General features: G+C 41.2%; 7 protein-coding genes and 1 long non-coding RNA gene across 9 annotated transcripts; 4 read left to right on the top strand and 4 right to left on the bottom strand.

The window, feature by feature from the left end:
• Positions 1-4,467: 4,467 nt before the first annotated feature.
• LOC310938831 (chaperone Ric-8A) lies at positions 4,468-16,329 on the top strand (the record flags this gene model as incomplete). Its single annotated transcript, XM_083903456.1, has 13 exons — positions 4,468-4,557; positions 4,658-4,705; positions 6,303-6,320; positions 6,514-6,603; positions 8,171-8,790; positions 10,156-10,291; positions 10,406-10,594; positions 11,394-11,488; positions 12,480-12,630; positions 12,708-12,803; positions 13,809-13,953; positions 14,709-14,988; positions 16,188-16,329. The coding sequence occupies 13 exons, from the start codon at positions 4,468-4,470 to the stop codon at positions 16,327-16,329; spliced, it is 2,100 nt and encodes a 699-aa protein (XP_083759582.1).
• Positions 16,330-20,118: 3,789 nt separating this feature from the next.
• On the bottom strand, positions 20,119-29,340 carry irf3 (interferon regulatory factor 3; the record flags this gene model as incomplete). Its single annotated transcript, XM_083904043.1, has 11 exons — positions 29,293-29,340; positions 27,230-27,397; positions 26,283-26,454; positions 24,094-24,167; positions 23,952-24,012; positions 23,792-23,848; positions 23,429-23,674; positions 22,634-22,724; positions 21,456-21,745; positions 20,570-20,688; positions 20,119-20,232 (listed from the first exon to the last, which is right to left on the bottom strand). Exons 2-11 carry the CDS (start codon positions 27,392-27,394, stop codon positions 20,119-20,121), a joined length of 1,389 nt encoding a protein of 462 aa, XP_083760169.1. The 5' UTR covers positions 27,395-27,397; positions 29,293-29,340.
• Positions 29,341-31,826: 2,486 nt separating this feature from the next.
• On the bottom strand, positions 31,827-52,832 carry prr12a (proline rich 12a; the record flags this gene model as incomplete). The annotated part of the gene is made up of 15 exons (XM_083904230.1): positions 31,827-33,156; positions 35,637-35,732; positions 36,531-36,662; positions 37,205-37,302; positions 38,057-38,176; positions 38,327-38,781; positions 41,196-41,329; positions 41,537-41,653; positions 41,917-42,413; positions 42,566-43,256; positions 43,389-43,616; positions 44,921-49,581; positions 49,813-49,974; positions 50,622-50,779; positions 52,750-52,832. 15 exons carry the CDS (start codon positions 52,830-52,832, stop codon positions 33,022-33,024), a joined length of 7,767 nt encoding a protein of 2,588 aa, XP_083760356.1. The 3' UTR covers positions 31,827-33,021.
• A 4,726-nt stretch (positions 52,833-57,558) lies between these two features.
• ppp1r3b (protein phosphatase 1, regulatory subunit 3B) lies at positions 57,559-58,386 on the bottom strand (the record flags this gene model as incomplete). The annotated part of the gene is made up of 1 exon (XM_083903435.1): positions 57,559-58,386. The coding sequence occupies one exon, from the start codon at positions 58,384-58,386 to the stop codon at positions 57,559-57,561; it is 828 nt and encodes a 275-aa protein (XP_083759561.1).
• An 11,164-nt stretch (positions 58,387-69,550) lies between these two features.
• On the top strand, positions 69,551-75,048 carry LOC310939269. The gene is made up of 3 exons (XR_014593045.1): positions 69,551-69,690; positions 72,131-72,243; positions 73,428-75,048. It is a non-coding gene; the product is annotated as an uncharacterized lncRNA (long non-coding RNA).
• Positions 75,049-76,694: 1,646 nt separating this feature from the next.
• brsk1a (BR serine/threonine kinase 1a) lies at positions 76,695-103,335 on the top strand (the record flags this gene model as incomplete). 2 transcript variants are annotated; one of them, XM_083904379.1, is made up of 19 exons in its annotated part: positions 76,695-76,779; positions 80,490-80,584; positions 85,758-85,843; positions 86,655-86,795; positions 89,022-89,138; positions 89,786-89,819; positions 90,108-90,176; positions 90,311-90,457; positions 91,074-91,105; positions 91,228-91,392; positions 92,951-93,048; positions 95,763-95,913; positions 96,013-96,073; positions 99,540-99,816; positions 100,351-100,399; positions 101,706-101,829; positions 102,154-102,364; positions 102,589-102,662; positions 103,078-103,335. In XM_083904379.1, the coding sequence occupies 19 exons, from the start codon at positions 76,695-76,697 to the stop codon at positions 103,333-103,335; spliced, it is 2,274 nt and encodes a 757-aa protein (XP_083760505.1). The 2 variants fall into 2 exon arrangements, with proteins under 2 accessions (XP_083760505.1, XP_083760506.1); XM_083904380.1 differs by having other exon boundaries at positions 102,589-102,678; positions 103,136-103,335.
• On the top strand, positions 84,137-85,051 carry LOC310939223 (junctional adhesion molecule 3B-like; the record flags this gene model as incomplete). Its single annotated transcript, XM_083903912.1, has 1 exon — positions 84,137-85,051. Exon 1 carries the CDS (start codon positions 84,155-84,157, stop codon positions 85,049-85,051), a length of 897 nt encoding a protein of 298 aa, XP_083760038.1. The 5' UTR covers positions 84,137-84,154.
• Positions 103,336-110,892: 7,557 nt separating the features above from the next.
• Positions 110,893-114,769, bottom strand: LOC310938808 (junctional adhesion molecule 3B-like; the record flags this gene model as incomplete). Its single annotated transcript, XM_083903429.1, has 2 exons — positions 110,893-111,131; positions 114,112-114,769. The coding sequence occupies 2 exons, from the start codon at positions 114,767-114,769 to the stop codon at positions 110,893-110,895; spliced, it is 897 nt and encodes a 298-aa protein (XP_083759555.1).
• Positions 114,770-138,106: the final 23,337 nt, after the last annotated feature.

Raw genomic sequence — 138,106 nt, 5'->3', positions numbered from 1 at the left:
TTCATTATTAATACATTCATTGGTACTGTATTAGCCTAAAAAGAAAGAAACCAGAACATAACTTTTGCAATTTTACAGACTCCATTCCTTTGTGATAAGTTACCACATAAATTGACTGTATATAAAGGAGTCATGACATCATGACATTAGAGTGAATTGACCCTGAGAACTTAGCGGAGGTCAACGCTGCGTTTCGTGTCAAGTGTTGTGATTCAGTCATGATGTGGGTGATTAAAGTGTGTCGTCCTGGATTGCCGACATCAGGAACAATGGTTGTTTTTGAAAGCTGCTGAGGGTCATCAGCTTCTTGAAACTCTGGCGGATTGATGTGCGATATCTCAAGTGTCCTAAAGGAATATGCGTTTGCTTCCAGGATAGAACTTTGTCAGGGCTCCTCTGACTTTTCTCCCGCTGTCGCTGACGTAATGTGTACATCCTGTTGTTGTAAGTCTGCAGCTACCAGCCGGGCCACTTCAGCCTCTCTACGCTGTTTCCTCTACCCACTGGGCACAAGAGTGAGCATCCTGTCAGGAAGGCCTGTCTTCATTCGCACATCATCTTCTCACAGTTTTCACATGTTTCAGTCACCCAACATCTGTCACTACATGTACTAATAAGTGTGTGAACAAATTGTTGTTGACAAGTGTGTGAGTATGGTTGGCAGGAGGTTAGCAAAGCTGAAAACAACTTATTTGCAGTTGTTAGAATTCCATGTCACACTTGACACACTGTAATGTGCAAGTGATAAATAACTAGGAGGCAATGGCACAATTATCCTCACCAACATAACTTTGAATTAGAAATGAAACCTCATTTTAGCTGGAGTTGGGATTCAAAGATGTCTGCCCCTCATAAATCCACCAGTGACTTAAGAACTATGGTGTCGTATATTTACTGGAGGCAGTGATATGGACTGTGGCATAATTGTAAAAATCATCTTTAACACAAACTTATAGTTTTGTTGCATTGCAGATACGATACATATTTTAAAAAAATACTGTGTAAATGTGTACATTTATTAATGTAGCGACATTCATGCTGAATATCTCTCACCTCAGCTTTTAAAGTGTGTTGCAGAACCTATGTAGATTTCAGTCAGCATCAAATCTCAAAACATATTTAGTTTGTCTGTTGCGAGCTATTTTTGATCCAAAATGGCAGCCTCCTTATCAACACTCGATACAAACAAAAATATAACTTACCTTAAAGGTGCCATATGTAAGAATGTGGCCAAAATAGGTTACTACATTCAAATTCAAAATACCTTTTAGGTTCCTTTTTCTGTTGTAACTGGCAACCCGTGGTTGCTCGGCAGCTGAGACTATACTGACTGCAATGATTGGTAGACGTACTCTACTGTTGTTGATGAGTTCAGTTTGTTATATGAACATTATTCCTGAGTCTGTGTGACATATTAGGAGGATTTGATGGCCAGTTGCTTTAGATTTATTACATAATGCACCTTTAAAATAGCCCTTTATGTCAAACAGGAGGTTCCACTCTTTACAGCAGGGGTCACCAACGTGGTGCCCGCGGGCACCTGGTAGCCCGCAGGCAGCCAATACGGTGCCCGCGGGCTCACTTCACTTCACCTCACTTGCATGTATCCGTATGATCGCTCAGTAAAATATCTTTAATATTGTTTATAAAAACTGGTAATCGTTAGGAGTAAGCACTGGAATGAATGTGTATGCAGTTGAATGCATAATATTAATCATTTAAAGGTGAAGTAAGTAGTTTATAGTGCCATCTAGAGGAGAGGCTGAAATTTACAACAAAGAACTGCTCCTCTGCTCACCCCCTCCCTTCCCTGAGTGCTATGGTATCCTCAGCCGGTCAAATGTCGTCCTCGTCGTCTTTCTCTGTGTCAGCTGATGAGGTTTCGTGAGGCGAGGGAGCGGGCGATAAATATAAACCCATAAATACTACACAGTGTCCCTTTAAATGGTAAACAAAAAAAAATGGTGCATAAAATGTTAACGTGGTAGCCCTCCATATTATTTTTTACCCTTAAGGTGGCTCTCTGTCTCAAAAAGGTTGGTGACCCCTGCTTTACAGTGTTGTACCGTTATGTCCAATCAAGTGAGCATCTAGTCTGGTCAAGTAGAAAAAAATCGCAATTTTGAGGTGGGGATAAAACAACAGTTCAGTAGGGGTGGGTATATGGTATGGTCTTAAAATGATATCACGATATTGCAACAAATTTCAAAATAAAAGTTTGTTTTGTTATGGAACTATATGTAGGTCATAGGTCATAATTAAAAAAAACATATTTGTGATTACCAGTGGCAGCTGAGAGACAAGACATGATGGACTCAGTCATCACGTGTCTCACCTGCTGTGGAGACAGATGTGTGTCCACAGTGATGCTGCCGACAGATCTACAGTTACATGTTTATATCAGATTATCTGGGCCAGTCTGCTGCTTGGGCTCCTTTTTTATGCATCCCAGAATGTTCCTCTCTTTTGTATTAGAGGGGATCTACTGCACACGCACCACGTATAATTACGTATGGTAATTAAACTACATTTAAATGCAAATTACACATGACACTCATCGACATGACACTCTGTAATAATGTATAGCTGATTTATTTAAATGTTCATGTTTTTGTAAAATGATTTTATGTAATTCCTATCTTCTTCTTCTTCATGTGAGACAGGTGGCAGCTGGGATTATTCTAGAAAAAGCAGAATCCAGGTGGTGAGACCCTTTAAAAAGATCATGATGAATCATGTGGGTGTATGACTGGAAAGATGCAGGCTCCCCCTTGTGGCGAGCTGGGCAGCATTCACAAGTCGCTCCCTTCAAAAATCCACTTATTGTGAGTGGTTTTTAAAAATGACTTGTGATGAAATTGTCCCAAATTAATCCATTTTGTTGTGTCAAAAAATGGAGCTTAATAAACCTTAGTTAAATAAACACTGATGTTATCTTAGGTGAATAAACAAACCCAGTTTAACCACTGGTCGCTTCAGTGTGTTTATGTAACATAAGAACAAAATCTGTGTGTGTTTTCTCAGCTTTTAGCAGATTTGAGTGAAAGGAGTAGAGAGAGAGAGAGAGAGAGAGAGAGTCTGGAAAACCTGTAAAAGGTTTGGGGGTCAACACTGACTAATATAAGCTTAGAGTCCATTAGTGGATTATAACCATAAACTCTCCATGGCTACTGCATCTCTCTTGGATTAAAGTGTGTGTGAGAGTGAGAGAGAAAGAGAGAGAGAGAGTTAAGCTGAGTACATGAGGGTGAACAGAGAAAATTCAAAGGTAGAAGACAACACACTGCACATACTGACTGCACTGATAAACAGTCAGGTGGGAACAGTGGCAGCACTCTGGGTTGGCAGCTGGTTAAGGTGGTTTTGGTACAACTAAGCTCCGTCATCCAGCTGATAAAGTCTCTCACCAAAGGTAAGTGTGGACTTGCATATGACATGAAAAATAACTGTGTCTTCATCTGTGTATGTCATCCATACAGGACGCATTCCTTTATGAACAATGAAATATGTAAATCAAGATTTTAAATGAAAAAAAAATGAGCAGGAAACCTTTAGCTGTAATTAAACTGTGTGGGGTGTTGTGATGAAGTATTTTCATGCATATTCTATAAGTGTGTAACCACCATCTTCATTACTGTCAACCGTTAAAAGGGCTTAATTTGAGGCCTTTAGTTGTATTGGAAGTGCATTGTGTCTATGAGTGTCCTCACTAATGCTGGTTTTAGGTTTAGGTTAAGGATTAGGGTTAGGCCTTTAGTTGTGATGGTTAATGTTAGGGTAAGGGGCAATAGGAAGTGCATTATGTCAGTGAGTACTAAGTTGTTTAAACTTGTTAACAAAGGTAAAGGAAAACTTACTACACTCTTAGAAATAAAAGTGCTAAGTAGAGCCATATAAGGTTCTTCGGCTAGTCCTCATAGGAGAACCCTTTTTGGCTCAAGGTAGAACCTTTTTATAAAGGTTCCACCTGGAACCCTTTTGGAGGGTTCCACCAAGAACCCTTTTAAAACCATTATATTCAGGAAAGGGGTTTTAAAAGGTTCTCTGGATCAAAATGGTTCTTACTGGAACCATTAGTGTTACCAAGAATGGTTCCAGGTAGAACCTCAGCCCTTGTAGAAGTACCCTTATTTCTAAGAGTATATTGTATAAAAGACAAAGCAAAAAAACCTAAGTTTAATCAGAAGACCTAATGAACTTTCACAATATAAGGTGAATACTAATGTTGTTTTGACATTTTGGTTGATTTTCCTAGGTATTTAAGATTATTCAGATAACGTGTTTCATATGTGGATACCTTTGATAGGTTGTGGTTAAGGTTAGAGCAAGTCGCTTGGAAATTAATGTAAGTCAACGCAATTATAATAAGTGATTTTTGCGCACACACAACAATTAGTGATATAGTCAGAGCCTTATCTACCACCCTCCAGTTACATATCAATTTTCTTATGTGTGCGCACAGGAATCATGGATGTAGATGTGGAGGGGATTATCCAGTGCATCAAGCAGGGAGATGAGAGTGGTGTTCAGGCTCAGTTGCAGGAATTCAACAAAGAGGTAAGACCACACACACACACACACACACTCATATGTTGACCATTGATGATGCACTGCTGTGTGTTCCAAACCATGTTTGTCATCCATTCTCTCGCCACAGTTTGCCCAGTGCTTCTTCTTCGATGCGGAGGAAAGGGACAGACGGAAAGTAAGTTGGTTCACATAACTACAGCCAGCCAGTGTTCACCTTCTCTTCCACCCTCACCTCTATCCACCGTGTCACCCACCCCACCCACACTCCACCATCTGTCTGTGATTAGTAATAGTGCTGCATCAGGCCAATCCCTGATCCTCTCCTCTTGTATGATCGGGGCAGATTGAGCACAGGCGGCGCACAGTGATTAAATGACCAGCACGCCTGCATGTTCATCTGTTCAACACCTTCAGCAGACGTGGGGCCATATTCACAAAGCTTCTGCTTCTTCTGAAAATATGGGACTCCCTACTGTCTGAAAGTCATTCAGAAATCATTGGACGAGCAAAAATACGGTCACATTTCTGTGAAATGAAAGAAATCGAATAAATATAACCTGATGACAGTCAGCGACTGTGTTCTGGCATCTGGTTTTCATTTAGTTTCCAAACATGAATCGAATCAGTGTTAATAATAATTCTGTATTTGAACACACGTCTCTGCTGAAGGACACAGCATATTACGACAAATAATAATGTCTCTGTTCACTGAGTCCAAACAGAGGCAATAACATCAACAACCACTGCAGCTTTAACGTGTGATCTATGTTTAATTTAAGTTTTGAATTATTTATTTGTGTCAAACGTATACATTTTTATCAATTTAAGATCAACCTGTGAAGTTTATTTATTTGTTTTCATTTATAGTTGCATTTAAAATCTTTTCATGAAGTTAAATTAATTTAATGCATGATTTAATCCATCCTTCCATTATCTGTGGGTCTTTTATATTGCAGACAGTTTGGTCAGGTCATAGTGGGAAAAGCACAGGTTTATATCATCAAATGAATGATGGCTGAGTTCAGGGCTGAAACGATTACTAAATTAAGCGTCAACTATTTTGATAATCGATTATTGGATTTGAGTGTTTTCTAAAGAATTAAATGTAAATATGTTCTGGTTTCTTTACTCCACATAACAAAGAAATCTGAATCGTTTTGGTTTGTGAACAAAACAAGACATTTGAGAACATCGTCATTTCCAGGTTTGACAAACACTGATCAATGCTTTTCAGCATTTTCCGACATTTTCTGGAACAAACGATTACTCGATTAATCGAGAAAGATAATCGACAGATTACTCGATGATGAGAATAACACACGATCCTGACGTGAACATTTGTGATGTAAAGAATGACACCTGTGTTTTCCTTGCTGAAAAGGTGAGATAAGATAGTCTTTTACTATCATGTTTTAACATGATAGTAATGTTTTACTACATGTTAAAACATGTGGAAATGGCTGCTGTGGAAAAAAAGCTCTGTACCATGTTTGTTCTGAGGGTCACGAGGGAGCTGGGACCTGTCCCATCTCCAAGTGAGAGACAGTTATAGGTTTAGTCGATCACTTATTTCTAGTCTAATTTCAGCAGTTTTATACACATTCAATCTGATAAATAAGCTGCTGTTCTTTCTGTCCTCGTTCTTTCTGAATATTGGCCCCTGATTCAGATGTTGTTTTATCATCAAATATGTCATATTAATATCTCTATGTATGTTTTCTTTGTCTTGTGCTGCACTGCTCATTACATCGGATTCATCCGCCTCCTAAAAGAAAAAGAAACTTGAAGAGGTAAAAAAAAAAGAGAGATGACACATACACATACAGTAAGAACAGTGTAAAAAGAAAATGGTTGACACATTAAAAAATATATATATATGACCCCACCTGGTAACACCTGAACTGTATTAATTTATGTGTTACCAGTAATCTATGACCTGAAATGTTTGTGACAAAATGATGATGTCATTGATTCTATCATCAGTTCAGGAAGAATAAAGTGAAGGAGTGTGCTGATTCTGACTCTGAGTGTGATGAGTATGACCAGGAGAATCGAGGCCTCATCCTCAGACAAGTGAGTGGCACCGTTATACACTTTGTGTGTGTATACAGTATGTATGCTCTTTTTAAGTTAAGGTTCTCGTCCACTGGTAGTTGAAAATATAAAATAATCTGTGAAGAGACATGTTTATTTGTATTTATGTGCTGTTGAGGATGAATTTTCTGATTGTGGTCTGTTACATTGGCCCTTTAAGAATGACATCTATGCCTTAGTCAAGTCGTTTATTTATAAAGCACAAAAACAACCTCAGTTGAACCAAAGTGCTGCACAGTTATTTTAATACAATATAATCACACACAATATAATAATAAATAAAAACAATAAAGGAATAGTGAGAGCTCAGTTTAAAACAAAAACAAAAATAAGAATAAAAAACAAATAAAAAGTAAAAAATAAAATAAATAAAGTAGTAAAGCCAAGGATTATCGCCTAGCTGGGACTGAACGCCAGGGAAAAAAGATAGGTTTTTAGTAGTGTTTTGAAAGTGCTCAACAGACTGTGCAGCTCTAACTTGGAAAGGTAGGCTGTTTGGGGGCCACCACTGAGAAGGCTCTGTCCCCACGGGTAGAGGGTCTGGACCGTGGTACTGCCAGAAGCAGCTGGTTTGTTGACCAAAGTGCTCTGGAGGTACTGTGAGGCTGTACGAGCTCTGATAGGTAAGATGGTGCCAGACCATTTAAACACTTAAAAAACTATTAATAAAACCTTGAACTGGATCCTAAAATGAACAGGCAGCCAGTGCAAAGATGCAAGGACAGGACTGATATGATCACGCCGTTTCTTTCCAGTCAGCAGGCGGGCGGCTGCGTTTTGAACCACCTGTAAACGGTGCAGTGCTGACTGGTCGAGACCAACAAACAAAGAGTTGCAGTAGTCTAACCGTGAAGTAATAAACGTGTGAATGACTTTCTCGAGATCATTCCTGGGGAGATAAGCCTTTACTTTTGCTAATAATCTTAGCTGGAAGAAGCTTACTTTCACAATGGAGCTGATCTGCTTCTCGAACCTAAAGTCACTGTCCAAAATAACACCAAGGTTCCTTGCAGATGGGTGACAGTAAGGCTTCAGGATGCCTATGGCACTGTCATAGCCATCTAAGAAGTTTTGTCGCCCAAATAAAATAATCTCAGTTTTATCATTGTTCATGGAGAGAAAGTTCACCTCCAGATTTACTGTATAGAAAATAAAGAAGAGACTATTTTATCCAATGTAATGATTCACTTGTGCTCACATGGCACAGATCTGTGCCTCAGGTGCAGCCATGGTAAATTGGAATAATACACAACCTCCTTATATGGACATCCTTGGGTTAATAATTGTGCAAAAGTCACTAAATAGACATACAAACGAGCCAAGTGAACTTTGATGTATTTCCGAATTGGATTTTAAACATTTTGAGTACTTTTTGCTCAGGTGTGTTTATATAGTTGGTGAAAATATATATTTTTCTTCAGATGATCTACGTTGGCCTCTGTATGTATGTTTATATCATAGTAAAGCAGCCTAAATGCTCTGTGTTCTAATGGTTGATAAACAAATCAACCTTTAAAGAATGAACTGTCTGCATCTCTTTCCTCAGAACTTAGCCGTTGTCCTTGTGAGATTCATCAGATCAGAGATGAGATGTAGTCTCTTGAGAGTCTCTGTTCACACCCTGAGGATCCTGTCCAGAGACAAAAAGGTCCTGGCTCCCCTGGTGACAGACGGCGCCCTGCTGACTCTGGCCAAGCTCGCTGGTCTGACCACAAGTGATGCCAGTGAGGAAGCCAGTGAAGAAGCCAGTGACCCTGACTCAACTTTCTACGACAGCATCATTGCGTCCCTTGCCGAGGCCAAGGTCTTGCAGAGTCGCACCAATGAGGACGAAGGTGAAGGCGCCGAAGCCGCTGACCAAAACGTCTTCGATGAGGAGGACACCAAGAGCGACGTCAGCAGAGCCAACAGTGGAGACGTGGACAGCATCAGCTGGTCAGGGAGCCACAGGACCAGCATCAACGACATGCACCGCGGGAGCATCCATTACAGGGTCCTGGAGCCAGGAAGGAGGGACCGCAGAGAGAGCAAGATGGAGGGGGGAGAGGAAGGGGAGGAGGTGGAAGGAGAGTCAGGAGAGGAGGCTGCGAGAAAAGAGGCCATGAAGGTGTTGTGTAATGTGGTGTACAACAGCGCCTGGGCTCAGGAGAGGTTCAGTGCTCTCAGGTGTGCTCACCAAACACACACACACACACACATGGAGACACTTTTCTTTTCATAGAGATGTAAACTGCAACACAAAGTGTGTTACACAATAACCTAAAAAACTATTATTATTATTATTATTATTATTATTATTGTTGTTATAAATGGCTTAAAATAGTCAAATAGATGAATACAATAGATACTACTTAGAGAGAAGAAATAATCTATTAAAGGAAAATAAGAATGAATGAAATCAGCATAAACAGACTAAAAATAATAAATAATACGATATAATATAATATAATATGAATAAATAAAGCTGGGATTTGAGTGTACTTTCGGAAATAAGAACATTCTGTGCCACCCTGGGTTCTGTAGGAATCTGTTCCACAAACACGATCAGGAGTAACTCAAAGCTGCCTTTCTGTTAGTTTTAGTTTTTACTCTGGATGACGATGAAAAGGCCAGAACCAGACGATCTGAGGGTTCTAGAATGGCTCGTATAAGGTCAAAGCAAGTGAATAAAAATGAAGGCCAAAGACCATTAAGAGGTTTAAAAACCAATCACAAAAATGGATGCTGAAATCTCTCAGGTAGTCAGAGCAGATGTGACCTGTGCTCGCTGTCTGGTGGTGAAAACACAGCTGCCATCAGGAAAATCAGATTTTAAGGTGTCTGCTTAAGTCTAATATGTTTTAAGAATAAGTTCATCTGTTTTCTGCAGTTACACAGCACTCAGTGACTGACAGTGGTGAATTGCTTCCTCTCACCAAAGTTCATGAAGAAAATCAGTGTTTTTAGCTTGAGCTGACACAGGAGCTGCTGGTCTACTGCTGATCTTGTTTGGTCAGTCTGTGTCACTGAGGTAAATCCAATCAAAGGGGTTTAAACACCGACATCACAAAATAACACATTTGGATGGAGGCAACGATGGATTCAAAATGACTTGGTGGTGTTGAATGATTGATGATTTTCTCTATGGGCTTTGGTTGTGGGGGAGGGAGTGATTTACCTAGTATTAGAATTGGAATGAGTTATTTTTGCACATATGAGCGATAATGAATTTAACCCATTTTTATAGTGAACACACACAAAGTGGGCACAGGAGCAGTGGGCAACAATGGGGGACATGGTCCAGGATTTTAAATTTAAGCCCGATTCCTTTCCTCTCTACCTTTTTGTAGACTCTGTTTTCTGCAGAGAAAGCAGTGGCTTGGCCTCTGCTGATCTGTTTACTCATGTTGTCACAAGCTCATGCTCGTTCTCTGACAGACTCCTTGTTAAATAAAAAAAAAACTCAGATGGAAAGTTTCTTTGTTACTCAGAGTCTGAGCCTTCATCTGATCTGTGGTTAAATCAATATAAATGGACCTCTTCTCTCATCAGGCTTATCAGTGGCCTCCTCCAGTGTCTGTCCTCCAGCATCAGCTGCTCGTCTCCCTCCAGTGTTCAGTTCTATGAACTGCGCCTCATGTTCCTCACCACTGCTTTAAGGCCGGAGCTCAGCACTCAGCTGCAGCAGGTAAGTTCATTCTACTCCAGAAATCCCTGATTCTGTTCATATAAGCAAGTCTCTAACAGTGCCTCTAGCGCTGGCATTGTTCTCATTCTCACACTCATTATTTGACTCTCTCAGGAGGGAGGGTTGTCCATCCTCACAGCCGCCTTGGAGAGGTGCCTGGAGGTTCAATGGAAGGACCAGTATGTGTGTGAGCTGGACCACACAGCAAACCCCATCTCTCTGGACGCTTCTCAGCAAATCACAGAGATACTGAAAATCCTCTTTAACATCACCTACAGCAGCCACAGACAAGAGCCCAGTGAGGTCAGTTTCAGTGTCAGTGTTCTGGCTCTAAAATCACTGACCTTCTACACTTGTTTGAAGTCAGGAAGAGTGGAGTCATCTCAAGAGCCCACTCTGTTTCTGACCTTTAGCTCCTTTAGATTGTCTTGTATTTGTGTATTTCGCCTCCTGCTACTGAGACGACGGTGGAGGGTTTCAGCTGGAGGGTTGTGGGGTTTTGATTCTCGGCTCTGCTGGTCTACATGTCAATGTGTCCTTGGGCAAGACACTTCATGGCTGTGTGAGCAGGGTGTGAGAATAGGTATAACAAAGATGTGTGATAGAAAATGTGCTCTATGAATGTGTGAGTGAATGTCAAAAACTATAGTTTAAAGCAGCTTTAAGTGACTAGAAAAGCACTAAATAAATGCAGATCATTCACCATGTAAAGAGGTTATGTACACACCAATGACAGTTTCAGCTATAAACTAAAATATAGTCGTCAGATTTGGATTGTTTGTCATTGACTAATTATTTGAGCATTTTCATTATACTGAAAATAAAAATACAGTAGTTTATTTTCATACATTTGTTGGTTGGGTATTTTATTTTAAAACACATTTAGATGGTAGATTGGTAACTTTACATTGACCACAGGTGTGAGTGTGAATGTGTGAATGTGAGAGCGAATGGTTATTGTCTCTTTGTATTTGCCTTGTGATGGACCATTGACAGGTCCAGGGTGTGACCAAATAAATGAATAAATGAATGATTGAATTAATTAATTAATTCAATCATTCACTGAGAACTGACCTGTTTGTTATGATTTCTCCTCTGTCAGGATGACGCAGCTCTTTACCGACACCTAGTGGCAATCCTACGTCTCTGCCTGATGAGGAAGTGCATGCTGTCAGATGACACTGATGAACTGCAGGGGTGAGACATTGATATGACATCATTACCAGAAATGAAGATGGACAGGAAAAACTGTATTGTTAATAACATCAATCATTTATTTTTATTTTCTATATGTTTGTAGTATTTTCAGTGCTTTTCTTTGATTTGATTCCTCAAACAAAGCAAACACTAACAAACACAAATGTCTCTCAACATGTTGCCTTTCATTATCCTTTTGAATGTAATATTAGATTTAGTTTCTTTGGCTTTTATTCCATAAACTGATTCCTTTTCCATCATTTTAGTTTTGAATGTGGGGTTTTCTTTCATGTTCTCTCTTCCTTTTGAATCATAATGACCATGGCCGGCCCAAGCCTTGATGGGGCCCTAAGCTGAATTTTATTTTGGGGTCCCCTCTCCCACCACCTCAGAGTAGCCCATTTCTGACTCTTTAACATGCAACATTAATCACATTAATTATAGTTTTATAGTAGTGTTATTTACACCAGACCAGTGTTTGTTTACCCTTAGAGGTTGGTCAAATCACAAATCTCAAGTGTGGTGATACTAAACGTGAATTAAACAAGTTTAATGGCGTAGATTTTTTACATTTAAAACAGATGTGCAAATGTATACATTTATCTAAAGATATGTTTAATATTTAATATGTTTCTTCTCACACACCCTTAGTGCTTAGTTGCCTTCTGACTTGGCTCATATAAGGACTTATTTCAAATATTTTCTAAATATTGGAGAGAAAAAAATTTATTATGAGCTTTATACAAAATAAAACTGACTGAACTTTAACTGACTGAATGAATAATGGGTTGGATGAATCTCTGTATCTGATTCTTATGGCTTGTTTCCGCAAAATAAATATAAAATGAGTACGTGTTCAGTACAGTAGGCCATATATATAGCACAATCATTATAATGTTTTTAATGTTTCAGTATCTAATGGATCCTTTACTTTTGTTTCCAAACGTGAGCCCACAGTGTCAGTAAAAACGTTGTGCTCTGAATGCCACAGTCACACGGTGAACCTGCTCTCAGCGCTGCCTCTGCAGTGCCTGGATGCGCTGCTGCTGGCGGCTCCAGAGCCGGGCTCAGAGCAGTGTCAGGGGGTCAACATGGACTGTGTGCACACGCTGCTAATGTTCATGGAGAGACGGCTCGAGTCGGTGAGTGAAGGGCCCGCGTGTTTGGAGCCAATCCATGTGTGCTTTACGAGGAGTATGTGACTGACTTTGATTTTCAGGGCGATAAGATGAAAGAGAAGCTGACACCAGTCCTCAACCTGCTGACAGAGAGCTGCAGGTCCCACAGAGAAACACGACACTTCATCAGGCAACACGTAATTAACTCCTTCAAGACCTTCTGGAAAATTGGTTCTCAAAGTGCGGCCCGGGGGCCAATGGCGGCCCGCAGAAACATTTCTAGCGGCCCTGCAATGAATTACAGTTGATAGATTTAATCCAGGAGCTACTAAGCTTGTTAAATGTTTATTAGACATTACTGGATACAGACCAATAAGTGTAAACAAAAATACTGGGTATTTACCTGGTTTTCTTTTAGTGGATTTTAGTGTATTATTGGGTTATAAGCTGGTAATAAGCAGGTAGCTACAGCCCCCAATTACTAGCTATTTACTCAGTAAATATATGGTAACAGAAATGTGTTACTTGGTATTAACCTGTAATTAGAAGCTAAGAACAATGGCCAAAATACTGGGTAATTACCCAGTAAATTATAAAGTGTTATTATATTAATGCTTAAAGGTGCATTATATAATAAATTTAAAGCAACTGGCCATAAAATCCTCCTAATATGTCACAGAGACTCAGGAATAATGTTCATATAACAAACTGAACTCACCAACAACAACAGTACAGACAAAATATTTGCATTAAAAACAATATTTTGCAGACTGAAAATCATGTTTATGTTTTGAAATCATGTTTTGGCATGTGGCGCCACCTACCGCCGTCTACCAATCATTGCAGTCAGTAGAGTCTCAGCTGCCGAGCAACCACGGGTTGTCAGTTACGTCAGAAAACGAAACCTAAAAGACCTCGGTATTTTGAATTTGAATGTAGTAACCATTTTTGGCCACATTCTTACATATGGCACCTTTGAAGTACATTATAGTAACGCTTATATTACTTAACGCTAAACTGTAGAACTGCAATCTGGTCATTAGAATGATTACAAATGGGATTTCTTTCTGGGGTTTTTTTCCTTTGGCGTCCCTCAGTCCAACGGTGGGTTCCTAAATTGGCCCTCAGGTATCAAAACTTTGAGAACCCCTGTTCTAGAAAATTGCAAACAATATAATTTGTCACTTCATCTCCACGGTTAGATCCTGCCTCCTCTGACCGATGTGTCACACAGACCAGAGGAAGGTTCCACAGTGAAGAGTCGTCTGATCCGCCTCATGACTCACCTGGACACTGACCTCAAACACTGTGCTGCTGACCTCATCTTTGTGCTCTGCAAGGAAAACGGTGAGAGGAGATACTTTCACATATTTAGCAGGAAAAGCTCTTGCATGGAGTTTCATGCTGCTTTCCATTTACATCCGAACTGCACAAAAGACCATGGACGCGTACTTATTCCAGGCTAGCCAATTTTTTAGCAACACCGTTTGATAACCTCTACACAGTATTTGGCACACACCAACAGTGTAACCATGTGTACAACTGATTTACTTTGACTCAAATACATACAATAAATATAACAGTTTTCTTGGGGCAGCCATAATTGGAATCCTAACTCAGGTGATGTGAGGTCACTCCAACTTCCAATGTAAATGGAATGTAACCCCGTTCTCGTCACGTCACATAAATGTTACACACAAAATACTCACTTAATAACCTTACCTTTGTATTTGATTGTTCAGATTGACCTCAGTGACACAAACTCACAAGGCAGCAGTAGATCAGCAGCTGATCTTGAGCTAAAAATATTGATTTCTCGGTTAACTTTTGTGAGAAAAATGCCACATACTCCAGTTTCAAGTCAGTAAAAGTGTTTTAACCACAAGATAGAGCAGTGGAAATATTATAGAGGTATTGAGGAAGTAGATTTTATTAGGTGAGTCAGTGACTAAAATCAGTTTTTCTAAGAAGGCCATGTTTTCAGTCAGCACTGCCTGTCTGTACAACAAAGCACTTTAACAAAACATTAACTATCCCTTTAATTTCTCTGGATATGATCCTAAACTAGAACATCCTTTGTTCTTTATTCCATCTTCTTCCAGTGAGGCGTTATGTGAAGTACACGGGTTATGGTAACGCAGCAGGCCTGCTGGCCACCAGGGGTTTGCTGAGCGGTCAAAGGCCCAGGATCTTCAACTCAGACACTCGCTACTCAAGCGACTCAGACTCCGACACTGAGGAGTACCGGAAAGTCAAAGATCGGGTCAATCCTGTGACCGGGCGGCTGGAGGCAGAGCAGTCTGACCCGATGGAGGGAATGACGGAGGAGGAGAAGGAAGAGGAGGCCAAGAAGCTGATCACACTCTTCAGCAAACTGTCCAGGTCAGTCAAACACTTCATATGGAGTGGCACTCAGAGGCGATTCTAGAGTCTGTAGAGGCCCTAAACAAAAATTCCCAGGGGGCCCTTCCAACCAGTGTTCATCACCACTATGTTACAAATAATCTGACACCAACAAAAAATGTATGACATCAAAATATTTTAATTTTTTTTCAAACTGAATGAAATAACATGGAAAAACCTTGTAATTAAAAAGTATGTGAAAATATAAATGTAAAGAACAATAAAATACTGTAAATAGCTTTTAAAAAACTAAGTAAAAAAATACATTACACTGTAAAGAACCCACATTATAAAACAATATAAATATATAGAACAATAAAATACTGTAAATAACTGAAAAAACATATATAAACTGAGTAAAAAAGATATGCATTACACTGTAAATAATCCTCCTGGCTGGTCAATGCACATCCCTCAGGCTCCGGGTGTCGGGGCCCCCTATCAGCTTGGGGCCCCAAGCAGTTGTTTGCCTTGCCTGTTCACAAGCTGCACCTCTGGTGGCATGATATAGCAACACATTTACAGCCCTATCTATCTACCCTATAACACCTGCCATCATTTGGAATTGGCAAACTAATTATTTCCTGTAATTGTATGCATGTTTTTAACACACATACACATACATTAACTACAAGGTTGGGAAAAGTCTGCAAATGTGTTTGGGGGACCCAAAAAAAATCTCCAGTGACACATCTGTGGGTCCCGACCAAGTGTTTTGAACCTTTAATTTTACCCAAAACATTTTACTTAATCAAAAGTAGAAAAGGTAAGATATTTAGTGGAATAGTTCAGTGTTGCTGTATGAGGTACTTATTTTAGCAGCTTAACTGTACACTATTTTAACAATAGATTCACTCCTTTATCTGAATATGATCATGTTATTATCTTCCACTAAATGCTGGACTTTGTGCCACTTTGTAATCCGTTTAATCTCCACAAAATTCCATGGAGAATTCCATAGAGAAAATCAATGATTTTTACATCACTGTTGATCCATTGCTGCCTTCTTTACTAAGTTCATCAGTGTCATTTTGTGACGTCAGTGTTTGAAATGCTCCGTTCAGGTTTACAGAAGTGAGTCTGTTTTTCCTGTTTTAAGTATGAGTAAAAAGAGAAACAAACCAAGTGCCTCAAGTTGCTGAAATGTCAAGTTGTCTTTTTGCACCCTGTGTTTCCAGGAGCAACATCATCCAGCCGATGCAGGTGAATTCAGAGGGGAAGCTGGTGCCACTGTCAGGACTCAGAGACCATTCCTTCTCAGAGGAGGAGAGGTCTGAGTCAGAGAACGATGGAGAGGCAGAGAAGGGAGACGAGAACTGAAACTACTACTATTTATGTATTTATTTATGTAAATAATCCAGTTTGAAATTGCATATCTGACATATTTGAACATGCGATTTGACATCTACCAAAACAGGTGCAGAGACATTATTTATAGAACAGAATCAATTGAAGAAAGGATGTTAAATGTGTTTTTCAAAATAATATTGATAATAATATGGAGTTGTAACACTGGCTTGACTGTCAGCAGCTCATCAGCTGGAACTGTTGTCTTAGCAACAAGTTAAAGTCCTAAAGTTCAGTTTAATTAACTCATGAAATCTTCACTCTTTGTTGTGCTGATGTATTTTAGTGTTTTTAAGATATCATTTTTTAGTCCCACTTCACAGACATTTACATAACTTCAAATTTATACCACACATGGGCTGTGACGCGTTGCCTCTATAGCGCCTCCTAATACGTTTTCATGGTTACAACCAAAGGATACTCCAGCCTCCTGGAACTTGGCATCCATAGCTGGTGGGATCGATTCTTATTTTTTATTGTTTGGCGCAGAAATTGGATTTTATGTGTGCAAGCTTGTGTCAGCGCCCCCTAGAGGGCAGCTTTAGCAGCTGTTGTGCCACTGGGCAGTGGCATACTATAATATAAATTCCACAATAGCTTGAAATTAAACGACCTTAGAGCCATTGTAGATCATTCATTTTTGTATTTGTATTCATGTACAGCTTTGGACATTTCCTTGTACAAGTTTATACAGGTGCATTTCAATAAACGTGCATTTATTTCAGTAATTCAACTCAAATAGTGAAACCCTGTATTATATAAACAGACTATTACTATTACACACAGACTGAAGTTGTTTAAGTCTTTGGTTGTTTTAATTTTTTGATTTTGGCTCACATTTAACAAGAATCCCAAATTCAGTATCTCAAAAAATTAGAATATGGTGAAAAAGTTCACTATTGACACTTTATGGTGTCTATGCCAATCAACTCAAAACACCTGCAAATATGTCCTGTGCCTTCAAAATGGTCTCAGTTTGATTCACAAGGCTACACAATCATGGAGAAGACTGCTGATATGACAGTTGTCATATCCAGAAGACAATCATTGACACCCTTCATAAGGAGGGTAAGCCACAAAAAATGATCGCCACAGAAGCTGGCTGTTCACACAGTGCTGTATCCATCCATGTTAACAGTTGAGTGGAAGGAAAAAGTGTTGAAGAAAAAGATGCAAAACCAACCGCGAAAACTGTAATCTGTGATGGTTTGGGGTGCAATGTCATCTGCTGGTGTCGGTCCACTGTGTTTTTTGAAAACCGATGTCGCTGCACTTGTTGACCAAGACATTTTAGAGCACTTTCCTTCCTCCTGCTGATGAGCTTTTTGAAGATGCTGATTTCATTTTCCAGCAGGATTTGGCTCCTGCTCACACTGCAAGAAGCACCAAATGTTGGTTAAATGACTATGGTGTTGGTGTGCTGGACAGTCCAGCAAACTCACCAGACCTTCTCTATGGGGTATTGTCAAGAGGAAAATGAAAAACACGAGACCAAAAAATGCAGATGAGCTGAAGGCCACTGTCTTCCATACCACCTCAGCAGTGCCACAGACTGATCGCCTCCATGCCACGCCGAAATGAGGCAGTAATTCAAGCAAAAGGAGCCCCAAACAAGTATACCAAGTACAACTAGATAAATAAACTTACTTTCCAGAAGGCCAACGGTTGTGTACTGAATTTTGGGTTCTTGTTAAATGTGAGCCAAAATCAGGACAACTAAAAGAGTGAAAGACTTAAACTACTTCAGTCTGTGTGTATTGAATTTATATAATATAGGGTTTCACTATTTGAAATTACTGAAATAAATGAAATTTTCCACGATATTCTAATTTAATGAGATGCACCTTTATTAGACAATGAAAAGTCACAATTCTGCGGAAGAGTATTAGGGCCACCTGTAAAAATTAAAAATTTAAATAAATGAAAGAAAGAAATTCTCAGAATTCTGATTATTTTTCTCAAAATTATGACTTTAATCTCAGAATTTATGCTATTTTCTGGTTGATACTTTTTTCTTCACGTGGCCCTAAAACACTTCTGTACAATGCAGACTCTTACACACACCACGAAAATGAAAATACAGCAGGCTTAACTGAATGTTCTGGGTGTTATTTTTCATTGAGGGAAATTCAACTGGAGTCAATGGTCCTGATTCCTAACAAATCATCCATATGTGCTACATCTTTGAAAAGTTGACCAAAATATAGCTCTAGCTGTAGAAGAGACTCAGAGATGATAGAATCAATGCCTCTGTTTCACTCTGTTAACACAATAAAAGCAAGTAAACCAGACTCATCCTGTATTTGCTCGTTGATATTCACAAAAGTCCTACACACATTTAGACTATTACTAAAGTCCATGAAAACAATTGCATCCTTAAATACATATAGTTTTCCTCTTGTAAAGAAACATCAACAACATTTGCAAATTCCCTTATTTCTTTATTTATTGTCGTATACAGTATTGACAGTCACAGTGTACTGGCTGAACTCCCCACAGGCTCACTGTCAGTGAAACACTGCCGCATGAACAAAACGATGTTGATCTTTTACAGTTTATTTCACCATTAGCCAACTTTTTCTGACTAGAAGATGACGCTTGTGTCCTTTTGTAAATCACTCACTCTCCCTGCACCAAGGTCCATAGAGCTTTAACATCACAGCACACAGTGGGTTGTTGATCCACTGCTGCCTCCATCACCGAGTTGAAGTGTTATTCTGCAGTCCTTTGGCAGCCATGTTTAGTGCGTCTAGTGTTTTTGGAACAGGAAGGACACACAGTGCAGTGAGTACTGACTTACTTTGGTACAGACTAGACTTATGTTCAGGTTGCTATGATTATCAGGCGACACTAAATCAAAAACATGCCTGTTACGACCGGATCAAGGTCTTGGACTCAAATACACGAGACTTGGAGCATGTTTCAAAAAGTTTATTTGCTTCAGTAAGCGATACGAAAATGGCAACCAAAGGTACAAACAAAATCTCAGGGAGGGAGCGAAACATGCTCAAAAAACTCCACCAAAGGACAGGAAATGAAAACTACAGCCTTGCTGCAAGAAACCCATAAACAAAGGTATGACAAGATACAGGCACATGGCTCAAGGAGCCGCGCTTCTCTGAACAAACATGAGTTACACTGACAGCTAACAGCAGAAGAAGGGACCTTTTAAATGGGCAGTGGTAATGAACACCAGGTGCAAGTGATTACTAATCAATGGGGACACAGTGAAGACAGAGACAGTGAGCACAAACAGTGGAAACCCATCACCAAAATAAAACAGGAAGTGATGTAACAAAAACCGAAAACCCTAACTACAAACACCAACTTCACTAACATAAATGCTGCTTCGTGAGAATGCCATTGTCATTCCTGTACTTCAAAACCACATTTGTTGGTTTAGCAAGGTTTGTTGATTTGAAAGTCGGGGGTTTTATGTGTCACAGACATGGCTCTCTTTCAACCTGGACATATCACCATGGCAACTGAAACTACAGACGTACAGTAGGTGCTCAAAGCAACCAGTCCTGGACGTCGACCACACAAGAAGCCATGGCCCATCTGAAGTCTGGCACATGAAATGCATCATAAATCTAATGAGTTCATTCACTTATTTCTTCTTATGTTTTTTTTTAGATATGGTCATGATAAAGTAACTGTTCCTGGTTTTATTGCATTGATAATCATATTTATTATCATGAAAGAAATTTGTGATACACACAAAAGATAAACAATGACTTTCTTCAGGAGACACTGAGTATGTCAACATGTCTCCATCATCTCCTCCAGTGAAATCTGCAGCTCCACAGACTGCAGGGAGGAGGCGCCGTTTCCCACAGCAATAGTCTTCAGCAACTCCATCGACGTCAACACCACCTGAGTTGTAGATGAAATGAAATGAAATGTTGAAGAAGTTGTGGCATTTAAGCCTGACACAAACCATAAAATCAAAGAAGTGAGAGAGAAGTTTCTTCTCAGGTGAGGTTTTCATGTTTCAGCAGGTGTTCTGCTCTGGAGAAAACACTACACACTACAGCTGTTCAGCCCTTTGTTCCATCACAGCTATTAATCAATACTGAGACAAAAGTGCAGCTGACTTCAGAGGGTTTGATCGCTCATAGCATTTAACAGAGGTATTTGTAAGGAAAACGGAGTTCTGAGTACTGAGATCACACAGTGTCTGAGTGGTCTCATAATTTACAGGTTCTCTCACCTCCACTGTGATGAGTTTCTTCCCCCAAGGCCTGCTGTCTGGATCAGGCCACTTCTCCCCAAGGCAGAGGAACAGGGAGCAGGGAGGGCACTTGCCCCCATTAATGAAAGCCAGTATTCCTGCAGGGATCAGATAAAACACTCACTGTATAACTTACATACATATACATTTATGCTGTGTGGAGGTCAGGGCTGGGAGCGATGTCAGCTCACAGTTCCAGAGAGAAACTGGGGGGAAAAAAGACGAACGCCAGGATAGCCATTGTTAGCCATTGTTAGACATACCAGTCAATAACTGTCATTACCTGATTTGTCCTGCACATGTATGTATGTATGACTAAATCATGTTATTGCTAATAACAGTGGAATGACTACTAACAATAAATATAACATTAAAAAATGATCAGAATAATACAAAGTTGGCATAAACGTGAACTAAATTGAAAGATATTAGAAATAATGCCTATTTTATAAGAATAACTACTCATACAACATGTCAAAATATGAATTCATTTTATAAAATGAACTACTATGAACGTAAACATTATTTTAATCTAAATCCCTGAACCTGCCTTAAATTGTTTCGACAGGAAGTAGTCATACTTAAGTGTTCAGTGTAGTAACATGTCTACGGACAGACTGATTTACTAATTTGCTAATACGACAGAAGTGATATGAATGGTAAAAGTATCCGTGTTTGTGTGGGGACAGCCATCTTGGAAGCGTAACTCAGGGTATGTGAGGTTGAAGATAAGTTGGAAATGGAGTTGGAAATGTCTGTGTATGGAGCGCCTCATGGACGTGGAGTTTCAAAGCTCCTACTTCAAATGGAACGCAGCATTATTCACAGCCGCATTAACAGAAGACAAACATTTGCTGTAACCCACCTCCTATAAAGTTCTTGAACATGTAAAGAGGCTGCGGCTGCAGTTTGGGAATCTCTTGAGGTTGTTTGCTTTGGTCAAACTTGGAGAAGCTCCAGAAGGCTTTGACTTCACCTCTTCGCTGGCCGTAGACCAAGTGCCCCGACACGCCGACGTCCAACCCATCGCCCAAGTTGTCCAGGATGCGTTGGGTCAGTTTAGTTTGAGTCTGGTCCAACATGGTTCCAGTACTTGGCAGAAAGACCAAGGTCAGGCCAGATTCGCGGTCCAGAGCCGTCCCCTTGACATCAGGGCTAATGTGAAAAACATATAATGATTGTTTAATTAATTGAAGAGCAGATCATCCCATCCAGTGTGTCCATGTGGCCCCGTAAGAGTTATATCTGGGCTGACGATACGCAGGTTTGTATGTGGTTAACCGTGGTGCCCAAATTACTAAAACCATATGGGACCTGCATAATTTGTCCACTTCACTTAGTACTCAGGTAGCCCAGAAAGGGTGCTAAGAGGACATGGGCTTATAGGGAGCAAACACTGATGGGGCCACCATGGAAACCACAGACAAACTAAAATGTCTGAATGTGTGAGACTTGAGAGCTCTTTCCTCAAGAATTATGCCGGAATTAACGTCTATGGAATAAAAATTAGGGGTGGGGGAAAAAATCGATTCACATAGGAATGGCGATTCTAATCATCCACGATTCTGAATCGATTCATAAACTTAAAAAATAGATTTTTGAAAAATATATATATATATTATTTCTATTTTGAAAAACCACACAATACACCAGTTTGTGTTATTTGTGTACAGTTTATATTTGTAACTTCTGGGAGAAAAAGGCAGCTAGTCTAAGCTTTTATTTACGCAAGTTATTTTTTTGTAAGTACGTTTTTATTTGTTTTGAATTAATAAATGTTAACTTGTGTCTTAAGTTTGCCTTTATGTGATCACATTATCACATTATCTTATATGAACTGTATTGTTTTGATGCCATAACTTGCCTTAACACACTATGCATTGTATCAATTTTTGAATCGAGAATAGTATGAATTGAATCGGTTGAATCGATGAAGAATCGGAACCGAATCGAATCGTGACCCACCCAAAGATTCACATCCCTAATAAATAATCATATATGGTCCCATACAGCATATAAAGAGTTGTTTTATTTTGATGTTACCTGTAGACCAGTCGGAAACCAGCTTCATTCTCAACCACCTGCTCCATCACCTTCTGTCCTCTGTAGTAAACTGTGATCCTGAACTGAGTCTCTATGAAATCAGACAGAAGAGACGTGTGCGAGATCATAATGTGTCCATTGATTTTACTGTATATTAAAATGGAGGTAGTCTTTGAGTTTTCAAAGTGAAGCCTAAGAAATGGGCACTTCGCCAGCAGGGGGCAACTCGATACTGTAAATCATTACATCATCATGTCATAAAATGTAAACGACCTGTACTGATATAGTATTTTTTGCTCAAAGCTTCTTCACACTACAGTTTTCACCCATTCACACTCATTCACACAGTGCAGCACAGCCATCAGGAGCAACATGGGGTTAAGTGTCTTTCCCAGAGGACACATCGGCATGTAGACTAGAGGAGCTGGGAATCAAACCCACAACCGTCCATATGAAGGACGCGAGCTCTACCACTGTGACACCGTCAACTCAAAAATTAAATGAGATCAGACTCCTCCTGAGGCCAACCAGGAAATAAGAATATGATTGGACACCAGTGTGATTGACAGCTTATATTGTCCAGTGAGAGCCTGGCTGCAGGTGACGTATGTCGACCTCTATTCTTTCAAAGACTGTCTTGTTAAAATGACAAATCTCAAGGATTTGCAACAGGAATACATTTTCTGACTGAGGACCACATGCTTTTTTTATATGGACATTCTAAGTGAATGTCATTTTACATGTCTTTCTGAAACATTCATTTTCTATTTGTTGAATCTTCCTCTGTCAACTCACTGAAATGATCTCCATCCTTGGTCTTGCTCATGGTATGTAGGAACTGCTCCGCCAGCTGCCCGCCACAGGCCCCTCCCACAGCTCCTTCCACTGGACAAGCTGGTTGCTCAGGCAACCCACTTCCACTGACTGCACCCTCCAATGTGACTGGATACTGCTGTTGCCCCAGCAACGTGTGTCCACCAATCACAGTGTGACTCTGCAGCTGCTGTTGCTCAGGAACAGGCTCAAAGCCTGTGGTGTCTTCTGTAGAAAAGTTGGGAATGAAAAACAGTTTGGAGGAAAGTACCTGGGTTTCTTTTTTGCTTTCTGCAAACACTGCAGCAGTGAGTAGGAAATGATGAGCACAGCTGATGAATCTACCTGTTTCATGGCCAATGTTCAGTCCCTTCAGGCACTGCTGGAGAATATCACTGGATTCTGATGGAAAATGTTTTATTCAGAGACACCGTTACTAACAAATCATTTTCCTTTGAAATACATACAGATCATGCACAGAGAAAGGAAAGCTGAAATGACTTACCTACAAATAAAGGAACGTCAGGGTTGAAGAGATCTTCATCAAAGCATGAGAGAAGCTGGCTCTAAAACACACAGACACACGTGTGAATGAGTTCATCATATATGTAGCATGTGCATGTTCCTACAGAGTCACAGTCACTTACTTCTTGTATAGGAAAACCACAATCCTCAGACTGGGCGGGTTCCTCTTTCTCCTGAGATCCTGCTGCAGAGTTAGCTGTGCAAACAATTGGAAAAAAACGATTTAAATTGAGGTGTAAAGACATGATTTTCACACAGTACATAGAAGAAGACATTTGATTATACTATACTGTGATGGGTGGTCAGCCTGCTTCAGTGCATGAACTGGACGTGGATCTTTTTCACCTTTGTTTCCTTCTATGTCATAATTATATTTTCTAATGTATTATGTACAGTTTGTTGGATAGGTTTGTATATGTGTGTGTATGTAAATAAATAAATATATATATATATGTTTATATAAGTACAAATTATGTGATGAAATGTTGATTTTTTTACTTTGTTGATTCACATTTCAAAAAATGTGAGATGAAATAAGTTTATTGTCACTCATGAATGTGAATGATTTGTACATCTGCTTGTGAATGATGAGTAATAATAATCATATAACAATCACTTTATAAAAGTTTCTAGTTCTTTTAGTTTCCGATTCAAGGGAATTTGAGTGTCAGTGCCGGCCCAAGCATTTATGGGGCCCTAACCTGTGTTTTGAGTTGGGCCCCCCCCTCCCATCACCTAGGAGTCGCCTGTACTTGACTATTATTGATCGAACTGTAACACTATCAATTGCATTAATTATATTATAATAATATTTTAATATGTTAAAATGTTTTCGTGATTGGGGCCCCTCTGATTTTCAGAGGACGCAGTGCACACAGTGCACATAAACAAACACTAATAATAACGGCCAGGATGACTTCATTCATTCATTCATAGAAAACACCCTTTGAATAAATAACGTTGTGAATTGTCCCATAACAAATGAACAATGTTGATTTTACTTTTGTTGAAATTCAAAGATTTATGATGTATGGTTTTGCATGCTGTTCTTATTTTCACACGTCCACGCTTCATATTTTTTCTTATTTCAAAGCTTCAAACTAACTTCTCTTCTTCTGCCTTTTTCTGACTTTAAATCCAGGAGATTTAGAATTGCCGGAGTCATGTTTTTCTTTCCACACTGTCTATGCAGGTGTCAGTCAGAACACACTCATCAAAACGCACAAATGCATCTGAAAGTGCTGCAGCCACAGTGTGAGGCACTTCACTGTAGTATGATTGGGACCAAAATGAATATGTTTAGCCTTTGGAAGGCTGTAGCATACATGCTGCACACGAAAACACAGTTTCTCTTCACTCTGCAGTTTTCCATGAAAATGGGGTGAAATAAAAGAAAATAATATTCATGAAGTATTTACACAAATGTGTTAATAACAGGGCAGAGTGTTAAAATATCTCCAGTTATTCAGAGTTCATTTGAAAGTAGCTCTCTAAGATTCAGTGTTTTTGAAAACAATTCCAAGCAGATGGAGCAGTAAAGTGGAATGCCTTTTTTCCCCCTCTTAAGTACAGACTTTTGGCACATTTAAGAAAAATAAAACCTGGATGTGAAGACCACAATTTCTAACATTTTTTAAGAAGAATGTAGGAACCTAGATAGATAGGGAGGTAATAAACCTAAAACCCTGATAGTGTATATGTATAAATCCAATTTGATCTCCAGAGAAAATAATCATAGATAGATTTGTATCATATAAACAGACATATAAACAGTTTCTTTTTGTGTGTGTGTATGATGTATATGTTTTATTCAGATTCTTTAAAAAACAGAATTAAGAAAATCATTATTTTTTTGTTGTTGCTGTTGTGTTGCTTTAAGACACCCATCTGTTGTTTTACCATCACATACAGACCACTAAGCCACTGTGGTGTGCTCATTAGTTGGTCATCGTAATAATAATCATAATAATAATAATAATAACCTTTAAAACTCAAATTTTTACTCAGGCTTTCAAGACAGTTTGAGACTTCTGCTGTAGAATGATGGCAGCTCTGTAAAGTAACGCCTGTCACTACCTGATTTTGTGCCGCACGTGTGCAAAGTGTGACGACTTTGTGTCAAAACGATGTTGGGCAGGTAAAGGGATTTCAAATTAAAAAATAATGTTATATTACATTTTTAATAGTAATTCTCTAACACACGACACAGTGGATGTGTAATGCTGTGTGCCATGCAGTGATCATGTTCTTTTGTTAGCAGCTTGTCTTTAGTACAGTGCGACAGGGGAAAAAAAAGAACAAAAATCCTCACCTCCTGACGCTGACTTTTCCGGCCACCGAAACACCTTATGTGGGTGTGCAGTTTCGTTCTTGTTGTCCTCCAACATTTTAAAGCCTTTGGCTCGGAGGGCGCTGCGGAAGTTCCTCTTCCAGACAGAGGGTTCTCCCTGAGCACGGCCGTTACCGCTCACCTCGGCCCAGGCCTTCAGAAAGGACGACAGGAGGTGAGAGGAACACACAGAGGTTGAATATATGATGAACCTCACTGGGTTCTGTTACCATGAAGCAGCCTGGAAGCCTCACTGAAAACATGGCTGCCACTGGAGACAACATCTCCTGATGACATGGTCTACTGCTTCCTTTTTTTAGTTCGTTTTTTATGGAATGAGATTGTGTCAATATAAATCAACACTTTTTAAGAAGCAAATAAATATCGATTTAATCAATCAAAAATATTGTATTTTATTCTTTGAAAAGTTATTTGCACTCCCTCACTTGTTCTATGTGCTCCCTGATTTGTTCTTTGCATCATGGTTTTTTGTTTGTGGGCGGGCCTTAGGAAGCCGCCTGCTGATTGGTTCCTGATTTTTGGAGCAACAGCTCAAATGAACCAGAAGTCGTCACCGGCTTGGAGTCACTGTCCGTCTGTTCCCCAAGTATTCCCCGTCTACATCCGACAAAATAATTGTAAATAATCCAACGTTTATAATCTGACAAACGTTAGATTATTTACAATTATAAATTCCAGACAGACAGTGACTCCAAGCCCATTGAGCTGTCGCTCCAAAAGCCAATCAGCAGGCAGCTTCCCAAGGCCCGCCCATGGTCAGAATCGCAATAAAATTAGAAAGAGAGAGAGAAAACTAACAGCTTACATATTCTTAAGAATGTTTATATCTAAAGCTGTTATCGCGAGCCTTTTGTTAAATACTTAAATCGTTTTTTTTTTTCTTTGGTTGATATGCTCAGGAGCATTACCTTAAAGATGAGAATGTCCGTGCTGGACGAGTCCTGTCGTAACGCATGCTTCCATGGGACGGAGAACTCGCTGTGCTCCAGGTTGGTCCACTGGACGCCAGGATACTCACTGCTGTCGATCTGCGCTCGCAGCCACGGGATGAGCAGAGGTTTAGAATGAGCCATTTCCTGCAGGACCAAGCACAACTGTCACTGAGGCTCACTTCATCTACTTCACACATTATAATATAATGTGATTTACTAGTAGGGCTGAACGAGTTATATTTCCCACTTGTTAACAGCCTTGTATATTTCCTTTGAAATTGCATATTTAAGGCAGTAGGTTTTGTTTACACCTTGAGTACAGGATCGTTGTTGCCTTGCCTATCTACCTATCTACTTTATTTTTGTCTTGATGCGTCTGTCAGGACAATATTTCATCTCAAGCCAATTTTAATACATTTCGATTCATTGTTCAGGCTCATTTAATACATATAACATAATATGTTTCATAACTTGAAAAACAGAATCGAAACAGGCACAAAAAATAATGAAATAAAGATCTTCATTCTTTTCATTCCACTCCTACTGAATTATTGCACACAAAAAGTAGCCCCTGTATATCATGAAATCTGCAGAGTACAGGCTTCTCTGGTGCAGCTGAGAAAATCTAATAATTCACCATTTTTGGAGTGAAGCGAGAAAGAGGAACCGGGTGAATCCACATGTTTGACGCTCAAAAACATGTGCGTGTGAGGAAAATAATTATTGCTACTTTATATCACTACTAAAACTGTGATATAAAATGAACCATAACTTTGAAATCATTTTTTAAAGCCTGAATATGTGACCTATAAACACACACCCACAGGATGTCCATATAAGGAGTTGTGTAACATTCCCACAAAAATTTACCATGGGTGCACCTGCGGCACAGCTCCGTGCCATGTGAGCACTAAGAGTTAAAAGAGACGGACGGATGGATATGAGCATATTTTACTTTTTTGATGTAAGTACAAAAAAATGGATATATTTTCAGAGAATATTCTACAATGGTGGAAAAAAGCTTGTTATAGATCACAAGATCCTGAAATGAATGGAAAAAAGATGGAGACGCCCCCTTTTGTGCTCAGAGGCACAGTTTGTGAACAGGCAGGTCAGGCAACTGCTTGGGGCCCTGAGCTGATATGGGGCCCCCGACACTCGGAGCCTGTGGGCTGTTTTTACTGAAATGTGCAGTGACCAGCCGCATCCCCGTCCTCCTTAAACAAAAATAGGCGATTTGCAATGACATCTCGGTAGGAAACCTCCCTAAAGGGGCCCCACCTCACTTTAATCTCTGTGAAGTTATCGTTCTGCAAGTAGGAAAATGAAGAGGATTATTTACAGTGTAATGCATATCGTTTTTACTCAGTTTGTATATGTTTTTTTCAGTTATTTACAGTATTTTATTGTTCTTTATATTTATATTGTTTTATAATGTGGGTTCTTTACAGTGTAATGTTTTTTTTCTTTTTTTGACTAAGCTATTTACAGTATTTTATTGTTCTCTACATTTTTAGTTTCACATACTTTTTAATTACAAGGTTTTTCCATGTTATTTCATTCGTTTTGAAAAAAAAACAATTATTTTGAGGTCATACATTTTTCGTTGGTGTCAGATTATTTATAACATAATAGTGATGAACACTGGTTGGAAGGAAGGGCCCCCTGGGAATTTAGTAGGTGAGCTGGACACAAGAGTTGTCACACTTATATAACAGCGATGTTCCCATATCATTTTTGTGTGTCCAATACTGATACCAATATCACAAACTCGAGTATCTACTGATAACGATATCGTTCTGATTTATGTCTCTTTACATTTCTACAGTCTGTGCATAGTCAAGTATGCGATATAAAGGACTTTTATCTGTCAAATTTACGATTCAGTGATTTTGACCAGCATCGATACAGATTCCCCTCTCTAGGTTATAATGTGAAATAAGTGTGCTATAGACACAGAGAAGAGAGAGATGCGACTTTCTCTCCAGTGAGATTTAACACTTAAACACTAACGACAGCAACAAGAGTGACATGCTCACCTGTGATGATGATGATGAAGATGGTGATGAAGATGATGATGAAGACGTTCGCACAGATGACGGCCGCCGCGAGACTAAAGTGTGAATAACAACTGGAGCTTCACTGGACTCTCTTCATCTGTTCTCGGGAAACTCCGATTCATCAGTTTCGTTTTCTCTGTGTGACATCACACAAACACACACCCACACACACACGGTTTTAGTCCCCATGAGGACTACTGGTCCTGACAAGGTCAATGTTTTAGACAGAAGACACACTCACAGGACAGTGTAATCAGAACCTGACCCATAACCTGAATCAAAACCAGTTCAATACCGAATTTATGCACCAGCGATCCACAGCGTGTGGCCGCTGATGGTACTGCAGCTCTGTGTATAATGTGTTAATTCTTAAGTTTTGTAAGTTTAAATTGCCGTCACATGCGTATGATACATTTAAAGAAAAACTTATAAGGAATAAAACAAAGCCATTGAGCTTAATTAATTTAATTTATTTTAAACTAAATTAAATTAAATTAAATAATAAAGGCCTTAAACATATTATATTGTATTCAGTGTTAAGCAGTCAGCATACAGGCCTAACATTTCAGTATTTGTGCTCAATGTTAGTTTGTTCATTTACATTTGTAAATTGAAGGACGTGGGAATTATTGATCCTTTTCTGGGTTGCTGAGCTGTAAGCAACCAAATGTGTGTTCTGTCACAGCAGAAGGATGAGAAGATATACAGTGCTCAGCGTAAATGGGTACACCTCCTTTGAAAAGTACAATTTTAAACAATATATCCAATAAAACAATTTCCAAAATGTTGACAAGACTAAGATTTCTATAATATCTGTTTCACTTATACCATGAAAGGTCAATAATGTAACTGAGAGAACACAATGTGCAGTTTTACTCAAATTAGGGTGATGCAAAAATGAGTACACCCCACTGAAAGTCTCTGGAGCAAGGCTAAATGTTGGACTACAAATGTCTAACTTAACAATAATCAACCACAGGTAAGTCTAATTATTCATTACACATGTGTGCAGCAGACAGTTGACTATAAAAGGGTGTAGATAAAAAGCCCTTCCCATTTCATGTTGTTAGCAATGGCTCTACATGGAAGAGAAATGTCTCAAGACCTGAGGAAAGGTGAAGGATACAAGAAGATAAGCAAAGTCAGAATACTGTAGCAAAAGTGGTACAAAAACTTTAAAACGATGGAACTGCAACCATCTCACAGAGACGCCCAGGTCGCCCACGGAAGTTAAGACCTCAACAGGAGCGTCTTCTTATGAGAAGGGTCGAAGAAAATCGGCATGCAGGTTCACTGCCGTTACCCGAGGAAGTAGAAAGCCAAACTGGGGTGACTATTTCCCGTGACACAATACGGTGTACACGGCTGAGGAATGGCATGCATGTGTGCCGTCCCAGACAGAAGCCTCTCCTAAAGCCCAGGCACAAAAAAAGCCCCTCTAGAGTTTGCCAGGTCCCATGCTGACAAAGATGAAGACTACTGGGACTCTATACTTTGGAGGGATGAGACCAAGATAAATGTTTTTGGAACTGACGCCTTCAAAAACTGTATGGCGTCTCAACGGTGAGGAATACAAAGTAAAATGCATGGTGCCTACAGTGATGGCAGTGTCCTTAAGTGGGGTTGCATGAGTGCTGCCGGTGTCAGGAGCTGCGTTTCATTGATGGCATCATGAATTCACAGATGTATTGCTCTATACTGAAAGAAAAGATGCTCCCATCACTCCGTGCCCTTGGTCGCCGTGCACTTTTCCAACATGACAATGATCCTAAACACACATCTAAGGCCACTGTTGGATTTCTAAAGAAGAACGGGGTGATTCAGTGGCCAAGTATGTCTCCTGATCTGAACCCAATTGAACACCTATGGGGAATTCTGACGAGACAAGTTGAGGATCACTCTCCATCCAGCATCCATTCTCTAAAAGAGATCATTCTTGAAGAATGGAAAAAGATTGATGTAGAAATTTTTATATATATATATAAACTTGTATATATTAAACATTTTGAAAATTGTTGGTTTTCATTGATATTGTTTAAAATGGTACTTTTCAAAGGGGGTGTACTCATTTACACTGAGCATTGTAACTGTTTTTAGATATCACAGAGCAAGTGAGTTTGTTGTCAAATAAATATAAATGTGATTTTTAAGAATTTCCACGGTGTTTATCCATTATTCAAGCACATCTCAAAACCTTGAAAACACAGTTTCTCCCTATTCAGATGATCCACATATTTGATTTGGCAGAATGTTTACACCGGACACTCGAGGGTTAGGGTTGCTCAGGGGTACCCAAGTCATTGACTGTTTGGGGATTCGAACCTGCAACTCTCCAGCTACAAGCCCAATTCCATTCAACTCGGGGCGGCCTGCTCTACAGAACGATACATTCTCTGACAGATCAGTTAATCAATGAAAATCATTTGAAAGCATTAACCAGACCTGGTCCTCACAAGGACACACAGTTGTGTTCTTTGCAGATTTTATTTGTTTCTCAAATACAGGAGAGTTAATGTACAGAAGGACAAAGAATTTCATCAAGAACTGTACAATATTTACACGCCTTTTTTTCCTTTTTTTCAATGGAAAATTAGATTGTTTTCAAAATAAGTCATAGTATGCACAAACATCAAAATGATAAAAATGAAATGACTATTTCCTCTTTAAATATTACTTATTTATACTCCTTCTTCCCACATGGGAAATGGATAGTTTACTTCTTTTTCTTTGCACCTGCATGACATGATGATTGAACAGAAAAAACAATGACAGTTTCAAATGGATTTTTTTTTTTTTACCATTCTCTCGTTTTCTTTTCTCTCCATATTTTTCTTCTCGCTCTTTTTTTGTGTGTTATTTTACACCCACTGTATTAGATACAATGGTCCTGTGTCAGCATCTGTTCTTTTGTATAGAGGGGAAGACGATTTGGATATGTGGGTTACTGATTGTACACTGAACCGGTGGAAAATAAAAAGGGGTTTTAAAATGTTAGGGCAGTAACCCGGCGCTTGTGAGCGTTTTTAAGTTAAAAACCTCCTCATATAAATAATAAAAATGTGTTTATATATTATCACACAGCTAACTGGTGCTGCCCTTCGCGTAGCACACAGAGAGCGAGAGAGAGCGTTCATCTCCACATTTCATGTTTCCATCCGCAGACAGGTCCGTGTTTGCTTATGGCTGCGCTCGACGTGCTGCTTAAAAACAGCATTCTCGCCTTCTTCCGTTCTCTTCAAAAGCCAACAGCTGATGTTAGTCTTTTCAAAAAAATAATTTATGTAAAAACTAAGCAGTAGTAGTTTCTCTGTTGAAACTATTGTCTTTATGACACACGGTTAACATGTTGAACTTGGCATTACGGCTCCTCCTCCCCCACGCTGTGTTACACCATCAGTGTCAGTTTCCTCTTGAGCCACATGTGACCCCTGACCCTGTGGGGGTCCCCCCTCCTTTTAAAGTAAGACATTTGTCAAGTCATTGATCAACAATAAGAAAAAGAACAGAGGCAAGTGACTGAGGTCACATGAACAGAGCCACTCATGTTCATAAAGGGCCTTGAAAATTCATCCTCAGATATTAGAGACTTGAAGAGGGTTGGGGGCTGTACAGTGGATCCATCTCTTTCTATTTTTGTAATTCTTTTTTTTCCCTCCTCATCCTCTTGCGTCCCTGGAGTCTCTCTGTGTCTCTGTATGTGCAGTTGGCTCAGGCTTTGGTGCCGAGCGTGAGCAGCTCGATGAAGGAGCTGAAGAGTGTGTCCAGCCAGCTCTGGTTGGCCATGCACTGCTGAACGACTTCCTCTTGGCCTGGGTCCTCAGCTGCCTGCTCAATGGTGTTGGTCTGAAAGAGCGACACACAGACAGACACATTGTGATGATCGCTGAGACTCAAACTAAGGTCTGAAGAACAAGAAAAGCAGCAAATATGAGCTGAATGTGGTTCTGCTTTCTAAATGATGGTTGCTCAATGTTTCTGATATTAATATTTTTTAAATATGTGCATTTGTATTTCAAATGAGATTATTCAGATCTACCTCAAAGTTTTTGACATGATTTAAAATGAATGGTCCAGTGAGTTAATGAGGATTTATTGGCAGGAAATGAATATACAACCCATAAGTAGATTTATAGTAGAAGTGTATTTATACATTTGCTTTTGGTAGCTTTAGAATAATGGTGTGTTCCTTTTGCGAACAGAATTTCTGAGGTCACGACCTTGGATTTCCAACTCGGAGCAACCTCACCAACCCCGACATGGGATTCCAAGATGACTGCCACCATACAAACTAGGGATGCAATGGTACAGTTTCTCCACGGTTCGGTATGCATCACGGTTTTGGGGCCACGGTAATGCTACGGTTTCCATATCTTAATATGAAACTGCTCAGACTAGTAAAGGAAATATTACATTGTAAAAAATAATTAAAAGCACAGCTATAATCACACCACAAACTTTATTTTTATAGTGCACTATCTGATCAAATGCAACAGCAAACATAAAACCACACAAATTAAAAATAAATTAAATTTAGTGCTATCCAACAAAAATACATTTTAACCCACTCACAGAAACTACAAATACACCGTGCTGCTCCAAGTGAAAGACGGGCGATGGCGCTTGCTCTGGGTGGCGCTTTAGAGCGAGTGTCTGACGAATATCCAACTTCAAACCAACTTCACTGCGCTGCATAACAGATGCTTGCACACTGTGGTTTGTTTGTTGACATTCATTTCATCACACTCATCGTATTCTACGCTGAATTCAAATGATCTCATACAGCGGACTTAAACGAAGACAGTGCCGCTTCAAACTTCCTTTTTTCCAGTTCAACATTTGCATGCATGTCGCTGATTAGCTCTGAATGTGGCATGAGCAGCGCTGCGCTCATGTCTCTGCTCCTGAGGATCTAATCACACAGCGGTGTGTATTTTAATAAATTTTTACGGGCTGAAACGTACCAAAATACCGCTGTTTGCCGTTGAGTATTGAACCAAACAGGGTGTACCGAACGGTTCAGTAAAATTAAAAAGTACCTGATTCTTACCAATTCTTACACACTGGACCTGCAATTCACAAATAAAATCCAACTAGATGGGCAAGGAATCTATATTCTCTTTATGTTTTGCAAAGACAACTTTAATTTTAATATTCTGGCATCAAGATATGTATTTAATAGATTGTTCCAAGTCTGTGTAATCTGTTTATTGGGCTACAGCAATTAGTCAATTCATGAATTATTATTAGATAACTTAATTGTTGACAAATTTGATAGAAGATTATTCGGTTTCAATTAAAAACAAAACAAAAAAAAGATTTAAACAAATTCTTTGAGTTTTAGGCTTCTTGAATTTGAATATTCTCTGATTTCTTTGCTCCATAAAGCAAAGAAATCATTCAAATATATAACTTTGGTTTGTGAACAAAATAATGAACATTTGAGAAAATTATCATAAATTGACAGATGAATCGGTTATGAAAATAGTTAGTTGCAGTCCTACTATGTAAGGAAGAGTCAATCAAAAACAATATTGCTCACTACCATAGGAAACTGGTTTAGATTAGTGCTGTCAAACGATTAAAATATTTAATCTCGATTAATCGCACATTTTTATCTATTCTAAATGTCCCTTGATTTCTTTTTGTACAATTATTTTTCCTCATTTTAATACTCTTATCAACATGGAAAAGTTGATCAGCTTGCTTTGTGTAAATGTAATTTGCATATTTTTGCATATACTGCAGTGTAGGGCTGAACAATTAATCGAAATTTATCGAAATTGAAATACAGCAATTTCAAGACACAATATTTATAAAATATTTGTTCAAGCCAAAATATAGTTATAGATGAATTATTATTAGACATCTTATTCTACAGACTGAACCACGCTGTCAGGCTAAACCTGGTGTGTGTAACTTGTGTGTGTGAGGAGCTGTGTATATGTGTGTGTGCTGTTCGAGTCATGTGATGACAGTGAAGCAGGAAGTAATGTGTTCCATGTGTTTACATGAGCCAAAAAGAGCGTTTAAATGGGTTCGCGTTAACACGTTAATTAACGCGTTTAACTGACAGCACTAGTTTAGATTTAAAAAAAAATAAAGAAAAATTTTACCTACTTGTTTTCAATTTTTTTCACCTCTTATATCACTATCATGTGCTTTTTTTCAATATTTTAAAATGTATTGATGAATTTTGAGTGTCAGCCGTCCTATATCATATAGTGTATATTCTTTTAGGTGTGTATTTTATTAAAGTTTTAACAGACACAATAAAAAACCTAAAAGCTAAACTTAATAGTGACAGGGCACACGTGGTTGCTTACCTCTTTCTTGCACTGTAAGAAGGTGTGGTATTTATAGTGATGGAGGGAGTGGTAGAGACTGTAGATCCGATATGACTCAGCCGACAACTTTAGGTCCTGAAAGAAAGCAGTCGGTTTAATTTCAGTTTGATTCTTCAAGCATCAGTAAATAAAACAGTCTAAAACTGAAGTCAAGTTTAACTCTACAGTTCTATGGAAAAAAACTCAAGTGTATAAATGTGTATCACATGATCTACACACTCTGCTCTCTCATGTGAGGGAGTGGCAGTGCAGTATGTAGTGTTTGCCATGTGCGTTTCCATTTGCATGATGTTATGCAAACAGATTCTTGTGGTAACTAACTTTATAACTCGAGACAAACACACAGTGTCTTTTCTTTGCCATGAACCTAACTTTACCTGTAAAAACTACATGTGTTGTTGCATTCAGAGACATGTTCCACTCAATCTTAATAATGATTTGAACAAATAAAATCAGCTGTGGCCTGGTCTTGGTCTCAATGTCACTTTTTCAAGGCCTCTGTCCTTTAAAAACGGTCTCTGTCATGAGCACCAAAAAAGTTGTCCAAACATGAATTTCCCTTTTAAAAATGGAGCAGAAATAGAAACTTGCAGCAGGGGTGAGGAGAGAAGCTGAAAACGTTTTCTTCTCATCACACATGAGATTCAGTGCGTATTTACAGTGTAGAGGAGTGGAACAACTGGAATGGAAGGTTAGGGTTCACTCTCCAAGACACTTGAGCCCACACTGCTACTGGTGGCTGTGCTGTGAAAGTATATGGGTGCGCCAGATGTGTGATAGAAAATGATATTTATACAGCAGCTGCACTGTATAAATGTGTGTGTGAAAGGGTTAAATATCAAAAGTGAAGCCTATAAACACAGAAACGCTTACCTGTGGCTTAGGCAGGGTCTTCTTGACTCTGTTGAGGGTCTTGCGGTTGTAAGCGTCCCCACTTAGCCGCACCCTCACCACTCCTGAGTCAAGGGGGTCTACAATGATCTGTGGATACGCATGCAGGACTTCCTGTTGACGAAGAGCCAGAAAACAAATCAGCAACAGACACAAAGAGACAAGAAACACTGATGGTCTCACAAAAAAAAAAAAACGGCAGCCAGTGGTGGACTCAAGAAGAAAAAAACTTTAGTTGTTCCTAATGTCTTTAAACATGACCAATTACTGGTTGGCTTCTCCCAGATCATCATGAATTAGCTTGTGTACCAGGCCTGCCTGCCTGCAGATGCTTGGCGCAGGTATTACCTGCCTCAGAATACAGAACTTCACATATTCCTGTTTCTGGACTCTTTTTTTAGGACCCTCTTTTCTCACTGGAAACTGAAATGTATTACGCACTCACTCTATAGCACCAAAGTCCATAGAAGAAAATATATCAAAATTTATAGCTACAGGATTGGGTCTAAATGAATGAGCATGTCACGACAAAGGAGATTTTGTTTCGTTTCCATGGAGATCAAACTGGTTTTAACATGAGTCTAGACTTTTTTCTTGTGCACAAACATAGTAAACATTTGACATAAGGGCCAAGCACCCAGTTTAGGACAGATTACCTGGTGCTGAGAGCTCATGCTGACTCTCCTCTGCATCCTCCTCTTCTGTTCACTGAGGATGCTGTCAATCTTCCTCATTGGTGGGAGGTACAGCTCATCTGTGGCCAGTCAACACAAACAAGTGAATTAGACAACATTCACATAGCTGCAAACCATTTCTGTAGAAAGCAGCCGTTCCGTGTTTCCTTTAACCTATCACCTCCCTTTTTACTGGAATTTCAAAACCATTTAATGATTCATTTCGGCATTAAATCAAACTATTACCCTTTTCTCTTAAAGGCAGTTTGTTCAGCCGGACGGCTTCAACCTGGCAACTTGTTAATGGTTGTGGTGTTAATCCAACCTACCTAAACTACACACTAGGGCCACAACACATTATTATTTACATGATCAATTAATCTGTTTGTTATTATTTTCTTCATTAATCGAGTAATTGCTAGGTCCATAAAATGTGGAAAAATATTGGTTTTCAAACGTCAAAATGAGGTCTACAAACCAAAATTCTTCAGTTTGAATGATTTCTTTGTTAATATGATGCAAAGCATCAAAAACCAGAAAATATTCACATACTTCACAGAAGCTGAACTAAAAATTGTAAAAAGTAGTTTAGCTATCAGTTAATAATTGCAGCCCTAGTACACACACATATGCACGCGCGCGCGCACACACACACACACACACCCACTTTTGCAAATAACAACCTTAATACTGATTACTGGGTGCAGATGTTTAAGCAGCTGAAAATATGCTACCACACAGGCTATACTACTAACTTCTCACACTAAGCTCTCACACTGAAGACATAAAGAAAGCTTGAATGAGTGGGTTTTCACTGCTGAGGAGTGCTCTCACCGTCCGTGTCTTCCAGAGCTTGGATCATGTCGGGGTCCAGGGCCGTGCTGACCAGCATTTCCACGTAGCTCCTGAACATCTCCCTCATGGCACGGTTGTTCACGCCTCCCTTCACTGGCACTGAGTAGTTCAAAAATCACCAAAAAAACATCACTGAGAAACAACCTTCTACCTTCATACATGACACACTTGTGCCTCAAATGTGATAGAAACTATTTTTTGTTGTTTTGCAATAGCAGCATGCAAACAGAGAAATCTGTAGCAACTCACTTTCATTCTCACTAACTGCCTCGTCCGATGAGTCAGAGTCTGATGAAGAAGCTACTTCCTTCAGCCACTTCTTTCTTTTCTTAGGTGGCGGCTCTGCCTTAACTTTGGCTGGCTTTGACTTGGGTGGGCGCTCAGCCTTTTCTTTCTCCTTCCTCTCCACAGCTTTTTTCTCCTCCTTTGCTCTACCTCGTTCTACTGTGGCGCGCTTCTCCGATTTCTCCTGCTGCGGAGCCTCTAGCTGTCTCTCCTTCTCATGCTCCCTCTCCTTAGCTTTGGGCACTGCAGCTGGAGACTCCTTCTTCTCCCTTTGCTCCTTTGTCGTCGTTGTGGTTCCTGTTCTCGTTTTCTCCCTCTGTTCCTTCTGGATTGGTGGAGCAGCTCTCTCCTCTTTCTCCGTGACTCTGGCCGGCACCTGTGCTGCAGGAGGGGAAGCCATTCTGGAGAGGGACTGGCGTCTGTGACACATGAAGGAATCATTTTAGGGATGGACATAAAACGTACATATACAATATGTCGATATACTGTAAATGTAGAAACAATCAGAGAGAGGATAAGCCATTTTCAGAAATGAATTACAGATAATATCTAAATAATTCTCTAGAGTTAGCCGTTCATATCAGTTTTAGTGTGTTTTATAGTGCTGGGCACGTTAACGGCGTCAACGTTAACGCACATTGATGAACCCAATGATGCTATGTTTACGTGACTCCCGATTGTTAAAATGAGTCTCTAAAGCAGGGGTGTCAAACTCAAATACAGAGTGGGCCAAAATTTTAAACTGAACAAAGCCGCGGGCCAAGGTTGAACAAATTAACCTTTTAATAGGGACCCAAACAAGTTTTGCATTGAATATTGAACAAGCAAGGCTTATATAACTTTATAGTGACATGCAAAATCGAGTTTCAAATAATAATAATAATAATTAAAAAACATCAATGGCATATCAAATAAAATTTAAATAAAAAATTGAATGCCTCTTTTCTTTTTGCAGCCTTCTGAGGTAAATATCAACATTAACTTTTTCCACAAGCTAATAAATTTGAAAATACCGCTATACTGACCATCAAAGTCGCCAAATCGCCGGTTAAACTCAGCGCGATTGCCGCTGTATAATACCGGCGGGCCAGCTCTAATGTTAATTTGATATTGCCTCAAGTGCCAAATGAAATTACACGGCGGGCCAAATTTGGCCCGCGGGCCAGAGTTTGACACCCATGCTCTAAAGTAACGCTAAACTTTAAAAACAAAGGCACACATACGCAGTACACAGCTACGCTGGTTATTTGTAGCTTTGCTCTTTTCGTTTAATAAACAGAACGCTCCAGTTCGACTGTAGGCGCTAAAGGAGCTAACGCAGCTAACAGAGCTAACTGGTAAACCACGGCACGTACACATGACGTCACGTGCGTCTTTTTCCGGTCAGTTGTCATGGAAACGTGCCATGCATTAAAGTTGACACCGCTAACGTCGTTAAGGCGTTAACGTGCCTAGCACTAGTGTTATAATAATCAAAACTTCTTCAAAAGTTCTCTGTTTTTCAGCATCTTAAATGTAAATATTTTCTAGTTTTTTTGCCCAGATAACAAAAAAAACATTTGAGAAGATAATTATAATGAGTTCTGGGGAAAAACTGATCAACATTATTTAATATTTTCTTACATGTTATGAACCAAAAATCTAATCAATTAATCAAGATAATAACTGACATATTAATCGATTAGAAAAATAAGTATTAGTTGCAGCCCTGGTTTCTATCTGCTAACATCTATCAGTTTAGATTATGCTTTCTCCTGCTATGTTCTCACATAAGCTCACTCAGACAATAACCGGAAATTAGATTTGGGAGCTGGAGGAAGAATCTCAGGGGAATGTCCGGAGCGACTTCAGCAAACATTTGCTTTCACATATAAAGGCCAGGTCATACTTTCCATGTTCACATGTGAAAAGAGGTCTGCTCAGGTCGGCGTTACATAAATTTCACCATCCGCCCATTTTAACGGTGTTTGGTGTGAGCCCTATGCTGATGATCGCATCTCCAGTTTGAGACCATACGATATTTTCCAGTCCAGTTGGTGGCAGGCAAGCTCTTGTTTTTGTGAAAAGAGATAACATAGGCAGTAACTGTGCAGACTTCCTTGAGGTTATCTTAGGAAGACTGCTGATTCTCACACATGTACAACTCCATAACCTCCAAGGACATACAAAGAAGGCAACCTCCTGATGAGAAATTACATGTGAGAAACATCAGACTTATAAGAATCCTCATGTTAGTATAACCAAAAACTGCGGGGATGTACACCCATGCAGAAAAATGTGACGCTTTCCACGGAAACAGAATGCCAGAGTTCGCATGACCTGACTCTACCAGCTCCTCCAGAGAATATGCTGAGAAAGTCAGGACTTGTCTGACAGCAGCTATAGAAAGAATCTAAATGCAGCCATGTGTCTTAGCAAAGTAATTGACAACATCAGCATTATTTATTGCCAGAGGCTGGAACCTTCATCTGCTGGTTTTTCCATTCCATCAACACTCAGCAACAGCAGATCTACTACGTTCACAAACAGTTAATCTCTACAGTTTTTTGTTACCATCACTTGAAAATGAGCCCAAGAAAAAAGGTATTTTCCATTCCACCACCCTCGCTCCATCTTGGCCCACATGATGGTGTCTCCATATTATTTTTCAGTGTTTTTGGACTTCAACCAGCCTCGCCCCATGAACCTAAGCCTACCCTCCTGCTTCTGTGAACTCCTCTCCCTGCCTTGACTTTTAGATGGGCCTCAAGGCACAGTGATTTATCCCATTCTAAATCTAGCAAGGCTTAATTTAATATGAATGAGATTTTTTCCATATGGTAAATAGTAGTACCTGAGAGCAGGGGTGGCTCTGCGCCAAGGTCTCCGAGAGCAGACTCTTACATAGTCCTTCTTATTCACATTTTCCAAAAACTTGACATAGATCCTCTGGTATCGTCTCTTTGCATCTCCAAAGTAGCCAAGATACTGAGAGAGAGGGAGAGAGAGAGAAAGAGAGAAAGAGAGAGAGAGAGAGAGAGAGAGAGAGAGAGACATTTTCATAGAAATTTCATGATTGTCAAATTTCTGGACTCTGGTGACATGGAATCTATCTGTGTGTACATTTCAGCATACTACACAGCAGTTCTATGATGAAGCACGGACTGTAAACGGTGGTGACATTGCATCACTCACATTGCTTGTAGCACAGAACTGTCTTTGTCCATCTTTGATCTCCGGGCTGAACTTCTGCAGCAGGGCTTTTTGTACCCGCCAGATGGGTGGAGGCTCACGGCCCGTCTGCAGTGCCAACTGAGGCATAAAAACAGGGCACACAAATAAGATTAAAATTATTCTGTTAACATGAATAACAGATCCAAACATCTGTACATTTGCATTATTAAAAGAATGTGACTTATTGATATTTTAGCCTTAGCTTTAACAATAATGGATGTTTACAGTTTCATCTACTTATTAATGTAATGATTTAGTTTGCTGCCTATACACTAAAAATAAAAATGTGGCCTAAATGGAGTAGTTTATTAATAATAATAATCTCACAAATACAAACACACCTTGAGGGTTCGTATGTCTTCCACTCGCACGACAAACTCATCTCTTTCTCTGAAAATGCCCTCCCCTCCACTCTCGCTCTCATCCTCTTCACTCTCTCCAACAATGGCAGCATCCTCTTGCTTCTGGGCAAGGTGCAAGGAAGTGATTTTAGGAGGTGGGGGCTCCTCGGGTGAGGCGGGAGACTCCGGAGATGGCATGGGAGACTCCCTCTGAGTTTCAGGTGGGGGAAGAGGGGAAGCTGGGTGTGGAGGAGTTGCAGGCTGAGGGAGATTAACAGGTGCAGGAGGTGGTGGTTGTGGTGGTGGTGGTGATGAGGATGTGGGAGTAACTGGGCTTGGAGACTGGGAATTCTCTTGTTCTTCTTTTGGAGGTAAGGGTGAGGGGAGAGACAGGGGAGGGAGGGGGGAGTGAGAAGTAGAGCAGGAGGATGTGGGAGAACGAGGGGCAGAGGGTGGTTCGGGTGTTGCTGGTGCTGGAAGGTTTTCGGGAGAAAGTGCTAGAAGGAGAGAAGAGGACAATTGAGCTTAAGGTTAACCTCTATAGATAATTTTATACAAGAAATGAGTCATAGCATTTTTTAAATATTCAATTAAATGTGCTATAAAAAAAAACCTTAAAAAATGGGAAGACCAACAAAAGTAGCATTACCATCCAGCTTAGGTGCACCCAAGGTTTCCAGCTGTGGTTCTCTCTCCTCTGTTATATCATTCTCTTCTTCCTCTCCCGTGCTTCTTTCCTCCTCATTCTCCTCATCCTTGTTCTCCATGTCTCCATCTTCTGGCTGGAGAATATCAGGTTCATTGGACTGGGGCTGAGTGAGGGGAGTGTGCATGGTAGGCTGTGGGCTAAGCGTGGGAGGCTGCAGAGTCGGAGTGAGAGGAGCTTGGGTGGGTTGAGGCTGAGGCTCGGGAGATGGAGGAGGGAGTGGGGTCTGGATGTTGGAAGTTAGCTGCGGAGTGTCATATAGCGCAGAAATGGCTGAGGAGATGCTCTTCTGGAGGTCCTGGTTCTTCCCAACAGAGTCCTCCTCATCAGAGGAGAATGATGGCAACGTCTCCAGGTTCCTCTTCAGCTCGTCTTCCAATCGCTTGGGGCTGGGGCAGTTGCCCAAGGCCAGGCCACCATTCCCTTCACCATCCCCAAATGGAGGCGGTGGGGGTGGGGGAGGTGGTGCAGGAGACAGTGGGCGCAAACCCACTGATTTACAAGGTGAGGTTTCACCATTGTCAGGTTCCATTCCCGGTGAGATGTCCAAGCCTGGAGGTCTCTTCCCTGTCTTCAAGAAGTCCAAGAATGAAGCCACGAAGCCAGCCTTGGTCTCAGAGTCCTTCTCGTCCCCCTGGAGGAAATATAAGAGAAACTTACAGTCAGCTCACAACTTTACAGTAATGACCATACATTAAATCAAATCTTTATTTAAATCAACACAAAGCATCTTTAATTAAACTCTATTAAATTCCATATCCTTTACCCGTTCCTCCAGCCTCTCATCATCCACTCCTTCACTCATCATGTGGCTTTTCTGCTTGTTCTTGTCCTGACTTCTGGTGCTTTCAGTGCTGCATGGGGGTCCGGGACTTAGACCAAGTGATGGAGCAGAGCCTACTGAGCCGTCTGACAAAGCAGGGTCCGTGCCAGACAAAGAGTCTGTCCTCAGCAAGGCATCAGAGGAGGATAGGGTGCCAATTGGTAATTTTATCTAATGGAAAATGGAGAAGAGATGAATACTTTAAGTAATTCACTACATCAAGATGAGAAATGCATTCATTAAATTCAACGTCTAAAGTACAGGACATTTTCAGAAACTAGGTGTGCACACAAAACACAATTACATTCATTCCCATTCAAAGGGAAAGTTCAGATTTTCTGCAGTTTGGTAATATAAGGAATTTTTATTCACAACGTGCCATTTTTTACTACAGCGTTTGAAATCTGCTGAGATTTACCTCAGTGGCACAATCTTATCAAACAAGGCAGCAGCAAACCAGCAGCTCCCGTGTCCCTGCCAGCTAAAGCTGCTGATTTTCTCTATGACTTTGGTGTGGGAGAGTAAGTGGTTTACACACATCAGTATCCAGTTGGAAAATGCCATCTACAGTGGCAAGATACAGCAATGGACATATTCTTATGTTATCAAAGAAAAGCATACTTAAATTCAATTTGGTGAGCCTTGTGGCTTAAGTCTTTTTAGTGATCGTGAACATCAAGGTCAGGCTGTCACACTTAGGCCTTATGGTCAAATTAATTTATTCATTAACAATACGAAGGTAACAATAACCAGACATGCTTAAATCCAGGGTTTTCCACCACTGAATAAGGTCCAATGTCCGATGATACAAAATACACCTATTAGTTATCGCTTTAGTGCAAATTGAATTTTGAGGAAGTTTCACTCCAAATAAGGACGGGAGAGTTGCCTGTGTTTTAGGATGTTTTTTACATCCTTATGATGCATGCACCGATGTCATGTGCTATGCTACACATGCATATCATCACGTACACACCGTGGTTTTCTCATCCCTCACGGTCAACACAAAATATTTCAGAGAAGCGGAAAGAAGCGGGATGGGATTGGAGTTCGGTCAATGTCCAAATAAGCAGTTGCCATGACTATTATTAGTTGGCAGCTTCAGGTTACCAGGAGGAGGTTACATGTAGTCGTGCTACAATAGCTACAACCACAACACTTTTTTCCCTCTGGCACAACTTCAGGATGTCACACTAGGGACGTGGTTAAATCCTTGATTCCACATTTGTGTTCAAAGGTCAAGATTGTGCCATTGTTTTGATATATATTTAATTTACAATAGAGAACGTGACACCCCGAGCCACTACATCATACAACAAAACTGAACTATCCTTTTACGAACAGGGCTCATCTGTTATTCACTTTTCTGTAATTCTGTACCTTTGTAGAGTAAATACATTATCATCACATCTCTGTGTTTGAATGACATTTAATTAAAATATTTCTGTTTCTTCTCTGGACAGAAAGCCACTGACCTTCAGAGGTGGAATGGGCTCGTGTTGCTGCTGTTGAGGCTGGTGATGGAGCTGCTGCGATTGCTGCTGCTGCTGAAGGTGATGGTGGTGCATTGGATCCTGTTCCTTCCCACTCATCTCCATATACATGTCCTCCCTCCTTCCTCCTCTACCTCGGCTCCCACGGCCCCTGCCTCTACCTCGTCCCTCCACAGTGAATCCTCCTCCTACTGCTGCTGTTCCACCCATCTCCCCCATCATCCCTCTTGGAGTGTATGGCTCAGGCATTGGGCGGATACGAGGCCGGCCTCTTGGCCTAGGTGGGCCATCTCTCTTCGGTCTGGTGGGCTTTCTGCCCCTCTTCTTTGGTCCATCCTGTGGCAGAAGAGAGTGTGAACCCATAGATGAGTAGCCTGAGGAGTGGTAGAAGTCAATGTCACCCATTAAAGGGCTGAGAGAACCACTTCCTCCTCCCTTTCTGCAGCTGGACACCAAGTCTGGCAACAAATCTGGGAGCCTTCGGCTGTTCAAACGGATGTCAGCTGGCTGGTCAGCTTTATCTTCATCATCTTCAAACTCATACTCTTGAGCATAACTTTTCTTAGGCAGTGTGTTAGGGTCCCGACGCTCTTTTAACAGATGAAAAGAGCTGGACTTGAGGAGCTTCTTGGGACGAGATGAACAGAAAATGGGAGACTGGAGGCCTCCAGGACCAGTTCCTGTGTTGGCTCCTCCAGGCCCAGCGGACATTTTAGCTCCAGAGTTGTTGGGACCAGCAGTGTTGGAGCCCATACCCATAGCTGGGCCCTGGGACTGTATCAGTCCTAGCTGTTCAGTGTTGACAGTGGAAGGGAGCTCATGGGTTTTAAGAGAGTCTAGATCCAGAGTCATGGTGTTGTTGCTGGGTTCCTCAAGACCATGACAGTATGGTTCATAACCCTGATCGCCACCATGGTGACCCATGATGTCATAGCTACCTCCAGCACTTCCCCCTGCTCCACCTGCATTCTGCCCAGCTTTCATGGATTCCATTCCCTCCTGTCCAGCATGGCTTTCATTCATCTCCCCCTGCCCTGGTCCTGCACCTCCAGCACAGCTGGACTTGTAGTCCTCAGCACAAAACATATCTTCCATTCCAGGAAAAAAGGAGCGGTCCTCATCCTGGAGAAGGGAATCTGGAAAGCAGATAGAAGTCAGGGGAACAAAGCGATTACTTTGTTGATTCTGGTCTGCTTTCTCCACTGAATTGACTGTGTCAAACTGGTGCTGATCTGAACGCTGTTGGTCCAGTTGGCTCTGCTGAGGGGTGAGCTGGGATGAGAGTGGTGGCTGTGGGTCAGGCTGTGGCTGGGAGTGAGCTGAGGCAGATGGTGGAGGTATGTGGTGGGGGAGTGGGTGGTGAGAGTGGGTTTGTTGGTGTTGTTGCTGCTGCCGCTGTGGGTGATGCTGTGAGAGGTGGTGCATGTGGGATGGAGTAGATAAGCTCATATCAGGCTCAGAGAGGAAGGAGTGGAGCTCAGACGCGGAGTGTTGTGAGTGGTGGGTTTGCTGTGGCTGATGGTGGGATGGGTGCTGTTCTTGCTGTTGCTGCCTGTGGCGCTCACTGCTAGCTCCACTCCTTCCTCCACTGCTTGCTCCACCACATCTGTCCTCTGCAACAGCTACGTCTGCGCTCGTTGTCTGAGAAAGAGTGCGCTCCAACATGTCTAAGGAAGAGACCACTGTGCTTTGCTTTACCTGGCTCTGCTCATGCTGATGAGGAGGGGGCCCATGGTTGTAGTGAGCTACAGCCACTTCCATAGCCTGGGACTGGAGTTGAAGCTGGAGCTGGGTGGTTTGGGATTGAGATTGTGCCTGATGTTTACTTGAACCAAGTCTCCCACTAGCATTTTCCATTACAGCTTGCTGTTGACTAATAGAGTGCTGCTGCTGTTGGGCATGAGAGTCCATTTTGTGGTGCTGCTGATGCTGTGGGTGGGAGTCCATTTTGGGGTGCTGTTGGTGTGGTTGGTGAGAGTCCATCTTATGGTGCTGTTGGTGTTGCCGATGTGAGTCCATTTTGTGATGCTGCTGATGAGGATCCAGTTTGTTGCGGGTGGTGTGGGACAGCACTGACTGAAGAAGGTGTGGTGGCTGACGAGATTGATCAGTGGGAGAGTCCATGAGGGAAGCAGTAGCTTGGGACTGGGAATGCTGTTGTTGGACTTCTGGTGTTTTCCGAGGATATGGGATTTCTGCACGCTCCTGTGGCTTCTTTTGGAGATCCATTTGTGTGTGTGGTGGGATCTGTGAGTGAGAAGACACGTGCTGACTATGTGAGGAGTGTTGCGGGGCAAGGGAGTGTTGGGTGTATGGGTCACCCCGTCCATAGTGGACTACCGAGCCTAGGCTGTCATGGTGATGGAGGTGTGAGTGCACTTGTTCAGCACTGCCTCTCCCTCCACTGCTCCTGTTGTTTCCGACAGACCTTTCGCTCCTCTGCTGCTGCTGCTGCTGTTGTTGTTGTTGTTGATGGTGGTGTTGTTGATGCTGTTGCTGTTGTTTCTTCAGTGACATCTCCAGCTGGTTCTCCAGCCCTGAGATGGACCCTCCTGAACCTGCATTTCCTACTCCAGCCGTGGATGTAGCACTATGGGTACGTATGACACTCTGGGGATGGTACCTCTCCTCAGAGGTCTTGCCCATGTCGTAGCTCAGCCCTTTGCCTGAATCAGAGGTTGGTGGCACTGACTGAGGCTGAGGCTGTGTTTGTTGTGATGCCTGTTGGGGTGGCTGTTGAGAGTGGTGATGAGTGGCTTGAGGAGCAGGACTTGCTTGGGCTTGCAGCAAGTGCTGAATCAGGAACTCATCATCATCATCTACTTCCTCTTGGGATCTCTGAGAGCCCACTCCGAGCATGGACGTGTCTGCCTTTGTTTTGGAAGCAGTAGAGTGATACGGCTGAGGTTGGGAACTAGGGCCTCTAGTGTCAGGGTAGCCCTGTGGGGAGGCTAGAAAGGTGGGGGAGAGAACTGAGGGAATGTATTTATTTGAGCTTGCCCCTCCTGGAGATTGTGTGGGGCAGGTGGGCACTGGAGAGTGTAATCCTGGACGGATGATGCCAGAGTTGCCTGATGGAGAGGGGCTAGAGTCTGGAATATGATAAGATCCTCCACCGTTACCCCCTCCACCTCTCTCATTTGTCATACTATTTCCCGATCCTCCTCCTGAGCCAGAGTTACCACTTCCTGTGCCGGTGCTGCTTCCTCCCCCAGATGCTCCACTACCTGATGAACCACTTGATCTTAAAAGGGCAGGAGAGTGACCTGGGGCTCCATAACCTAGTGATGGGCTTCCAGCTCCACCAAGAGATGATGGAAGAGATCCATAAGCAGAGTCAGCTCCATAAATATCAGTGGAATATGACTGGCTTCGTCCACCTAAATTTCCATATCCTTTTCCAGCAGCACCTGAGCTCAAGTCTTGGGCTTGTGGTGAACTGAAGCCTCCATATGACTGAGCTAGGTGAGAAGTAGGGGGCTGATTAGGGGAATATGACTGTGTCTGTTGTTGGGGTGGGGTCTGACCAGTAAGGGCAGAAGTGGGGGTCTTCACGGAGGGCACAGGAGAACCATAGCCTGAGAGGCAGGACTTGGGCAGAGACTGGGATGCTGAGGAGGATGTGGCAGGGGGCTGCTGCTGCTGGGGGGCTGGGGGAGGAGGAGCTGTCTGAGGAGGGGGCTGCTGCCTCGAGGGGGCAGCACTGGAGCTGGAGGTGGGGATGGAATTGGAAGGATGAGCACCAGAAGTGGCAGAAGAAGAGGAGGAAGAAGAGGAGGTAGAGGAAGCAGAAGGGGGCGTGTGAGGAGTCCTTGAGGATGAAGCTGAACTGGCAGAAGAATAGCCACTGCTGGAGCTGCTTTTGGTACCTTTTCCAGCTGATGATGAAGACGAGGAGGAAGAGGATGAAGAATAGGGAGGCTGGATGATTGGGCGATACTGTTCAGTGCGAGAAGCGGTCTTGTGGTCAGATGAGGGGCTCTGGTCACCCAATGGGCTGCAAGAAAGGCCAGCTTGTCTATGATGGGTGGCTATCTGCTGGTACCCTGCACCTCCACAGCTGAGGTAGTGCTGAAGGGAGTGGGCAGCAGAGGATGAGAGCTGTGACTGAGCTGGTGTGGGCCGCTGATAATGCTTGATAACACTGTCCTGTCGGGGCACAGCTCGTTCCTGAGCCGAATTGGACTGGGACTGGGACTGAGCCTGGGGCTGGGCTGAGGAAAAAACAGATGCATTGTACAGCTGGGAGGACTGGTCCTGGAGTTGTGATGACAGCAGGTTGAACTGGTGGGACTGCAGGTGCCTGGCAGACGATGCCTGGGCCGACGTGGCTCCAGTGGGATCCTGGCTGCCCCTATAAGCAGCTGCAGCAGCACCCTGTGAGGACAGGAGTCTATCAAAACCCAGGCTTGACTGAGACGGAGCCTTGATGTGTAGGAGGGGATCATGTGGGGAGAGTAGGCCATTGGATGTGGGACTAAATGTGGGTGTGTCCTGGAGGGAAAGGGAGGCGGCAGGGAAAGAACGGCTAGAGAAGGATGCTGGATGCTGATAGGCTGAGAGAGCTGAGGAGGAGGGGAATGAGCCAGAGCCAGGAAGGGCTCCAGAGATGAATAGTTCAGGAGGAGCAGATGTGTGCATCGCTGTTAGGAAAAGGAAGACATATTGCAAGATTACTCAGGATGCACCAAGTTATTATTTCAATAAAATAATTATTCATGAATAAGTGTACCAACAAGATGCTTCAAATGTGTATGGAAATGCAAAGACTGAATTCTGATGGAGCCAAAAATTACAATGTTTTTAAATGTCATGTTGACTGTGAGGCCTGTTTGAATGTCAACACAATAGAGAAGAAGCATTCTCAGCCCCACCTGTCTGCCAAGAAGGTGTGCGGAACTGGGAAAGAAGGGAGGAGGCAGAAGGTGGAGGCTGGGGACCCCGGGACTCCAGGGCTGAGATCAGATTCATGACAGAGGCATCGGGAGCAGATGGACTGGCATGGTGGAGGCCAGTGTCAAAGAGCCCCGACAGACCTTTAGAAGGACAAACAAAATAATGAAAATGGATTAACAAAGTAAATACTGACCACTAGTACACTGGTACAAATACAATCTAAAACAGATGGAAGAAACTTTTTGAAAATATTTTATTTTGTCTAAAAGGCGTATTTAGCATATCTTCTGGAGAGAAATTCTGATTCTGATACGAGTATTATAAATGGAAACAATACAAACTCAGCAGTAGCAAGTGTATGACACTGCACTGATCAGATACCACGTTTTTGAGCTATATTAGTTTGACGCAGATAAAAAAGTAATTTTCTCTTCCCAGAAATCAATTCATCATTACTGCTCCATACATGGTTAATAGCATAGATGTGCTAACATGTGTTATACAGATGTTTTGTATGTGCTCTATTGAGTAAGAATTTAATATTGGTAGTATTGCCATCCGGCAGATTCTGAATATAGATTTGGTACGTGATAGTGCATGAATGAATGCTGTGACTACTAGATTTTTTCCTGAGATGGAGGCTACAACATCTTAGACCTAAAATCAATTATTCTATAATGTGTTCATCTTTCAATGACACTCAAGCAGGGGCTGCATGGAGACATACACTGATTCATTGCTGGGGCCCCTGATGGTGATGACATGGACGGTATGACATTTATCTCACCCAAACTCCTTCCAGCTGCTCCCCAAGCCCCGCCTTGGCCAGAGCTCCCTGGGTGGTGATTGGAGGCATAGCCCTGCAGAGGGTGTGGGGTGGCGTAGGCTTGTCGGTGGAGGAGCTCAGACTCCGGGTGGGATGATCTGGAACTCCCATATACAAGACTGAGGGAAAGGGGAAATTGGGGTGGGGGGGTGGAGGGGTGGGGGTTTAAGTGTCATTAATTGTACATTTAAATACATCTCAACTATTTCTAAAATATGACCACTGAGAAGAGACTGAGGTCACTTCAATTAAAAGTAATAATAACTAACTAATGATGATAATGAAAAATAATTCCACACCTTGTGCTCTCAGACCCTAATTACAATGGCTGTTTATTTGTTTGGTCCCTTAACAGTAACTTACCTGTGAAAATCTCAGATGTCTCATTTGAACCTGAAGTTTCGGAAGCTAATGTGTCATTAAAATAATAAAGTGAAAACAATTGTTCATTCGTAATCATTAGTCTCATTGCCTACATGCAATTCAAATTCCAGATGAGTCTAATTAATCCTTGAAATTTAGCTGCAAGACAATAAATATGTAATAACATTTCAGTGAAGTAATTCTTATTCTAATCATAAGTGTGTTATAATGTATGCAAATATGTCAAAGCAAATATATATGCAAAAATAATGTGATACATTACTAGCAATTTCAAAGCATTGCATGATGCACATGCAAGCACATTAATTCAATGCTAGAAATGAGCCTCCATCTCTAAAAGAATAAAACGCGTGACTGGCTATTAAAAGGTAACATGCTAGCATTTGTGCTACTGCTGTTACCATCGCCTAGCATAAAGGTACAGCAGCTATGAGATAACAGCAGACACCAGGCCTGAACTGCGAGACCAGTGTTTTAATTTTAAATACATTTTATGAGAGTACTGTGCACATTTGGGCCAAGTGGAAAATTCACATTTGTCTATTTTTAACAATGCAACCACACGTTCTTATTGTGCAGCTAACAGCTGGACAGTAGGAGGCGACGCTAGTGCATGTTATGTTGAGTATGCATGCAAACACCAGCAAGTAACTACATTCGTTTAGCTAAATATCACTTCCGACGGTGGCATTGTGACTTTCGTACAAGGTCTGACATCGAAAAATGGGTCAAAAATGTATAAACAGGGCATATGCGCACCTTAAAAAAAGACAAAGGTGCCTGCGTGCACAGGCCTCTAGTGACTCCCATGCAACATAACGCTAGCTTGCAGGCTAACTCAAAGCTAAAACACAGGGCTAATCTTACACAGCCCAGACAACCTCCCATCATTTCAATAATCCCGTGAATTCACCATGGTACATTCGTTCATATCCCCATAGTTTATTGTTGGTCAAATCACAAATCGTGTATTTCGTTTCGTGAGTTTATGAACATGGTGCTGTTCAATTATGCAAATGGTCATAAACCACGCAAATGCGAGAGGCAATGATCCACATCACGAATTGGGCAAAATGCATTACAAACACATGTGTGGTGAGAAGAGGGCATTATAGCCACTTAAGGAGTGCATTTTCTTGCTTCCTTTACAATCTAACGTTAATTATGTGGTTCTCTGTGCTTAATGAAGATCACTTCTTGTTGTTGATGTCTGTCAGCGGGGCTCAGCCACTGCTGCTGTGTCTGCACTCTTCCCAGCTCTCATCAATCCACTGGATCTATCTATCAGGCTCTGGATCCAGGCCTTGCTGCACACAGGGAACAATAATTCCTATGGATGCTCCAGACATACCCCCACCCCACCGCCTTCCTCCTCCTCCTCCTTCTGCTCCTCTTCCTCCACCCTGCCAGGTCTACCTAAAACCCACGTCTGTCAATCACACTCAATTCATACCCACCAACCTCTCCTTCCTCCACCCCGCCCACCCCCACGACACGCACACTGCTCCTATTCCTGTTTATAATCTTATTACTATGCAACTGTTTGGATGTCAATGCACTACACACATTATGGCGAGCCATGGCTTCCTTATCTATGAAGCCAGTGGCAATCATTTGTTTACATGGGTCACGCACACACACATACACACAGTGTCCTGCACGGTAAATGTGATGTATCTGCACATTGTCTGAATCCATCACATACCTTGCTTTTGCCGACCTCTCGTAACTCCATCCTGCTCCTGCGCCCAAATCACCAAACCCTGTTCCCGGGTAATTCCTATCCATTGATGGCTCGTTACAATGCGTACGACGAGGACGAAAGCAACGAGAACGTCGCAAAGCAGATCACGGAAAAAATATATATATAAAATCCAGTATTCCTCCTTTTCTCGGTTTCAGGCTATTTTTCCCGGTTTCATAAGCAAGTCCTCAGGAGTGGAAAACAGCATATTGAAAGAGAAATGGAGGAGAGGAGGAGAAAGCTGGATGAAAAAAAGAGGGGGGTCTACGGGGTTATAATCCAACCACCTCCAAAAAAGCAAGCCTTTCTCCTTTTCCTACGCCTTTCACGTTTATCATTTCCATGCGTGGATGTTTAGTCCAGAATCGGTCACGCTCATGATGGAGATGCGGCGGATTTGGCCGCTGATGGACGAATTGCTGATAAACATTTGATTTGAATGCGTCCTTTTCACCGTCTCTCCTCCCCTTTCTTTAGGCTAGTTGTTGCTACGCTGCTAACACCAAAAAGGCTCGCATTCGACAGGCCACGTTGGACGCAGCAGTTGCCCAAAGACGAGAAACGAAATCCCCCAATTCTCAAATTGCTCTTCTTCTTCTTCTTCTGTGCATGTAAATGGTTGCCACCGCTCTGGATCAGAACTGTGTGTGCTAGCAGCAGATGCTAGCTGTCAGTAACGACGCATCAAAATAAAACGGCGCTGCTTTTCTTCCTCCAAATGCTCGCTCCGCGTATTTCTGCTCTCTTTAGCCATTCGAGTAAAAGCGACGAGCAGCGTGTCCTCGCCGAGGAGAATGAAAAAGAATTAAACACATAGAAGCTAAACGAGGAAGTGTAAAGCAAGCAGGCCGCGCGTTTTAATATTTTTTACTCATTTTCCTCCGGAGACGCCATTTTTGAAGGCGGCTGGCCGCTGTCCGTCCTCCCTCTCCCCCTCTCTGTCTCACCGCTGAGACTCATTCAGTGTCTGGGGTGACCTCCATTCACCGGTGCTCAGTCTGCCAGCCAGTCATGCATGCTTTTCCACATTTCAGGCGTATTGTAAAGCTAATTATCACTACGTAGACTAGTTTTTAAGCGTGCACACGCACACACAAACACACACGCACAGAGCGAGATACACACAGAAAATAGTGTGAGGTTTGTTCTGGCCGCTGCGATTGGCTGAGACGGTTTCGAGTGCACAATGTTTGCAGTAATAACCGTGCAGATCCACACACAGACCCTCCGCAGTCACTTTCACACAGTCGCATCCTCATTTTGCAGTATATTTCTGACACACTTACATTTCTTGCCCCCAAACACACACAAAAACAATTAAAAAGACGAAGAAAAACAAGAAGAAAAAAAATACGAATTTTGCTGATTTTAATGTTATTTAATGCTTGCGGAGAACCCAAAAGACCCACAGTGTTTAAAGTTATTTTTCACCTGTAAATCTTACATAGTGAAAGAATGTTGATCAACCTTTACATGTTATGCTTTCGCCAGCAGATGGCAGTATGACGTTTTTTGTCCTGATAAAAGAGATGTATCTTTGCTCTTTGTTGTTTATATTGTACGTGTTGCATTCTGATATTTTATTCTTCTCTGTATGTCCTATAGTCTAAATATTTATATTATAATATTTTAGAATATTTTTGTATCATTCCCTGTATATCGGTTGAGTATGTTCTTGTGTTGTCTTATTTCTACTTACTTTTTTATATTTATATTAGTTATATTTATTTTTTATTTCAAATTGTGCATTACGTGCAAAAACTAACAAGTTTATATAGAATGCAGGAAGAACACACTTGGTTGTCATGCAGGGAATGAATGTTTCCTCAGCATCCTCCTCTCTGGTTGTTATGACAACAGTTTTTTTTTTACAATTTGCACCATAACAAAACTGGGCGGTTTCTACTAGCAGCTCTATACAGTAAGTAAATCTTCATAATATGTGCATGAAAATACAGAAACTCAGACTTTAAACGATCCAACAATGTATGCTTAAAGTGCCTCCCTTCAGCTGTTTCCCTGTTGTCTCACTCCCACCTCTGTATGTCATCTCCAGCTGGGTCATCTCCTCCTCTTTTTCCCCTCACAGGTTCCAGGTCAGAGCCTTGCAGCTGATAATGGATGCTAGTGTCCTTATAGTGTGTGTGTGTGTGTGTGTGTGTGTGGGGGGGGGGGGGGGGGGGGGAATCCAGCTTAATTTTCTCCTCAGGATGTGCCTGCTTTTTATTATCCTTCTCATCAGGCCAACTGTTGTTAAATATGCACACCAGACAGGTAATAACAAAATTGTTAATCCACTGGTGCATTATTTTGGTTTTCTTTCAGGTCTCTGAATCATAAAGGAGGACACTGAGGATACACAGGTATGTATCACTGAGATATAAAAGAGAGGGCGCAGGTTTCGTTGAGAGCAACAGACGGCCTCAGAATATATGTGTGTGTGTTGTATGTCCTGAACCATCACTCTATGTCCTGCATTACTTTCTGAAACTTCATAATAATAATAATGATAATGATGACTTTGATTTATAAAGCGGCTTTCACGAAAACCAAGGTCGCTTTACAAGCAGATAAATAACAAATAACCCAAAACACAATCAGGTGGCAAAATCAAAATTGAGACTGAAAGCCCTGTTGCCAAAGTTTTGCCTGCAGGTGCGGGGGATGAAGAGGATACCAAGGTCAGCATTCAACCCTGGTTTTCTCAATTGCTCCAGTGTTCCTTACCCTTAACAATAGTTCCACACACTAAATGTCACTGATGTAAAAACAAGTTTTCACAACACCAGAAGTAAATAAGTCAGTGCTTTATCAATCCCACACCTTCCTATAATTAGGAGCAGTGGGCACGGGGCAGCCACTGTGCAGTGCCCGGGCAGCAATGGGGGTTGGGTACCTTGCTCAGGGACACCCCAGCCCTTTATTTACCGTTCCAATATCATTCACTTTTTAAATATATGCTAATTTACTCTTTAGTAAATGAAATACAGTTCAGTGTGTCAGTGACATCCAGTTGTGAGACTTCAGAAGACTCCCTTTCCTATTCATGTCAGGGTAACCCTGGACATGTGGGAACATTTGTCAGGGTAAATTTATGTCTGTATTTATATTTAGGTCACCTTTCTCGTTGTGATAACCACACTAAGCTTTTTCACCCATTGACGCCATTCACTCACTCAACGCATCATTTTCTATCACACATCTTCCACACCCATTCACACACCACAGGCACAGCCACCAGGCGCAATTGGGGTTAAACCCAAGGACACTTCAGCATGTTATTATATGTAAATGAAACTACAGTACTTGGTTTTGGAAGTTGTTATGGACTTCTGTCATGTACTCTGTAAAAGAAAAGGAGACGAGACACTTTGTTAATTCATCCATCTCTGCACCTTGATAATGGCCTTGTTTACCTTGACGACACACTTGTATAGCGTTTTAATCTTAATGTTTATAATACATACATTACAATACATTGTCTATGAACAAAATGATAATGAAACGTTTTAAAACAAGTTTATACATTTGATCTGTAACATTTTATCATTAAAATGTAAGTTGTATATGTTTTTATAAATTATTTGCCTTTACAGTATATATGTGTAGGTCCTGTACCAGCCACTAAAGATTTAAGTTTTAGGATTATTTTATCTGTATATGTTTTACTTTATATATTATTTGTGTAGTTAATGCATATTTACGTTTATATATGTAACATAATGTTAATACTTTTCCTTTTATATAGTGAATATTATTTATTATGTAGTCAGATCTGTTTTTTATTTATTTATTTTTGCAAAAACGTGTCTTATATTGTTATATATTATGCAGTTAAACTGTCATTAACAGTTACACATGTAGTTACATGTGATATCTATATAGTTATATGCAACACTGCCTTTTTATGTTGTTTTTGCTGTATGTTTATATCATTTTAATTTGGGGTTTGAATTCACCAGACATTCTCTCAGTCAGATACAAATATGTTTCTATTTAATTACACTTTTTTTGGAACAAAGTACAATTTAAAAAAAAAGAAGAAAAAAAAGGTTTTAATTAATTTCACTGATACATTGAACAAATACAGTTTAATAAATAACCTGCAGTCAACTTTCAGTCTTCACGAGATGGATTTGACTTTTGTTTCCATCTGGTTCCAACGAGAGTCCCAACAGCTGAATTAGTGTGAGCAAAAACAAAGCCCACCTGATGTGTGCACTCGATAAATCACTTTTTGATGAATGGGAAATAAAAACAGAAGCTCTTTTAAAAATCAGGCGATCAGCTTAGTCTCTGATGTCGGAGTGAAGTTTATGTTGTGTTACACTGAGCTGCTGTGATGAGACATCGATCGATGACCACATCTACGTTGACAAAATGTGGGCATCGACTTCCCAGAGGCTGGAAAGATGTACAAGTGTGCATTGGCTAGTAATTGGCCTCACAGCAAGAAGGTCACCAGTTTGGACCCCAGTTGGACTGATGGCCTATCTGTGTGAAGTTTGCATGTTCTAGCAAGTCCTTTCTCTGTGTACACAGTCAAACAACATGCTGTTCTGCTCCCTATGTCAGCGAAGGTTGGCTCAAACTCTGCCCTGGACCCTCGTGTGGATGAAGAAAATTTGTGAATGGATGCCAGATGTAACCATAGCAACACTGTTGCATAGTAAAACTAAACCACACTCAGGTGAGGTTTACTGTCATCACTGATTGAACACTGTCGTTTAAACACTGACATTAAAAACAAGCACAAAGCCACACAGAGGTTCAGTAGTATGGGCCGATGTTTTCGTATCTGGAGTAACTCGGCCAATCAGGGAAGATCCCGTGGGAACAGGTGGGGCTTCCGTATGGGTCAAAATGTATCCCATAGTCACAGGAGTCCGTGTGGTAGCCGTGTCTGTTTGGACAGCTCCTCCTCATTGATGACCAGATGACCCTGTAATTGTCGCCATGGTTACTGTCCCAGTACTCCGATCCGTCCACCTCGTAACAGACAGCGAACTGGACACACTGCTGCGGCTGCAGCTTCTGAGGCAGAGACAGCTCAAAGGAGAAGGTGTCACTGTACGAGCTGGGATACGTCTCCTCCATGTACGTGCAGTCTACGTCCTTGTACGTCTTCCAGTTGTCAAAGGTCACCCGCAGCCTCACGTGTTTCTCGAACGACAAATTTTTGACTTTGACAGTTCCCACCACAGCCTTGTCGCTCAGCATGCAGCGCTCCAGGCACACAAAGTTCCTGTCCAGCCTCTGACGGAAGTGCATATAGTCTGAGGACGGCGGGGCGAAGTCCAGCATCATTTTGTCCTCCTGGGACGGAGTGGAGATCGCCATCTCAATGTTCAAAGGAATAAGAATGGGGTCATTAAACTCGGAGAAGACCTTCACTTTGGTCAGTGACAGGCCTTTTTGATCAGCAAACGTCACTTGTTTTTTAGCCTTTCCATTCTCTTTCAAGGACGAGCTCCTATCATCTGGCTTGGTCGGATCCATGCGGTGCGAGTGCTGAAACCTTATACAGGAGCTCAGAGCAGTCCTGTGGAGAAACTTGTTTTTGGATGGGTACAGAGGTAGAGCCATGTCTGTAGCCATGGTGGGCGGACGGGAAAACTCTGAAAGGGACAGAAGACACCAGATATTTAGAGGTTACAGGCTGTCATTGATGGGGTAGTGTGGCAAGTTGAATTTTGCCAAGCTACAAAGTATCCCTAATGTGTTTGACACATTGAGACCAAGATTATTATAGTTAACGAAAACTAACGAAATAACAAACTAAAATTGAAAAAAAAAAAACATAAAAAATAAAAACTAGAGTTTAAAAAAACAAAAACAATAACTAACTTAAACTGAAGTGTGTGTTTATAAAACTAACTCATATTGTAGTAATAATGTGCTTAGTTTTCATCTTTGTAAATGAAATGAAGTGCATTTTTTTGTTTTAATTTGTTTACAATGTTGGACATAAGGTGATATAAATTACAGATAACATTTGTTATGTAGTTTATTGGGTTGAGTTGGTTCATTTGGGTTTATTGTTTTTTTTTATTTTGCTCATGTTTTTCCTCAGATTGAGCTCCTCAGACTCCTGAGGCTAACTAACAATGTGATGCCTCGCATGAGGGTTATTTATTATTATAATAATTAGTATTTTATTTTTATGTTATTTTCATGCGTGTCTTTAGTCTGTAATAATTTTTTTACTGCATCCAACCTCAGTGCTATGATGCACCTTTTCTTGTAGACTGTTATATTTGATTCAGTGATGTTTGTTCATTGTCCTAATACATTTGACACAATACTTCACCCTTTTGAATCTTGCACCTGGCAAATACTTTTACAAAAACTATATATAAACTAGCAAACCTGCTGTAATAAAACTAATTTTAAAAACAAAAAGTCTAAACTAAATAAAAACTAAAACTAATATAACCTTGTTTGAAACTGAAGTTTGTGTCTCTTTGTAAATTGTGCTTTCTCCTCTGCACTGAAGTCCATAGTCCATTACATTCTTACATCACAGCACACAGTAAATGTTGATCACCTCCTGAGTTCAAATAAAACATTTTATGACTTTTAAAATCCTATGTTCTGGTTTAGTGAAAAGAAAATGACCAAATGAGGCAGCAGTTACTGCTAAGCTACAAGCTAAAATCAAAGATTTTCTCTGGGGACAACGATGTTTGAGACTAAGTGGTTTTTTCCTTGTTTTTGTGTCTCATGCTGGGTTTGTTTTTGTTAAAAACAAAATTCAAAATACCTAAAATATCTCTTTAACCACATGCTCTTGATGTTAGGGTTCCCCCCTGCATTCCTTTAACATTTTACTAATCTTGTATTATCCCCAAATAAATGTATCATCTAATCATGACATTTTTACTTTGTGTTGACTATGAGTCAACAGCATCTACCATCTTGTGCAGCTCATAGGGTGTGTGCCACCCATGGATGTATAATATGAACTGGATAGAGCACCGCCCCTTCATTCCTATGAAGCTGCTCACCCAGCGCATATGCCAAAAAAGTTTTTGACTTCCGCGTTTATTTCCGGGTTATGGGGCCCATAGAGCATGCGCAGTAGTGTCACTACCATAATGTCATGTGAACGAGCCGTCCGCGTTATCGACTTGCTCACTTGCTCGGCGCGTACATGAACAGCGAAAGGCATGATTGGAGTATGCTAATGACGTGAGCTAGCGGATTTCATGAATACCGCCGTCACGTTAACTTCGGATTTAAACCATGGATTTGTAAATAAATGCAAAACCAACGATAGCGAAGTTAATATAGTAAGCTGAAAAGTACAATGACGGAGTTAAAGATTAAAACGATCAATAAAAATGGTTTATTTGGGTTAGGACCGTGACTATTACTTTATGTGTTACAGGAATCATGTTGTTTTTGTCTGATTTCCCTTATATAATTATCTAATTATTATTAGGAACAATAACAACGTGTTAAAGTAGGTTTATAACTCCCGATTCTTTCACTCAACACGTTTATATTCAACTATAATTCGCGTGTTCATCACATTTAACAGTAACTTCATGAACTGATAGTGACGATAAGACAAAGTGAAGTGAAGTGACCGCAGGTCTCAGTGCATCACACGGTCACAGCTCCACAGTCCACACCGTCATCAGTGTCTCGATGTCCGGGACTGAACACAGTGATAAAGTGCAGCATGTCAGTCTCCTCTCCTCAATGAATCCACACAACAGCTCGTTAATACATCGATAATACGTTTGAAAATAAATGTTAATGAGCGCCGAATAAACAACTAAAACCTGCTTTGTCACAATATTTTAAAAATGTAAACGAACCCCCTCATTGTCTTCATTTATTCACATTTCTCATAAAGTGTTCATGTCGTTCGGTTCCCTGACAGCAGCGCCGTTCCCCAGACGCCACATGACCGCGCTTGGCTGTGCTCGTACACAGCTGTGACGTCACTCTGAGAAATAAGTTTTGTCTGGGCTTTTTATGGCCTTTAGGAATGTTTTTCAAACATGAAACTCCATGAACTAAAAATACATAATATAAAGATTTATAAAAGCCCGTGTCGATGTCTCGAGGTGTCCTGTAGACACTTTTACAGGCGTCTCTTTTCCTATTGCGGTCAATTGGAAAATTGCTTTTTGGGATCCATGGGATTTTTTGTTGCAGTACCCACAGTGGCCACCATGAAAAAATTGTCTTCAAGGCAGAGGGGGCGGAGCTCTATCCAGTTCATATTATACATCCATGGTGCCACCGTTCCAGAGGGGGGAGCCGTGCTTCTGAGAGCGGGTGTGCTGAATATGTCACTTCCGGGTACTGGCCAATCACAAGACAGGTGGGCAGGCTCTATGCTGGCTGGCCAATCACAACACAGTCTGTCTTCTGGGTGTGAGAATTTAGTCTGAAATATCGCGGCTGAGGAACAGCATCAGAAAAGACAGATTTCTATTGCTCGTTTACAGCAACTAGGAGGTTTTTGACCATAAAAACAAGTTGATGTATGTAAGTAGACCTCCATAACTAACATATGTGCAACTCTATGGATCACTCTATGGGAGCTTTAAATGTGAATATTTTCCACATAACAAAGCATCATTAAAACTCAATCATTTTGTTTGTGGACAAAACAAGACATTTGAGAACATCATCATTTCCAGTTTTGACAAACACTTATCAACATTTTTTTTAAAAGTGGAACTCGACTGGAAGTTCCTATTAACGCTGTTTTGTTGGTGTGTATCTGCGTCATTACCTTGTTTATGAAGCCCTGAAGTTTTGAAAGAAACAGTTCAGCCATTGCTGAGAACGCTGTGTTTATTGTAATCTCGGGGTTCAGCGAGATCTCTGAAAATCCCGTAATAGTTACGTAAATAGCGGTTCCCCTGAACAGCAGATCGTCCTGCTCCGGGCACTAGTCCGGGCACATCCGGTTGCGTACATTGAACCGCAGAAGAAGAATAACGTCCGTTGTGGAGGTGTTTCACGAGCGACAGTGTCTTCTGACTCTGGGTCTGACTCCAGGTCAAAGTCATAAAAGGGACTGCGGCGGGGAGTCGTGAAGAAGCTATTTTTAAACATTGTTAAAACAATGTTTTGATAGTGAGGAGCAGTGCACCCACCGTTCCAGAGGGGGGAGCTGCGCTTCTGAGAGCTGGTGTGCTGAATAGTACTGGCCAATCACAAGACTGGGGGTCAGAGTTCACTCTGAAACATCGCGGCTGACGAACAGCCACTTTTTCTGACACGTTATGGACCAAACTATTACTTAATTGTGAAAATAATCATTAGTTAATCAGCTAATATTGTACTGTAATGACAGTGATGGTACTGTCTGTATACTTTGTCTCTTATGTTTATGTTGCTTCTTCAAAAGTGCACAATAAAAAGTATTTATCAGTAGTACAGTGAAAATGAGAGGAAATGTGAATATAAGTCAATGTATAGTGTGTGCCCCAACATTTTCTGCTTGTGCTCCTAAAATTTAGGGCTACTGTGCTCCCAGCAAAAAATAATATCTTGAGTTGTGAGTGACATTCCTTGCATATAATCAATTATCAATATAGACTAATTAGCAACCTTTTTATCATAACCTTATGTTTTGTTCCCCTCTGGAAACATCTGCACGACGTCACACTGGGGACGAGGTTAAATCGTGAAACCCCTCACATTTGACAACCTCCTCGATTTTGATAAACAGATCAATTCCATTGTCCAAATATGCTTTTTTCCATTCTTATCTCCTTAAAACTGCATTCATGTTGACCAGTAATGTAATTCCGATTTTAACCGTTTGTGTCAACAAAACATCAAGGTAGAGCTCATTGAAAGCACAATTGACACACAGCTGAATTCCTGAGCCCACAAGCCCAAACGAAACCTGAGATCCTCTGGTAGGCCGTTCCTTCATCTCGTCTTTAGACTAAAGGTTACTGGGCCTTCTCTTTTTTTGGCCACACAGTTGTCAAGTGACCCACAGGAGGAGGTCAGTAAAGCTACGCTTGTGGCATAACTACGACATTATATAGGACTACTGTCCTTCTCCCAGTATTCTGCGGTCACACCCAGCTAAAATGTTCGCATTGCGCCATTTGCCTCTATCCTGTCTTCCAGTGACTTCCTCGTTGACTTTATTCCAAGCTTTTTCCTTTTTTAAACGGTCTCTGTCACGAAAACTTCTAGCGTCATAGAGCTCTGGGTGTGAACACAAAGAGATGATTTTGTTGACAAGTTTTTCTGGCCGAGTCTGGCTGGCTGCCGCACACTGACGTGATGTCATGTGACATCAATCGGAGAATGTCAACACTGATTGTTTTTTTTGCGTCATTAGCCATTTAACAGCCTGCATCCTCAGTACACTACACTTGCTGGTTACGTCACTAATGAATCCCACCTTTTGAAGCCCCACAGCTCCTACTGTTGTTCCGTTCACGTCCGAGTCGTTCGAAAGAACGGAACTTACTCACTCACTCACTCGCCTGCACACAAAGAACTGGGTTGCTGAGGACGTGATTTGTTCACACTGTCACTCAGGGCACTGGGCTCCTCCTGCTAAGCACTGAAAGATTCGGTGAACAAATATTTTGAATTAATCACTTTTTCTCTATGGATTCAGTACAGTCAAAAGAACTGCCGTTCCCATCACTAACGTCAGCTCCCTCATTAATCCATACTTCGATTTTCCTTTTTTTCTATTTGAAATTGATGAATCACCCAGCCAATCAACAAAGGTTTGCCTAGGCAAGGCAAAATGAGCATCTACTCACACCAGAGCATTAACTTTGCATGTAAAGCACGTGCACCGTGTCTGCTGTGAATGCAGTATAAGACTTTTATCAGTTGACTTATTACATCACAGAGCAAAAAAAAAACTTAAGCTGGCAGTTAGCTCTTACCACACTGCACGACACTCTTTGAATCTTTAAGTGGACAGAGATTCGATCTAGTCAGTCAAAACTGCAATATAGAATGTTTTTTGGTCAGGTAAATAATTGTGCTCTCATAAACGCTGTGGGTTTGACAGCATAATAATAATATTATTATTATATCTTCCAGTCACCATATCGTTTTGTCTGGACATACTTCACATTCACACATTCTATTTATTATTTACTTATATTTATTGTCATGGTCATATCACTTAATAAGCACATAGTTATTTTATATAGTTTATAGTTCATGTTAAGGAATGTAGTTTTTCTGCTTTTCTGTTATCTTAATGTTATTCCTTATTTTCTTCCTGAGTAGGCATGGGATGATATAAAAAATATTCCCGCTACAATTATCCTGATTAAAATAATTTCAATTCACGATATTTTGGCAATAACTGAAAAAAACATTACATTCACTTCAATTCCAAACAGTTTATTTGTCCCTGATGGGCAATTAAATGTAATATGAATATAATTATTTTGAATCTTACACAGATTAAACAGCCTTCTATCAGTAAAAACAATCACTTTAATAAGATTATAATAAGTTACCATTCAAGACGCAGCTCCTCGTTATGGCACATTACAAAATACATCACCCAAGCCTTTATGGGGCCCTAAGGTGAATTTGATTTTGCCCCCCACCCCTCCCACCACCGCAGTAGCCGATGTTTGACGATTATTGATACAAATGTAACTCTTGCATTTATTATATTTGTGTTATTTACTCCAAACCAGTGTCACTAAATGAGAAATCTTCAACTCCAAGATCAAACCTAATAAGTTCAAAAGATATGTATGATGTAAATCAACATCAATTTTTTTTTTTTATGAAATAAAGACGTTTCCTTCTCCACACACTATTGCAGGACCCATATTGATCATGGGGCCCGAGCAGCGTATGCCTTGGAGCGGCTCTGACTGTCATCACGTCCATCATTCACTCATGACCCATGAACTTTCTTGAAGACGCTAATGATGCTAATGACAATATCGTCCCGCTGTCACGTATTCTCGCAGTTACACACGCGTTGTTAAAAGTCAAATCAGGAAGTTGACCTCACCTCTGACGCGGACTGTCCATGACAGGTGCCACTGTCCTCACCTGTCCTCACCTGTCCTACTCGCGAGACACTACACGCGAACGAAAAGTGCGTCACACGCATCCAGCTCTGGAATTGGCCGCCCACGGATTTCACACATTTCCCCCCAGAGGAAGAGTGGAAGTAAGGGAGGGGTTTATGTATTTTTACCTGAGACACGCTGGCTTCTCCAGAATGGGACCAAGCGTCGTCCTCAGCCCGCGGTCAAACTCCTGTCTTCAGCCTGCTCGGTGGCGCTTCTGTCTCGGGTCCAAACCGCACTCAGAGTTCACGTGAACACCTGCGGACAGCCAATCAGAGCCGCCGCTGAGAGAGTGATCGTCAGGTCGGCAGTGACAGGCAACCCCCGCCCAACTTCTGCCTCCTGCATGTGCTTATTTCCCTGAATATATGCTTTTTTTATTATTTTGTATCTCATATTCTATATTATTATGAACATTTGTTTATTGTTATCGTATTGTTTTTTGTTTTTTTTAAATTAGTGATATTATGAGTGTGTAATAGTCTGCACTGCATACTGTTATTAGTTACACAACAATGATGGATATTAATTAAAAAAAAAAAAAAAAAAAGATAGGGACAGTCAATATAATCTAAGGAACGTAAATATTTGTGGGAAAATGCCATCACCTTATATCATTTGATATCGTTATTAATCAAATCAATTATTTCTGTAAGGCTGGAAATACGGATATTTTTAGTCTATATCCCAATATATGGCATGCACACACCTTGTTTCTCTGACAATACACTGTAAATACACTCTAAAATAAAATATCTACTGTTTATGATCTGTATTTCATTTCTATTTTATTAATTTGGCTTTTAAATATTAACATTTACATACATTTACTATAAATATGGTCCAATTCTGCTATAACACAAATCCTTGTGCTTAAAGTGTTATTAAGTGACTTTTTAAAAATCATTTCAATAATCATATAATAATTTTGCCATTTCATGTACGTTTAATCATAGTATAATATTGCCTGTATTTAAGACATTTATTCAATATAATAAATATGATAATTATCAATGGAACAGCCATCACAGATACCTTATCACAATATGACGACATCTAAAACCTAAGACCACGTCTTGTCTAGTGTTGAGATGTAGATATAATATCCGTATATTGCCCAGCCCTGCACTTAATATGATTAGAACTAACTGTAAATTCAAGGAAATGTGTTTAAATGATTGCTAACACAAGCTAATATGTACAGTAGGCTACTGTCAAAGATGCAGCTAATGCAGCAGTGTGAGATCATTGTCCGACTTCAGCTGAGTCACACTAAGTATTACTTCACTCATGCGTTTGGTTCTTCATATTTCTCTGCTGAGCACTGCTTGTAATGACCACACCATAATCTGGATGACTTTGCTAATATTTGTTCTGGGCTAAACTATGAAGTTCACGAGGAGAAAGGTCAGGTCTTTCATAAGGACTGTGTCGGTGTCCCTGACTCTGAGTCTGTGACCTAAAAACACTCAAACTCAGCGGCTACAAGACAACAGAGACTGGCCTGAAAAATGGTTCCACACTGTTACTGTTGGTATATATAATAATAATAATAATAATAATAATAATAATAATAATAATAACATTTAGCTGGGTAAAGAAATCTGTGTGGAGACACCTACCAGCTAGCATGTCCATGTGGTTATATTCAGGCTGATAATATGGTTGCCTGGAAGGGGTACTAAGTTTTCGACCATGGAGACCACAGACAATCTCACTCATGACATGCTCCGTAAAGCATCAGGTGACTGCACTCAGCCAATCACTGAGTTGTGGAGCATTTGTAGCTGTCAGTGAGTGAGACACACTCCAGAGAGACGTGACTGACGCATACACAGATAAGAGCACAGAAGAATGTGATTCAATAACCAGTTTCTTTTATTGACTGAAAATGAAGAACTTCTGTTTCATTTTTCATTCACTTCACTGAAAATTGATTAAACTTTCAAATTGAGTTGTTGACTGCACACAAGCAGTGTTATAGATATTTAAATCTATTTTGCACTTAACCATTACCAGTGTTGTAATGTAACGAAGAACAAAAGTGTGTAACTTTACTTTGTTATTTCTATTTCCTTTTATACCACTACATGTCCTCAAACTATCTTTGTTTCTTGTTACTATCAAATAAAATCAGAAGAATTAGAGCTGGCATTATGGTCTGTATATAGAGCTTTTCTTGTCTTGATGAGCTGCTTTACACTATTTTTCACCCATTCATACACTTCATCATGGGATTGCATGTCTTGCTCAGAGCCAGGGATTGAACCCATAACCTTCCAGTTGAAAGACAACTTGCCCTTTTACTTCTTAAACTTAAGTACATTTTATATCAGAAAATGACAGTTGATACTTAAGTACAGCGAATGTCAAATACTTTTACTTAAGTAATATTATTAAGAGTGACTTCTACCATTTCTACCAAGTTATTTTCTGATAACATGCTTCACTCACTTTGATATACACGACTGACCATGACACCTTACGTGATGACGGCCTCTCTCACATGTAGCCCTGCAAAATATTTCACAGCAAAAGTTATAAAATGTAGACAAATACGTTTTAATTTTCATCCCAAAAACTGTAGTGTGCAACTTAAATATAAATATAGATAAATATAACTTACATTCAAAGCATTTTCAAATAATTCACAGAATGCTGATTAAGTCTATACGCTCCACACAACTCTGTCGATGTTACTCAGTATAGCAGCGTTTAGTCACCAACCTTTTTGAGACCGAGAGCTATAAAGAATAATATGGAGGGCTACCATATTAACTTTTTATGCACCATTTTTTTTTACCATTTAAACGATTAATGTTATGCATTTATTCCAGTGCGTACTCCTAACGATTATCAGTTTTTATAAACAATATCAAAGGTATTTTACTGAGTGATCATATGGATACATGCAAGTGACGTGAAGTGAAGTGACCCTGCGGGCACTGTATTGGCTGCCTACGGGGTACCAGGTGCTCACGGGCATCATGTTGGTGACCCCTGGTTTAGAGCATGTGTTGTCAGGCAACATTTGCTGCACACAGGAAGTGATTTGTTTCGTATCACAACACTGACGGGCCGTGGCGACTGCATCATTGTGTCAGTAAAGTGAGACGACTGCAAACAGGTTGGAAGTTGACTGAGAACACCAAGAAGCGCCACTGAGCTAAAAGTTTCAACATTTAAACACTGTCTTTTTTTTTTCTTTTTTTTCTTTTTAGTAATAATCCTTTGTGAAAGGCTGTACACTGAGGTGCAACACTGCCCTCCACAGTTCAGCGTTACCAATTCATAGCTCCAGGTTCTTTATCACAGGTCACATTTCTCTCTGTGTATCTGAGAGCTGTTTGAATGTTAGGGAAGTGGTATGGTTAAGAATATGTTGCCGATGAGTAATGGAGTAAACTGTTTCCTTCCATTTAGTGCCTGTTAGAGGTGATTTATTCACAGTGAAGTCTGGGATGTTCTCAACCTTCCACCAAGCTGGTTCTATAGCAGCCAAGGGCGATGATGGTGGTGATGGTGGGTTGTGTAGATCCAGAGGTATTGGAAGTGGTTTGCTAAGAAGTAATATTGAAAGTTGGGAGCATCTAATCCTCCAAGATGGCTGTTGCAATGTGGTTAATTTTGTTTTCCATCACACAGTTCAAAGTTCTCCATCACAGTTCCCAGATCATATCCCACAAGTCCCCTATCACTGAAGTTGGTTTGGTTCAAAAGGGCCGCTCTAACAAAAACACTAGCCCCTTAGAAAATAATCCTCTAGATCCACCACTGCAAGGATATACACCACAGTGTTAGTTGCCCTCTAGTGGTGCACTGAAGGCATGGAACCACAGCACTCACTACAGTTTCACTACACTTTATCCATTTGAATTACGCACCACTGATGTGATTACATGAAGTGGATATATACACAGGTTTGTCTGTGAATTAAAAGAAAAAAAACATTGACTGGTCTGACATCACTGATACTATGCTACAGATGCTTTTACTTGTCTTTATCTAAATTCAGGATATTTATAGCTTTGTCTCTCACTGCTCGATGCTAATTCAAGGCTTCATTGTTTCAACCAATGCCAGAACTCTCAGCTCAGCTTCTTAACTCCAACAAAACAGGCTCCCCAGTGTTGTTTCAGGGAAAAAAGGCTCCTGACAGCTTCACAGTAGGGAGTATATTTGATGCATCATGAGGCCTTTGTAATGCACACAGGTTGACTTAAAAGATTATCTGCATATTCATTAAGAGGTCAAGGAAACAAAAAGACAGGAATGAGGGAATTATACTATTTAAATTGTGAACATGAAAGAAAGAGATTTAAGAGGAAGACACAAAACTCCCGGAAACATACAGTGCAATAAAAAAGTAAATTTCAAATGAAGCAATTGCAATTCAGCTAATCTCTGAAAAACTTTGTTTGGGAGCTTTGAACGGCAGTAATGAGAGAAGGGGGAGGAGACTTCACTGAGGAGATGAGAGGACGAGAGGGAGAAAAACTCCCCTCATGTATTTTCTTTATAATTGATTTTATGAAATATGGGCCTCTATGTAAAATGTCCAAGTTGAAAACCTCAGGTTTTCACTAATTAATCCCTCTTTTTATTATCAAGTGTCATTGCAAATTGACAAAAGTTCATTTAAAAAGTCATACATAGGCACTGTCATGCCTCCCCCTCCCACCCATTCTCTCTGGACTGTCTCTCTCTATCTCTGTAATCCATACTTGCAGCTCACTCACACACACACATCCACAAAGTCCGGCGGGACCTGTCTGTGAAAAATGCTTGACTCAAACGAGGCCGCACCAGCATCATGCCAGGTTATCAAGCATGATTTTGACAAATGGTGAGTATTGCCAGGATTATATGAGCTAAAACTGTTATGTATTTAAACGTATAGCAACAATTTGTTTTTCTCTGTCTATACCCAGTGTCTGTGTTGCTTTTTGCCTTCAAGGACTATTTATTAACTGTGTTTGGGTTCCAGTGACGTGATCATCACGTTCCACTTCATCCCTTCAGTCATCACTCGCTGAGTGCTTTGTATTATATCTGTGGGGAGACAACATGAAGTAAATTCATAAAGACCCTTACACTAACATGAACATCTCAAGAAGCACAAATAGACCAGAAGGCTTAAAATAGGCTTCTACATGACTGACCTCGTGCAGAGGAATGGTACATTCCAGGCTGTTGGTTCATGTTACGTGCACGCACACATTGACAGATATTTGTGCAAGTCCATGTTCACTGGTGATCAGTGTTCCCGGAGCAGCTGATAAGATTACTCGTTTGTTTTCCTTTTGTGTTCTCCTTCACTAAATGCAGATAAAAACAAGTTTAGATATTTGAGTTGAAATACACTACATTCAGAATGGAGCAGGCTTATAGATTAAATAAAGAAACAAATCAGAAATCAAATTTGAAATTAAAGACGTGTCATGTTAAAATATATTTGTGAACATAGGGGTGGGCGTAAATTGGGTAAAAGATGATTTCTCAATATTTTTGACAATTGACAATAAGGATAATTAGTCAATATATTGTTGCTAATAGTTTATATCAATGGACCCAATGTGTCTGATTTTCTTTCAACTTTAGCAACTAAAACAGTAAGTAAAGACTTTCTGAACTACAGTGCAGGAACTTGAAAGTTAACATGATCTGGGTAAACAGTCAGATGTTCTGCTGTAAGAAAAAATGTGCAGCATACAAGCAACGCCAATGAATACAATCACGTGGATAACCTGTGTGGCAGGGAGGATGCAAGCCAGATATCATGTGACACTGAGCCCTGCTCACTGCTGCACGTAAGGAGAGCTTCTGCTGCACATATTTAGAGTGGAGTGTGAGTGTGGAGTGTGGTCTTTATTTAAATACTCAATAATGTTAATTTGCATATCTTACACATGAAATAGCCTCAGAAGTGCTAAATGCCAACATTTGACAATTGCATCTTAACCAATAATCTGCTGACATATAAACGTAAAAAAAGAGCCAGATCCCCCACATGTATAGTAACTGATGTATTTCTTTTATGTTATGTATTTTTTTGTCAATGGAGGAGCCAGAAATATATACGGGGTGATTACTAATCGTGTTTGACACGTTAATGAAGTGGGCAGAACAGAGAGATAGTCCTCAAGTGGAATACAGCCACTCAGCTCAACACAGACATAAATACAGTTATACAATCATCATCACTCCAGGAGTTACAATGGTATCACTTTATTTTGACAGTCCATTGTTTGCTCTCTGTTGTAATCGACAGTCATTTCACTTTAATTTAATGTCCTGACACATTTACAGATAGAGGTACAGTTTCTTTACCCTTTTATTTTTTTCTTTAAATATACAGTTGTATAGTTCATATCTCTTAACTTAACCAATGTACATGTTACTGTTTATCATAATCAATATATCACAAAAGGGTTTACTGGGTTTCATTCAGCCCACGCAGCACCTTTCCTTTCCTTATTTAATAAATAAATAAAATAAAATAAGACAAAACTAATGAAAATTAAGACATGACAGCACAATTAGTGTCATACAAAACAGCGTTTATAAAAAACAAAAGAGGAGGGAGCTGGACAATACCATTCTGATACCATTCTTTACGTTTTCATCAAGAAAAGATTCCACAAAGAAAGATAGGATTCCACACCTCTGTAGTAAATCTGAAATCTCATAAGGTGAATCAACTAAGACTGGTTGCCCTTGGATGGATTGTGAGCCAGTGGGCCCCTATCAGACATATCACATACAGTAACTCAAGCTTCGTTATTTGACTGAGGGCCCCTTTCAGATGTAAACCATGGTATATGATTGAGGGGACCTATTAAGATATGTCACATAAAGTCACCAGTGTAATGTGGTTTCAGGGCCACCCCCCATTAAAATATCAGGATGAATAATGTAGTAGAGATCATATCATAGGGGTGTGCGGCATGGGTTTCAGCGCCCCCGAACCCTTAGGCCCCTGGTCCTAGTAATTTATTTATGTGGTTGCCAAATTTTTGAGAAAATATGTGTAATTTCCTGACTACGTAGCAGCTTAGCACAGAGGCTTTCCATTGGTACCATCTACCACTTTTTTGCTCGCAATATATCTAAAGGAGGTTCCTGATCCATGAGTCTTCTCTATCTAGTGTCTGGCAATGGTATGATCCATATTGTGATTTCTAAAGGAAGCCTTGTGTTTAACAAATCTTTGGTTTATTAAGATTTCGTTGAAAAGAGGCCTATCTATATACAAAAGAGTTCAATAAATCGGACTTGTGTTTCAGTGTCAGAGAGAAGGGAGTGCAGGACTGCAAAGATCTGATGGATGCCTTCCATGTCTGTGTGAAAACTCTGTCTGAGGAATCATAGCACATAATGAAGTACATCTAAATGAAAGGTAAGTTCACATAAACATTCCCCCTAATTTGATGGATTATTTCACGTGTTGTATTAAGTATTGGCACAAAGTTAGCGCTCGCTGGGTCGTTAGCTTCCCCTGCAAACTAGCCTGGAAAACCAAGGCCGTGCAGGCTAAAAGCAGCAGTGCTTATGTGGGGGGGCAGCCATCTTGAAATGGGGAGCGTATGTTCCCCGGGTTCTTTTTGGGGAAAGCGGGCCGCCCTCAGGCTTGCTCTCAGGCCGCCACGAGGACACAAGGGAAAAACAGACTTTATCCACAAGACAACAATGTCTTAAGATAATATTCACTGCTTTATGTCACTGCTAGACTTTTCCAATACAAAGCAGAAGTTTGTGTTGCTTTGTAATCGTCTCTCTCTCCCATAGGAAAGTCCATAGAACATAAAATGACCAAATGAGGCAACAGTAGACCAGCAGCTCCTGTGTCCCTATGAGCTAAAAACACAGATTTCCACTGTGGAATCTGGTGTGGGGGGAGTGAGCAATTTAAACTTCAATTTCCAAAGATCATAGATCTGATTAGATTAGATTTTATTAGAGGGTCTTTTGTTGAGTCAATAAAATCAGTTTTGTTAAAATCTCCTGTAAAACTTTGAGCTTCTGTTTTATGCCGCAAGACTCACACTGTTTCTGGATTCTGACAAATCCCAAACGGGTCTATTACATATTCTTATTCACCACAGTTGTTGCTGTAATGCCAATATACAGCTGAATGTATTGTGTCATTGTATTTGCTTGATTAAATATTATTTATTTATTGTGTTTTGTGTCCCAAAACACAATAAATAATAATAATAATAATAATAATAATTGTAATAATAATGTTTCATTTGATTATAGGTGTCTTTCAAAGCACTTAAGAGACAATTAATGATGTATAGTATAACATCAATATATGAGAGATTTGAAACAGCATGGCAACATGTGTGTTTATCATAATAATAATAATAATAATAATAATAATAATAATATTAACAAATATTTAAGAATACTGTATATTTTTACTTGTTTTTCATCATTCAGCATCATTTTTTTTAGTCTTTAAAACCTTTTGACCCACTGCCCCTGGAGAAGTTGCTCTTCAATGGAATTAAGAAGATCTTGTTAATCTCTGCCTAATCCCCACATTACCTGCACTGAGCAGTCTAATGTCATTTGCAGTGAGTGTTGCAGCTGAATGTGGGGAATACAAAAGTCAAGACCTGGAGGAGCCACCTGTTGTGCGTGTGGATGGCAGAACAGAGGGACAAACTGAGCCTGGTGCTGTCAGAGCGAGGCAAGGAGACGTTCAGGACCGAATGAAAACTCCTCACTCTGGCCTCAAAGCCCACAACTGCAACTGAGAAATGTTGTCTGACTCTTCCTTCTCCAAGTTATTTGTCATTTTCACTTAACATTACAGTACAGTAACAATATGTATAAAAGTATAATCAGAACAATGATTTAAACTTCAAGCACACATTTGTATTTGGTGTCCTGTTATTATGTTGTCCTCCAGGACACAAATGTGGCAAGAGGTCAGTGAATGTAACCAAACATTAGTGAAAATCACTTCCAACAGATATTGTTCTGGTTTAACAACAAAAATAAAAACTTTTGCAACTAAACACCATGAGTCCCACAAGTAGTGCAGCCTGGGAAATGATTGTTTTGGACCATGAATTGTAAAGATAACTGAAACTGAGTACTGACATCTAGTGGGAAGTGCTGGTACTCAAAACAGTGAAATTAACAAGTGGCGGTACTGACAGTACTATGAGCACTGCTAAAACATCTGTGTCACAGATGTGACTGAATAAATTATACATATATATATATTATATATAATATGCAATATATATATATATATAATATACAGTATATCAACAGAGAATTAGAAGTGAACTGCATTTAACTTTATGTTAATATGCTAATTGAATTATGTAATAATTGGAATTTTGTATAAGAGAAGTAATATGATATCATTTATCAACATTATATCTGAGATTCAAAACCAAAATAATGCACTGAAGAATATGACAAAAATTCAATTTCAACTTGGGAATTATCTCAGTCCCTAAAATACAACGATGCAAAAAAATAGTGCTCAAAATTGTCAGGTTCTTTCATTTTCTGTTCATGAAAATAAATACTCATTAAATCATAGTTCCCAGAATGCACCATGCACAAATACAATTTACACAGTGTTTGCGTAAAAAAACCAACAACAATAATAATAATATGTATATATTAATTTAGATTCCCAAAGATTTTGGTGTGAAGCTTACAGTAACTCTCCAATAGTAATAAACCGGTTATTACTGGTTATTATCTAAATGATGCCAGTGATAAGATGGCATTATTTTATTTTTATTTATACCATACACTCACTATACCTTGTTGTTACTGTGTTGTAATATAAACTTTTTATGATTCCCATGTTTGCTTTCGACTTGATTAAAGTCCATAGTGTAAAATGCGGCGGGAGTTGTTTTCATTTGAATATCTCTATATTGACTTTATTGTGCCACTGTATTTATTTGACAGTTGTTCAAAGTTACTTCAAATATTTTAAAAACATTTCTCATCAAACATAATGTCTTTTTATGGATTAACATCTCATATATCAGTTCATGTCAATTTTTGGAAATGGCCTCAACAACACATCTAAATCCTTATAAATAATAATAGTTTTCAGCTGCTTTTTGGTCCAGTACAGTCAATATCCACAATAATTGTGATAAATGTCTGATAATTAAAGCTTGTTTTGATTTTGCTCCTCAATAAAAAGTTTAAGACATCAGTTAATTTGTGATTTCTAAATTCTTTGTAGACATAAAACTACAGAGGTGTCAGCTTTATTGATTGGTTCACAGCTTTGTTGTTCCTCAATGTGATTTTCTCAGCTGTTTTTACATTTATATTCTTTAATGACTGCTGTATGAGCTCTTGAATGGCTCCATGGGGACAACAAGAGGTTCCAATAGACCTGATCGAAAACTATTTGAAAATGATGGACAGAAATCTCAACTTTGTGTATCAACTCTGTAACTTCCAAGCTTAAAATGCGCTGTGCTCTTTTCCCTTCCTACATTATTTTATATATTTAATTTAATTTAATTTAATTTAATTTAATTTAATTTATATTACTTTTTTTTTCTTGTGCTGCTGTTCAATTCTTATTTTTATTTTTTATGTTTTAACTGTTATGTTCCTCAATATTTTCTTCTTAAGTAATATAAGGGACATGAGAGGAGAGGAGAGGAGAGGAGAGGATGCAGGGAGGATGGAGACGTATTGGGACCCGGATGTTGAGTCGGAGGAGAGAGAGAGAGAGTCTATTTACGGCAAGAAAAGGCGAAGCTGGTATAAACCAGGGGGAGGCCTTTCCTTCTTCACCCTGCGTGAACTGTAAACGCAAGTGAGGACAGGGATTGAGACGGAGCTACGGGGCAGTGCGGGGCTGTGCGGGGGCTGCTTTCACCTGAATACTCGGCGGTGAGGGAGGAGCGGAGGACAAGCCAGAGGAGAGAGGAGAGAGGGGGAGAGAGAGAGAGAGAGCGCAGAAGATGCTGTGATCCGCTGCTGAGCACTCGCAGGGATGTAGAGAGGGGGAGACGGGGAGAGGCAGGGAAGGGGGAGGACCGCACCGCGTTGAACATGGCAGTTTTGAGGGGAATATGCCTTTCGCCCAGACATAATGTGGCGGATGAATGTGAACGTTTGGCGACGCCCGGAAACTTGAGGAGGTGCGGGTTTTGCTGACAGGCCGCTCGCTGCTCGGCTAAACCGGAGCTAGCCCCCCGCTGCTGTGGCTAACATAGCATGTTGTTGCACCTGTGAAATAGGCCTGACACACACACGCGCACGCACACTCATAGAATACATTAGAGATGTAAACTACAGTGCTAACATCTGTGTGACGTATGTGACGGTTAGCTGCGAGACTCAAGCACCAAATGACAGTCAGAAAGTGTTGAAAAACCTGCTTGTTTCATAGGGTATATAACGGTAACTTTATTATTGTCGTTATGTGTCATATCATATATCTATAGATATATAGTTAACGTCATACATGTAACAAGGTGCAAGTTATGCTAATAAGCTTATGTACAAAGGTAAACGTCATTAGTCATGTGTATCTTTAGGGTAGCGCTCAGTATTTAAGACTTAAATAAATCAGCCAGGTCACTCAGTGTCATCACTTTCTCCTCTGTACTCTACCACTAGTATGTCAGCTTTCTTTACTAACAGCATTTTATGTGTAAACACAGATATTGAGATGAAGAATGCTCATATACCATCCACACCTTTTGAATCATCTCTCCCTTAAATTTCATAGCAGCACTGACAATGTTTTAAGTTGAGCACCATCTTGTATCTTGCACAAGCTGTGTAATAGAGTAACTGCAATAAATCTAATAAATATAAGCCTCCTGTCAGAGCAGCATGAGTAAGGAACTGTCTCTCAGTCAGTCAGCTCAATATGTTGGGCCCTATCGACTGGAAAAGACACTGGGGAAGGGACAGACAGGTGAGTACATGCTAACTGAACCTTTCTTCTCATGTGGCAGTGGGTGTAAATTAGGCCTGGTTGGTATGACCACAAATGTTATGGTAAAAACGTACAATCAGTAGATATCCATAATAATAATACATTATTTAATTTGTGTTTTCATTCATTTCTTATCACCTGAATATCAACGAGATAATTTAGTTTTTTTGCAGTGTAGTTATAGACCATCTTTTTAATTGTGTAAGTATCTATGGTTCTGACTTTGTGTCATATCTGTGAGTGAGTCTGCTCTCTTAACAATGTCGTGGGAACACTGTTGATAACAAATGTAAATGGCAGGTCAGTTCCACATCAGTGTAATATAATAGTGTAATACGACATGAGGAATTGGCGTCACACAACTTATATTATTTTGTGCTTTTGCTCGGAGTGTATGGTTGAATGATTGAAATGTAATAATGTATCAAAGTTGGCACTATAACCCATTTTTATTTAGAATTGAGATTTTATGTCAGCTGTTACTTGTGACACCAACTGAGAGTACTAACAATACTTAATGACAATTTGCTGAAGTTTAACCTGTGGCTGCTGACATGACCTTGGAAATTTTACCGACGTTTCATAGTGTAGACACTTCTTTGGAACTGGACGATCTTAAAGTCAACACAAGTCAACAAAGTGAAAATTAACAGAACTTTGGTGGCTTCTTCAAATTTAAGGCTTTCAGCCATAGCGCTTTTCTGTGTTGCTCAGAGGAAGGTAAAAGTTTATGTACCGCTTTGCATTCACATTCTCCTCTTATTTGTGGTTGATGACCAAAGCATTCTCGTTCCATTAAAGCCTTTCTCTTAAACCAACTGCTGTTTTATCAACCCCTGACTGACTGTACATATGATACCTGTTTTCGAGAAGCAATATTATCTGTCAAAGTTGTTGTCCTGCCTGCTGTGTAACGCTACATAACTACTGACTGAAACTGCTTAACCAGAAGTCTCTCAATTGAATGCATTAAAGCTCCCATAGACCGGAAGTTCCAATTAACGCTGTTTTTTAGTGTGTATCTGCGCCATCACCTTGTTTATGAAGCCCTAAAGTTTTGAAACAAACAGTTCAGCCACTGCTGAGAATGCTGGGTTTTATTGTATTCTCAGACTCTGCGGTCTGAAAAAGCCTGGTATTGTTACGTAAGGATACCGTCTCCTGAACAGCAGATCCTCCTGCTCCGGGCACTAGTCCGCTACAGGCTGTAACAAATCCAGTGATCCAGATGGATCCTGGCATTTTTAAAGACTTTTTACTTTCTATTCTTTGTAATTGTGTATTGTATGTTCTGGGTAACATCTACTGCATGTCTGTCCGTCCAGGGAGTGGATCCCTCACCTGCGGTTCTCCCTAAGGTTTCTACCCTTTTTCCCTGTTATAAGGGTTTTTTCCATGGTAGCTTTTACTTGAATGGCGATATACGATATTATATCGATATTTTGAACAAACACCAAAATTCTGATTGGTCGATTTTTTTTAGTTTTGCCATAATAATTTCATACAGTCTATGGTTCATTTCATCAGGAGGAAAGTACCAAGTGCTAATGGGGGTGTTTCACAGGTAACAGCATGTCTTCAGAGAACATCCCCCTAGTTTTGACTGTTTTGGATTAACCCAACCCATTAGAGATATATGGATAGAAGAGCCGCACTGTGTGGAAACACTAACGGAGTCACATGAACGGTTAGGGACGCAGGGCGTCAGGTGCGCCGGGCACAGTTTGCAGCGCTGTATTAACGCTGCGCTCAAACAAGAGCCAATTTGTCACGCCGTGGCTGCAGCATGTCATCTTCATCTAATAAATATTATTGTTTTCTTAAAGTGGACTTGCATTTTGTCTTTAAGAGTAAAAGTTTTAAGTTTATGTTCAGTCTTGCTCTGTGCGAGGACATGGACAGAGCCAAATAATCTAAATATTCCTCAACAATTCTTGTGCTGATATCACTAGTTCACATAGTAGATGCACCTTAAGCAAAATGCTGTCAGAGCCATCAGATTCGAGTCTGTCTGTTGGCGCAGTAGTACGTACATGTAAGGTCGCTTGCTGGCTCAGAGAGAAGCACTCTTATAAAATAGCGTTCGCAAGGCAATATTAAAAGAATATATAATATACAGGTATGGCGATATTGTCTCAACTACATATCCCTTTCAAAAATATACCAGTATAATTCTTAATACCGGTATATCGCCCAGCCCTAATTTTGGTCTGAAACAGCGCAGCTGACGAGAGCTTCAGTGAGGAGAGATCTCGAACGGCTGGTTTGCAGCAACTAGGAAGTTTTTGACCATAAAAACAAGTTAATGTATGTAAGTAGACCTTCATAACTCACATATATGTGCGATAGGACCACTCCATGGGAGCTTAAAACATGCAGAAACATGCGAAAACATGAGGTCTATATGAAAATAAGGTCTATATGACACATTGTCAGAGTTGACTTGTGCTGTGTGCAACCCCCCTGTGCTCACCCTCAGTGAAGACATGGCTGCCAGCAGGGACACAAGGAGAAACAGATTTCAGTCACTTGGCATAAGGCTCATCCCATAATCTCAGCCCATTACGATACCAAATACGCTTGCCTCTTTATCTTTCCCACCAAAAGTCTATATCTGTAGATAGAAAATCAGCATTTTTAGTTTGCAGGGATACAGGAGCTGCTGGTTTACTCATTGGTTGAGTTTATGTCACTTATGTCACTGCAAACTGAGGAAAAAGTCACAAAATAACCACTTTGAACTTGAACTGATGGAGGCAGTGGATCAACAACTCTTGTGTGCCACTATGTAAAATCCTTTAATTTCTCCATGGACTTTAGTGTGGGGAGTCAGTGAGTGGGTTACATAACAACACAAACTTCAATTTCCAGTCGCAATGTCCATCTAACAGATAAATAAATTTTTATGTACATATCAATTATCGTATTGTATGAGGAAGGACGACGATATATGACCAAATCAATATTTTGACCCATCACTATTTGTTTGTACCAGGTACAAAAAAAGGTTGTCAGCTGGTTTCAGTTTGCCACAAAGACCTACATGCTGGTCCTTTGGTTGTGGTTTTAAAATTCTGTATGGCCAGAAAACAGTATTTAAGTTGATAAATGTTTCACACATCTGTGGGAAAACATCCAACACATGTGCATGTTATATATTGCTATATTGCTATTGAAATTCTGTTTCATTGTCATTGAATAAAATTATATTGTGAATGTTATTGTTGTATTGAAGAAGAACAAGAAGAGGGCACTTTTGAATCATTCATTATCAATATTTAACATGATATAAATCAAATCAATATTTCCGTGAGTATGTGGATATAAAGCTGCACACATAGTGTGAGCGAAAATACACTGTACAGTATGAAATAATTTACAGTTTAAGATCTGTATTACATGATCATAAAATAGAGTTATTACCAGTTCTATTACCTAAAGAACTATTATATTAAGTGTAATTCACTAATTTATTCAAAAAAAGATAACAGCCTTTAAAACCAGGACAAGTCATCACAGACACCTGATCACGACATGATGATATCAAAGCAGCTCTAGAAAGAACATCTCACTCCAACAAAACTACATGTTACTAAAATGATACTTGTTGATACAGCGTCTTGAAGAATCCAACAAAGGTCCTGAAGAACTAGCTGCCTCTTAATTTCATGTCTTAATGTGTCTTTCAGGACTGGTCAAGCTGGGGATCCACTGTATCACAGGTCAGAAGGTCGCAATCAAAATAGTCAACAGGGAGAAGCTGTCCGAGTCGGTTTTGATGAAGGTACAGTATGATACTGTTGATATAGTAAATGGATAGAAAGTACTTCTTGTTTAAATGTCCAATATTCAATACTTAAGCTGCACAAGAGGTTGCAGTTAAGCACACCTTTACCTCATAGACCAAAAAACTAAATAAATAATGTGCGCTAATGCCAGTTAGCTACAACGACCTTCCAACAACCTCATGATCACAATACAGAGGCCACAATATGATACATATTGCAATACACAATTATTAATTACCATATCCTACACATAATTTACCACAACACCTGCTTTATTAACCATTAACAGCAAGAGCAATGGACATGTTTGAGATGTGCACTGTAGCACGGTGATGCTTATGTCTCAAAACTACCATCACAACAGTTGCTGCTGTATCAATTCAGAAACATCGTTACAACATGCACCAGCAAAGTGAACCTCACAATATTCAGACCAAATCCATTTTTTTAACACAGCTCTAATAGCTCTAATGCCTAGTCTATGGGATAAATCATCTATTTTCTGATGCCTCACTCTCCCTTAAATGATTATGAATCTATAATGAAAAAGCCATAATTAAGAAAATAAATGAAGAAAAACGTAGCATTTTAACACTGTGCTCAGTTGAATCAAGTGAATGTTGAAACTACAGATGCCAATGTATGTGTCACTGCCTCATTACATTAATTATGCCTTAATAACTGGTTAAACGTCACAACCCATAAATGCGTGCATCACCTCATAAATTTTAGCAAAGATGGCTGAGCGAGAGCTCTCACCAAAGTGTAAAATCTGATCAGCACAATCTGGATTAAAAACTTACAATGGAAACATGTTGGCTTCTGTGAAGTACAGGGAAGAAGCCAGCTGGACAAAAGCCACACAATATGTATGCTGTGTGAAACCAAAGTAAAATACACCCTCAACACAACCAACATGAGCAACAACAACCACCCGGAGGTGGAGGAGAAACAAACGTCTCCTGTTGCTGCCGGCCAGCGAGAATGGAAGCACATCACAAACTTAGATTTTCGTTTCTTTCCTTGGTTTCCAGTGAAATATGTTGTGCAATTTATTTAGTATTAATAAATGCTAACGGAACTAAAATTCAATTTAGTATCTAATGTAAATACACAGTTGCCTTCAGAATTGTAATCAAATCCTTGTACAATATTCACACCCCTCGTGGTTATCAATGTGGACTGACATATAACACAATGCCATTAACTTACTTATGAGTGGCTAGGTCTGAAGACCATTCAGAGTCCTTGCACGGCTCATACAGCTCTCTGTCTCAAAAATTACAGCTCACTGTTTACCCTGGGTCTACCCCTCGTCTTGTATGAAGCCTTTTTAGCCAAAGAATGAACTTTCTTTGGAATTTAATTCCATATAGTCTCTTTTAGCTGGACACTGTCAACTGCTCTGGATTATCCTGCTTTAAATAATAACTACATTTCTAAACCATTTATTTATGACAAAAAGCAATGTATTTGGGTATTTAGTAGTGTAATTGACTGATTCAAGTTCAAATGTTGACAGTTTAAAATATGTGAATTATGGATTCTGTGTTACAAAGAAGCATAGCATATCAAAACTGGCTTCTGCATATGAATTATGCACTGTGATAGGTTTTGAGCCAGCATTTGTCACAACTCCTCCATTTTGTTGGGGAGATCTCTGTTACCAAGGCTTTTGAGATCAATGAAGAAGTCTCTGGAGTCAGTGATGAGTCAAGTTGGAAGAATTTATTGAAGACAGTCCAGTCCCAAGAAGAACAGAGGCAACATCAGGCATGAGCACAGCTGGACACTACCACAGACTCTGCAGAGCAGGTTGCCCAGGCTGATACACATAGTAATCTGTCTAAAGACCTTATCATCAGAACACTTGCCGGCACAAACTGTCTCTGGAATGATCTGCCCTCAGCTCTACAGTTACAGTTGTGCTCATAAATGTACATAACATATAAATACAGGACTCTCTGTACAATAAGGAGACACTTGAACAAAGATGGGCTGCATGGTCGAGTTGCCAGAAGAAAGCCATTACTACGCACATGCCACAAAGGATCCCACTTACAATATGCCAAACAGCACAGAGACAAGCCTCAAACCTTCTGGCAAGTCATTTGGAGTGATGAGACCAAAATTCAACTTTTTGGCCGCAACCATAAACACTACCTTTGGAGAGTAGTCAACAAGGCCTGTGTGAGCTACAAAGGCACAGGAACTTTGTTCAGAATTGATACCAAGATGATTGCAGTAAGTTATTAAAAAATACTGAAGGAAAATTTGCACCCAAGCTGCGCATGGGACGTACTTGAACATTCCAACATGACAATGATCCAAAACACAAGGCCAAGTCGACCTGTCATTGGCTACAGCAAAATAAAGTGAAGGTTCTGGAGTGGCCATCTCAGTCTCCGGACCTCAATATCATTGAGCCACACTGGAGAGACGTCAAACGTGCAGTTCATGCAAGACAGCTCAAGAATTTACAGGAACTGGAGGCTTTTTGCCATGAAGAATGGGCAGCTTTACCATCTGAGAAGATCCTCACAACTACCATAAAATACTTCAAGCTGTCATTGATGTTAAAGGGGGAAATACACACTATTAAGAACTGGGGTATGTAAACTTTTGATCAGGGTCATTTGGGTAGTTTGTGTTGTGATTATGATTTAAAAAGAGTAAACATTTGACAATAAATGGCTTCAGCCAACCACTAACATGAGTGAAAGACAAGGTTTTGTGTTATCATTCATATTCTCTGAAATTTTTTTAAGAAATCATAAATTCTGCTGGAGTATGTAAACTTCTGAGCACAACCATCCCCCTTCAACGAGAGTGTAGGAACAACAGGAATCTTGTGTGAAAGTAATTGTGACTAATGTAACCCTTTAACTTGGCTTTGTGAACAATATCAACATTTAATTACATCCATAATCCTCCCTCCACCTGCTGTCAAATCGGTGCTGCTGCAACTGGAATTGTCACTCATGGCTAATTTAGCTTAGCTAGCAAAATATTATTGTATATGTGTGTTTAAGGTTGTTTTTATGTGGGGTCCACTTCAAGCACACACCCACAATACCCACTGAGTACATAGGTAGCCTGGAAAGGGGACAAAGTGGGAATGGACTCTGGTGTGAACGCAGGTGGGACACCACCATGGAAACCATGGACAAACCCATTGGGACCCATATTGTCAGCTTGAATATAATACAACAAAACAACAACTATGCAATGAAGCAAGAAGACTATGTGATCTAAGAGAGAATTTAAATAAAAACCAAATAGCTTTAATGCTGAATCATCAATAAATAAAAATAAATGCATTACCAAATAAAGTAAACTGAATCATCAAAGATAAAAACATTAAAGGATAAAAGTCGAATGACTGTTGAGGGCAGCACTACAGCTCTCAGTAACAGCTTGCCAATAATTATTCCAATTCACATAAGTAATTATTATTATAAAGATTATTTCAATGCATTTTTATTAGAAGAGAACCATAGACAAATCTGCAAGACTTATCTCTCAGCTCTCTACTTTTGCACACTGAGCATTGCCTTGACTCCAAGATGGCAAAAGCACGTCTTGCTTACCTCCTGCTTCTCCTCACCACTCACTGCTTCTTCAGTGTGTTAGCAGTGGAGCTGAGGACAGACAGTGCCTCACTATGGACTAATGAGTTTGAAAAAATTGAGTTATCATGCGAGATTCACTCCACCTCTACATCCAATCCCAGAGTGGAATGGAAAAAGTTGACAACGGTTGGAACAAGTCTTGTGTACTCTGATGGGAAGGTCGTAGGTGACCTGAAGAACAGAGCAAGATTGAGAGAACCTGCCTCGTTACTGATACTCAACGCCACGAGGTCAGACACGGCAATATATCGCTGTGAGGTTGCTGCTGTCAATGACTGGAAGACTTTGGCTGAGATTATGATCGACCTTGTTGTAAGAGTGAAACCTCACGTGCCAAAATGCTTTGTCCCCAAATTGGTGCAATCTGGAAAGCCAGCTGAGCTGACATGTTTTGAGGATGAGGGCCTCCCAGACTTACAGTATCAGTGGTTCAAGAACAAGGAGGAGATTCCTGTCCACCCAAATACCAATCCAAATTTCTTCAACTCTTCGTACACCCTTGACACGCAAACAGGGACTCTGACATTCACTACGGTTAGGAAAGAAGATGCAGGAGAGTACTTTTGTCGAGCGAAGAACAATGCAGGACAAGCTGAGTGTCTACCCCAGAAGATGCTAGTGTATGGTCTGGATTTGTTTTGGATTTTACTGGGCATACTGTTGGTGGTCACAGTCCTCCTGTGTATAACATTGGTTCTCTTCTATGTATACAAGAAAGGTGAAAAACAGAGAGGAAACAATTATGAAGATCCAGCCAACGGAGATGAAATGGTCAGCTTAAGAACGGTAGATGAAGGGGATTTCCGACAAATGAAGTCATTTGTGGTCTGAGGATCCTAATCCTAATCCTATAGATACACATTTTGTAACTACTCAGTAAATGTTGGATTATACGATGCAAATAAACATGAACTGTTGAGGAAAAATATGATTCCAGTGCTTGTCTTAGTATAAAGTTACAACGCACAACTAATCGGCCTGACTTGTCATGTGAACAGTGACTCCTCAAATGCTGAGTCCCTCATAAAAACACAGAAGATTAAGTGTGATGTCACTCGCTTGTAGGGCTTAAACAACTAATGAATTCAATTGATTAATAAATTAATTGCAACTATTCTGATAACTAACCAATCAGAATTTTTTTTGTATAATAATAAGTTCTCTGATTTTTTGGCTTCTCAGATGTGAATATTTTTGGTTCAGTACAACTGAATAATATGGGTTTGTGGACAAAACAAGACATTTGACAACATCATCATTTCAAGGTTTAGGAAACAATGATCAACATTTTTCAACATTTTCTGACATTCGATGGACCAAACGATTCAGAAAATACTAGAAAAATGAAAATAATCGTTTGTTGCAGCCTTACTCTCTTCTCAACACATGAGTTACATCTAACTTGTATTATAATTCACCCCTGCTGTCTTTGCTGTGTCTTTGCTTCAGACTGACCTTGACTCTCCATGCTCTGTTGTAGCATCTGCATTTCCTCCTCTCGTTTCTTTCTTCACATCTCCCTCTTCCATCTGACCAGGTTGAGAGGGAGATTGCCATTCTGAAGCTGATTGAACATCCGCATGTGTTGAAGCTGCATGATGTTTACGAGAATAACAAATATCTGTGAGTTCTCTCTTTCGCTGCAGTTTGCATGCTTTATTTTCCTTCCTCTCTTGCTAAACGCTGAATTTAGAGTGTGATAATGTAAAAATATAACTAAAAAAAATGCTGTCATCAATATAAATATCTTCTTTCATCTCTATCTTGAGAAAAAGTGTTTAAGACTGAGTTATTCTTAGTTTTCCTGTCTCTTGGAGATGACCTTTTGTATTGCCGGGCAATAAGATAAACATTTTTTTTATCATGATATACATTTTACATCATTTAATATCAATATATCCCAACAGAAATCAAATCAATATTTCTGTAAAGCTGGGTGGTTTGCAGTGTCTGAATATTCTTAGGCTATAAAGCTGCACACAGGCTGTTTCTCTAGACTCATATGCTTCTCAAAGGAGAGTGACAAAACCCTGTAAATGCACTCTAAAATAAAACATCTAAAGTAGAAATATATACATTTATGATTAAAATACAGTTACTACATTTCATTTCAGATGATGCCTGGTTTATTTGGATTTTTAATGTTAAATGAAGGATATTTACATTTTGTTAGAAATAATGAAATTGTCTATAAATATGGTCAAATCCTGCTATAACACAAATAATTAGACTTAAAATTAAAGAAGTGTATTTCACAAATGTATTTGATATAATACACTTGATGATTACCAATGCAACAGCCTTGAAAATCAGGAAAAGTCATCACAGATACCTTATCACGATATGATGATATCCAAAATCAGGAGACATTAGGTCTAGATAAATATATAATATGGATGTACTATAACACTTTGTTGTCCTCATGGGTGGATAGGTACCTGGTGTTGGAGCATGTGTCAGGAGGAGAACTCTTTGACTACCTGGTGAAGAAGGGCAGACTGACCCCGAAAGAGGCCAGAAAGTTCTTCCGGCAGATCATCTCAGCTTTGGATTTCTGCCACAGTCATTCTATCTGGTAGGTTGTTTTGCACAAAATGTCATGTTTCATAGTAGTTGTTTTGGTTCCTATGCTAAACTACTGAGCTGAAAAATAAGAAACACTTTGCTCAACTTTTGCTTTTTCTAAGCCCTCTCTTTAAAGCTGGGTTCTATTTTCTGTGTAATTATTGCTAAGTAATTGTCTGGAAACGAGTGGTCTTTGTGGGATTTTATTTCTTGCAAGAAGGAGAAAAGGTGAACAGATGTAACAGAGCGTAGTCTGCGAAGTTCTCAGATGAGCATGAGAACAGAGGCAGCTTTTATAGAAGAGAAAAGAGGTGAAGGGTTGGAGGTATCAGAGATAACACAGAGATAACACAGTGGGATACAAGCTTTTTCTCATGAGAAACGAAATTTGCCATTACACTGGGATAGCGTTATTCATCGAGTTATTCTATGATCCCCCTATTTTAGCACTGCCTAGGCTGCAAAGCAATCCATAAAAACAAAACAAAAGGGTTTGACAATAAACACGGGAGCGTAGGTTTCAATATGGATAGAGCCTTTCAGAGATGGAAAGATTTCCTCAGGTCATCTTTTGTTGGCGTCTGTCCAGACTCACCTGGTGGGAAGGGCACAGGACAGAGAATTGTAACCCTAGAACAAGTCCCTGCAATCAACAATGATTCTAGAGATCCTGTCTACTGTAACTTTAGGGCCTGTACACATGAAAATGAGTCCAGGAGAATCTGCCTGGAACTGGCATTTTGGGAGCACTGAAACGCTATTTTTGGAAATTAGGTCCCAAAACACATGCGTTTCTGTGTTGACAACCAATAAACTACTTTGATAAAAGGAGTATTTCATATTCCCACCTCTCTGTTGCACTTACGTGTACTGTTGCCATCTTCATTGTCTCCTTCTTATGTTTGGATTTGGTTTTCTTTCCTTAGTCACCCTGGCTTTCTTCATTCTGACTGAAAGAAAAAAAGAAAGAAAAAAATATCCCCTCCTTTTTTTAGGGCATTTCTGTAGCAGCATTACAGCACCACATACATACCTGGCATATGCAGTACTACAGCCTTTAGAGCAGGGATGCCAGGGTAAAATGGGACAGGGGGCCAGATTTTTTTCAAGTGAGACCTCAGGGGGCCAGATTACACTTTCAGACTGAAAAGGCCAAACACTGACTCAACATATGGATATGTAGGCGATTTGAAATGATTCTTGAAGGCTTACACATCAAAAAGAAATTGCATTGGCACCAAAATATCCTCACAATGAGGCCTACAATTACATACATTACAATTACAGCCTAAAGCAGGAGACAGTTACCCTCTAAAAACTCAACATTTTCCTATCCATGCAAGTAGCCTACATTTATAAATTAGAAATGCAACAAAATAGACTAGGTACCAACAAAACACATTTCCTTTAAATAACACAAGTGTAAACTGTTAATTCTATTATATTTATTAAAGGCTTGCACATGAAAACACGTCAATGCATAATTAGGCCAATTAAAAGATGACTAGTCTACCATCAGCACTACCAGTGCAGCTGCAGCTGAAGATTCCCCTGAAAATTAAATATATACCGTAATTTCTCGACTATTGAGCGCACCTGAACATAAGCCCCACACTAAAACCACTGAAGTCGTCTTCTTCAGCGTCGGACCCCGAACAACCCCAGAATGACTCCGTCAGTCACAGTCTCTCCTTCGCCGTCGCTCTCGCCGCCACTCTAGTCCCGAGGCGAATCCGTGCGTGTGCCATTCTCTTCATCACGCAGCAGTCCAGCCCCCGAAACCCGGTGATCGCAGAAGATCGCATGCGGTGATCGCAAAAGCTGCTCCTCGCATGCGGCCAGACCCAGTGAATGACTTCTCGCCGCTGGTCATCCAAGCCGTGTGAAAAAAGTAGCAGTTTAAAGTCCGAAAATTACAGAAGCCTATATATTTTAAAATTAGATTAAATAAATAAGGGGATACGGGGAATAAGGGGAAATTCACCCCGCGGGCCGGATGGGACGTACAGTTGGGCCGGGTCCGGCCCGTGGGCCGTAACCCTGGCATCCCTGGTTTAGAGTCATGTTTTTTGTGTGGATGAACACATACCGTGTTTATGGAAAACTTTTTAAAGATAATTAAAAAGATTGTATCGGAAAGGTTCTGAATTCCTGCTGTCTTAGTCAACTCTGTAAGACCACTCTTTCAGAATCCCTCTCTGTACAGACTGATCACTCCTGGTTTTCTGTCCTGCAGTCACAGAGACCTAAAGCCTGAGAACTTGCTCCTGGATGAAAAGAATAACATCCGAATCGCTGACTTTGGCATGGCCTCCCTGCAGGTGGGAGACAGTCTGTTAGAGACCAGCTGTGGGTGAGTACCTGCTAATGAATATTAAACATATAGCTAATCCTCAGACTCAGACAGGCCAATTACAGTAAGTAGCAGCTTCAAAATGCACTTGACATATAGCTGAGAACTCTTATCGGAAAATATTGATGATCATCAGCTTTAGCGTTTTGGTACAGTACGGTTTGGAATGGTACATTTATTTATTTTATTTTACCAGGTAAATCCCATTGAGATTAGAAAACTCTTTTCCAAGGGTGACCTGGCCAAGATAGGCAGCATCACATAAAAACACAAAATAAAGTAACAAATCACAGTACAGTAAGACCTGCTGTCCTGAACGTGTAGCGTGTAGCAGATATAGACTAAAGTGCAAAAAAATGGAAGGGTAGGCGGCTGGTTATTTCAGTACTATCACTAAAAGAAATACACATCATACTGTACTACACTGAACCGTTCCACTTGATGAAAACATGGCAAAGAGTGATGAGTTTACCTTGCTAGTATTAGCTAATCAGCATCATACTTTGAATTTGACATTTAATGTAGTAAATAATATGATATATTCCCGACTAAAGAGAACGCATGACAGTGAGAACTGTGTTACTACTGTTGATATATAAGTAAGTTGATATATTGTAAGCTTCTAATATGTTTCTCTTACATTTCAGATCACCACATTATGCGTGTCCTGAAGTTATACGGGTAAGAGTCCTGCTCTTTCAGTGTCCTGCTCAAAGGTTACTTTCTTGTCATTACTTGAAATCAAAATGAGCAAATATTCATAAATTATTCATTTACAATCTAATTCTTAGCTGAGATAGACTTAGTGTTGGATTGAAATTGATTACAGTTTGTGTTCCGAAGGAGATTTCTTTACAGAAACTTTGTGTGGTCTTTGAAAAGCCTAAAATTATCTCAGTGAACCAAAACGAACGATTGTCATTAGTGTTTCGTTGTTGAATGAATTCATGGGGAGTCTGTGTTTGGCAGGGCGAGAAATATGATGGGCGGAGAGCAGATGTTTGGAGCTGTGGGGTCATCCTGTTTGCTCTGTTGGTGGTAAGTCTTTGACTCTGCTGCTTACAGTACAATGTTGGTGTTAGTCTTGTGACCACACCTCTTATCAAGCTTATTTTGATCACATCTTTTAATCAGCCTCCTTATTTCTCTTCCTCCCTCTTTTTCCCCACCAGGGTGCCCTGCCTTTTGACCACGATAATTTACGGCAGCTTTTGGAGAAGGTGAAAAGCGGAGTGTTCCACATGCCCCACTTCATTCCCCCAGACTGCCAGTCTCTGCTCAAGGGCATGATCGAGGTCAATCCTGACAAGAGGCTCACGGTATGAGACTGTGCTCATTTGTATGAGTTTTGCATGCCACTTAATAATTAATAAAAAATAAAATTTGGGGTATCACGATTCCCCAAAATCTTGATTCGATTCGCTTCTCAATCTTTTTTCTCTCTTTTAACACAAATGGGTCTGCCATTTTTATACTAGGATCATTAGTTTCATGTCATGATAACTAATACATTTTTTAAATCCCATTTCAATTGTTGATAATGGTGTAATGAGTGATATACTATAATGTCCATCATTTGTTTGCAATGAACCACACTAAGACCTTATTATCAAATTAACAAAATTTTTAAAGGGGAAAAGGTTTCAGACTTAGAGTCGCTTTTTTTTTTGCACCTACACAGTGGAGCTTTATGCTTTATAAATGGTGTATGGAAATAATCAAAATCCAAGGGAAAAGTTTAGATTTGTGAAGTCAGGCTTCAGTTCAAAAATCAAAAATAGAATAAATGAAAATCATTTATTGTTTACAGCATAGTTGTATAGAGTTGACTCTGAGTATGCCTGTAACATTCTTGAGAGAAGGAATGTGAGACAAGTTTCCTGTGTCCATCTGCCGCCAAACTCATGGTCCCATCTGTTCTGTCACTGCTTACAGCTTGAGGCCATCCAGAAACATGCCTGGTACCAGTGAGTACTCTGTCATCTTTACACCCTTTACTCTTTAATGAAATACTTCTTTCATCATATTTAATCACACACATATACTGTATGTCATCCCTCGTGTTTCATCGTGTGTGTGCACGTACCAGGGGTGGCCGCAATGAGCCGTGTCCAGAGCAGCCTCCTCCCAGGCGAGTGTGCGTGAAGCGAATCTCATCCCTGACCGAACTGGACCCAGATGTGCTGGACAGCATGCACTCGCTTGGCTGTTTCAGAGACAGAGTCAAGCTCACCCGAGATCTGCAATGTGAAGAGTAAGAAGACATTTATATCCAACTCTAAAAGTGACAGTGAGTCAGAGAGATTTAACATTGTCTGAGGTTGTGATATGGTTTAATATGAAAACTATGGATGGGTACGGAATAGGGTACCCATCGCCGACAACAGGCCCACGGTTTGGATTATATTTTTTTGCACATTAAGGAGAAGAAAAACATGTGAAATCTTCACAGTCTAGTTGTATTTTGTTTTATACAAAAATAGCATGTTCTATTCAGACATGATGATGAAAAATAAATTCAGCCGTGGCATTATATGTATTGGTTTATGGCCTATGCCAAACAAAATACTTCCAGTATGGATACATTTTTCACAATACACTGTACATTCTGTCTTTAGTGGCACTACTTTAACTTTGTCAATCTCCTGAAATCTTTGGCAAGAGCCTTTCTTGTTTCTTTGTGTTTGTCTGAATTGTGGGAAAGTGAACTAACTGAATCCAACTCTTTCCTGGTTCCTGCCACAGAATTGCCTGTGTAGATGTGGTAACCCATTGATGCCGGGAAAGCATTGCTGCACTTTTACCATTGACGCCGGGAGAGCGGCTGCGCGTTTTATTCTCTCATAGACGCCAGTAAAGCGGATTTGTCAATTTTCGGGGGTATAAGGGTTCCTCACGACATTGTTTTGAAATTACTTCGAGCAAACATGGAGGACTTTGACAGCGGAGAGATTTCTGAAGGCAGTGATTTTGAGGAGTTTTGTCTTCGATGACGTCATTGCTGATAACTTTTAACGCGCTGAACAAATCGACCGGGATTTATGGTTAAGACAAAATTATGTTTGAAGACGACGAGGTTAGCGATAATGGCGATAAATACCACCGTAATCGATGGAGTGTTTACAACCGCGCACCAGGGGTGACAGTGGATTTACCTGCAGATGCTGCAGCGCTGTAAGCATCATCACCGTCACACGTGAAGCAGACAGTAACAGTCATTACATGCTGTTCCTGTTCTTCACAGTCCATCAGGACTAAATCAAGGCACTGACACAAGTTGATATTACTTTATTTTCTTACTGTTTTTTTAATTGAAAATAGTTATTCACTTTAATTGTACATTTTTGTATATAAATATAATAAATTTCACAGGAAAGCCACAGGTGTGAGCTCTCAAATACTTTTTGAATTGTGTTCCTATATCTGCTACAGAGGCTAAGAAATCAGTAATTTAGTAGGCATTGAAGCTCAGGTTCTAGAGACATTTTTTCCAGGCGCTTCAGGCCTTAATGGGTTTAACAATACTTGCAGAGTGTCTGTGTTTTATTGACGAGCAATCTCATCTGACATAGGGTGATAATCATTGCTCCGTATAACAAAGAAATAATTAAAAACGGAATAATTTTTTTGTGGACATAGCAAGACATTTGAGAACGTCATCATGAGGTTCTTGACATTTTTCACCATTTTCTGGCATTTTAGAGACCACTATATTGGACTATGTTTAACAATATGCTGATTAGGGCTGTAACTAACTATTTTTTTCATAATAAATTAATCTGACAATTATTTTCTTCGTTTTTCACCCTCAGGGAAAACCAGGAGAAAATGATCTATTATTTGTTGCTGGACAGAAAAGAGCGCTACCCAAGCTATGAGGATGAGGACCTACCTCCGCGCAATGACATAGGTCAGTCATTAGGTGGCAGGAGGGAGCTGACAGATAAATGTACCAGCATGTCTGTGTGATTTAGTGGCAGTTGCTGGTCTTTGAAACAGGGGAAGCTCATTTTATTTATACATAAAGTCTGCAAACAAATAACGAGAACAAGGAAATGCGTAAAAGCCTAAATACACATAAGAAACAACTCATGCTGTGTTAAAAGGCGATGAAAAATAGATTTAAAAAAAACCGAGTTAAAAAAGTTGAATGAACAAATATAAGTCTACACACAAAATCACCCAGAAAATAGCAATACTGAAAAAAAACAAAAAAAAAACAAAACAAACAAAAAAAGGCAATAAAATAAATGTGTTTTTAAACGAGATTCAAAAACAAGAAGCTCATTCCACAATTTAGGGGATGAGAGCAAGTAGACCGGGAAACTGATGTTTTGTAGTTTTGTTTAGAACCGTAACTTGTAAAAGTCAAGTTGATTTCAGCTTCTCAGCTATGACTTCATCCACAGGCTTTTCCATTCATGTTAAATCACACAGGTTTCTGTGAGATCCCAATTCCCTGGAATCTCCTCCCTGAAATTGTTTGATTAAACACTATGGGCCTGATTTACTAAGATTCCAAAAAGAGAGCGATAAATTGCTTGCGCGAGCAGAAAGACTGCGCCTGTTACTGGATTACGTTTTGCGGGTGAACTACTAAGATTGCGGCCGCAATTGACTACAGGCGCATTAGTGGTTAAGACCGCCCTATTTAAATGAGGATTTTGCGTGAGTCAAGAGTTGTCCACATGGAGAAAGAGCAGAGGCAACGGGAGCGCAGAATTAAATTTGAAGCCACTGAACAGAAACACAGCTGACATTCTTGATGAGCTGATAACTGGGATCGAGGCATATATGACATCATTGTTCCCCGGGTCCATAGGACCTTTTTATATTATTATTATTTTAATCCTGCGTCGGTATTTTGGACAGCTCCATCATTACCTGACATGTCAAACAAAGAAAACTATGGACTATGGATGTTGCCGTAAAAAAAAAGAAAAAAGGGTGCTGCGCTCTCCTCCTGACTCACCTGCAGCTCACTGACAGCTGCCAGGGGGCGCTCTGCTGTTTCTCTCAAGATTACACATAGGTCTAATTTCAATGGATGTGTGACTTTCGGCTTTTTAGTCCCAGTCCGTCCCTGGTTTCATCTGTGTTCATTCAGTCAGGCTGAGTTTCCATTACGCGTGCCAACAGCCTTTGTGCGCGCACCGCTGTGCCAGTTAAGACCTGCCTTTCAAACATGCTAAATATAGACGCAGAAATAAGCACCGCAATCAGTTTCAGGTTTGATAAATCACTTTGCGCGTGCTAAAATAACATATTTACATTTTCTCCTCCCATCACACGCAAAATAGCGTGTAAACGCCCCATATTGCATATGCATTAAGGCAAGAATGCTAAATGGGTAGCGAGTGCTATTTTGCCCGTCTGAGGGACGCGATCCTCGTTGCGTCTTGTTAGTAGATCAGCATCAACGCAGATCTGCGTGTGCAATCCAGTTTGCACACGTTTTTGCACGTGCAAAGCTTTAGTAAATCAGGCCCCAAGTGTGTGGTCCTGAGTTTTGACTGGATAATCTAGTCTGTGCTTTCTCAGGATTGAAACATTGAAAAATAATTTCATTAAAATAAAAGTTTATTGTGTCTGTGGTCCTTTTAAATATACTACTAATAATATTAATATCATTCCCATGAATCACCTTGAGCGCTGCATAAGCAAAAAGGCGCACAAGAGGGCTGAAGCTGCACAATGGACAGAGATAGTATGTGAGTTTTATTTTAGGTTGGGAATGAGTTACAAAGATATTCTCAAAAGCCTGGCAAGTAAAGTTAGAAGGATATTCACAGATTCAAACTTCCGCGATCAATAACATTGAAAGGAAACAATGTTGAAAAACATATATAAAAGCATATTTTCTTCAGAAAGAGTGGTGTAGATCATGTACAGCACCACTGTGACATTTAGAGTATGTTTAATGACACCGCAATGTATTATAGTCAAGTTTTTGACGACTACACATAAAGATCAATGTAGTTTCTCTGGTTCTTTTTGATGAAAATGATGTTGTAGCTTCAAAATATGTCTCACGTGTGTTTCAACAATGTTTTTTAAAATGTTATTAATGGCAGAAGTTCACGTTCAAGCGAGAGTCCGCTTCATTTGCTGACCCAGCTGTCCAAGCTTTTGATGGGAATGATGCTAAACCCACAAATTAGTATTTCATGCACACATTTTACCTAATGCTAGCCACAAATTAAGAGTTTTTTCCTGGCATGTCATGTCTGGGGCTCTGTAAAATCATTATGGAGCACAGCTTAAATGAATGAAAACATGAAGCTTATAAAATGAACATCAAAAATAGGAAAAAATCCACAGATAGTCCAAAAACCTGCAAAGATGAATTGGACTCTCTAAATTGACCTTAGGTGTGTATGTGAGAGTGAATGGTTGTTTGTCTGTGTTTGCCCTGTGATGGACTGGTGACTTGTCCAGGATTTACCCCACCTTTCACCCTTTGTTAACTGGGCCCTTGACCTTGAAAAGCAGTAGATTGAATAAATTGCCACATTGTATTAATGTTTTTTACACTTTATTTACAGCGATTTTATTCATTTATGGTAAATACCAATAATAACAAAATTCTAAAAGTACAGTTTAATTGCTGGCCTTCCTCAGCAGACCCTCCTAGAAAGCGTGTTGACTCTCCGATGCTGACGCGCCACGGCCGCTGCCGTCCCGAGAGGAAAAGCCTGGAAGTGCTGAGTGTGACTGAACAGGGGTCTCCCACCCCACCTCGCAGGACCCTGGATACAGCTGCACACAGCCAGAGGTACAATATGGTATTCTTATGCACACACAAAGGAAATTAGGTTGCCTAATAATCATCCTGTGTCAAACAGTTGAAAGTTTTTACGCTTGTGTTTGTCAGGTCTCGCTCAGTGAGTGGAGCTTCCACTGGTCTCTCCTCCAGCCCGCTCAGCAGCCCCCGGGTAAGAGCCAAACTCTAATCACAAAATGTAAGACTTTCTCTGGCTGACAACAGCAGCACTGTAAGCTGGTTTTTCCATTTTCAAAATGTGTCCTACTGTGATGCAAAACATGTCATTTGACTCACAGTAGGGCACATTTGGATAAGGGAAAACAGACTTTTTACAAGTCAGGGAAAAACTGAGGGAGGGAAGCACATTTTCTAAAAAATACTACTGCTATTCTAGCAACACAAAGCCACATTCAAATCGGTGAAGTATCCCTTTAAGTTTTGGTTTGGTCGTATGATATGTGCTACATTTACACCACATGTTGCCAATCACCCAGTTCAGCTTTTTCTGTGGCATAAATCAGATATGACCCATGAGGTTGTAAACAGGACAAAAGCACATGGATTCAGATATCGTCATATGAATCATATGTCTGCATCTGTGTTTGCCATGCACGCAGACAGTTCAGATATTACCTTGTGGATATATAGTTAACCTAATAACCTTACAGGTGTAAACTAGTGTATCTATTAATGTTATTTGCTGATCCAGGTACAACTCTTCACAGTTTAGTGTGATATGTGATAAAAATCTAGTGCCTCTCTGGTCAAACACCAGCTACTCCATTCAAATATTTCCATTAGTTTCTACTGGCACACACTTTTGTCATCCTGTCCACCCTTCAAAAAATGCAAGGTCGGCAAATGGCATAAACACATGTGGACACAACCACAATCACTGACTTTCTTTCCACTTGATCAACCAGGACAAGGACAAGGGATCAACCAGTGGTTTTATGCCGTTTAAGCCTTTGTGGCAAGGATTTCTAAATTTCAGTAGCCAAGCTCTCCCTGTAGTAAACGCAGATTTCAGATATGGGTCTTTTTTCAAAGACAATGTAAGCAGGTCATCAACATAAAATCGGATTTAGCCAACACATCGGAATCGGGCATCAAGACCTGCAGTGTAAAGCCATAGTCAGTGCTGGTCCCCAGCATAAGACATGCATGCTCAACTGAACTGATTAAATCTATTCTTCAGTATATGTTATCGTAAATGTATTTGCCACTTTAGCTCCCTTAGACTGCTTTTTCCAGCTGGAAATGGAAGTTTGTTTTGCTTTGCAAACACCCCCACTCCAAAGTCCACAGAGAAAATCTGAGTTTTTATGTCACAGCACTTCGTTTCCCATCACTATGTTCAAATGTTTTAATTGAATTGAGTGATTTTGCTGCTTGAAATCCTTATGTACCTGAGTGACACACATGTATTAGATGAGGCAGCAGTCAACAGCAGCTCTCGTGTCTAAAATGCTGTTTCTCTCTGGACTGTGGTGTGAGACAGAGGACGAGTGGTTTCCTAACTATAGTTTTCAGTGAGAAAAGGCTGTCTGACAGCATAATAAAGCGACAACCACATTCTGAAGATATCATAGTCTATCATAGAGTGTGGAGATGTTATCATGTTAGACTGTTTTTTTTTCTTGTGTTCCAACTGGAAGTCATGTTTTTATTGAGAGCAGCTATGTCAGTCAGCAAGGGGCACACACAGCTTAGTGGGTGTGGGTGATTAAAGGAATGAGTAATTATAAAATATCAAAAAAAATTGCACTGAGTTGTATGACCACATTTTGAATGCTTTACTATTTTGCCAACTATCAATATCGGTGTGCTGTGATACTCTCAGTGATATCTTTAAAAAATTCTATTGCTGTACAAAACATGACTACATCTACATATACTCTTTATTCTTACACATCCTCTTCACTTACATGAAATCTCTCACCTGTCAGGAGGTTTGTGTGGCATCTTTCTTCTGTCTTCATGTCACTTCCCTTCCTCACCATGCATGAACGAGCTGGTTCTACATTCAGGGAAAACAACACAGAACCTTTAAAGTTGATGTCAGTGAAATCCTTCAATTCAAATTTTTCGTCCTCTCTTTTTGCTGAGGTTAGCCTGTTTATTTGTGAAGCCACATCCACACTTTTGTTTTTTGTTTGTTTAATATTGCATCTGCTCTGCTTAGGATTCATGTGCTGTCTATAATACTCCAGTGATTTAGATCTACTATTACAGACATGTTAGAACATTGTACCATGCTCCATTGTAGTCTACACGAGCAGAAACAGAGACAATTTGAAACTATACGCAGTTTGTTACCTACATTTGCTTCCTGGTTGGTTCTTAACAGTAGTGACTTGGCTGTTAGCTGTGAATGGAAAGTGGCGTTAAAACTGTAGTATGCAACTTTATTTTGTCAAATGACTTCACACAATGCTGATTAAGCCTATCAGCTCCACGTGACTCTCTGATTTAGATATTGAGGTGACCTGTGGCGATACAGGAAGTAATTATCTGTATGTCAAGATAGATGGAGGCAACATTGTGCTAGTTTAAGGCGAAATGACTGCAAATAGGTTGGAGTATGACTGAAAACAAGTGTCCACAACAAGTTACAAAAGTAAATTCTACTGCTCAAAAAATCTGGGCGTTTAGCAGTTTGACAGGATGAAGTTATCTGAATTGATTTGGGAATATATAACAGATGTAACATGATAGTATATTTAAAAAGCACTGTCAATGTCAGTAAGTCGAGTAACTCTGTCACACTCATAACCCTTTCACCACTTCAGTGTCACCAGTGAAAGAATAATGATGCGTTCCATTTACATCGGGAGTGACATCACACCCGAGTTCCCGGTTGAGAATATGGGAAAAATCATAGATGCAAACATATCTTGGGTTAGCCATTGTTAGCAATACCAGTCAATAACATCCCTCTACATGTTATGTGTAGCAACATGTCTGTGGTTAAAAATTAAACAGAACTATGTATTCGATGATAGAAGTGATGTTACCAGTAAAAAAAGCATTGTTTGGTGGTGGCATTGCTCCTAGTATGTGAGGTGGAAATTCAGACTACAAATGTAATGCACTGTAAGAGCCTAACCTAAAGCTTTTATAGCCAGCAGCAACAGCAGTAATAGCAGCAGCAGCAGCACTGCTAAAATTTGCACTCTTCTGTCATGAAGCATGATATTCATTTCCATCCTTTCTCCATCTTCCATCCCTTCTCTTTCTTGTTTTCCATCTCTCCCACCCCTCACCCAACAACCCACCCCCAGTCCTATCAGAGCCCCATCTTCACTTTCAGCCAATCAGACGTCACCTGTGCCACCGCTACCCCCCTCACAAAGGAGCCCAAACAGGGAAGCATCACAACTCGCTCAGCACGGGCTCATGACAAGCCCAAAGCTCCCCCCAACCCAAAGACCCAGACCCTGCCCATCAAGGGACCCATCGAGCGGCCCCACCTGCAGCCCATCAAATCCCTCCCTCTGCACAACCCATCCTCCCGCTCCCCCTCTCCCTCTCCGCTCCTGTCACCCATCCCTCGTTTCTTCTTTCCTTCGTCCTCTGTCCTAAAGTCAGTGACTAAGAGCTTCTACCCAAACTCTGCCCACTCTGTGCCGCAGGTCACTCCCCAAGGCTCTCCGTTGCCCACACCCTTGGGCACCCCTGTCCACCACCCTCACCACCCTTCCTCCACCCCGCCCTCCTCTTCCTCGTCCTCGTCCTCCTCGCGGGCGGAGGGAGGGGGAGGGGTGGGCTCGTTGTCGCTGACCCCACCCTCCAGTCCAGGAGGGGGAAGCGGCATGGCAGCCAGCAGCTCTGCCCACTGGAGGACTCGCCTCAATTCTTTCAAGAACAACCTGTTGGGCTCACCCCGTTTCCATCGCCGCAAGCTGCAGGGTAAATTCTCTGTGATTAGCTTCATGTCAGGTTGTATTTTTTACTGCAAGTCGGTCAGTTCGTTTCTAAACTTTGAATCTGTGCTCACTAGGGATGCATGATAATTGGACTTGGAATTGCTGTAACTAATATGTGGTTATATGTGAACCCTGCACCCAACTGGGGAGATCATTTGAATTCAACATGTTTTGCAAACTCATGTCACAGCAAATGTAGAGGAAGATTTTCTTCAATGAGCAAAATGAACAAGCAATATTTTGGGAGGGCACCAGTGTTAAAGTCAAGGAGGTTACAGCCTTTTCAGCTTTTCAGAGTTTTAGTTATCAGTCATATCGGGGGATCTTGGTCGTGTTTGCCAGTATCGGGTAATACATTTTAAAGCCAATATCTGCCGATACCAATGTTGTGCTGATAAATATTCTGCATCCCTAATGCTAACTTCCTTCTGTTTCAGCGCATTACTGCTACTGAATAGTGACAGGTATTTGTTTTCCAAGTAAAAGGACTAATCCTGTTCACCACTGTTTTTTTTAGTTCCTACATCAGAAGACATGTCCAGTCTAACGCCAGAATCCAGCCCAGAGTAAGTCACAGTCCTTAAAGCTGCAGTACACAGGATCTCTCAAATTTTACAACGCTGATAGATGTGTCTCATGAGCAGGGCATTATTTTCCTTTCCTGAGCTTCTTCCACCACATGAGTTGGGACACACACATGCACATTTCACATTAGACAGGCGACCCAGGGCAGTCGATGCAGCCTTGAAAGACTATGCCCATCTTCACAGTGGGGATGGGCAGTAAATATCATCTATAATATTTTGATTGATGTTAAAAAAAAAAAAAAAAAAGATTCTCAAATTATGAAACACACACTTTAATGCCACACACTTCCTGCATGTTCTTCTTGTTGCAGCAGTGAGCAGGACTCCGTGTCACATGACCACTCGTGGGCCTCCGTGATCACATGACCTCTCGCTAGCATCCTCCCTGCCACACAGATTAGCCACGTGTGGTTACACTAATAGGGAGAATACATGGAGACAGCAGCCCGCTCAACTAAGTCTTTCAGTTATTTTATTATTTGCTCTCACTTGTGTGCTGCACATGTTTCCTTACAGCAGAGGATCTGAATGTTTACCCAGAGTTCAGTGTTTCTACACTGTTGTTCAATTGCAAGTCTTTTGAATTTTTACTTCTGTAAATATAAGAATAAATAAATAAGAATTATGTCCATTGATATAATCTGTTAGCAACAATTAATGAGTTATAACTCAGGCAATTAAAATCTATTTTTTAGGATATAGTCTAAATTTTGTAATTGTAAAAATCCCCAAACATATTGAGATTATATATTTAATACCCACTCCTACTTCACAGGCATTATACTGTATTTCACTGCATTTATTTTGTAACTCTTTTTTTGTTTTTTGAGGTTGCTTTGCAGCATTGGCAGTAATTGCAATCACATCTCTCCTCTTCCTCTCTCTCTCTCTGAACTGGTCTTTTTCCTGGTCACAGGCCAGATTTCTCCAAGACTGAAAACAGAGTGTAGATGGGGTGCAGAATTTGAGAGCTGCTTTTACTATAGACGTGCACTGAAGCATGGGCATTCTTGTCCAGAAGGGCTGCTGTTGTGAAATTGTCTCAACCACACAATCTGCCTCTGCATTGCCATATTAGAAATGTTCTGGATAATATCCTGAACATTTGTTGGTTCTCTTTCAGATCACTTGATTTAGAAATGTTATTAGGATAACTGATCAACAACATCAAAAATGTGTTGCCTACTCCAGCTTTAAGATGAAATCCTGCTACGAGGTTTCTAAATATCTTCCTTGTTTCTGAGTTTGATCTCACAGTGTCTATTTGTATGTCTTTTGCTACCAGATTGGCCAAGAAATCATGGTTTGGAAACTTCATTGGTTTAGAGAAAGAGGAGCAGATCTTTGTGGTCATCAGAGACAAACCTCTGAGCTCAGTTAAGGCCGACATTGTGCACGCCTTCCTGTCTGTGAGTATCTGACGTGTCTTTTCATGTGTCACACTGTCACAGTTTGTTTGTAGAAAGCATGGCTCTCACGTGCACAGCTGTAAGGTATCCACACACACACACACACTCTCTCTCATACTGTGTGCACCTCATTTCTCTCATTATTTCAGTCTAGCTCACTCTCACTCACGTTAATGGATGACCTTGCTTTCATCAGTGGCTCACTCTGTCTCTCTTGTCCTCACCCTCGCCCTTTGTCTCCCTATACTCACGTTGGCCCCGTACCTCTCCCGCCTCGTAAGTCTGTCGGTCTCTCTGCTTCTTCTCTGTCTTCCCACCACACAGATCCCATCACTCAGCCACAGTGTCATCTCCCAGACCAGCTTCCGGGCCGAGTACAAGTCCTCCGGCGGCCCCTCCGTCTTCCAGAAGCCTGTCAAGTTCCAGGTGGACATCGCCTTCTCAGAGGGCGAGAGGGAGCGAGACAGGGAGAGAAGCGAGAGGGAGGGAAGGAGGGAGACCGGACTCTACAGCGTGACATTCTCCCTCATATCAGGTAACTATCAGTCTAAGTTTACCAAGTTTAATCAGGAAAAAAATTCAACTCAAATGACAGTTTAGGTTGAGCTTAAAAAGGTTGGAGAAATCAAAATTTTGACTGTGTGGGAGAATTGCAGAATCCAGAACTCTCTCGTCAAGTCTCCAGATAATCACTCGTGAGAAAACAAGAGCAAGATCTCTGGGTGCCTGTTAGATGTTTTTGCCTTTGTTCATCTCCAGGCCCCAGTCGCAGGTTCAGACGAGTGGTGGAGACCATTCAAGCTCAGCTTCTCAGCTCTCATGATCAACCCATGGTGCCAGGCCTATCTGGTGAGACTGCATACACACACACATTTGTGAACATGTTATTACTGTCATTTTCGGGACAATTTTTGTGTGCTTCACAAATTAACAAATGAGCAGCTATTCTATTTATTTGAAATATCCAATGAATAAAGGATCAGTGTATTGGTTTGGTTTGTGTGAAATAGTGCCATCTAACGGTGAGATTGTTGGAGGACTCCTTCAGTCACCCTCCCTTTTCCAAGCATGTCAGGGTATGTCAAGTACGCTGACCAGAAAAGACGTTGTTGACTTGCCCATAGGCTCTCTTTCCTCTTCTTCTAAAGGGTATTATGTAGGAATGGGCACAACGTATACACACATACACACTTATAGATATAGATACATATACAGTATAAGCCTCAGGCTTATTTTAAGACATGATAGTATAAATACTATACATTTAGAGTGACTTTCCTGTCCTCCTCTCTTGATCCCTTTCCAGATGAGAAGAATGGCCGGCCCCACGGGACCCCCACCCGCCAAAACTCGAGGCGCTCCGAGGGTGGGGGTGACAGGTGTGAGTGGGGCGACCGCGCAGATGGTGCAGGCATAGGAGGCAGCGGGGGAGTCCTGCAGCGCAGAGGCTCGGCCAAGGAGAGAACCCGACTGCTGTCCTCCAACGGAACCCAGTCCCAACCGTAGGATATAGAGTGAAATCACTCAGCGAGATTGCTGGAACTACTGCAGACAGAAGACAGTAATAATTCAATCTCAGCATATCCCCGGCTTTTATTCCTTGACTAAGTTAATGAATGTGCTTGACCATAGCAAGGATTGAGCCTCCTCTACATTGTGTTTCTTTACAACTCCTCATTCTCTCAGTCTTTTGGATCACCGGGATTCCTTCCCTTAAATGAGAAACAAGTTAGGGAATTGCCCTTGAATGGAAAAAAAAAACTATGTTTGGTATCTGTCATAGGTCTTCACAGATCCAACCAGGACTTTTGAAGTGCTAATGTGCATGCTGGTTAGCAAATCAGCCTGCTGAAGGATGCTGACATGAGCAGATAGGCTAGTCTACCATAGCATTCTAACACAGTATCTGACACCAAACATAAGTAATAGTCCTTTGATGGTGTGCCCATGTCACTGTCAAGCAACCAGTCCATAGTCAAATACATATAGATAAGCCCCAAACGTTAGCATTCTGCTAATGCTTTGATTCTCTCAGGAGAAAATGACACATGTAAAGTCCCAGCACTGTCTTCTCCTGAGGTATAAAAAAAACCAACACAGTAAGCTAAGTTAAGTTGAATGTGAAATAAATATTTTTTTATTTTGTTTTCATTTATGTTTACATATTTGTTTTCAGGATGTCAGCAGCACAGAGAGGGAGAGAGAGCAGAGACGGCAGTGCTCAAAGGAAAAGGGGGAGCAGGTGCTTTATGGCAGAAATATTTATGATTGTTTTATAATTTCTTTTTACTCAGAGATCATATTTAAACAATGCACCTGAGATTTTGACATTGGACTCCTGTTGCTCTGAAGAAAAGTATTTTTTGATTTGAACAGAAATATGAACATTATTATATAAAAAGGAAACACTATGCGTGAATAGTTCCATGAACCTCATCCCAGCTGTTTGAATGAGAAAATGGATCAGTTCCTATTTTCTCATCCAGCTCATCTCCTATGGCCATAGTATTCACATAATGAGTCCAAACGAAATGAATCATATCAACACACAGAGGAAAGTCATCATTGGACATTTTCATGATGCCAGACTGGAAAAGATGCTGATTCCTTATTGAACTGGACGTCAGTGGAGAAAGCGAACCGAGAGTCTCCCAACCCCACGCTCCTCACTCCAGCGTTCACCAACAAGCCAAGTAAATCCATCTGGACAGCCACGCTCCTCACTGAGAGTCACACCAGTCGGCGAAACACAACACGGTAGCAACTGGGACGCTCGTATTATTCCAGCCGATGTCCATCACCAGTCTTCCATACGGCACAATATGCAACACGTTCTCAGAGAGATACATTCTCATTGTGTGTGTCTTTTTTATATATATTTGCCCACTAATTTATCCATCTATTTATTTATTATTATTATTTATTAAGCAATGTGGTTGTTTGTGTCGTGTCTGTTGACAAACTGGATTGTAATGCCAACAAAACTATTGTCATGGTCATGTTTTGTTTGGATGGTGGCCATGCTGCTTCTTTTACTATAATAATATCACTTCTGTCGTATTTGTTTCACAGTGAATCAATCATACACATAATTCTGTTTAATATTTATCCATAGACACGTTGCTACGCTGTTTGTGTCGCCAGATACCACGTTGAGCGTTGTTATGGACACAATGGCTATAGCCCGAGACACATTTGCTTTTCTGAGGGTGACGTCCACTCCCAGTTCCCGCTTATGAGTGCAGATGAAGATGGAATCCAGCATTTCTTCTATCTTTTCCACATTTATACTCTGAGTGAGTATAAAGTCTAACCACTCACACCCTTTGTGTGCTGGGAAAGGACATCTGTCCATAAAAGCGATGGAAGGCCATATCCTTCCCTATGCTGTCCTCCCTCTTCAGTTTGAGTCTTTCCTGAGCATGGTAATTGTTAGCTAGCTGGATAAACTGCTTTACTCATTAAGAGAGAGGTCAGCGTGATTATATGAAAAGAGTATTTCATTTCTCATCACCCACATTTTTTTAAGCATTTCTTAACATGAACAGAACTGCTCTTTGTTGACATCTCTGTAATCATGCTTATTAATAGCTGGTAACTGGAACGTGTGTGTGTCGCAGGTGGGTGACGGCTGACTTGGAGCATTTAACTGACCCAGTATATTAAAAAAATAACTTACATTGAAAAAACCCTGACAGTAACGTCATCTTTTCTCATATTGGCTTCATCTCCCGCGCCTCTGCCTCGTGTATCGGCCTCTTAAACCTGTTGTGTAGCCACCACCACAAGACACACACTTCTTTACGATTGCTCACCATCACCGCTTTCGTCTTTTTTCCTCACCTTCACTGTCATTGGCCTAACCCTGGCTAAGATTATAAACTATTCTCCATCCATAAGGGTCTGTAGAATAAGGTGTTTAAAAAAAGAAGGAAGAAATGTCTGTATCATAATTTAAATATAAAAAGTGCACTATTATAACTATTGCCTGTGATTAAAAAGAACAATTATGATAATTGATGGTCAAAATAAAGAGAGATCCACCTTAGTGGTATGGTTACAATAATAAATCCTAAATTCATGTGTGTGTAGTTTCTGGGTCATTCACTTTTTGTGGTTGTTTCTTTTTCGTTAAGTTTCATATACATTTGTTTGTTTTAAGCAAAATATAACTTGTTTTGTTGCTATAAATCAGTTTCACTTGTATAATATACCTGATCTGTGCAATGAAAATGTCATGTTCACAATTTAACATGATCATTTATTTACGGAAGATAATTTATCGAGAAGAAAATACATGGTTTTCTCTTCTCCTTCTACATGATCAGACATTAGGGCCCGAAGCCTCAATTGTATCCACTCCGATTATCTTCTTTCCATGCACTAAAAGTGATTGGTCATTAGGGCTGTGCGATACTGCAAATTTTGGTATCGATCCAAGAAAGAGAGATGCACAGACAACAATAACAATTACAGTGTCTAGGTGTGTAGCATTAAACAATTAAAGTAATTCAAAACAGACAGGACATACTTCACAGAACAGAACATAAACAACATTTGACTGACATTCCTTTGTATAACAGGTATGGTTTCTAGTAATCATTAAAGACCATATCAAGAGAGGGTATCCAGGCTTACAACAGCTATATCAGTTCAGATTTATCTTATATTGTAGTGGGGTGTATGTGTGTGTGTGTGAGCATGAACGTGCACATGTGTTAATGTATAGGTGTTGTCATTAGATGCGGTTGAAATCTGAGTGGGGGACCAAGTCATTGTCACAGGGCAGGAGGAGCCCTCGGCCACCACAGCCCCCAGGATAGCCACGCATCCACCCCGCAGAAGACCAGCCGGAGGGGTGCGGGGCGGAAGGGTCAGCTTCCCAACAGGCCAGTTGGGCTAGATAAAGCCGAATTCAGGGAGAGACAAAACAGCAGCGGACAGCTGATCAACAGCTGATCGTGACGTCATCCAGGTCACATTTCCTTTTTAAGCCAGGTTGCCAACATTTATCTTAAAAAAATACAAAATTAACACTTATTATTAAGCTAAAATAAAATTTGTAGTATGATGCCCGTGTCGTGCCAATGTAAGTATCCACGACAGAAAGTGTTTCCCCTGGCCACAGCCGCGGAGGCGGAGAAACAGTGGTGCGCATGCTTTCACCCAAGTAAATTAAAACTATCAACAATTGCATTGTTTAATGATTTATTTCATGTATGCTTCACGTACTACTCTATAACTTCTGGGATTATGAACAACTTTCTTCTATAATGTGTTTCCCCCCATATTTTTGGCTAGAATAGAACAAAGCTGTTCACAATACCTAAGGTTAGAGTACTATGTGAAGTATACATAAAATAAATCATTAAACAATGCAATTGTTGTTAGTTTTATCATAGCATGCGCACCACTGTTTCTCCGCCTCCACGGCCGTGGCCAGGGAAAACACTTTCTGTCGGGGATACTTACATTGGCACGACACCGGCATTCACCTGCAACCACTTCAGCGTTAGCCGTGAGCAGGGCCGCCTTAACCTAATGTTAGGCCCCAGGGCTGAGAGGTTTTGGAGGCCCCCCCATCCCCTCGATTCATAGTCTCATTTTTAAAAATTGTAATATATAGGTAATCTACAGCCGAAAACTTTACAACAGCAACTCTCTGTAGAACCTGTGTCCAATATCCACACTCCTCATTGAACTGTTTGTTTGAGTTCCGAGTCCACTGTCCCACTGTCAGCTGCTTGATGAAAGCAATCATGGCTTTTCTGTGAATGTCACAGCTTTCATGTTCTGTTATACGATCATTTGCATGTTTCCAGTCAAAATAACCCCTACTAACGAATGATGACTTTTTATTATCACCAAAAATTTGCCTGCAAAGCAAAACACAGTACCTGCTGATGGCGAATAACAGAGCCATTTTCTGGGCACACACTCTCCGTTATTGAGTTTGCGTGTGAAATATAGTTTTGAAAAAAAAAGTTTCTGTTGTTTATATTGGCGTTCCGATGCCGACACGTAAGCGCTTTTATTTTTCTTTTCTGGGCACCACTCTCGAACGTCTTCCCTGACTTTTTTTTTTCATTTTCCACACTGTCACTCAATCATAGAGGGACACACACCCCCAAAACTAGACATTTTGATAGGTAAGCCCACGGGCCAATGGGGTCATGTGTGTCACTTGGATCAATCAGCAGCCACGTAACGTGTGATTAGAGTGATTGACAGAAAACCTGACCTGTTACAAAACAATATGACCTTTTCAGCGCATCATGAACCTGAAAATGGGAGGCCCCTAAACGTGGGAGGCCCCTGGGCTTCAGCCCAGGTAAGCCCCAAACAGCGCACCTTGTGCAAGGCGTGCAGACCCAGTTGCTCTGCAGTACACAAAAGAAACTCCATAAGCACACAGGTAGATGAACGGTAGAAACGTGGCGCAGCACAAAATCCTACTCATCAAGAGCCAAACACTCTGACCGGAAGTGACATGTCGGGCAGGAGTGCAAAGAGCGAAACAGGGGGAGATCTACCGTATTTATACGTGAATTGACAAATTGACTATAATGCATGCGATGAAACTCATCCATGCTGCTACACAAGCAAAACAGGGACGTTACAAAACTCAGGAGAACAAGTAGCTGTCACCAACTTAACTGTGCCTCCAAGTATGTGAATGGTCCTTCGGCCTCTACCTTTGGCAAGCCCTGTCCTAGCCCTAAGAGGCCTGAGTTGAACCTGATGACAATACTGTAGAGCTTGCTGCCATGGAGGGGGAGCATGGACCACCGGTGGGAGATCAAAGAGGCCAGGGCCGTGCTGGCCAAATAGCTCCTCATAACACTCTCAAATTACATTCATCCCTAGCACACCTGGCACTACAGGAGTGGAAGACTGACCCGGGGGTCGTTTACATTCAGTTAGATAGAGATGCCTATTATGTAACAAAAGCATTTTGCCTATGATTTATTGAACCAAACTGCAAATCTGCCAATTTCTGTCAAACTTTACCGAAGTCCTTTTACACCTGGTGTAAGCTTTATATGGAAATCACGAGACACTTGAGAGTCAGATTTTAATGTTGCGGTGGGTACAGAATTGGTTTCAAGGATTTTTATTTGTCACATGTTGACAGTTACACGGTAACGCACAGTGAAATGTTATTTTAGAGTCGCTCTGATGCTGAACATTTACTTAAATTTAACTAAAATTGAACTTAAATATGATAAAATGATAAGGTGTAAATAAAGTGACAGGAAAAGTGGTGTGATGCTAAAGTGCAGTATAGTAGTAGTGCAAATTGACCTTTGCTATATACCTTTGTTATATTTATCGGGTGAGACATGTTCTGGTTGAGGAGCCTTATGCTGTGGGGATAAAAGCTCCTTCTCAGTCTTTCTGCGTGGGTTGTCAGGCTGCAGAACCTTTTGCCTGAGTTCAGCAGCTTCAACAGTTTGTTACTGGGTTGGGAAGTGTCCTTAAGAATCTTGGTGGCTCTGCTCCAGCAGTGTCTGGTGTAAGTGTCCTGCAGAGAGGGCAGATCTGAGCCGATGCAGCGCTCGGCTGCTTTCACCACTCTCTGCATGGTCTTACGGTCCTGGGCTGTGCAGTTTCCAAACCAGGAACAGATGCTTGTTGTTAAGACACTCTCAAGAGCAGCTGTATAAAAGGTTTTCAGGATCTTAGACCCTGAACCTCCTCAGCTGTCTCTGGTGGTACAGCCTTTTTGACCTGGGTGTGAGTGCGGATGGACCAGGTGAGCTCATCCGAGAGTTGAACTCCGAGGTACTTCATATTATTTACCACATCCACTGGAGCACCGTCAATGAAGAGAGGGGAGTGGCAGTGCTGCTGCTTCTATAATCCACAACCATCTTGGTTTTGCTGACGTTCAGCTGGAGGCAGTTATCTAGGCACCAGATCTCCACCTCCTTCCTGTAGGCTGTCTCGTCGTTGGAGATGAGACCCAGCACTACAGTGTTGTCAGCAAAGTGCTGAGGGTGATGGTGTCAGAGCTGCAGCACCCATCTGCACAGCTGGGGGTTCAGTCCTAGGTCCCTCATTGTGTTGATCAGTCTGAGCAGAATCACGGTGTTGAAAGCTGAACTATAGCCAATAAACAGCAGTCTCACATAATTCCCACTGCTACTGTCAACATGAGTGAGGGTGGTGTGCAGAATGTGGGTGATGGCGTCCTCAGTGGATCTGTTTGGACGGTACGCAAACTGCAGAGGGTCGATGGAGCTGGGGGTGTAGGAGCAGATGGAGTCCTTTACAAGCCTCTCAAACACCTTCATGACTACTGATGTAAGTGCCACGGGTCTATAGTCATTCAAGCTCGAGCGCTTGTTGTGCTTTGGCACTGGCACAATGGTGGATTTTTTGAGGAATGCAGGGACCATAGAATGATCCAGAGACTGATTAAAGATGTCAGTGAAGACACCAGTCAGCTGATCTGCGTAGCTTTTCAGGACATGGCGAGTTGTAGTCCATTCTGTCCTCGAATCAGGCATAGAAATTGTTCAATAGGGCTCGGGCATGTGACATCATCACTTGGCGTTGGAGGCTTCCTTTACTTCCTGTACTTCACTACTACTACTTGGACCACTGCGCACTGTAGACGTACTCTTCTCAGTCGCGTGTCTTAGTTTTCTTAATTTGGCGTTACTTACTGTGGCAGAATTAAGATGTCCTAATTGATGTCCAGTGTGTTCCTTTAATTGCTCCACTCACTTGTCGACCAGTCACATCTGATCGTAGTCTATATATGGGTGGCTGTCTCTTGGCTTTTCCTTGATGCCGAATGCACGCCCTGCTTCCTGTCCGTCCCGCTTCCGCGTCGCAGGTATGAGCGGTGTGAAATGTTTGTGTCGGTGCGTGTTCATCCATGCAGTAAATAACGATCGCTATTTTACTCAGGTTGCCTAAAAGCAGGTCCCCCACTGTTAGACGTGGATCTTTTACAGATCGCGCTTGGTAGGTCTTTTGTCATCTTTTGGAACGTAATCACATGATGCGCAATTTATGAATGGGTGTTTAATTATAGGGTGCCTCGGATAGTGGCTACGCGCGCACAGAGGGTTCACTCCCCATGCGCTTCGGTGAGTTCCAATCGCGCCGAGATTGGAACAGCAGGCCTGGTTTGGCGCTCTGGCAGCTCCAGGCACACTCCCATTTGCTGCGCTCTTCCTCACGCTGCGCTCTTCCTCGCACTGCGCTCTTCCTCACCCTGCACTGTCCTCCACAGTACAGGAACGCTGCTGCTTTGCCTGCAGCCGGAACTGCTTTGCCGGCAGTAGAAACTGTGTCCACAGGAGGCAACCTGTATCGCTCATAGAAATCAAGGGTTTTACTTAATTAATTGGGTCTTATGCCGTTTTTAACGGAGTAGATAGAATTTGGCCCCATTTACCTTAATTAGTTAACCTTAGTTTGTTTATTGTGTTGAATTATTTGAGTAATGATGTTTTTTTGTTAATTGTATTATTTCTTTAATTTCCATGCACCACAATTTGGTTTAGTTATTTTATTTTGGGCAAGTTATTTAGGTTGGACATTATTTTGGATTGAATATTAATTTGTATTGTTTGCTGATTATTTTATTTGTTGGTATTTTGTTTATTGATTATCTTATTTTTGGTATTTTGTTTATTTTCCTGGTCAGGTGACTAACATCCTATCCTCCCTTGTGTCCTTAGGTGCTGAGAGCCGAAGGTGGTTGAGGCTGCTTTTGGGTGGTGGTGTTTCCGTGTGCTGTGTTGTCCGAGCACCCTTTTGATCTTCCTTCTGGCATGTTGTGTGAGTGTGTGCACTGTGTGAATCAGGGTGACTCCTACATTTTCCCAATCTCCCATTTTAGCTTTTATATGCTGTTTTAACCTCTTGTTAAAAAAAGATTATAATAAAGATTATTGTTGGATGGAACCACGTCTCAAGCTCCTTCGTATGATGAACCTGTGTGCCCTTATTGGGGTATTGTGATCTCAGTTCAATTTGTGAATCAAATATTTTCCCTGGTTTAACATTTCCAGGGTGGCGTTGTCAGATTTTTATATTGAATAATAGAGCAGTTTATTCTTCATTCTTTAATGACCTTATCACCCTCGTGCCGCCACATTACCATCTCAACCATGTTAAACCGTTGCTGTGTCGTGGGGTGTAACAGCGCAACACACAATCGCAGTGGGAGAAAGATCGGCAATGGATTAACTTTCACCGATTTCCTGCTTGGAGGCGCAACCAGGGAGAACCAAGTATCCGAGTCGTCGGCTCGCTTGGATCGCGGCTGTAAGACGACCAACAATACCCTTCCACAGTATCCCGATGTTGATGCGAATGTGTAATTGATAACTGTGGGATTCTGGACAAACTGTTACCTGGGGATTTGGGCTTTGACATACAGGACAGTGTGGGACTTAAGGCTGAAGACATGACATTCCTTGATAAGATTGTGTCTGTATGTTGTGCTCTGACAAACATGAGCCCTAGTGTTATGCTGAAATAAATGTGCATTAAATACAGCCATAAGTGTCTGTTGCATGTGAGCTTCCCAGCCTGACGAGCCAGACCCACATCAAGATGTAGGGTCTGGGAACTCTCCATAGGCAGGGCTCAATCGGAGGGGTGGGATAAACGCTTGTCTTTTAAATTCCCTCTCCACGCAATAGGATATCGCTACAACCAATCAGGAGGTGACGAAGTCAGAGCGACGGAAATGAGGTTGTGGGAGTGCTCTGTGTTTATGTGCTGTTGCGAAGTTTGGTGAAGACATGCCGTAATCAAATGTTGTAATGGAGATCAACGTCTGTTGCCGTTTTTGTGAAAGGAATTTGAGGATTTCGGGCGTCATTGCACATTCAACAAACATCTTTCAAAGACAGAAGAAAAAAGAAACTGTTGCCGAGAGATTACAACATGTTGGAGTGGCGATAGGTGACAGCCTACCCCGTCGAAGACTCCAAGGGACTTGAAAAAGTTCCGCCCTAGCCCTGCAAGTCCTGGAGGAGCAACAGTTCGACGTAGCATCACCACGGTATGTTAGCTGTATTGTTAAATATATTGTAATATCATGTGACAGTGTACAATAGCCTGGTTTTCATTACAGGCATGTTTCCAACTAGTTTTGCCGGCAGCAACATCATTTGATAGCATGGTTAACTTGTACTACCCCTGTTTTCATACGCTCTAACCTAAGCTGTTGATGTTGTCATAACGTTAAGCCCGCCTACCGCGATGTGATTGGGCCGTCCGTTTCTCGATTTCTCAGCTCCTAAGCTCAATGGAGCGTAGCTAGACTGCCCCACCAGCCAAATTACATTTGCTGCCGCTAGGATGTCTAGATTTTTAGGCTAGGATCGGCTGGGAATCGCTCCAAATACTGGTGAGCTGATGTCTGATGTCCAAAAGAGTGTCTGTTGTAGGTGGTGAGAGCTGAAACCGTACATGTGATAACAGTAAACAGGTAGAGAAAAATTTTGTAGTAAACGAACAGTCTTTATGGAGTGCTCAAAAAGGCGTCTGACCCAGACCCTCTGATCTTGGCGAATTGGATTGAAAACAGAAAATTACAGAACTGAAAAATTACTGTAACTTTGTATTTTACTTACTTTATAAGACGGGCACTGGATTCATATTTTTCCTCAACAGTTCATATTTATTTGCATCGTATAACAACATTTACTTAGTAGTTACAAAACGTGTATCTATAGGCATAAAAAAATACAGTCCAACAAAAATATTTCAATAGTAGAAAATAAACATGATACAAATGACAAATTCTGAAGCTAATGGTTGACAGTAGAAACGAGTAATGATGGAGTGACACATTCACTGGTATTGAAAACTATGCAGTAATTGTTACAGCTGTGTTTCCACAGAGTGGAAAACTCATTGGTACAGCAGGGTAGGGCTTTACCATTCCAAACCTTACCATACTGTAGCAAATTGAACTGTACAATGATGGAAACACAGCATAATAAGGGGGACTGTGACAGCTCCATGGTCAGACAATGTGGAACTGGCTCACACATGTCCTGTCCCTCACTAAACACAACACCCCTTATCTTCCTCTCCCTCCTCAGACCACAAATGACTTCTTTTGTCAGAAATTCCCTTCATCTACCGTTCTTAAGCTGACCATTTCATCTCCGTTGGCTGGATCTTCATAATTGTTTCCTCTCTGTTTTTCACCTTTCTTATATACATAGAAGAGGACCAATGTTATACACAGGACGACTGTGACCACCAACAGCATTCCTTGTAAAATCCAAAACAAATCCAGACCATACACTTGCATCTTCTGGGGTAGACACTCAGCTTGTCCTGAGTTGTTCTTCTCTCGACAAAAGTACTCTCCTGCATCTTCTTTCCCGACCGTAGTGAATATCAGAGTTCCATTTTGTGTGTCGAGAGTGTATGAAGAGTTGAAAAATTTTGGATTGGTATTTGGGTCGACAGTGGTAGTGGGAGTCTGGGAGTCTGGAAGGCCTTCATCCTCAGCTGGCTTTCCAGATTGCACCAATTTGGGGACAAAGCATTTTGGCGCATTAGGTTTCACTCTTACAACAAGGTTGATCATAATCTCAGCCAAAGTCTTCCGGTCATTGACAGCAGTGACCTCGCAGCGATATATTGCCGTGTCTGACCTCTTGGCACTGAGTATCAGTAACGAGGCAGGTTCTCTCAATCTTGCTCTGTTCTTCAGGTCACCTACAACCTTCCCATCAGAGTACACAAGACTTGTTCCAACCGTTGTGATCTTTTTCCATTCCACTCTGGGATTGAGTGTAGAGGTGGAGTGAATCTCGCATGATAACTCAATTTCTTCACACTCATTAGTCCATAGTGAGGCATTGTCTGTCCTCAGCTCCACTGCTAACAAACTGAAGAAGCAGTGAGTGTTGAGGAGAAGCAGGAGGTAAGCAAGACGTGCTTTTGCCATCTTGGAGTCAAGGCAATGCTCAGTGTGCAAAAGTAGAGAGCTGAGGAGATAAGTCTTGCAGATTTGTCTTTGGTGTTAATAATGTACATCGAAATAATCTTTATAATAATAATTACTTGTGAATAGGAATAATTCTTGCAGGCTTTTCACTGAGAGCTGTAGTGCTGCCCTCAATAGTTCTTCATCACTGTTTAAACTTCAAAGTCATTTAAATGTTTTCCTTTAATGCCTCCTTTTATCTGATGATTCAGTATTTACCCTTATTTGGTTTTTATTTAATTGTATTTCTCTCTTAGATCACATAGTCGTCTTGGTTATATTCAAGATAACAATATGGGTCCCAAGTGGGTTTGGCCATGGTTTCCATGGTAGCCCCACCTGTGTTTGCCGAGAGTCCCCTTTCCAGGCTACCTATGTACTCAGTGGGTACTGAGGGCATGTGCTTGAAGTGGACCCCACATTAAAACAACCTTAAACACACAAACGATTGTGGAGAGAGGCACTGACAGTTAAAGAGCGGACAACGCCACCTGGGGAGTTTCGCCCCAGGAAGTTATTACTTGGCACACAGGTTCAATTTCACTTCTAATTTAGAGACAAGAGACAAGAGCGTGGTTCCAGTTTTTAACAGAGTCAGTCAATTTATTTTATACAATATAACATGCATGATTGTGAATATAATTCAAAAGTACACAGTATTAAAAGACCTAAACGGAATATGGAGCTCGTCTCACCGATCCCATTATCTGAGAACCAGGAGGACCCAGCGGCACAGCGATATTCTATAAATAATAATATATTTACGCATGCCACCATTCACATACCTGCAGCCGGTCAAATCAATAGCCCGGAAGTGAGGCCACCAGAAAGCGGAGGTGCCTCAGCCAAGCAAGAGAGAGAGAGCGCAAGATCAATTCCACCTCCCTATATAATGTGCCCTCTGGTGGCGATTGGTCAAAAAATCATGGGGCTAATAATAAGGAGAGAAAACCCTTTCTCCAACCGGTAGAGATGGTGAACATTAGAGTGTTGGCCTGCAGTTCAGCGTGCCGATAGTCGCACCACCTCCTCAACTGGGTTAGGGGGCATGGCTGCTGTAAGAGCCCCAGGGCCAAGTGTCACCATAGGATCTAACATCCAACAGCTGAGGGGTCGTTTGGGTCACTACAGTGGTATGAGTAACCCTTGTCTGAGGTAACTCAAGCCTTAGTGCCAACAAATCATCCCCTGAAAACTCATCCTCTGACTGTCGCTGGTCAGAGGCAGGTGCGTGAGGAGCAATAATCTGCCCTGGAGGGACGACTCCTGTCACAGCTTTTAACAGTGTGCGATGAACCTGCTTGGTTTTGGTGTGGTCACTAGCAGGTGCAACAGTATAAACAGAGCCTCCCTCTTTCGGTGCTCTCAAAATTTTAAAGAAAACACGACCCCAAATGTCTCTGATCTTATGGCGCCCCCTTGCACTAAAATCTCATAACCAGACCAACTGACCTTCCTCCAGTGGAGCATCTCGGACATGCTGGTCATAGTTTCTTTTCCTGCGCTCGGCTGCAATCCTCAACCTCTCTCTGGCTGAAAGGGCTATCGTTAAACGGTTTTGGCGCTCCTGAATCCGTTCATGGACCTCTCCACCAACAGGTTCCTGAACTCGACCCAACAGAAAATCAACCGGGAGCATAGGTTCCTGACCAAACATAAGGAAGAAAGGGCATTCACCAGTTGCCTGATGGGGAGTAGTGTTGTATGAATACAATACTTGTGGCAGACAGGAGCTCCAATCCCGCTTACGAGACACAGGCAGGGTACACAGAAGGTTGTGAAGCGTCCGATTAAATCTCTCACACTGGCCATTACCAGCAGGGAGGTATGGCGTTGTGCAAGATTTTACAACACCATAAAGAGCACAGAGTTGCTGAACGAGAGAGCTCTCAAAAATACGGCCTTGATCAGAGTGGATATGAGCGGGAACACCAAACTTCGAGAACCATTCCGTTACCAACACCTGAGCCACTTAAGAGGCCCGTTGGTCACGGGCGGGAAGCCAGTGTGTATTTACTAAAGACGTCAGTCATGACGAGGACATTTTCCAGCCCATTGCTAGTGGGCTCAAGAACAGTGTAATCCATCGCTAAGATTTAATTTGGCCGTGAAGCCAACAAGTGGCCCAGATAGCTACTAGCAATGGGTTGGCTATTTTTCGCCGCCTGGCACCGCTCACATGCCTTTTAATCACTACTACTTTAAATGTTTAGGGCACATATCCAGTTAATAATGATAGATTAACTTGATTTAATATACAGCTATTAATTAAAGTAAAAAATCTTCAAACAGTTTAGTGGGGATTGGATCTAACTGACAGTTTGACGGTTTAGATGATGAAACAAGTGATGTTAACTCAGGGAGATCTATAGGGGAGAAACTGTCTAACTGTACACCTGGTGCTTCTAAAGCTCTTGTGCTAAAAGATGAGTCAGTGCCACAATGAGGGAGAAGATGATAATTTTTTTCTCCAATTGATGTTATTTTATTCACAAAAAAGTTCATAAAGTGGTCACTGCTCAGTGTTAAAGGTATAGATGGTTCAGTGGAGCTGTGGCTCTGTGTCAGCCTGGCTACAGTGCTGAAGCAGTGTTGTAACTTTATATTAAGTTGGGCACAGGAATCATGTTTTTCCTCAGCAGTTCATGTTTATTTGCATCATATAATCCAACATTTAGTTAGTAGTTACAAACATGTATCTATAGGCATAAGAAAATACAATCCAACAAAAATATTTCAATAGCAGAAAATAAACTTGGTACAAATGAAGTTTTGAAGCTAAATGTTTCCACAGAGTGGAACACTCATTGGTAGAGCACCCCTTATCATCCTCTCCCTCCTCAGACCGCAAATGACATCTTGTTTCAGAAATCCCCTTCTTCTACGATTCTTAAGTTGACCATTTCATCTCCGTTGGCTGGATCTTTGTAATTGTTTCCTCTCTGTTTTTTGCCTTTCTTGGATACACAGCAGAGGACCAATGTTATACACAGGACAACTGTGACCACCAACAGCATGCCCAGTAAAATACAAAAATCCAGAACATACACTAGCATCTTCTGGGGTAGACACTCAGCTTGTCCTGCATCATTGTTCGCTCGACAAAAGTACTCTCCTTCATCTTCTTTCCTGACCATAGTGAATGTCAGAGTTCCTGTTTGTGTGTCGAGAGTGTATGAAGAGGAGGAGAAATTTGGATTGGTATTTGGGTCGACAGGAATCTCCTCCTTGTTCTTGAACCACTGGTACTGTAAGTCTGGGAGGCCCTCATCCTCAAAACACGTCAGCTCAGCTAACTTTCCAGATTGCACCAATTTGGGGACAAAGCATTTTGGCACGTCATTAGTCCATAGTGAGGGAATGTCTGTCCTCAGCTCCACTGCTAACACACTGAAGAAGCAGTGAGTGGTGAGGAGAAGCAGGGGGTAAGCAAGACGTGCTCTAGCCATCTTGGAGTCAAGGCAATGCTCAATGTGCAAATGTAGAGAGCTGAGGAGATAAGTCTTGCAGATTTGTCTTTGGTGTTAATAAAAGTACATAGAAATAATCTTGATAAAAATAATTACTTATGTAAATATGAATACTTCTTGGCAGGCTGTTACTAAGAGCTGTAGTGCTGCCCTCAACAGTTCTTCATCACTGTTCAAACTTAAAAGTCATTTAAATGTTTTCCTTTAATGCTTTTATCCTTCATTCAGTATTTATCCTACTTGGTTTTTATTTTAATTATGTCTTAGATCACAAAGTCTTCTTGGTGGGTTTGTCCATGGTTTCCATGGTAGCCCCACCTGTGTTTGCCGAGAGTCCATTCCCACTTTGTCCCCTTTTCCAGGCTACCTATGTACTCAGTGGGTACTGAGGGCATGTGCTTGAAATGGACCCCACAATAAAACAACCTTAAACACACAAACAACCCTAACCCATTATAATAATAATTCCTGTTGTTCCCATACTCTCGTTGAAGGGGGATGGTTGGATGCAGAAACTGTTTTATTCAACATTGGCTCCAACAGAAAGCTATAGACTTAGAGTTGTGGATGAGGCTCTTAGGCCCCGTCCCAATACCTCCCCTAACCCTACATTTTGCGCATTCACGTGTAGGGTGGAGCAAGGGGAAATGCGAGTTTGCCCTAATAATCAACCCTCAAAATGTAGTGAGCTCTGATGCAGGTTTAAAAAGTGGAAGGTGAAATTATTTAGAAACACTGTGGCAGGTCTTAGGCGATTTCTGTTTTTTGACAATATTTCGCCTGCTTTGGAAAACACCCGCTCACAGGGCACAGATGAGGCAGGCGTACACAAGAATGCCACTGCTAACTTGTATAAATGGGGATAGACATATTTCTGTCTCTCCCAGTATTGAAGGGGGTCCTCCTGCCTTCCAATATTTGGCTCCATCATGTGGCGTTGGACCTCAATATTTGCGTCTGCTGTCACATTTTGCGTTTGTGTCTGCCTGACGCTGTCATCCAGGCGACGCCACAGGTTGTTACCTAAGAAATAGGAAGAGTTTTTTGTGAGTTTAACAGTTCACATAAATGCAACTCAAATGGAATAACAATAGTACCTTGGGAAACAGCCTCAACAGTTTGTGACGTTGATGGCTGTGGTGGTGGTGGTGGTAGTGGTGAGGAGGTGGTCCTCATTATGGAAGCAAATTTTGCTTTCAGTCTTTTTTCTGCTTCACCTGCTCTTGCAGGGCTGAGAAACCTGTGTCCCAAGGCACATAATGCTCATGGTTTGGATCCTATCCAGCTTCTCTCTCAAGAGCATCCTCAGCTTCTCAGCCAGAGAAAACCCAGTGGATGGTGGTTTTTCCATTTCGTCAGTGAGGCAATGATCCACAATAGCAAGCTAAGGTATGACCTCTGAGACAGACACCCTTTTTTCCTGAGAGAGCTCGGTGGTTGCCTCATTAAATTGTCCTAGGACAATCAGACACTCGGACATTATGCTATATTCCTCTGATGACATAGGTGAGATGTCTGTTGTGAGACTTGCCAAAGCAGCACCCACTGGCTCTCTTTACTCAAACAGTCTTTGCAGCATATTGTAAGTGATATTCCAGCGAGTTTCCATTTCCTGGATAATTTTGAGTTGAGGCTTCCCCAATTGTTCCTGCACCACTGCAAGCCTCTACTTACAAAATACAATTACAAATCATTCATTAAATTGTCAAGGCAGCAGAACTATAAACTTTAAAGAAATGGTAATAAAGCTACAGAACTTACCTTTGCAGTGGTACTGCTCCTGAAATATCCCACTATCTTCCTGGACTTGGCTCAGATGTCAGAGATCTCAGGGGTCTGTTCAAGGGCCTTCTTCACCACTAAGTTCAGGGTGTGAGCTACACATATGGCATGTTTGAGCCGTAGCTCCCTTGCACAAGCCCCCATATTGGCAGCCCCATCTGTTACAAAGCATGTAACTTTGTCTGTAATAGCCCATTCCCTCATGAGCGAGGCTTTCACTTCTGCAATATTTTCTGCAGTGTGCGCGGTGGGAAAATGTGGTACTCCCAAAACAACTGTATTTAATTTGCTGGATTCATTGACAAAATGGCAGGTGACAGCGTGATAGGCCTCTGTGTTGATAGAGGTCCACATATCTGATGTCAGACTCACAGCTGCTGCCTTCTCAATGCTGGCCTTAGCTTTCTCCTTCATCTCCTGGTACCTGGCCTCCAACATGGTTTTCAGGGCCTAAAGGAAAGAAAAAACATTTAGTTTAAATGTCTGAGGTGGCTGTGTAGCAGTGTGTATTGTGGCTGTCCTGTGACTGATGGACTCAGGTTTGATCCTCAGTCCTGCCTATCCACACTGTTAATGGTTTTATTCAGTAAAAGCACCATTTGTAATGCTTTTATTACCTTCTTAGTGGGGAGAACATAGCTAGGATTTAACGATTTAACAAATCTTTTAAATCCTTTGTCCTCCACAACACTAAATGGCTGGGTGTCCTCAATCACCATGCTAACCAGGTCTTCATCTATTTGAGATTTTTCTCCTGAGGAAAGAAAATAAAAACAAAGCACACATACAAATATTACACACATTATCTTACTACACTTGTACAATATTTTTATATCATTTACTTAAATTACTGCATGCTATATTATCATGGCATTATGATGGCTCACCTGGTTTTGTTCCACATTTGGTGTCATCCTTATTCTCACGCAAAGCTCTGTAGTGCCTAAGCATGGATGAGGTGTTGTTGCTATACCCCAGCTCCCTGGCACATAGCAAACACTTCACCTTGTACAAAAGCAAAGACAGCTGAAGCTTAGTTGCATTGCACAATCAATTTAAATTATGGCAAAAAATCTTCTGTAGAAATATTACTGTACCTACCTTGTTGGGAGAAATGAGATCAAAATGTTTCCACACAGGGGACATCCTCCTCTTCTTAGCAGGCTCCATTCTCTCCTGACTCTCTCCCCTCACTCTCCTAAATCTCCAAACTATCTCTAACTCTCTCCAAACTCTATCCAAACTCTATCCAAACTGTCTCCAACACCCACATTTTGAGTGGAGCCTGAGGGGTTAATATCGCTGTCACAACTCACGGCAAAAATCCGAACCACTTCCCGAAGCAATCACGTGGTATAGCCGGGCAGCGAGGCTTCAGACATCATCATTTTCAGCACCTCCCTAAATGAAGCAAGCCTCGATACGCGGATCGCGGAAATGCCCCCACCCCTACTCGGCACACGCTTCGAAGCCTCGATACGGAACTTCACATCACTACTAGTGATGGGCAAATGAAGCCCCGTGAATCACTGAGGCTTTCCAGCCCATTGCTTCACCAAAAGGTTCACTCATCGAGGCCTCAATGAAACAGTGAATACTGCCATCTGCTGGACAAATTAAATTACAGTCAATGCCATTGTACCACGACTTGAGCTGAAATGTATGATTTACTTATGTGTGCAGAAACAATAAACAATGGATATTTCTATAGTATGATCATGTGTAAGTATGTGGACAACAACACAGACATGGAGCTCTGTTCTTAATTAAAATACCAATTTCAACATTTCAAGAGTTTGTATTTTTATTCAAAAACACTAGTTTTTCCAATGTTTTTGGATTCAGGCGGTTCCTTTTTTTAGACAACACTTCTCCAGCCTTCGAAAAAACCCTCTCACATGGCACTGAAGACGCTGGCGAACATAACCAGGTTACTGCCAGTTTGTGAAGGTGTGGATACATGGCTTTATGTCCATGCCAATATACGAGTGGATCCTCATCCCTTGAAATATTCATCTCTGCCAAGTAACGATCCACTTCAATCACGGCATCTGCCACCACACTTGAGCTGCTCCCGCTGCTGTTTATGGCGTCATCCAACAGCCGCCAAAGTGCACCTAATAACAAAAAAGGGGTGTGGGGTGTCATGCACAATACCACTGTCATAATCAAGGATACAGATGGGGTTACTTACTATTGCCACCAGATTGAGCCACGCGAGTGTTTTGCAGCTGGTCTGGGGGGGCAGATGAGGCTTCATGCCTTATTACATTTGCACACTCATTTTTCAGCCGGTTCACTGCTTCTTGTCTCCTGGTTGCATTTTCGAATCCTAATTTTTTAAATCTTGGATCCAATAAAGTTGGCATTGTCAGGCCACCTGCTGACTCCAAAGAACTCATGTGGTCCCTCAGACGTCGAACAAGGTTGTCCCCCAGCTGCCTCGCAATGGTGGATGCATTCATTGTGTGCATCTTGTTTGTTATTGCATGATGCAACATCTTCATGAGAGGTATCACTTTTGAGGAGGATACCCTCTTCTCAGCAGAAACCTCAACTGTTGCTTGGTTGAATGGGGCGAGTACACTCAGAGTGTTGTTCACAGAGTCATACTCAGCTGCTGTAAGGGGGGTAATGTCTGTTTTCAGTGAGGCCAGGGCTGCCCCCACTGGCTCTCTTAGCTCATACAGCCGCTGCAACATAAGGAATGTGCTGTTCCAACGCGTGTCTACCTCTATTATCATTTTGTAGGGCTGCCTTCCCATCTGCTCCTGCACTTGGACCAGTCGCTCTTTCGCAGTAGTGCTTGTGCGGAAGAGGGTCACCAACCTCCTACATTTCTGCCTTAATTCATTTAGTCCTTCCACATCATCGAAGGACTTGCGAACAATAAGGTTTATTGTGTGAGCAATGCATATTGCATGCCTCACATTTAGCTGTCTCACACAAGCGTTCATGTTTGATGCGCCATCAGTGACAAGACACTTCACCTTATCTCTGATGCCCCACTCCTCCATGAGCTGTACATGCCCCGGTGCAAGGTTTTCTGCTGTATGGGCCTTTGGAAAATGTTGCACCCCAAGCAGAGTAGTGCAGAGCTGGTCTTCATCGTCAATGAAATGGCACGTCACTGCCAGGTAGGCGTCCATATTGATGGACGTCCACATGTCAGACGTGAGACTGACAGCCACAGCCTTCTGGACCTGCTCTCTGGCCTTCTCCTTGGCCTCCTGATATTTTATATCCACCATTGCTTTCAGAGCCTGAGGGTGAAAAGAAGAGCTGTTATGATGACCAACATAAAAATGACCACATTGGCTCTGTTCACACACCTTTCTACTGGGGAGAATATAGTTGGGATCCATTAGGTGCATGAGCTCCCTGAAGCCCACATCCTCCACAACGGAGAACGGCTGGGAGTCCTTGATGATCATGTTGACCACAGCCTCATCCACCATTGCTTTTCTGGAACCTGTAACAGTTATCAATTAACAGTGATGCTGGTGTGTTGTAGGAGCTGAACACGAGATTTTGACAACATGCAAAAACATATCTGATGGTACTTTGGCTTGTATCCGGCCTGTTGGCAGGCTGGGCATGCTCATGCAGTGCTCTGTAATGGCGAAGCATGGAGGAAGTGTTGTTGCTGTATGTTAGCTGTTTATCACACAGCAAGCACCTCACCTTTAAGGAAGTCATACATATTAGGACTGATAGTTCAGTGTATAGCGAGTATACAATATTCACTATTTTATGTATATCATTACACATACAAACCTTATTATGATCAGTCAACTCAAAATACTCCCATACAGGTGAGGACTTCCTCTTTCTTGCTGGCTCCATCTTTGTGAAAAGGAATTTGTGGCAAAACAAACAAAAATGGAACTGGCAGGAATGTTAATGCTCCTACAGTGCTTTGTAGTAAAATCACGCTTAACATATACATGCACCATCACATGAATAAATCATTCCCCAACACCAGTGTTTATTTTTTCAACTCATTTTATTAATGATACACAAAACAGTTGTACATATTTCACTTAAACATGTTATCTTTAAGAATGAGTAACACAACATTGCTGTCAAACTGTGGCTTCCCAGTGACGTCTTTACATACATGAGTCAAAGTAGAGTGTATGTGACTGAAGAAAGTGACAGAAGGTGCACATATATATACTCAGGAGTGACATTTACAAACATAATAACTGACATACACACAAACAAACACAAACCAGTGTAAAAGGAAAGAAAAATATATATCTCACATCAAAGCCCTACAGTGGGGGAAATGATCTACACTACTCCTTCTACTTCTCCTACTCTCCTGCTACTGCTACTCTTATTCTGACAAACTCTCTCCAACTCTCTCCAACTCTCACTAACTCTCTCCAACTCTCACTAACTCTCTCCAACTCTCACTAACTCTCTCTAACTCTCACTAACTCTCTCTAACTCTCGCTAACTCTCTCCAACTGTCTCCAACTCTCTCTAACTCTCACTTACTCTCTCCAACTCTTCTCACCATAAACGCCTACAACACCCACAGCGTGCCTCGAGGTTTGAAGCGTTTTATTGGGAAGTGATACGGTGAACGAACCAATGACGTGATCTGTCCAAACTGAGGCCTCATCGGTTACGTCATTTTTCCGGAAGCGATACAGGCCTCGAAGCGTGGCTTCATTCGACACGCCCACTTTTACTCGAGACAAGCCTCAATGCCTCAGTTCATTTGTCCCATCACTACCAATTGGTTCACTCCAGTGCAAAGCTTCTTGAAGCTTCATTTGTTCTAGTAGCCCATCTACTGGACGCAAAAATATCAGTTGGCATGAATTTGAAGTGTTTGTCATTTTGCTGAAAGCCTGTGAATAACAGCAAAATAAAGAAGTATGCAAAACATGTATATTGTAGTGATGGCAGTATACTGTGTATATATATATATACTGGCAGTATGGAAAATTATTATTTTACATACTATTATTATATTCTCTAACTCTATTTGGATAGGCCACGGCGTTATTGTAAGACGTTATTAACAAGACACAGTCTTGAAATTAAATATATAATATCCATTTTTTCACTTCAATACTAAGTAGTCAGCCAGTGAATCTTAAACCAAGCCATGCAATTGTTACATTTAAAAGTAAAATAAATCAACAAGGCGACCTTGAGTGTCATGAAATATAATGCATTATTATTATTATTATTATTACTACAATAAATAAAAAAGTCGTAGTGCCCCCTCATCTGCCTCATCTGCTGCAGACAAACTGCCCTTTTATTTCTGCGCACCACCCCTGCGATGTTCTCTTCTCCCTCTCCTGCGCTTCTGCATCTCCAAGCGGTCTCTCTTTATGGCGAGGATGGAGTACAGTCGCGATAAAGTGTAGGTGATCCGAGCAGATCGGAGTAAAACATGGTTACAGACTGTTAAGAGCAGAGCGCACTTTTCATCGTTTTTACTCCGTGGTCTCAGTATTTATGGAGAAGAAGCTTTAACGCTGTAATTAAGGGAAAAACAGATGAATCAGATGAGCTGATCTCTTGAGTTAACTGCTCAAACGAGAGAATGTTCTCTGGTGTGAAGTGATTGTCGCGGGGAGTTCATAATCTGCTCCGCACGCAGCCAAGTTTCACTTTTGCGCAGATACTTTCCAGCGTTTAACAGGTGCTGTTCCACAGTGAACTCGCTCCGTTTCGACCGCCGAATTATCGGTGCATCCCTAAATATAGCATCTTTATTGACAAGAACAATGTAACTGTAATAATGACGCACTCATAGTGTGACTTGGGTTTCAATCGGCACCTGGACAAGCGTGCACTGCGCCGATTACATGGGGAAGCATGCGCCCTTGTTCCGTACTTGGGGGGGCAAGTAAAGCCTGGCGGCCCGCACTGGGGGAAACTCTGTAAACTCTATCCAAACTGTCTCCAACCTCTCCATCAAACACCCAAATTATGAGTGGAGCCTGAAGGGTTTATATCGCTGTCACAACTCTCGGCAAAATCCGAACCACTTCCCGAAGCATGTGGTACAGCCAGGCAGCGAGGCTTCAGACGTCATCATTTTCAGCTCCTCCCTAAATGAAGCAAGCCTCGATACGCGCATCGCGGAAACGCCCCCACCTCTACCTGGCACACGCTTCGAAGCCTCGATACAGAACGCCACATCACTAGTATTTACCCTATTTGGTTTTTATTTTAATTCTCTCTCAGATCACAGTCTTCTTGCTTCGTTGCATTTAAAAAAAAAAATTATATTCAAGCTGACAATATGGGTCCCAAGTGGTTTGTCCATGGTTTCTATGGTAACCCCACCTGTGCTTGCCCAGAGTCCATTCCCACTTTGTCCCCTTTACAGGCTACTTATGTACTCAGTGGGTACTGAGGGCATGTGCTTGAAGTTCAATAACAGGTGGGGGGAGGATTATGGATGTGATTAAATGTTGATATTCACACAGCCAAGTTAAAGCATTACATTAGTCATTCTGCAGTATTAACTGTGTTCCAACTTCACATGTATACTTCCTATGTGTCTGTCACCTATAGGTTCCCTATACAACAGGTACACATAGGCTCTTGCTACATCTCCCCCCTTAGTTACTTGTCAGACTCTTAAAATAACTTATTTTGTTTTTACTGTAGCTGTAGATAAACTTGACCAGTATAACATTAACATAAACATATTGAACCTGAGCATTATACATTCAAGTCCCCAGCACGTGGGCTGTGGTGATAGAGGTAAGGTTAGCCACTTCTATATATAGTGCAAATAGTAGTCAACCACAAGGTACATGGCATTGGTTGCACAATTTTCCACTTTCTATTTGATCCGTTTGGTCAGACCTGGCCACCACATGGACTGCTGCGCTCTGGCAACACACTTTGTCATGCCCTGGTGACTTTCATGTATTTTATTGATCATGTCCTCTACAACAAGCAGGTCCTACTGCCAGTACAGCTGCAGTTGTGGTGGAAGAGGATTTCTGCTCAGAGGCCAACCTGTTTGCACAATGCCTTTCAGTCTTTTGCAGACATCATCTGCATCTTGTGCTGTTCTGATCTGCACCAACCTCTGCTCTGACGCTGGGAAGTGCTCCATTATTAGGTTGATGGAGACAAACACATCTTCTTCCAGCTGTCTGTCCTCTGATACCGCTGTGATCAATTCCTTCCCCGGCACATGTGGAATTTCTGTGAAGCACTTTGGTTGCGGCTCAGCCGCTTGTAAATGTGGGTTATAAATAAATTTGACTTGACTTGACTTGATCACTCAGCCAATGATATCACAGTTTATTACTTCAAGAACTCCAAGCAATACCTACAGCTTTAATCATCAGAGCAGAGAGCCATCTCCAACTCAACCCTCTCAGATCTGGTAATTGACTGCAACCTGCCATTATCCATAATTGAACACCCAAGCTTTCAGCTCTTTTTGACTGTAGTGGACAGCGGGTACGCCCCTGTGAGTCGCAGGACAATAACCACGAAGCTGCATGAGGTAGTGGCTGAGTGACGGATGAAGCTAAAATCAGACCTAGGAAATGCAGATAGTGTGTCGGTGACTGTAGACATATGGTCAGACGGACAGATTTTGTTGCCCAAATAAAATAATCTCAGTTTTATTTTTGTTCATGGAGAGAAAGTTCACCTTCATCCAATATTGAATGTCATTGAGACAGTCTAATAAGACCTGGAAAGAGGCTTGGTCATTTGTTTTTAAGGGCATAACAATTTGTACGTCATCTGCAAAGCAATGAAATGAGACATTTTTCTTTCTAAATATGGATCCCAATGGCACCATATATATTGAAAAGAGGAGGGGGCCCAAAATAGAGCCCTGAGGCACCCCACAGCTCAGGGGGGAAGTGGCCGAAGTATACTGACCCAGTTGGACAGAGAAGCTTCTGTCAGAGAGATATGATTGAAACCACTTAAGAACAGTACCCTTAATGCCCACACAGGTGTTTAAGTGAGACAGGAGGATGTTGTGGTCCACTGTGTCAAAGGCACCTGTCAGATCCAGAAGGACCAGGACAGTAGCCTGACGAGCCAGACCCACATCAAGATGTAGGGTCTGGGAACTCTCCATAGGCAGGGCTCAATAGGAGGGGTGGGATAAACGCTTGTCTTTTAAATTCCCTCTCCACACAATAGGATAGCGCTACAACCAATCAGAGCAACGAAGGAGGTGACGAAGTCAGAGCGACGGAAATGAGGTGTAGGAGTGCTCTGTGTTTATGTGCTGTTGTGAAGTTTGGTGAAGACATGCCGTAATCAAATGTTGTAATGGAGATCAACGACTGTTGCCGTTTTTGTGAAAGGAATTTGAGGATTTCGGGCGTCATTGCACATTCAACAAACATCTTTCAAAGACAGAAGAAAAAAGAAACTGTTGCCGAGAGATTACAACATGTTGGAGTGGCGATAGGTGACACACCGGCAAAGTCGAAACGACTTTGTCAGCGCTGTCTCACCGTTTTATCGAGACTAGAGTGTGACTTGCCGGTGTACTGGAAATGGGTGGAGGACGAAAAGGACGTGGAAGCCTAAGGTTGTGCGGATAAAAGAGACCGTGAGCCTACCCCGTCGAAGACTCCAAGGGACCTGAAAAAGTTCCGCCCTAGCCCTGCAAGTCCTGGAGGAGCTACAGTTCGACATAGCATCACCGCGGTATGTTAGCTGTATTGTTACATATATTGTAATATCACATGACAGTGTACAATAGCCTGGTTTTCATTACAGGCATGTTTCCAACTAGTTTTGCCGGCTGCAACATCATTTGATAAAATGGTTTACTTGTACTACCCCTGTTTTCATACGCTCTAACCTAAGCTGTTGATGTCGTCATAACTTTAAGCCCGCCTACCGCGATGTGATTGGGCCGTCCGTTTCTCGATTTCTCAGCAAACTAAGCTCAATGGAGCGTAGCTAGACTGCCCCACCAGCCAAATTACATTTGCTGCCGCTAGGGGCGTCTAGATTTCTAGGCTACCAGGACAGCATAGTTCCCAGAGTCCACTGATAAAAGGTCATTTAAAATCCTTAAAAGTGTTGTTTCAGTAAGGAGAGCTTGGAGATAGGCCTAAAGTTGGATAAGACAGTGATTGTGTTTTTTGATGAGGGGCTGGACCAAAGCATGTTTAATTGCAGCTGGGACACATCCAGACATCAAATATGAATTTATCAGATCGGTAATATAGGTGCCCAATAGTATTGAAAACATCCTTAAAAGACGGGGTGGGATGTTGTCAAGAGAACAGAGAAGGTCTGAGGTGCTGGACAATATCAGTTAAAGCTGAAAGACACACTTGCTCAAATTATGTCAAAAACAGCAGGGCAAACAGTAGAGACGGCAGGATCCAATGCAGACAGTGAAAGAGAGGACCTAATCTCGGAGATCTTGCCAATAAAAAACCTAAGAAAATCTTCACACAGTTTAAGTGAAGGAACAACACCATTGTGGTCACAGGGGTTTAAAAGAGTAGTTAAAGTATTGAACAGGAACTGAGGTTTATGACACAAGATTGGAGAAACACTGACTTTTGGCAGCTTTAACAGCTTTCTGATACTGCAATAGACTGTTATTTAAAATGTTCAAAGAAACATGTAGATGATCTTTCTTCCACTTCCTCTCAGTGCGTCTACATACACGTCTTAAAGTGCGAGTGGCTCTGTTACTGGCTTAGGACGTTTACACCTAAAACGAGCCACCAAATCTAATATGTCAATGCAAGTACGATTAAAAGTGTCTAAAAACTCATCAGGAGTAAGAATACCATAATGATCCTGAGTATGTAGCACGGAGTGATCAAATGCCACAGAAAACTCAGAAGCAGTTGAAGGGTTGTGCGCACACAGCGGTTTGTGGCACACCGTTTCACATAGGAGGGAGGCAGTGTAATATTAGGGTGCTTTCACACCACTAGTTTGATTATTTGATCCGCACCAGGCCATTTTTGGAAAAATATCCAATTTGAGAATGAGTCGCGGCTGCGTCTGGAGAACAATCTGCTGATGCACTGGAGTCGGCGAAGACGTAAGGCGCGTCATATCAGGCAGAGGAGACGCGCTATTTTCATGAATGTGGTCGTGCTAACTATGAGACGAAGATTGCTCCAAAGACCTACAAGGTAGGCTATGTCCATGGCATTTACTGCAGAATATGGTTTGGACCTGAGTTCGCGTTCTCACCAGAGGGACCGCACCAGAGTCTGACATTTGGTGCGGAGTCAAGCGGACCGAGAGCACCTCTTTTTGGCGGTCTCGGTCTGCTTGATTTGGTGCGGACCCGAGTGCGATTGATGCTTTCACACCAACGCAAACCACACAAACTAGTTTTTGGTTCGAATGGATCGTTTGGTGCGCACCAACTGCTGTTGGTGTGAAAGCGCCCTTAAATAAAAGAGCAAGGTGATCGGATATACCACTTGTGTCACAAATCTCACTGACATTTAATTGGCTTATGAGATAGGTGAAGAAGTCTCTGGAGTCAGTGATGAGTCAAGTTGGAATAATTTATTGAAGACAGCCCAGTTCCGAGAAGAACAGAGGCAACATCAGGCATGAGCACTCTCAGACGTCTGCAAAATGGCAGGCGAGAACCCAAATGCACAACACACCAGACAGAGACAGAGCAGTTCAGATGTAACAGGCAGTATTTATTCGGAAGGCAGAGTTCAAACCAGAAAATCAGTCCACGAAGCAAACAAATCTGATAAGGGGCAGGCAAAACAGGAAGGTCCACAAGCTCAGGCAATATCAAGCACAGAGAAAACAACACTGGACTACTAGGATGAGACTAGACAATCTGGCAGAGGGGAAGTGGCTGGTATATATGGGAGCAGAGTGATTAGCTGATCAGGAACAGGTGTGTGAAAGGGGGTGGAGCAGATCAGGTGACTGGGAGTGACAGAAGGAGGAAGTGACAGGGTCTGAAATGACATGAGAGTTAGTGATCATGATTAAACAGACAATGAAATGTTATTATTCAGGTTGAAACTGTGACAAGCACAGCTGGACACTACCACAGACTCTGCAGAGCAGGTTGCCCATGCTGATACACATAGTAATCTGTCTAAAGACCTTACCATGTGTCATCAGAACCCAACACCAACACCCAATCCGCGGGATTTTCTGACATTAGTGTTCAAAGCTCAACGGTTCGTTGGATGTATATCAAACCAACATATTCCTTCACAATTCTACATTGTAACGTGCTTATTTGCGAAAATATATTACAACAAAAATTATCCTCGGCAGATGTGGCCGCCATCTTTGTTGAAAAATATCAGCTGGCTTGCTGGATCCGCAAAGCATCATGGGTAATTTCATCTTCCACTTCTTTTTAAGCCCGCATCAGAGCTCACTACATTTTGAGGGTTGATTATTAGGGCAAACTCGCATTTCCCCTTGCTCCACCCTACACGCGAACATGCAAAATGTAGGGTTAGGGGAGGTATTGGGACGGGGCCTAAGAGCCTCGTCCACAACTCTAAGTCTATAGCTTTCTGTTGGAGCCAATGTTGAATAAAACAGTTTCTGCGCCAACCATCCCCCTTCAACGAGAGTATGGGAACAACAGGAATTATTATTATAATGGTTTAGGGTTGTTTGTGTGTTTAAGGTTGTTTTATTTTGGGGTCCATTTCAAGCACATGCCCTCAGTACCCACTGAGTACATAGGTAGCCTGGAAAGGGGACAAAGTGGGAATGGACTCTCGGCAAACACAGGTGGGGCTACCATGGAAACCATGGACAAACCCACTTGGGACCCATATTGTCAGCTTGAATATAAAAAAATAAAAAGCAACAAACCAAGAAGACTGTGATCTAAGACAGAATTAAAATAAAAACCAAATAGGATAAATACTGAATGAAGGATAAAAGCATTAAAGGAAAACATGTAAATGACTTTTAAGTTTGAACAGTGATGAAGAACTGTTGAGGGCAGCACTACAGCTCTAAGTAACAACAGCCTGCCAAGAAGTATTCATATTTACATACGTAATTATTTTTATCAAGACTATTTCTATGTACTTTTATTAACACCAAAGACAAATCTGCAAGACTTATCTCCTCAGCTCTCTACTTTTGCACATTGAGCATTGCCTTGACTCCAAGATGGCAAAAGCACATCTTGCTTACCCCCTGCTTCTCCTCACCACTCACTGTTTCCTCAGTGTGTTAGCAGTGGAGCTGAGGACAGACATTCCCTCACTATGGACTAATGACGTGCCAAAATGCTTTGTCCCCAAATTGGTGCAATCTGGAAAGCCAGCTGAGCTAACGTGTTTTGAGGATGAGGGCCTCCCAGACTTACAGTACCAGTGGTTCAAGAACAAGGAGGAGATTCCTGTCGACCCAAATACCAATCCAAATTTCTCCTACTCTTCATACACTCTCGACACACAAACAGGAACTCTGACATTCACTATGGTCAGGAAAGAAGATGCAGGAGAGTACTTTTGTCGAGTGAAAAATGATGCAGGACAAGCTGAGTGTCTACCCCAGAAGATGCTAGTGTATGTTCTGGATTTTTGTATTTTACTGGGCATGCTGTTGGTGGTCACAGTCGTCCTGTGTATAACATTGGTCCTCTGCTGTGTATCCAAGAAAGGCAAAAAACAGAGAGGAAACAATTAAAAAGATCCAGCCAACGGAGATGAAATGGTCAACTTAAGAATCGTAGATGAAGGGGATTTCTGAAACAAGATGTCATTTGCGGTCTGAGGAGGGAGAGGACGATAAGGGGTGCTGTACCAATGATTGTTCCACTCTGTGGAAACACAGCTGTAGTTCTCACCAACACTTAACAATTAGTTTTCAATACCAGTGAATGTGTCACTCCATCATTACTCATTTCTACTGTCAACCATTAGCTTCAAAACTTCATTTGTACCATGTTTATTTTCTACTATTGAAATATTTTTGTTGGATTGCATTTTCTTTTGCCTATAGATACATGTTTGTAACTACTAACTAAATGTTGGATTATACAATGCAAATAAACATGAACTGTTGAGGAAAAACATGATTCCAGTGCCCGACTTAATATAAAGTTACAACACTGCTTCAACACTGTAGCCAGGCTGACACAGAGCCACAGCTCCACGGAACCATCTATTCCTTTAACACTGAGCAGTGACCACTTAATGAACTTTTTTGTGAATAAAATAACATCAATTGGAGAAAAAAATTATCATCTTCTCGATCATTGTGGCACTGACTCATCTTTTATCACAGGAGCTTTAGAAACACCAGGGCCCTTATTTATCAAGCATCTTAGAATTACTCCTAAGAACCCTGCTAAGAGTTGACTTATGAGTAAAAAAATTATTCGCTGAAAGCTGCTCTTTAAAAGTTAGTTATCAAGCGTCTTACTCACACTTTCAGTGAAGTGTAGGACTGAATCTTAAGTGTCACTCTCAGAGCTGAATTACGACAGTACTGTGTGCCGTAAACTGAATTTTGGGTTACGTCACTTCCATGTCCATAGAAATGACAAATCACGGATGGGAATCCCTTGTCTAAGAAATAGAAACATCTTAGATATATTGAAATGGACAATGGGAGTGTATATTTAGACATTAACCCAGAAAATAATACAAAACATATTGGAAATGAATACAAAAAATAAATGTTTCAGTTTCTTTCCAATTTCATTAATTAGGCAACTGAAACGGCTGTGTGTGGCTCAATCAACTTTCTTAAGTTCCAAACGCTTAAAAGCTATTCATCAACTTTCTTAAGTCTAAGAATCACTCCTACTCTCCCAGATAATTAAGAGACCTCCAGAGGTCTCCTAAGTGGTTAGGAGTTGACAGCAGGTGATGGCACTGAGGTGAGAGAGATGTGGCCGAACGTTCCGGGAGCGGAAGGATGTCCTGGGTTTGTTTGACGACGAGCAGCTGATCAAACGCTATCGTTTTGACAGAGTGGGTATTATTTTTGTGACAGATTTGATAAGGGATGTCATCTCATCAGCTTCATCACGCAGCAGAGCTTTCACGGCAGAACTTAAGGTCATCACAATGCTTCGCTAGCTCGCCACTGGGAAAATGCAACAGTGTAATGCTGTTGATTTGTTCAGCAGAAGCAAACTGCATTCATGCAGGTAGCTGGCTTCCCTGGAGTGGTCGGTGCAATCGATGGCACACGTGATGATAATCGCTCCAAGTGTGGACGAGAGTGCGTTTGTAAACAGAAAGAGGTACCACAGCATCAACACTGAAGTAGTGTTCGATGCAGATTATAACATCTCGGTGGTACCGAAGTGGCCTGGGTCCACCCACGACGCACGGAGACTAAATGAAAGTGGCCTGAAGCAGCTTTTTGAGAGGCACATTGTGCCACCTGGGTGTCACCTAATTGGGGATAAAGGATATCCTTTACCCCTTTTCAGGTACCACAGACACAAGCCCAAATTAACTATAATAGGTAAGCCCAACGCAATGCCTAATTGTTTTGAATTAAAACATTTTTTTACATTATATATTGTTGCGTGTGGCCATGACATCACTCACTCACTCACTCACTCAGACAGTCCTTTAATCGCTGTGCTGTGCCTAAACCTGCATGTCCTTTCTTACCTCATCAGGCTGGCTCACTCAGGCTGACACACCTGCAGCAGATCCAGAATCGTTGCCACCAAATTACCAGCCTGCTATATAAGCCAGCAGCTCAGTTGCTCACGAGTCTCAGACTCAGCAATACCTTAGTCCCACAGTATGATTTGTTAAATACTTTTTCTGTTTAGTAATCTTTGATTTAGTTGTCATTTTCCTTTGGCTTGGAGATGGCCGGTAGTCTTACTTTTCGCTTAGCTTTAGTTCATAATTTGGTTTTGTCAGGGAGGGAGGGGGAACCAGCTTCGACGTCCCTATAGGGGGTGGCCTGGGACCCCCTCCATTTTGCTGAGTTTGGCTGGCATCTCCAGGTCCTTTTGGTTTGATGATTCTTTATTTGATAAGGTATTTATAGTTTTCGTAGATGTTCATTTCCCTGTGGAAAAAGGATGTATAAATAAAACATGTTAAAATGTTCAATTTTCTGGTGTCCTTCTTTTATGTTGAGGTCTCCAATTTGAGCCATTGATTTATTTATTTAATTGTTTGGAGACCGTAACAATATGGTTTGATGGGAGGGTTTACTCTTGTCACAGGGCACACAAAATCACAAGAAGTGTGGTGGAGAGAGGGATTGGCCAGTGGAAACGCAGATTCCATGTGCTGCATGTAGAAATATGGCACACTCCAGACAGAGTGTGTCGTATCATTATGGCATGTGCAATACTGCACAACATTTGTAAACAGCGCAATGTCCCACTCCCACCAGCAGACGATGATGAAGATGAGGGAGGAGATGGAGACACGAGCGTCCCTGGCAACATCCATCCATGTGATGGGGCAGCCTTTAGACAACACTTTGCTAACCTCCACTTCGGGTAAGAACAATAAATCATCGACACACAGTGGCTTTTTATCAATTAGTTTTATTGGTCACTCATTATCCTTTATTTTTTTAAAGCCAAGCTGTAGTACTCCTCTTGGAACCGCAGCACTTTAATATGCAGCTTAATTTTTTGTCTCCGCAGTGCCTGCAGATCATCCGTCTCCTCTGCTGGGCCGCAATCACTCACCTCGGCCTCAAAAACAAACCCAAGAGACTGCATGCTCAAGATGTGATAAAACTTAAATTTATTTCACCTTTTTTTTCCTTTTCACCGACCACTCGACCGATACCCGCTGCCTCACATAAACTGCTTGGGCCTGGCTGCCCTGCCTCAAAAGCATGGGGAGAGTGCGCGTCGGGGACACAGGAGACTCTCTAAATGCATCTTGATCCAAACTGAAAAATAAAGAATATGACTGAAATATCAGATAATGTTGTATTGTTATGGTTATGACTTGAACACACACAACCTGGCAAATATCCAACAACAATTACGTATCTATCATCAAAACGCACCGAGGCTGCAGCACAATATCCCTGTAGAGTGGTAACGAATAATTTGTGAACTCACCCTTTAAAAAGCAACTCAAGCTTCATCGCAGCTGGATCCTGGCCGCTGTCCAACCCAGAGATGCTGGGATTATCTTCTCCAAGTATGCGCTGCACAACTTCTGGAACTGCGCGCAAGTCTTTGCCAGGTGGTCCTCCGCCTGCATAAGAGTTGCATGCAAAAACATTGAAAAGAAGCACTACATACCAGTGCGCATGGAGCAGGCCTTGAAAGCTACGATTTCACTACTGCTTTTTGATAAAACATTAAACCATTTTTTCTCACAGTCAGCTGGTGACCAATGGCAGAATGCTTGAGAAGCGTGTAATTGACTCACTATGTCTTTCCATGCCTGTTTTTTATCATGACTGGTGAGTGTTGGGCTGAACTTGCCTTTAATGATGTGCTTCCTTTCCTCGACTAATTCCACTAATAATAACAGTGTCTCCTCCTCTCGCCAGTTGGGTTTTCTTTTCGATTCCATGTTGATTTCTGCATGTGGCTGCAGTAGGGTAGTATATATTGAGCCACACACAGCTGTTTCAAATAAGTTGCCTAATTAATGAAATTGGAAAGAAACTGAAACATTTTTCTTTTTTATTCATTTTCAATATATTTTGTATTATTTTGTGGGTTAATGTCTAAATATACACTCCCATTGTCCATTTCAATATATCTAAGATGTTTCTTTTTTCTTAGACAAGGGATTCCCATCCGTGATTTGTCATTTCTATGGACACGGAAGTGACGTCACCTAAAATTCAGTTTACGGCACACAGTACTGTCGTAATTCAGCTCTGAGAGTGACACTTGGTTTCTATATGGTGAATTTTAGTGTATTATTGGGTTATAAGCTGGTAATAAGCAGGTAGCTACTGCTCCTGACCTTACCATCAGAACCCTTGCCGACACAAACTGTCTCAGGAATGATCTGCTCTCAGCTCCACAGTTACAGTTGTGCTTATAAATGTACATACCCTGACAGAATGTATGATTTATTGGCCATTTGTCATAGAATATGAATAAAAAGACAAAAACTTGTCTTTCACTCATGGTTAGTGGTTGGCTGAAGCCATTTATTGTCAAACAACTGTGTTTACTCTTTTTAAATCACAATGAATACAGAAACTACCCAAATGACCCTGATCAATAGTTTACAGGTGATTTGGCCTGATAACATGCACACAACTTGACACAAACGGGTTTGAATGACTATTAAAGATTACCATCTTCAGGAAAGGGATATAAGAAATATCAAAGGAATTGAGAAGTGGAAAATGAGGGGTTCTGTTGAAACCAAACCACAGTCAGGTAGACCAACTATAATTTCAACCACACCTGCCAGGGAAATTGTTTGTGATACAAATAAAAGCCCACAAATAACTTCAGGTGAAATACAGGACTCTCAAGATGCACAATAAGGAGGCACTTTAACAAAGATGGGCTGAATGGTCGAGTTGCCAGAGCAAAGCCATTACTATGCACATGCCACAAAGGACAAGCCTCAAACCTTCTAGCACAAAGTCATTTGGAGTGATGACGGTCCGCGGCCCGGTACCAAGCGGCCAGCGGTACCGGTCCGTGGGTCGATAGAGAGGAAGAATAAATAACTTACATTATTTCCGTTTATGTTTTATTTTGAAAAATTACCGGATTTTCTCTGTTACATCTGTCTATGACTCACTCTTGACGCATGTCAAGATGCTTGTCTCGGTCATGTGATACATTAACGCTAATATTAAACCCACAAGCTAGCAAAATGAGTGAAAAACAGACGTCGTTGGAAAGTTTCTTTGCAAAGGGGAAAAGGCCCAGTGAGGAGACAGAAGAAGAGCCTATGACCACTAAGAAAAAGAAAGCTGCATTTAACAGACAATACCATGAGACCTACTTAAAATATGGATTTATCATGACAGGTGATTCCCACGCACCAAGCCCGCTCTGCATAATATGCGGCGACCGGCTCTCCAATGAGGCAATGAAGCCTTCAAAACTGCTTCGCCACTTGGCGAACAAGCACCCTGCATTAAAAAACAAGCC

Source organism: Microchirus variegatus (genome assembly GCF_963457635.1).
Source record: "Microchirus variegatus genome assembly, chromosome: 17".
NCBI classification, from domain to species: Eukaryota; Metazoa; Chordata; class Actinopteri; order Pleuronectiformes; family Soleidae; genus Microchirus; species Microchirus variegatus.
The sequence above is the reverse complement of the archived record's forward strand: the minus strand, read 5'-3'. Positions and strand labels throughout refer to the sequence as shown.